At 43.0% G+C, this 144,179-nt stretch overlaps 2 protein-coding genes, 1 long non-coding RNA gene and 1 other non-coding gene across 9 annotated transcripts; 2 read left to right on the top strand and 2 right to left on the bottom strand.

The window, feature by feature from the left end:
* Positions 1-17,572: 17,572 nt before the first annotated feature.
* Positions 17,573-20,779, top strand: SRP14 (signal recognition particle 14). Its single transcript, XM_059181139.1, has 5 exons — positions 17,573-17,675; positions 17,813-17,885; positions 18,404-18,516; positions 19,916-19,948; positions 20,388-20,779. The coding sequence occupies exons 1-5, from the start codon at positions 17,652-17,654 to the stop codon at positions 20,475-20,477; spliced, it is 333 nt and encodes a 110-aa protein (XP_059037122.1). The 5' UTR covers positions 17,573-17,651; the 3' UTR covers positions 20,478-20,779.
* Positions 20,780-29,202: 8,423 nt separating this feature from the next.
* On the bottom strand, positions 29,203-137,042 carry EIF2AK4 (eukaryotic translation initiation factor 2 alpha kinase 4). 6 transcript variants are annotated; one of them, XM_059181134.1, is made up of 39 exons: positions 136,789-137,041; positions 120,746-120,858; positions 117,719-117,821; positions 111,159-111,311; positions 107,948-108,028; positions 106,675-106,823; positions 98,052-98,167; positions 94,904-95,061; positions 92,541-93,076; positions 87,453-87,559; positions 86,717-86,874; positions 83,125-83,588; positions 82,553-82,616; positions 79,959-80,042; positions 78,169-78,291; positions 75,844-75,948; positions 73,929-73,983; positions 73,052-73,131; positions 70,175-70,276; positions 68,676-68,729; positions 64,825-65,061; positions 63,218-63,290; positions 62,502-62,623; positions 60,259-60,308; positions 58,941-59,109; positions 57,661-57,777; positions 55,831-55,896; positions 53,165-53,335; positions 52,667-52,801; positions 48,789-48,896; positions 48,049-48,177; positions 46,288-46,374; positions 39,045-39,157; positions 36,100-36,158; positions 35,154-35,251; positions 33,106-33,174; positions 32,537-32,581; positions 29,971-30,089; positions 29,203-29,438 (listed from the first exon to the last, which is right to left on the bottom strand). In XM_059181134.1, the coding sequence occupies exons 1-39, from the start codon at positions 136,930-136,932 to the stop codon at positions 29,381-29,383; spliced, it is 4,974 nt and encodes a 1,657-aa protein (XP_059037117.1). In that variant the 5' UTR covers positions 136,933-137,041; the 3' UTR covers positions 29,203-29,380. The 6 variants fall into 6 exon arrangements, 5 of the variants coding, with proteins under 5 accessions (XP_059037117.1, XP_059037118.1, XP_059037119.1 ...); XM_059181135.1 differs by lacking the exon at positions 136,789-137,041 and adding an exon at positions 131,069-131,406; XM_059181136.1 differs by lacking the exon at positions 111,159-111,311.
* Positions 68,575-82,621, top strand: LOC131836101 (uncharacterized). Its single transcript, XR_009355512.1, has 3 exons — positions 68,575-68,801; positions 79,888-80,456; positions 81,777-82,621. It is a non-coding gene; the product is annotated as an uncharacterized LOC131836101 (long non-coding RNA).
* A 6,790-nt stretch (positions 137,043-143,832) lies between the features above and the next one.
* Positions 143,833-143,939, bottom strand: LOC131837403 (U6 spliceosomal RNA). The gene has a single exon (XR_009356016.1). It is a non-coding gene; the product is annotated as a U6 spliceosomal RNA (small nuclear RNA).
* Between the last annotated feature and the right edge of the window lie 240 nt (positions 143,940-144,179).

Below are 144,179 nucleotides of genomic sequence, written 5' to 3'. Positions count from 1 at the left end.
CCTGGGCCTTCTCATTCTAGCTCCCTCTTTTCAGCTCAGAGTTGTCTCACAGGGCTTTGCCTCCATATGCCTGAGGGCAAACCATAGTGGGCCTCTGACTCTCAGCCAGAACTCCCACGTGGCGGGGTAGCGAATCGGCCAAGCGCAAGTCTGAAACACACAGAGGCCTCCTGGCACTGGCATAGGTGGTTGGCACCAGTTATACCCCCTCAGGAGTGTCAGGTTATGAGGGAGCCAAGAGCAAAGCTTGCCTGGTATCTGCCCAGCACACACCCTCCCCTCCTCCGGGCCCGGCTGCCACCTTGCAGCAGGTATCTTCCTGAGGCAGGGGACTGAGGACCAGATCCGGGCTTCTGTTGAGCCCTCTCTCCCCCTCCTCCCCACATCTGACTCAGGGGTTTCTGCAGATGGGTAGCTCTGTTTCCTTTCAAGCTTCCTTTGCCAAATCGCCCTCCCTCTTTCCATCCTGGGTGGGGGAGTTGTCTCTGAGGGGGAGCTGGGCTTTTTCTGCAGACTGGAGGCCACTGAAGGCCTGAACCAGAGGCCACAGGGCGTCACAGGGAAAGTGTTGACTTGAAGCAATTTGCCCGAAGCTGGATGTGAGATAAGCCAGAACCCTGGGCCCTGTCACCGCTGGGGCCTATCAGATTCCTACCTTCCCATTCTTCCAGCTCCTAAGTCTTGGCTCTGGATCCAAGTGAACAACTCTCAGCTGTTACCTGGGGTGGAGTGCTCCATATGGCATCAGCCAGATGTCCCCCTGGGGTTTGGACGCATGCCCAGAGGCCGTGGGTGGGGCACTGACAGTTGAGGAGGCTATTAGCTATGGGCTGAGTCTCAGGATCCTCCTTACCAGTCCTGGGGAAATGTCCTAGCATGAAAGATCCTATGCTTTTGGCTTTCTTGTCTCTTGAGTAGTGTTCAGAGGTATCCCTTGAGCACATCTGTCCGGCCCAGAGGCCAACCAGGTATCAGCCTGGGCTCTGCGGCAGCCTGCCCTTTCCTAGGCTAGACAGAGAACAGAGACAGCCAGGGTCCTTGAGCGGTGGGTTCAAGGCTGTCTTGACCAGCAGAGGCCTGGCTCTGCCAAATCTCACTTCCTCCTCTTCCTTCCTGTCCTTCCCTCTCACCTCTCATACTCCACTCACCCTCTCCTTCAAGAGCTCGGCTCCTCCCCTCCCCCAGGGAGAATGTCTGGCCCACACTCAAGAGGCCATCAGCTTCTTCCAGAAGTCAGTGGAACTGGAGCAAGGGAGAGGCTGAAAGGCCCCGTGGAGAGGGTCTTGGCCACCTCCCAAACCGAGTCCCTGCTTTCGGCTTTAGCAGAAAGCCCAGCAGACCCCTCCAGGCTTTGGTCACTCAACCGGAGCACTCCCTGTGGCCTGTCCAGGTCAGAGGGCTGCAAGACCCTCCCACGCCAGCCCAGAAGCCTGACCCAGGGTGAGGAGCCCCTCCCAGGCGCCTCAGGCCAGGGGCCTCTCAGGTTCCCTGCAAGGGAGGGGGCTGCTGCAGAGCCAGCTGCAGCTGTGGGAAACCACACACCGCAGCCTGCAGGTGCAAGGGGCCTGGGGGAAGGGGAGAGGATTAACTATTTCTTGGGAGCAGGCCTTCTCCATTCCTTCCATTCCCTAACTGTGGCTTCCTGGCTACCATGCTCTGGAGCATGGGCTGGGTACAAGACCACACAAAAGTCAAAGAACTTGTGATCCAGAGATGTGAGAGGAAAAGCCCCTGCCTGAGAGTTCCTGAAGCTGGCAGACAGAGGCCAAGGCCACATCACTGATTCCAGCCCAGCTTCGGAGGCCACCAAGAAACCTTGGGTACCATGTCCCTTTCGTGACTGCCTTCCCATGTTGTGGGACTCCCTTGCCTGGGGAGAGGTGAAGGGGAGCCTCATCCTCAGAGCCCAGAACACACCACACCCTGCTGTTGCTGTTCCCGGTCCCTTGGTCTGCCCACTGAGGACGCCTCCTAGGGCTGCCTCAGGGAACTTCAGGCCTGGCCTCATAGGAGGGGCTGGTGGCTGAGTGGGGCTACTACTGCACAGCCCAGGGCTCCCAGTGGTAACCATTAGAGTAGAGTAAACCATGGTTTGGACACTGCTCTGGGGTTGTTGCAGGGGCTGGAAGCCATTCAAGGGGAAAGCTTTCACATGGTTCCCAGAATGGCTCCTTACAGCTCTGCCTGTCCCCAGAGGTTCGTGTGGGGCTTAATGCTGTCCATCTGTCTGCCTGCTTGCCCAGGTTAGTCTGACTTCTCATCTTGCTGGTGCCCAGCAAGAGCTGTCTTCTGGCAAGAGGCCCAGGGGGTGTAGGATCCTGTGCGAAAGGCCAGCCTTACCTATTTTGGAAGCCCCCCTCCTTCTTCCTGGTATAACTCATCCAACTACTCTCGTAATCTTCCCTAAATGTGAGAAAGGTGACCTTTTCCAGGAGGAAGTGAATTAGTTCGGCTCTGAGCACCCACTACTTGAAGATTGTGTTAAGGCTTGGAATGAAGGTTGTGCTGAGACTTAGAATGTAGGCCTGTCCTTGCCCTGGAGGAGCTTACGGTCTGGTGGAGTAGACATTCACACTGTATTCGGAGAGATCAATGGTCATACTCTATTCAGAGAGATAGACACTCACACTCTATTCAGAGAGACTCTCAAGGGAAGGCACCAAGTCTTCAGGGACAAAAGAGGGGTCAGTGACGAAAGTCTGTAGAGAGCTCATAAATGTTATACAGAACTCACAGGGTGGGTTGAAGCAGAAAGAGGTAAAGCAAGCACAAAGGGCTTGGGATCAAAGTGGGGAGATAAGAATTGAGTCACAATACAAGGCAATAGGGGACTGACTGAGCCAAAGGGAGTTTGGAATTCAAAGCAGGCTAACTTCCTATTGGGGTAATCAGGGAAGACTTCTAGAAGGAGGTGGCATTTGAGCTGGGTAGAACAACAATAGGCTAAATTGAGGGAAGGCAGACCTCAGGCATAGAAGTGTTAGTGCAGATTCAGAGGCTAGGGGATGCCTCTTCCTTCTTCATGAAACACCTCAGGTTAAGTTAACCATATTAATTAAACAAGATGAAAGATTCTATCAAGATACTAAAATCAGGGAGTTGTCTCTCCTGCTTTTCTTCTGCCTCCACTTCCTTAGGAGGGAGGAGGCGATTCCTAATTCTCTTACCCATCATTTTCTGACATAAATTTGCCCCTTCCTACCTTTCCATCCTCAGCTCCACTTTATTTGCCCTATAGGAACAGTCCTTTATAACTGTGGTATTAAATAAAAAAAAAAAAAAAAAAAAGTGGTCTTTTCCCCCTTTCCTGGCACAGAGCTTCAAAAACCCTTGTTATATTCTGAGTAATAGGAATGTCTTTTGTTATTCATAATGAGCCTTTTTCACCTTACCTGTTTGTGCTAATAAGATGACTCATGATGGGCTCTCAGATAGTTTGAAGGGAGGGGCTGGCCCTGCCGGAAACATAGCGGGAAGGACGAAGGAGGAGGGTGTGATTGGAGGGCGGGAGATTTCACGCCTACCCCACTCCCCGACCTCCCTCAGGGAAGACGATGGGACTGGACTTGGAGTTCCCTCCTGTGGTCAATGATTTAATTAAGTGTGTCTATGAAACGAAACCCCATCCAAAAACTCTGGACGCTGAAACCCAGAGAGCTTCCTGGTTGGTGAGCACATTGAGGTGCTGGGAGGGGCCCATACCTGATTACACAGGGAGAGGACAGGGCACCCTGCCCTCCCCACCCCCACCCTTTCCCTAAAGGTCTCTTTCCTTTGGCTGTTCCCAAACTGTATTTTGTAATAAAGCTCTAATTATAAGTATAGCACTTCTAGTGAGTTCTGTGAGTCATTCTAGCAAATTACCAAACATGAAGTGGGGTAGTGGGAATCCTGAATTTGTAGCCAAGTCTTACAAAAAGGTGGGGAGCCTGAAGACCCATTTGTGTCTGGCATCTGAGGTAAAATCAGTCTTGGGGACTCTGCTCTTTAATTTATGGGATCTGACACCAACCCCCCTAAGTGTCACAATGAACCCTGAATGGAATTGCGGGACATTCAGTTGGTGTCAGAGTTGTGTCAGTACAACCAAAGGGGCCTCCTTATAACCTTCCCCTAAATCACATGCACTCCTAACCCCTCCTCCGGCCTGACATGTTGCTCTCACTTCCCTCATGGGCTACTCAGGGAGCCTTTGTTTTTCCAAAGCCTTTCTTTCCTTCAGAGCCCAGTTCCTTCACAACTTGGTACCAGCGGTGCTTGCCCTGAAGCCCACCCTTGCAGGCAGAGGTCTTCCCTTCCCCTTAGACAGCCAATATTTTGCTGTGGTGCTTGATGAGTGCCTCAGGTCAAGGAGTGGCCCAGTAAATGCTCCTTGGCCAGATGAGAGTGGGCTGGCCTGGAGTGAGGATGGCGGCTAGCCTGGCCAAGCAGTCCTGGAAGATGAAGGTCTCTACTGCAGGCTTCTCCACCTCTCTCCTTCCTCTGTTTCTGTGAGCAGCAGTGTCTCGGGATGGGCCAGGGCTAGGCGGTAGAAGGTTCTGGCTCTGGCGCTCTCGGCATCGTTGGCCTTGATGGTAAATATAGAGTTTTGGCATCTTGTCTTTTGTGATTGCCAGTGCACACCCAGGTCGACAAACACACCCCCTCTTGGGGTGTGTGTGTATGCGCCTATGTGCGTGTATATGGATGCACACACGTACGTGCGCACACACACAAACACAGGTGGGAGTATGCCAAGCTCGTGTCTACATTGCTCTGGGCTGCGGCTGAGAAGCACCATACACACATCATCTGGGTTTGGCTTTCCTCCTCTCTCCCTTTGCTTGTTGCCAGCATTGGTCTTGGCAGCATGAGGCCTTGTAGATTAAGGCCAATAGAGCCTGGCGTGTTCCCCTCTCACATACCCTTGCCCCCTCCCTTCTACTCCACACACTCCACCCTGGGCTGAAGCTGCCTCCAAGAGCTTGTGGTTCCTTTTCAACAGCCTCAGACACAGTCTCTGTCACCTAAGCCACACAGGTAATCTGGTGGGAGGCCAGAGAGCAGTGTTACCCGCCTTTCCCCACCACCCCTGGAAGAGGAACAGGTAGCAGGTCTGTGAGAGCTAAACTCGGGGCTGCTGGGGCCTGGGAGGTCAGTGTGGAAGGTCAGAAAGTAAGCCAGATGCATTTAAGAAGTCCAAGGCCTCTTGCCACACGGCCGCCACACGGAACTGGTCTGAGCCAGCAGGCCTAGAGGCTTCAGAAAAAGCGTGACTTCAGTGATATTTGGATCTCCACTTTCTCTCCCTCTTCCAGTCCGCACAGCCTTGTAAAGCCTCTCCCAGCCTACCCAGGTTCTGAGAAAGGGAGGCTTTTACCTGTTATACCATCATGAGGATTTAAATGTTTGTGGCAAGATTTAGCTATCACTGTGTCCTGAAAGGATGGATCCCCAGTTGAATGAATTTTAAGGAGTAGCTTATGTGGGGAAGAGCACTGGGAAGTCTGGGATCTTTCCTTCCTGATATCCCCACATCCCACCGTCTATTTTCAAGTGTGCCTCTTCTCCCAGCTCACTCCGACTTCAGGGAGAGGAGCTGTGACTGAGGAATGAACTCAGACTATCCCCGAAGGAGCCGAGCCCTTCACCAAGCAGGGGGGAATCCTCTATAAAATGAGTTCTTCTTGAGGTATTCTTAGTCCAGTGACCCACGTCTCTTTATCATGGGGATCTGGGGAACCCCAAAGCATCCCATCTCAAGTCCTAAATTGAATCCCATTCCATTTTCTGTAGGCCTCAATCAGCCTCACAACCTGGCGTCCCCCGACCCCCCACAAGCCCCACACAGTCACTACAGCAAGCACACAGCTGCCTCAGAGCCTCGATTCTCACTCTCTAAACCTGGATGGACCCCAGAGCTCACCAATGGCAAGGCCCCATGTTACAGGGAGGAAACTGAAGTCCAGCCAGGGGCAGCGACGTGTCCATGGTCACAGAGCCATAAAGCGGCAGGATTAAGATTAGAACTTTTGTTTAGCCGGTGTTCTTTCTGCAGACATTCCATTCAGAGTTGGGGACCTAATGGTGTTGAGGTTTCTTAGGTCCTAATTTTAGAGATGTCCCTCGCAAGCTCAGGATGAGGTTCTTATTAAGAATCAGTCCCGTTTCCCCCCCAGAACCCTTGTTTTGGGTTTTGTTGCCTCAGTGAACTGCAGCGGGGCTCCAGAGAAAGAGGAGGAGGCAGGGGTGAGGGTGGAGGGGGGCTGCTGAGCCGTGTCATGGCTCTGCTGGGCGCCCAGCCTGAGCTGATGGGGGTTTGTCCAAACCGACCTGGGAGCAGGTGTGGGCCCTCTGTCCCCAGAGCTTCTCAAAGAACAGTTTGTTCTGCAGCCGGGGTGGAAGGAGAGTGACAGACACTAGCACAGCCCTGGGGCCTGCTGCAGCTGCTTCCTGTTGTCAGAGGGCTCCCTGACTCAGGGGCTGAGCTCCTGGGCACCCCCACACCCTGGCCTAGCGCTCCATGTGGTCACCTGCCTCGGTGGCAGCTGCATACGGACACAGAGACCGAGTTCAAGAAGTGAGAAGACAGAGGAAGGAAGAAGCTCGTGGCCAGACATCTCCAGTCCCATTCCTGTGTCGACAGAGTCCTGTCTCTTGAACGAACGTACACGTGCATTCCTGCCTCACGTCCTCTTCCTGTCGCAGAGACCTTTCCTGCCTTCTCTGCAGAACCATCCTCCCCATCCTTGGGCCCCCTCTGCCTTGTCCATGGTGACTGTCCCTGCCTTCCCAACAGCCACATTGGACCGTCCAGCATGAGAATGTGGGCCCCAACCTCACACTACCTTGTTCTGTGGTTTGACATTTTACCTGGGTTTGTTCTGTCTCTTCTTTAAGACTTAAAGACAGAATTTGGGTCCCTAACCGCTGCCTCATTCTTTAAACAGGATCCCTTAGAGAGCTGAGCTCAGAGCCAACCAACCCTACCCTCAGGGCACAATAAATCCCCACTGAAGGTCTCAATGTCTCTGACTTGATTCCCACCTGAATCACAGTCACCCCAGACTAGGGTATGTTGGGAGAAGAAGGACGGCTTGGGCTCCCCTCCCCAGAATTTTCTGCCTGTTAGTCATGACCCTTCATTACAGGAAGCTGACCAAGGCCTTTTCCCTCTCCCAGCTTGCTTCCAGGTTCCCCTGTAACTAATAAGGAATGTGTTATGGGGCTGGCCTAAACAGAGCACCTCCTGCCCTATGAAGAATTTCCCCACTGTGACTGCTTGTGGGTGTGTGGAAGAAGAAAAAGGGGTGGGCACCTGCCAGGTGGCCCCCATTGTCCAACCCCAGGGCCCCACTCCCAGAACACTATCAATGGGGGCTCTCCAGCCTTGGTCTTCCTTCACCCCAAATCTCACAAGGGCCTGGATTATTCTCCCCAGGGGGTCTAAGAGGGGCTGAGTTAGGGGTGGAGTGAGCAGTCACCCGGGACTCTCAGCTCAGCGCTCTTCCCCCCATTGTGAAATGGCCTTGGATGAGGGCCAAACAGGAAGCCGCCTACTATGGCCTCTAATCCGAGGCCTGGCGCCGGGGGTGTGAGGATGGGCCCCAGACTCTTCCCTTCCCAAGGGAGGGCCTCGGCTAACACTGAGCCCACCTTCCAGGAGACCACCTGAGCTGCCCTTGGCTGATCAGAGGGACCCATGCTTTCCCTTCTGCCCTCTGTTCCAGCCCCGGGGGTATCAGAGGGGTATAAAGGGCAGTGCACAGTGGGCTCTACTGGGGCTCTACTCTGCCATTACCAAGCTTTGTGATCATGGGCAAGCCACTTTCCTTCTCTGGGCCTCAGTCAGTTTTCTTACTTGTGAATAAATGGACAGCAGTGGGTTGGACTAGAAATGTCTTGGAACCTCTTGCAGTTTGATACTGTGACTCACTAAAGTCAGTGATTCATTGATGTTATTAGCAGGACTTGGCTCGGATCGGACAGGGAGTCTGTTCATTGTGTATGTCTAGGTTTCCTTATATAAATCTGCATCTGGTGGTCTCTCAGAGCAGTGGAGGGGGCTTCCCTGGACAATCAAGGATGAATGATGGCAGAGGCCAAGAGATGAACAGCATCTGTTACTTTTGGGAGTTAGGACACCTGGGTAATTTGTGCAGAAACTCTTGCTATGTAATTATCTGTCCTTGACTTCCAAGGCAGGAAATTAAAAATGTTGGGACCCCTAATCATTGTGAATACAAGGGCTCCTCCTCCCACACACTAAACCCACGAAGGTAGTGGGAGGAGGGAGCCCGGCTGGGATTGACTGAGCAATAACCATGCCTGCTTTTCTTGGTATTGGTTTCCCCTTGTGTAGTATGGGATGTGTTGGCCCTCTCCTTCCTGAGTTTTAGCAAGGAAGGAAATTATCAAAGAGAAGGGGAGAACCTGTTAAAGGTCACTGTTTCATGAGTCCCACCACTTGTTTCTGTACACAGCAGACCTTCCAGGCACACGGACCAGGGGTGTAGTCTGTGGGGGTATTGGGAGTTCCTTTGTATGTCTCCAAAATCCCAGCACCTGAAATCCCACCATTAGAGTCTTTTCTTTGTTTAATGTTGCCTAAGTTTCTTAAAAAAATGGAGTGTGATGTATGTGACCGTTTGTCATGAACCTGTTAGCATGATTAAGCCTCCAGATGGGTTGCCTCTGCTTGGCTAGCTGAGGTCAGTGAGAGACTAGGGGTTTGGTGGGGGTAGAGCAAAGGGTGTTTTAGAGGACTATTTGTACTTAGGACGCTGCTTGAGTAGGAGGGGGGAGATAATGACGAAACCCAGCCTTCCTACCATGCTTTCTCACTTTAATATACATAAGTGCTTTTAAATACATTATCACTTTTAACCCCTCCATAGCAGTGTGAGGACAGTATTCCCATTTTACAGTTGATGAAATGGAGGCCCATAAGGTTCAAAGATGGGGCTTTCCTTCAGAAAGGAAATGTTGTGTTGGACCTAGAAAATGTTGTGTTGGGCCTAGAATCTAAGGATGGAGGACCAGATGGTAGAATTTTGCCAAAGCATATGGTGGTGGGGTGGGGTGAGGTTGGGACAGGGTTTCTCCTACGTTACCTTTCTCCAGCAAGAAAGGAGGAGATGGTGAGATAGAGCGTGAAGACTCAGGTTTGTGTTTCTTTTCCTTTCTTTCTTTCTTTCTCTTTTTTAAATTCTGCCAGGATTGGCTCCTTTCCCAACTTCCTTCCCTCTCACCGTCTCCTGTACTCTTCTAGCACCTCTTTGGATATCTGAAAAACCTCATCTGCACTGAGCTGCCTTCAGGCTGCGCTCATTTGCCTACTCTTCTCCTGCCTTCTCTGAAGGCAGCTGGCCCAGGTTCAAATCTCCATTCCACCCCTTACTAGTGTGTGACCAAGGCATGTCATTTCACCTCAGACAGAAAAATGAGCATAAAACAACACTCACGTCACAGGATTATTATCAGGGCTCAAGAGAGAATATATTTAAAGCACCTGGAAATGAACCTGGCACTTAATAAATTCTCAATAAATAGAAGTGAGCTATTATCTGAGAAAAATAATCCCTCCCCTAATACAGAACTCAGTCTGCTTCCAGTGACCCCAGTACCTAGAATAGCACCTGGCATGAATGGGTGCTGATTTAGTCCTTGCTCAATGGTTAATGGAAGTTTCTATCCATTACACAGAAACTTCTAGCCTCAGCAGAAGTGATTTTGAAAAATAATGACAGTCTTGGGTGTTCTTATGGTCTGAGGTGATGGGACAAGGACTGGGAAAGCCAGGATGGCCGTGGCTGCGCTTGTCTGACAAGGTCAGGGCGTCCCCTGCTGGCCCCAGATTGCCGCTGCATGCAGGGCCCAGTGGGGCTCTCCAGTCCCTGAGATGCCCGCCTGGAGAGAGGAGGGCATGGTGGCATTGCTTACTTCTCCTATCTCATGGGGAGTAAGAGGAAGTCCTGTGCTAACAGCTGACACTCATGAGCTCTGGAAACTTCCCTCGGGCCCTCAGGTGAGAAGCAGTAGCTCTCACAATTTTGGAAGTGGAAGTGACCATCACAATCTAGTCTAAGTCCTTAACTAATGGTAAAAAAATTTTTTAAATGCATATTTTGGGTGCTTTCTGAGTCAGTCCTTTATATGGATTATCCCACTGAAACCAGAAACAACACTTTGGGGTAGGTACTATGCAGAGGAAACTGAAGATGAGTAACTTGCTCAAGGTCCCACACAAGGTAAGGGGCCAGCGGCTGACCCAGATGTCCTGGCTTCCAGTCCAGTGCTCTCATGCTTTCACTGGTGTGGCACTGGAGTGGCACAGGCAGAGGCAGAAGTCCCTGGAGCCCAGTCTCTCAAGAAGGTACCTAGTGATTGGCTGACTGGTAGAAGGAATAAAGGAATGGTAGCTCCAGGTGTCTGGTTGGATTCAGTCTAGGGAATATGATTGCCAAGGCTACTGGGAGGATATTTGCTGACACTGGGCACACAGACTCCCAGGATACACCCTCATCTCCCCCCAGCTACCCCTATGGCCATCTCTAGGGAGTTTCTTCCAGAGCTAAACATGTCCAACAGATTCAGGGGGTCTCTAGGCCTTAGGACCCCATTCCTGTCACCCCGAACTCAAACCCGCCCAACACCATTCCCTACTGCATTGTTGTGACTCCCTCTCTCCTTCCCTTAACCTGGGCTGACCTTCAGGCCAGCGCAGTGGGTTTACATGGGGGCTTCCTCAGAGTGTAACAGGAAACAGGCAAATTAACACAACGTCTGGCAAGGTGGGCACTGACCCACAAGTGCTGTGTTATGATCTGCGTTGGTGGAATGAATCCACCTTGACAAATAGAAAGGAGGAAGAGTCAGTTCCCATCTAAGTGACTGGGGTATAATAATGCATGCCTTAGCTCATTTACTCCTCCTCATGGCCCAGTGAGGTGGGCACTTGAATTACATCCCTATTTACTGGAGAGGAAATTGAGGCACAGAAGAATTTAAGTAAATGTGGAATAAGCAAAATAAATAAATAAATAGAAATATAAATTCTTGCCTATAGATATGCAAATTAATTCTGCTCAACTGTCCTCTTTTGTGGAAAATTCAATTTTTTTCCATTACAAATTTATTTCAGTATTTCTGTTCTATAAGTATTCCTGCTTTTCGGATTCTCCTTTGAATGCCTTGTAATATCTACCCGTTTCCCTCATTAAAAATAGGGTAAATAAGGGTGCCTGGGTAGCTCAGTCAATTGGACATCCAACTCTTTTTTTTTTTTTTAAGATTTTATCTATTTATTTATTTGACGAGAGAGAGAGAGAGAGAGCGTGCAAGCACAGGAAGGGGGAGGGGCAGAGGGAGATGGAGAAGCCAGCTCCCTGCTGAGCAAGGGAGCCCAATGTGGGACTCCATCCCAGGACCCCGAAATCACAACCCAAGCCGAAGGCAGATGCCGAACCAGCTGAGCCACCCAGGTGCCCCCATCCAATTCTTAATTTCCACTCAGGTCCTGATCTCCAGGTTGTGAGATGGAGCCCTGAGCCAGTTTCTGCACTCAGCAGGGAGTCTGCTTGAAATTCTCTCCCTTTCCGCACACCCCCAATCCCTGGCTGCTTATACACACAAGCTCTCTCTCTCTAAAAATAATAATAAAGTAGGGGCGCCTGCGTGGCTCAATTGGTTAAGCATCTGCCTTCAGGTTGGGTCAGGATCCTAGGATCCCGGGATAAAGCTTCACATCAGGTTCCCAGTTCTGCAGGGACTCTGCTTCTCCTTTTCTCTGCCCTTCCTCCAACTCCTGCTCTCTCTCTCTTTCTCTCAAATTTTTAAATAAAAATAATAATAAGGTAAAGCGATCTTGAATATGTGTATGAGAGTCATGACTCCACTTCTTTTTTTTTAAATTACCTTTTAACAGGGGTCATGTAATTTGCCTCTAGTCACTTAGACAAAAGAGATAGAGCTGGGATTCAAACCCAGGCAGCCAGAACACGGCATCTGTGTTTATCACCCTCAATCTATACTCCAGGTGCCACAAAGCTTAATTGCATTAAGTAGCTGCAGCTGTAAATTAATCAACCTTAACCTAAATAAGACCCTTGGCCCTACCTACTTCAAACCCTAGCCCTAAATAAAACCCAATAAATAAAGTTATAGTCTGTCTGAGGAAAGGACACGTGTGACCAGAGCATGTGGGAGAGATGATCTCTGGTGGCACAAGCAGGACAGATATTCCTTCAGGCCCTTGGGCCCCCGATGCTGCCAAGGAACTCGGGATTTTTCTCACCCAGATTTCCATAGCAGCTAAGGCTGGTCATGTAGATGCGGATGTTCTATGCTAAGAGGCTCCATGTTACTCTCGGTGCTGCTTGGGCCTTTGCTGAAGGCCCCAGGATGTGGGACGGGATTCAGGAGCCATATTTAATTCCCAGTTCTCCTGGGGGTGAGGGAGAAGGAGTAGGAAGGCGTCTGGCCACATGACACGGAGACAGTGACACAGCTCCCTGCCTCACATATTCCTCTGTTTCGAGGGCCAAAAGCCAATAACTTAACAGCAAGGTAAGATTTTGGGTGTTTGAAAACACTGAAATTTAACCATGTCTTATTGACATAGTCTCTTAATTTTATTGTTCACTGGGCTAACTTCATTTCTGATTGACCATAAACATTTCCATTTTTTTTCTCATCGAGGAATTTCTTTTCAGATAAATATTTTTATAAAGCAATTCACTTTTATTGCAGTATAAAAGCAATTATTGCTTTCATTCATTGTTTTAAATGTTTTAATCTAAAAATTTTTAATTTACTGTTTTTATAGTACTTATATTGTGATTTTTTATTATTTAATGATATTGGTTTTCCACTTATGAAGATGATATTATATAAATCTGTTTAAGTATAAAATGAGTCAATTTAAAGAAAAAATTCAGCTAATAATACAAGTGATATTAGGATAATGGCAGAAATCAAGGTGGTGTCCAAATGACAGAAGGTGGCTGGTCTATATAATAACACTGTTTTTTTTTTTTTTTTTTTTTTTTTTTTTTAAAGATTTTATTTATTTATTTGACGGACAGAGATCACAAGCAGGCAGAGAGAGAGGAGGAAGCAGACTCCCCGCTGAGCAGAGAGCTGGATGCGGGGCTCGATCCCAGGACCCTGGGATCATGACCCGAGCTGAAGGCAGAGGCTTTAACCCACTGAGCCACCCAGGCGCCCAACACTGTTGTTTATTACTGTTATTAAGCATTCATTCTTTTAAAAATATTTATTTATTTATTTATTTATTTATAATTAAGGGGAGTGCACAAGCAGGGGAACTGCGCAGAGGGAGAGGGATAAGCAAACTCCCCACTGAGCAGGGAGCCAGATGTGGGGATGGATCCCAGGACCCTGGGACCATGACCTGAGCAGAAGGCAGATGCCTAACCAACTGAGCCTCCCAAGCACCCCTTGAGCATTCAAGCATTCACTGATGCCAGCATCAGTGTTATTGACATATTCTGTAGTGCTCTCCAATAGAATCTATGATAATAGAAATGTTCTGTATCTTCACTATCCAAGCCACATGTGGCTATCAAATCCTTAAAATGTGGCTAGAGAAACTAAAGAATTGCATTTTTTCATCCATATTTACCATATGAAACAAAAGAAGCCTAAGGGTCTTAAATTTAGTATTTTATAAAATCTTTTCAGCATCTGTGAGTAAGTATTATTATTGTCCTTTTGCTGATGAAGAGATTTGGAACCTTGAGAGGTTACCTGAAGTCACACAATAGGTAGCAGAGGCAGAATCTGAACCCAGACCCACTGGACTTCAGAAGAGGTGCTCTTCGTCACTTCCCACAGAAAAATAGAGCCCAAAGAACACTCTGTTGGTTGTTGAATTGTACTGGGCCAAGTGTGATACTAAAACTGGCAGACTTGGATATTTCTATTACTGGAGTGGTTTGTTCTGTCATGGGATAGGCTTGAGATGTCATGCGGGTTGGCTGGCAGGACTACTGACTCTCAAGTGGAACTGAGGTGTGACTGAGCCCACGGGAAGCAGTGAGATATGTCCACATTGAAGGCTAATCCTGATAAGGCCCCAGATGAATAGCGGTCTCCAGTGTTCCTTAAGGGCAGGACCATTTCCTTTACTCTGGTGCCCCCAGCACCAACCTCATGGCTCTACAGAACATTGCTCAATGTTCTATGAATGATAGAAGTTCAGAGTACAGTGGTCATCATTTAGGCCAATACAACACTGTAACTAGTTCTACCTAAATTCGTGACACAAATGATCAAGGGGGCCCTCATATTTCCTGGTAATCTGACAACACATCTCAAATATATTCACTCTGATGATTTCACACTTTTTTTCAAATGTCCAGTGCACCCTTTGCCCACTTCTTGCTCTAGGTCGTTGATTTTGTGAAGGAGACCTATGCGGCTTTTGGTTCTGTGGTATCTGAACCTTTTTGTAATGCCCCCATTGCATAGGTCTTGGTGAAAAGCAAGTAAAATAAAAGCATCAGAGAGTCATTCTCTCATCTGCCCCCAGGACCTGGGCTCAAGCATAGACCTAGGGTTGGCCAAATTGGAGATTCCAGCTAGGACACTGATTTCTGAGCCAGGGATACCAGAAACCAGGGCTTTCTAGAGGCTGTTCATAGTGGTTGTCATCGTAGAGTGGTTTTGTGCTGGCAGGCCTATGGCGGGGGGTGGGGGGAATTCACCAGACTCTTCCCATCTGTTCTAGTCTCATGACAAATGAAGATGACTCCCCAGTTTGTTTGTTTTTTTAAATTTCTATTTTTTTAAAAGATTTTATTTATTATTTGACACAGCAAGAAAGGAAACACAAGCAGAGGGAGTGGGAGAAGGAGAAGCAGGCTTCCTGTCAAGCAGGGAGCCTGGTGTGGGGCTTGATCCCAGGACCCTGGGATCATGACCGGAGCAGAAGGAAGACGCTTAATGACTGAGCCACCCAGGCACCCCATACTCCCCAGTTTTTATGTATAACTTTGACCTCTTTGCTGAATTACAAACTTGTATATTCAGCCACTCATTTGATAATCCCACTTGGACATGTACAATGTAATGATTTAAAAGAAATATATATTTGGTCATTCAGATGACCAAAATATATTTCTCAGACAGATTTGCTCTTCATCCACAGTTACTGAAAATACCTCAGAGCCATAAAGGTAAACAGGATATCTTGTTATTAACATTTATCATATCCTTTAATAAACTGATAAATGTGTTTCCCCGAGTTCTGTGACCTGCTATAGCAAATTAATCCAATCTAAGATGGAGATCGTTGGAACCTTTGGGCTAGTGATTAGCACTGGAAGTGGGAGGTCAGGGGGCAGTCTTACATGACTAAAGCCGTAACCTGTGGATTCTGATACTATCTTTGGGTAGTGTCAGAATTTCTTGGTGTTGTGTATGTGGCAACCTTCCATTGCCCTATTGACACTGGAATTGGGTCTGGGAATCCTAAAAGAATATGTAACATGCATTTCAGATATTACATGACGAAAACAAAATTTTTAGTCTTCTTCCAAAGCTTTTTACTTCCCAGGTCTTTCCTATCTTAGATGGCACGACCATCCACCCAGTGGTTCAAATCAAAAACCTTTGAGTCATTCCCGATTTTTTTTTTTTCCTTTTAATGTTCACATCCAATTTTGCATGAGTCCTCTTGATGCTACATCAAAGTACACCCTATTCTGATTGCAAAGGTGCTAGCACCTGGACTTCTGCAGTAACCTCTGTGGTAGCCCCTCCCACCCAGCCAAGGTGTCTATGTATCAATACAGGGAATCTATGAATATGCTGCCTTACATGTTTAAAGGAATTTGCAGGGGCGCCTGGGTAGCTCAGTCAGTAATGCATCTGCCTTTGGCTCTGCACATGATCTGAGCAGATCCAAGGATCATCCCTAGGGCTGGCTCCCTGCTTCTCCCTCTCCCTCCCCCCTCTTCTACTCCCCCTGCTTGTGCTCTCTTGCCCTGTCAAAGAAATAAATAAAATCTTAAAAAAAAAAAAGAGAGAGAGGAATTTGCAGTTATGATAAAATTAAGGATCTCGAGATGGGGAAATCATCTAGCCCCAGTGTAATCACAAGGTCCCTATAAGAGGGAGGCAGTAGAATCACAGTAGTAGGAGATGGACTAGAAGAGGTTGTAATGATGGAAAGAAGGGGCCAAAAACAAATGAATGAAAGTGGCTTCTTCTAGGACAATGAAACAGATTTTTACTCGGAAGCTTTCAGACACAGTGAAAACCTGCAGACACATTGATTTTAGATTTCTGACTTCCAGACATACAAAAGGACAAATGCATGCTGTTTTAAGCCATTAAGTTTGTGGTGATTAGCAATAGGTATACAACCCTCTAATTGGTTTCCCCATTTCCTGCTTTGTCATTCTACAGTGCATTCTCCACACCACAGATTGGGGGGGAGGGGCACTTTTAAAATGTAAATTAGATTGTCACTGTCCTCTTTAAAACTTCCGTAACAAGAAGCTTCTCTTACTTACCCTACCCACGTGCCCTTCAGATGAGCTGGATATCCGCTACCTCTCCAACCTCTCCACAGTCCTTCACTCCTCCTTGTGGACCCAGAGCAACTTGTTTCCCCTTTGGGGCCTTTGTTCTAGGCATTTCCTGTGTCCGAAACTCCATCCCCAAATCTTTGAATGGCTGGTCCCTTTAGCTTTTGGCTCCAAGTTCTCCTCTAAGAGACCTTCCCAGACTGCAACCTCTCTCTCTCATTTGTATCACCCAGTTGTCTTCACAGCGTTCATCATTATCTGAAGCTATCATTATTTCCTGCCCATTTCTCTAACCCAAGTTCCAGGAAACCAGGAACTTCGCTTAGCCTGCTGTATCCGGTCTCTACAACAGTGTCTGGCTTAGGCCAAGAGACCCTCAGTAAAAACCCCTTGCACGCTTAATGCTTGACTTTCCAGGGGTCCTAGGGTTTACGGTTAGCGGTTCACGATGGCTACTGGCAGAGCAGGGCCTGGAATGCAGGTCTCCTGCCTGAATGCAGAGGTGAAGCGACCGGGCTCCAGTTCCTATTGCTAGAGCTGGGGGTCACCCTTTATTTAGGAGACCTGGCCTGGTCAGAGGAGATAGTTCAAAGAACCGCCATGGGAACTTTGTATAATGATGACATGAAAATGGAAACAACAATAACAAAGACAGTTGATGCTTATGGAGTACCTTCTGTGTGCCAGGCACTATTCCAGGTGTTAAATTCATTTTCTCTTTACAACCATACTCTGCATCGGATACCGTTATCACAGGCTGAGGAAATGGGAGCACTGCGCTGTTAGGTAATTTGCCCAACATGCAGCGGAATATACCACAGGTCTCCATCAAAGCCCTCTTTCGCGCCCTCTCGCTCCCTGACACTGACCCGCGTGAAACAACTTCTAAGTTGTTGAAATATCTGGCGGCTCGAGGGCCCTACAGCTGGGTAGTCTGTGTGGGAGGCGGGGGCGTCCCAGAGCGCAGGCGTTGGAGGAGGGAGAGGAGAGGGTGGAGGTAGGGACTGGTGGAAGAGAGTGTCAATCTAACACCGGAAGTCCCGCCCACTTTGGGCGGAGCTTCCGGCTCCAATTGCTTGGGCCTTATGCTGACGGCGGGGAGCTAGCGACGCCGGGATGGTGCTCCTGGAGAGCGAGCAGGTAGAGCCGGAGCGGGCCGGCTGAGGGACGGATGTTTGGGGCTTAGCTGGGGACCTCTGCCGCCTGCTGTGGGAGGGACTGGGACTTGACGGGGCGAGGATTTGGGACTGCCTAACGGGTCCCGGCTTGTGTTCCAGTTCCTGACGGAGCTGACCAGACTGTTTCAGAAGTGCCGGTTGTCGGGCAGCGTGTTCATCACCCTGAAGAAGTGTAAGCAGCTGTCGACGCGGGAAGGCCAGAAGGAATTTGGGAGGCCGAGCGAGGCCTCGGCCGGGGTGCCCGGTGTCCCAGGGTGCCCAGTGTCGGGAGCCGAGGGTGGAGTCTGTCTGAGGCGCTTCCCCGCCTTCCCCAACCTTCCTCCTCCTGTACTGGGCGCATTCAGGGCTGGGTAACCGGAGCATTAGGGATTGTGGTGCTTGTCGACCCCCAGCATGTAGCCACCCAGGCTGATTCTGGTTACAGTGTGCTCCAGTCAGAGGGGACTTTTTGAGGGGGGGGATGTCAAGGGTCCCAAACCCACGCCATTAATGAGCTATCTTCTGCTTTGCAGTTACGATGTTCCCGTCATTGAAATAACAAGTAGTTTCCCAAGGTTTGGCCAAGTGTGATGTAGTTAACAGATCTAGAGCAGTGGAGATGAATTTTAGGTTTTATCTACTACTTATTAACATCCTGTCTACCTGTTAGCGTTTAGTGGCTGTGTTCATCAGGATGTGTTTTTCATGCAGATGATGGTCGAACTAAACCCATTCCAAGGAAGGGTTCTGTAGAGGGCTTTGAGCCCTCAGACAACAAGTGTCTGTTAAGAGCTACTGATGGGAAAAAGAAGATCAGCACTGTGGTGAGTTGGAGTCCTGACAGTACAATTTTGAAGTTAGAAGACTTGAACTGAACTTAGGATAGGCATATCTGAACCAGGTTTTTGCTTTTGCTTTGAATAAAGGCTAGTGTAGCTCCCCACATGTTTCAGGATCAGGGCCACCTTTTGTGACCCCAGTAGTAGGAAATTAAAGCAAAATTAAATTGAAGTCAAATACTCTTTGGTTCTACTGAAGTTTTTGTGGAAATAAAATGAACATATTGATCCTTATACACAGTGGCATTGTAAGGAGCATTTGGCATAAATAGTTGATTCCTAATTCTCTTAACTGTATTGGGCCTTCAATGAACAGTTTCTTGGTACCAGATGATTTTACTTGTAAGCTGATAATTGGCTTGAATTTGTGGTTGACAACAGCAAACATGTAGCTGTATGTTAGGCTTGCTACTAACAGAGAGCATATGGATTTAGTCAATGGCCCTAGTGGTCTCTTTCAAGGTGGAGGTTGAATGTGGCAAAGCAATAGACTTTCTGGATTCTGAGTGAATACTTCTTTACTTTTCTGGGGCAGAACCAGACTGCTCTTCAATCACATCAGCACAGGACATTCATGAGAATGTAGACCGTAATTAGTTGATAAGTCTCCCTTTGCCAGTTATCTTGAGAGGACTTTTAAAATAAAGCAAACTTAGGTGGTTTTATTTATTTTTTTTTTTAAAGATTTTTTTTTTTTTTTTTTTTTTTTTTGACAGAGAGAGAATACAAGTAGGCAGAGTAGCAGGGGAACGAGGGTACCCACTGAGCAGGGAGCCCGACGCAGGGCCAATCCCCAGGGCCCAGGGATCATGACCTGAGCCAAAGGCAGGTGCTTAACTGACTGAGCCACCCAGGCACCCCAAATTTATGTGGTTTTTAAAAAACGAACTTGGGTATCATGAAATGTGGAAACCTTAGGAATCTTCAGAAGTAGAATTTCTCTTGTGGTGGCTTGCATTTTGCTTAAATAGGCTTGAATTAATAGAAGGTGGGTTTCAAATAAAATGGGGTGGGAGTAGTTTAAATGTATCTTGCACAAAAGATTAAAATGAAGTTTTCTGAAATCTCTGGAATCCAGGAAGAAAAGTGCCATGTGTGTCAAAAAACTGCAGAGGTGAGAAACTTAGCTTTAGGAGCCCCTTTCTGCCTCTTTCCCTTCTTGGTACAATTCTCATGTGGAAAAAAGTGCTGAGTTGCTCTGCTTCTTCCTCCAAGTAAAGTGGAGTAGAAGAATAGCTGTTAGTATATTATGATCCCTAAAGTTGGAAAGATATATTTTAAAGATTATGATGTTTAATGAGGCTTTTGAGTTATTCCTGGGGTGAGACAGAGGATTCCTATATGCGTAATAGGGGTGCACCTTTCTTTTCTTTCCCTTTTCCAGGTGAGCTCCAAAGAAGTGAACAAGTTTCAGATGGTGAGTTTCTGGTGTTCCTTATATGCCCTTTCTCAAGTAAGAGTGAGCACAAAATTGAACACTGGGTTAAGTATGGTATTTCTTATGTTTTGCTGATACATTGAGTAAAAGCTGCCAGGGTCCGAGTTTTACTTTCAACACTGGTATTTTAAGGTAGATTTTGCATTCGGCTTCAGGTACATTCTTCCTACAGTATAGTTAAACAAGAAGTTGCCTATAGTTTTCCCTTTTTGGTTGAAGAATGTCAGAAGCCGCTGTAATGTGAGTTTGTTTTCCTTTTACACCATTATGCATAGGATACAATCGTTCCATCGTATTATATGCTTTATCAGGTTGGTAGGCTTTGTGATATTGACTACTCTAAACTTATTATGGAAATGGGGCGGCCGCTCCACAATTTACAATTCTTCCCACTAAGTTCGTGCTGTGTGTCTTTTAGGCTTACTCAAATCTATTGAGAGCTAACATGGATGGGCTGAAGAAGAGGGACAAAAAGAGCAAGAGTAAGAAGAGCAAAGCAGCACAGTGAAGGGCACCAGATATCCATCTTTCACCAACTAACCACCGAATTACTATTTTTTCTTTGGTTTTTACTTTTGGCCACAAATCTAGGTTTCTGGTTCCCCCATAATAACTTTTCATGTGAGATGAGTGTCATTTTGGATGGAAGAAAGGCTGCAGTGTTTATAGGATAGTTGTAAGAAGCCGAGTTTATTTGAGAATTGGCTGATTGGTCTTTGTTGTATGGTTGTGTATCCTGGGATTATAAAGTCTCTGTAGCCATCTGTGTGAAGAACAATGGATCATTAAACCTGTATTTATCTGCACTGACCATTTGTTATTTATTACTTTTCCTACCCTCTGTGAATAGTTTCTGGTAATAATTACTCATTCTGGAGTGTTAGGATTATGAATAGCCTTTACCCTATGTTCTAGGTTATTGGTATTAAAACCTGACAGTTTAGGGTGCATGGGTGGCTTAGTTAGTTAAGTGTCAGACTCTTGGTTTCAGCTCAGGTTGTGATCTCAGGCTTGTGAGATTGAGCCCCATGGTGGGCTCTGCACTTAGTGCAGAATCTGCTTGATATTCTGTGCCTCTCCCTCTCCCCGTAGCCCTCTCCCCAACTCATGCACTCTGTCTCTCAAATAAAATTTTTTTTTTTTAAGATTTTATTTATTTGAGAGAGCACAAGCAGGGAGGAGAGGGATCCTGATGTGGGGCTCGATCCCAGGACCCCAGGATCATGACCTGAGCCAAAGGCAGATGCTTAGCCGACTGAACCACTCAGGTGCCCCTCAAATAAAATCTTTAAAAAAAAACAACCCACACTTTTATAAAAAGTTGTATTCTTCCCAACTAGCTGTGTAATTTAACATCGTTTCTTTTGCAGATTTGAATGAGTCACGTAGCCAAGTGAGACTTTGCTTAATCACCTTAAGGATAAGCCCATTACAGAATCAGCAGAAATAATGATTCCAAGTTAAATATAATACTGCATTTCTTTAAGCCCTTTGATTAAAAGCCCCCCCCCCCTTAGCTCAATTGGTTAGATTGTGGTGCTGATAAGCCCTTTGATTTGGGTATTTTTTTTTTGTGGGGGGGGGAAAAGAATATTACTTTTTTCAAGAGAGCAGGTTTGCAAAATGGGTTATTGAAATTTTTTTTAAGTGCCGGTATCCTGCTTCCAAATGATACATTTTTTTAAATGCCAGTATAGTTAACATACAGTGTTACAGTAATTTTAGGTGTACAACATAGTGATTCAGCAATTCTATCAGTGCTCATCAGGATAAGTGAATTTTTAATCCCCTTCAACTATTTCACCCATCTCCCCACCAACCTCTCCTCTGGTAACCATCAGTTTGTTCATATAGTTAAGTCTCTTTGGTTTTTCTTTTCTTTTTCTTTTTGGTCTGTTTTGTTTCTTAAATTCTGCATGGGAGTATAAAAATATGGCTGGGGCACCTGGGTGGCTCAGTAGGTTAAAGCCTCTGCCTTCAGCCCATGTCACGATCCCAGCGTCCTGGGATCAGCCCCGAATTGGGCTCTCTGCTCAGTGGGGAGCTTGCTTCCTCCTCTCTCTCTGCCTGCCTCTCTGCGTGCTTGTGATCTCTGTCGCCATAAAAATAAATAAAATCTTTAAAAAAAAAAAAAAGAATATGGTATATATCTTTCTTTGACTTATTTCACTTAGCATTATACTCTTTAGCTCCATCCATGTTGCAAATGATAGGATTTCATTCTTTTTTATGGCTGAGTAATATTCCATGGTGTATATTTATACCACTTTATCCATTCATCTACCAATGGACACTTGGGCTGCTTCCATAATTGCCTATTGTAAATAATGCTGCAATAAACCTAGGGGTTCATCTATCTTTTCTATCTTTTCAAATTAGTGTTTTTGTATTCTCTGGGTAAATTCCCAGTAGTGAATTACTGGAGCATATGGTAGTTCTTTTTAATTTTTTGAGGAAACTTCATACTGTTTTCTACAGTGTAGAAAACTTTACATTCCCACCAACAGTGCATGAGGGTTTTTTTTCTCCACATCATTGCCCAGCACAATGTGGTTTTGATTTTAACCATTCTGACAGGTTGAAGGTGATAACATATCTCATTGTGGTTTTAATGTGCATTTCCCTGATGATGAGTGATGTTGAGGTTTTTTTTTGTTTTGTTTTGTTTTTTAAGATTTTATTTATTTGAGAGAAACAGCACAGAGAGGGAGTGAGAGGGAAAAACCACACTCCCGGCAGAGCAGGGAGCCCGATGTGGGGCTCAATCCCAGGACCCCAACATCATGACCTGAATCAAAGGCAGACACTTAACCAACTGAGCCACCCAGGTGCCACTGATGTTGAGCATTTTTAATATGTCTGTTGGCCATCTGTTCTTTGGAGAAATGTCTGTTCCTGTTTTATGTCCATTTTTAATTGGATTATTTGGGTTTTTGGTGTTATGTAAGCTCTTTATATATTTTGGATACTAATCCTTTATCTGATATGTCATTTACAAATACCTTCTCCCATTCCATAGGTTCTCTTGTTAGTAGTGTTAATTGTTACCTTTGCTGTGCAGAAGCTTTATATTTTGATGTAGTCTCAATAGTTTCTTTTTGCTTTTGTTTCCTTTGCCTCAGGAGACATCTAAAAAAACGTTGCTATGGCAGATGTCAGAGAAATTACTAGCTGTGCTCTCATCTAGGACTTCTGTGGTTTCACGTCTTCTAGTTAGGGTTCTTAATCCATTTTGAGTTTATTTTTGGAAGATGTAAGAAAGTGGCCATTTTTCTTAATACCATTTGCTGAAGAGACTTCCCCATTGCATATTCTTGCCTCCTTTGTCAAAGATTAATTGACTATATAGTCATGGGTTTATTAATGGGCTCTCTCTTCTGTTCCATTGATCTGTATGTCTGTAGTGTCTGTACTATACTGTTTTGATTACTACAGCTCTGTAAGTGTATCTTGAAATCTGAGATTGTGGTATGTCCCATTTGTTTTTGTTCTTTTCCATATTGCTTTGGCTATTTTGGTTTCTTTTATGGTTCCATTCAAATTTTAGGATTATTTGTTCTAGTTCTGGGAAGAATGTTGTTGGTATTCTGATAGAGATGGCATTAATTGCTTTGGGTAGTGTGGACATCTTAATATTTGTTCTTCCAATCCATAAACAGAATATCTTTAAATTTTTTTGTATGTCATCTTCAGTTTTCATTAGTGTTCTATAGTTTTCAGAGTATAGGTCTTTGATCTCCTTGGTTAAGTTTATTTCTAGGTATTTTGTAATTTTTGGTGCAATTGTAAATGGGATTTTTTTTTTTTAAGTTTCTCTTTCTGCTACTTCATTGTTAGTATAAAGGTAATAGAAATGCAATGGATTTCTGTATGTTGCTTTTGTATCCTGCTACCTACTGAATTCATTAATCAGTTTTAATAGCTTTTTTTTGTGGAGTCTTTATCATTTTCTTTATATAGTAGTATCATGACATCTGCAAGTAGTGTATAAGGTTTTATTTTCTTGGAGTTCCTGGGTGGCTCAGTTCATTAATGTCTACCTTTAGCTCAGGTCATGATTCTGGGGTTCTGGAATTGAGCCCCACATCGGGTTCCCTCCTCAGCAGTCAGCTTCTCCCTCTTCCCTTAAACCCATCCCCTGCTTGTATGCTTTTCTCTAAATAAATAAAATAGCTTCTTAAAAAAGCTTTACTTTCTTACAAATTTGGATGCCTTTTATTTCTTTTTCTGTCTCATTGCTGTAACTGGGACTTCCAGTACTAAGTTGAATAAAAGTGGTGAGAGCAGACATCCTTGTCTTTTTCCTGGCCTTAGAGGAAATCTCTCATGTTTTCAACAATTGAGCATGATGTTTGCTGTGGGTTTTTCATATATGGCCTTCATTATGTTGAAGTATGTTCCCTCAATGTAGTCTGTTGAATCTGTTGAGAATTTTTATCATAAATGGATGTTGTACTTTGTCAAATGCTTTTTCTGCATTTGTTGAAATGATCATGCGTTTTTTATTCATTCTCTTGTTGATGTGATGTATCACATTGGTTGATTTATGCATACTGAACCACTCTTGCATCCAAGGGATAAATCCCATTAATTGTGGTGAATGATTTTTAAAAATATGTTGTTAGGGATGCCTGGGTGGCTCAGTTGGTTAAGCTGCTGCTTTCAGCTCAGGTCATGATCCCAGGGTCCTGGGATTGAGTTCCGCATCGGGCTCCTTGCTCGGTAAGGAGCCTGCTTCTCTCTCTGCCTCTGCCTGCCACTCTGCCTGCTTGTGCATGTGCTCTCGCGCGCTCTCTCTCTCTCTCTCTGACAAATAAATAAATAAAATATTTAAAAATATATATATTGTTGGATTCAGTTTGCTAATATTTTGTTGAGGATGTTAACATCTGTGTTCATTAGAGATATTGGCCTGTAGTTCTCTTTATTTGTAGTGTTCTGTTTGTTTCATTTTAAGTATGCTCCACGCCTAACAGGGAGCCCAATGGGGCTTGAACTCAAAACAAGATCAAGACCTGACTGAGATCAAGAGTCAGATGCTTAACCAACTGAGCCACCAAGGTGCCCCACATTCAGTTTTTTTGATTACTGATTTAATTTCATTGTTGGTAATTGACCTGTTTGAATTTTCTGTTTCTTCCTGATTCAGTTTGGGAGGTTATATGTTTCTAGAAATGTATACATTTCTTCTAGGTTGTCTTAATTGGTTGGCATTTAATTTTCATAGTATTGCCTTATAATTCTTTGTATTTCTGTGGCGTCAGTTGTTATTTCTCCTTTCATTTCTGCTTTTGGAGTCTCTCTTTTGTGAGTCTGGCGAAATGTTTATCAATTTTGTTATCTTTTCAAAGAATAAGCTCCTGATTTCATTAATTCCTTCTACTGTTTGTTTCTGTTTATTTCTGCTCTAATCTTTATTATTTCCCTTTAATAGTGCTTTGGGGTTTTGTTGATTCTCTCTAGCTCCTTTAGGTATAAGCTTATATTTGAGATTTTTCTTGCTTCTCGATGTAGACCTCTTGCTATAAACTTCCCTCTTAGAACTGCTTTTGCCACATCCTGAAGATTTTGAACCATTGTATTTTCACTTTCATTTGTTTCCATGTATTTTTTTTATTTCCTTTTTGATTTTTGTGGTTGACCCAGTCACTGTTGAGTAACATCTTATTTAACCTCTGTGTATTTGTGCTCTTTCCAGACTTTTTTTTTTTTTTTTTTTTTAAGATTTTATTTATTTATTTGCCAGAGAGCAAGCACAAGCAGGCAGCAGCAGGCAGAGGGAGAAGCAGGCTCCCCACGGAGCAAGAATTCCGATGTGGGTATTAATCCCAGCACCCTGGGATCATGACCTAAGCCAAAGGCAGATGTTTAACCTACTGAGCCACCCAGGTGTCCCTCTTTCCAGGAAGATTTTTTCCTTGTGGTTGAGTTCTAGTACCATAGCATTGTGATTGGAAAAGATGCATGGTATAACTTACTTGTTGAGGCTTGCTTAGTGGACTGATTTGTGATCTCTTCTGGAGAGTGTTCCATGTGCACTTGAATGGAATGTGTATTTTGCTATTTTATAATGGAATGTTCAGAATATATCTGTTAGATCCATCTTGTCCAGTGTATCATTGAAAACCAGTTTCCTTGATTTTCTCCTAAGATGATATATCTTTTGATATAAGTGGGGTGTTAAAGTCCCCGACTGTTACTGTATTATTTATTCTTGATTACTTCCTTTATTTACTGCCTGCTTTAAGTATTTGGGTGCTTCCATGTTGGGTGCATAAAGAGTTTTAATTGTTATGTTCTCTTGTTGGATTGTCCCTTTATTATTATGTAGTGCCCTTCTTCATCTCTTGTTAAAGTCTTTCATTTATTTTTATTTTTTTAAAGACTTTTTTTTTTTACGATTTTATTTATTTATTTGACAGAGGGAGCACAAGCAGGGGAGCAGCAGAGGGAGAGAGAGAAGCAGGTATGGGGAGCCTGATGCAGGGCTTGATCCCAGAATCCTGGGATCATGACCTGAGGCAAAAGCATACACTTAACCAACTGAGCCACCCAGGCACCCCAGGATTTATTTGAGAGAGAGAGACTGTGGGATTGTGGGGAGAGACAGAGGCAGAGAGAGAGAGAGCAAGAATACCAAGAAGACTATGTGCTAAGCACAGACCCCAGATGCATTTAGTCCATCTAATGCAGTGCTCAGTGTGGGGCTCCATCTAATGACCCTGAGATCATGAACTGAGCCGAGACCAAGAGTCAGACAATTAATAACACAGGTGTAACCCAGGTACCATAATACTCTATTTTAAAGTCTATTTTGTCCCATATAAGGATTGCAACACCCCGCCCCTCCTTTCTTTTCACTTCCATTTGCATAAATGCTTTCTCATCCTTTCACTTTGTTTGCAGGTGTCTTTGGGACTGAAATGAGTGTCTTATAGTCAACATGTAGATAGGTCTTACTTTTTTATCCATCACCTTTTGTCTTTTGATTGGAGCATTTAGTCCATTTGCAAAGTAATTTTTGATAGTTTTGTACTTAGTGTCATTTTGTGACTTACTTTTATTTAAATTTGTTAGATAACATATAGTGTAGTATTGGTTTCAGGAGAATTTAGTGATTCATTACTCACATGTAATACCCAGTGCTCATCATAAGTGCCCTCCTTAATGCCCACCACCCATTTAGTCCACCCCCCCACTCCCCTCCCCACCCACAACCCTCAGTTTGTTCTTTATAGTTGAGAGTTACTTATGGTTTGGGGCACTTAGGTGGCTCAGTCCGTTAAGCATCTGCCTTTGGCTCAGGTCATGATCCTGGAGTCCAGGGATTCAGCCCCACGTCAGGCTCCCGGTTGACCAGGGAGTCTGCTTCTTCCTCTTCTGCCCTTCCCCCAACTTGTGTCCATGCTCTCTCACTCTCAAATCTTTTTTTAAAATGTCACTTAGGGTTTCCCTGCCTCTCTGTTTTTATTTCTCCTTCTCTTCTCCTATGTTCATTTGTTTGGTTTCTTAAATCCCATGTATGAGTAAGATCATGATATATGTCTTTGACTTTGCTTAGCATCATACATTCTAGTTCCATCCACAGTGTTGCAAATGGCAAGATTTCATTTTTTGATGACTAAATAATACTCTATTGTGTATATATATCACATCTTCTTTATCCATTCATCAGTCGATGGAAATTTGGGCTCTTTCCATAATTTGGCTTTTGTTGATAAAGCTATTTTAAACATTGGGGAGCATGTGCCCCTTCAAATCAGCATTTTTGTATCCTTTGGATAAATACCTAGTAGTGCAATTGCTGGTTCATAGTATAGTTGTTTTTAACTTTTTTGAGGAACCTCCATACTGTTTTCCAGAGTGGCTGCACAAGTTTGCATTCCCACCAACCGTGCAAAAGGGTTCTCCTTTTTCTGCATCCTTGCCAACATCTGTTGTTTCCTAAGTTGTTAATTTTAGCCATTTGACTGGTGTGAGGTAGTATCTCATTGTGGTTTTATTTCCCTGATGATGAGCGATGTTGAACATTTTTTCATGCATCTGTTAGCCATTTGTAGATCTTTGAAGAAACGTCTGTTTATGTCTTCTGCACTTTTTACTGGATTACTTTTGGGGTGTTTTGTTGAATTCTTTATATTTCTGGATATTAGCCCTTTATCCAGTATGTCTTATGCTCCCAATCTGTTGGTTGCCTTTTAGTTTGTTTCCTTCACTATACAGCTTTTTATTCTGATGATGTTCCAATAGTTCACTTTTGCTTGTTTCCCTTGCCTCTGGAGATGTGTCTAGGAAGAAGTTGCTATGGCTGAGGTCAGAAATGCTGCCTGTTTTCTCCTTTAGTATTTTGATGGTTTCCTGTCTTACATTTAGGTCTTTTCAACCATTTTGAATTTATTTTTGTGTATGGTTTTGTTACTTATTTTATGGTTGTTTTTGTAGTTCTTGGTTTCTTTCCTCTCTTGCTCTCTGCTCTCATGGTTTGCAGGCTTTCCTTAGTGGTATTCTTTTCTCTATTTTTTGGATATCCATTACTGATTTTTAATTTGTGGTAGCCATTAGGTTAGTATCTAACTTCATAAGTATATAGCAGTCTAAAAGTTGATGTTCACTTAAGATTGACCTGTTCTTTACTTCTCTCCCGACTGCATTTCTAAGTGTATGGTGTCATACTTTACATCCTTTTTGTTGTTTGTTCTTCCTTGACTAATTTTTACAGATATACTTAATTTTATTGCTTTGGTGCTTTGTACTTTTCTTGTGGCTACTATGATTTTTTTCTGTCCACTGAGTCAAAGATCTTTAACACTTTTTATAGGGCTGATTTAGTGGTCATGTGTTTAACTTTTATTTGAGAAACTCTGTATCCTTCTCTTCTGAGTGTTAGGTTTGCTGGATAGAGTATTTTTGGCTGCAGGCTTTTTTCTTTCAGCAGTTTGAATTTATCATGGCACTCCTTCCTGCTGAAAGTTTCTGCTGAGAAATTAGCTGATAGCCTTACAGGGTTTCCCTGTAGTAACTGTTTTTTCTTGCTACTTTAAAATTCTCTTCACTACTACTTTTTGCTGCTTTAATTACTGTGTGTCTTGATTTGGACCTTTGGGGTTGATTTATTGGGGGTGGCTTGGGCACTTCCTTAGTAATTAGAATTAAGGGGAAAAAACAGGGCTATTTTGTGTTCTAGTGCCACAAAGCCTTCAGTGTTAACAGATTTGCAACTCAAAAGCAGCAGGTATATGAAAGCATTTATTATATTAAAAAAGATAAATTTATATATTACATATGAAAAACTTACAAAGCTCAACTTTGTAGGGCAGCTTCTTACAATGTAAAGTTAAAATTACAATGAATGTACAACATTTCATAGGATAAGCTCCTATCTTAGAACAAGATAATGACCATTCTTTAGGATTAAAATAAGATTCGGTAGTAGTCGTCTCTGTAGCTATACAGGAATAATACAGATACCCTGCAAAAGAGAAAAGGTAGGATCAATATAATGGATGAAGAACAAACTTAAAATTTTTTTAGAACACTTAACTGTAAGTTTTGTTTAAAAAAAAGATGGAAGGCTAGTGATTAAAAAAATGATATGTTACAGAAGCTTTGAGTGGCATGGGTCTGTATGTAAGGCCCTACATAAAACACTTCACAGGTTTTCTTGTTGCCTTTTAAGCAGATGGTAACATGAATGACTGGCATTCCCACGTGAGGACCTACAGCAAAGCAGTCACAGCAGTTCCCTTTAATGTAAACACTGCTTGAAGTTGCCTGGGTGACGAAAATTGTAATTGGGACAGCTACTCCTGGCAGTACTGAGTTTTGTTATTGACAAATTGTAACTGTGATTGCAGTCCTGAACAAGATTTACTGATTATCAGGTGCAGTTCTAACAATGGTTTATCAGCCATCAACCCTCAACAAGACAATAAAATGTGTCACTTTAAATCCCTTGAGTTTTAACCCATACTGACACCTGTAATACCTTAGCAATAACTTACTTTTTTTCCACTTTGATGTTATAAATTTCATCACAGACTAATTTGAGGTATCTCTGCTTTGGCAGGCGTGACAGCAGCTGCTTCACAGTTGTGTTAAATGCCTGTTCATCAGCATCCCACTAGGAAAAATAGATAAGACTTAATACAGCTACTAACGTTTATTAACTGGCTTTTCCTGGGTCACTGATGAAATGCCACTGCCATTCCCCCTTTAAGTGTACTGAAAAAAATACCAGTTATAGACAGAACCAGTGGGTCGACTGCTAGGGTTCTTCCTTTGAAGCATCAATTTTTTTTACAACAAGATTCCTTATTTGATCCCAATTAGCTCAGTGCTTCAGCCACAGTGTGCTACTGTACCTTTAGACCAGTTATTTCTGCCCATTTATTTTGTGGAAAACGGAAGTACCACCTATGTGCACCTCCACCTGAGTGGATCATAAAGTCGTAATTGCAAGCACAGTGGCATATATGCCCATTTATAAGATGACATCAGAAGGTGTATGAAATGTCAGTTCTGGAGCAAATCTGACTAAATGCTCCAGATAAGCAAAAAAGGTATTTAATAGGATATTAAAAAAAATCATCTATAGCTGTATTGTAATTCGTTATCTTTGCTATTAAGAATACTTACTCAGATTTTTTAAAGTTACTAGGCTATTTGATAAAAAGGTTACCCACTAAAAACTTCTTAAATCCATTATGGTTAACATATAGTATCATTAGTTTCAGCTGTACAATAGAGTGATTCAACAGTTTTTTGTACATTACTCCATATTCATCATGAGAAGTGTACTCCTTAATCCCCATCACCTATTTTACCCATCCCCCCCTCTAAATTATAGAGTTTAGTCTCTATAATTAAGAGTGTTTCTTGGTTTGTCTTTTTTTCTTTGCTCATTTTCTTTGTTTCTTAAAATCCACATAAAAGGGGAATCATTTGGTATTTGTCTTTCTCTGGTTTATTCCACTTAGCATTCTGCTCTCTAGCTTTATCCATGTTGTTGAAATGGCACGATTTCTTTCTTTTTTTTTTTTTTTATGGCTGAATTTTCCATTATGTTCTGCTCGCACGCGCGCACATACACACACACACCCCCCCATCCCTCCACATCTTTGTCATTCATTTATTGGTAGACATTGGGCTGCTTCTGTAATTAGGCTATTGTAAATAAAGCTGCTATAAACATAAGGGTGCATGTATCTCTTTGAATTAGTGTTTTGTATTTTTTGGATAAATACCTAGTAGTGCATTTACTGGACTGCAGAGTAGCTCCATTTTTAACTTTTTTTTTTTTTAAGATTTTATTTGACGGAGGCAGGGAGCACACACAGGGGGAGCAGCAGGCGGAGGGACCAGGAGAAGCAGGCTCCCCATTGAGCAGGGATCCTGATGCAGGGCTCAGTCTCAGGGCTATGACCTGAGCTGAAGGCAGATGCTTAACAGACTGAGCCACCTAGGCGCCCCATTTTTAACTTTCCAGTTTGTATTCCTACCAACTGCATTAGGGTTCCTATTTCTCCACATCCTCTCCAACACTTGTTGTTTCTTGCCTTGTTGATTTTAGCCATTCTAACAGATATGAAGTGAAATCCCACTGTAGTTTTAGTTTGTATCTCCCTGATGTTGAACATCTATACATCTGTCTGTTGGCCATCTGTATTTATTCTTTAGAAGAATGTCTGTCCATATATTCTGCCCATTTTTTAATTGGATTATTTGTTTTCTGTGCTACCCATAAAAGTTTTAAATATATCTAATGACTTAACTTAATTTTTACAAAAATATTTTTCATGTAGTTCTAGTTCTATATATCCTTCCCTAGTTGAAATGAAGGTCTTGAGGCAGCATTGTATGGTGGTTAGGAATATAGATTCCCCTAGCCTAAGTTCAAATCTTGTCTCTGTTAGCGTTACTAGTAGGTTGACGTTGAACAAGATACTTAATATCTCTTCTTCCATTCTCCATAAAATGTAAAATCCTTCTGCTTCTGTTTGTTTATATAATGGGGATAACAGTACCTACCTCTTGAGCTTGTTATGGTTAAATGAATTAATATTTGAAAAATGCTTAGAGTAAGGCCTGCCAGAGCCTGACATAAAGTAAATGTGTAAGATGTTAATCTCTGAAATTTGAAAGTCACTAGAAAATTATGATTCTCTCAAAATCTGATTTAGTTGTTTAGTAATATCTATGTCACATAAAAGGAACAATGTTAAGTAAATTTCTGGAACTGCTCGAAAAATATCTAGTATCACTAAGAAAGTAATGCCATTTTCTTTCTTTCTTGAGATTTTATTTATTTATTTTAAAGACAGACATCACAAGTAGGCAGAGAGGCAGAGAGAGAGAGAGAAAGGGAAGCAGGCTCCCTCCTGAGCAGAGAGCCTGATGCGGGGCTCGATCCAAGGACCCTGGGATCATGACCTGAGCCGAAGGCAGAGGCTTTAACCCACTGAGCCACCCAGGCGCCCAGTAATGCCATTTTCAACTATGTTTTGGCAAAATAATAGCAAAGCTTCGGAATTTTAAAGGCCACAATGCACAAGAATTCCTCTTGCTTACCTCTAATGATAAAAACTGTAAGATTGTTTCTTTGGGTAGATCCACCTGTTGATACACAAAAATGTCATCTGTCAGGGGACCCTAGGCAGCACATACTGACTTGTCACAATGGTGTCACTTTGGATGGAGCAACATGAGTCAGGATTACACAATCTGGGATGCTACTGTGCTGTATCAAATCAAGCACATATAAATGAACCATTGAGTAGTAAGATGTCAGCACTGGCAAACAGATAGCCCCAGTCCTCACAGTACACCCCAAAGGCTTCATGCTGCTGCTTATACTCCATGTGTTAATAAGGCAAAGGTCTGAAACATTTTAGAAAAATCGTGATTCTTGTTTTTACTTCCCCTGCCCCCCCATCTTCCAGATGAAGAATACAGGACAAACACAAAACCTTTCATTTTCTCCCCAGTTTTTACAGATTTAGATTACATGCGGTTCACATCAGTGATGAAAGGCCTGCATCCCCAAACTGTGCGTGGGGAGCAAAAATGCCCTGACCTCTGAGGAAATGACTTTGATGACAGGGACACAGGCAGTTTTCAAAAACGTTAGAGCAACTTACAGCCAAAATTTCAATTTCACTGCTTTTCTGATGTAAGTTGGCAAGGGAGGTCTGAAGTCGTGTTTGTACCTAAACAAGAAGACATGTCAGAATTCAGAGCCTGTCAACACAAATCATTGTTCTTGCCATTTTATTTCCTATTGTAGTAAACAACCATGAGGGACAAACTAAGGCCTAGCAGGGCTTCCAAAGATTATCTACGACTTGGAAAGATGAATGCCCAGCCTATCTGGATCTCGGGACAACTGAGATTTTATAGTTTTGTGTTTTTTTTTTAAGATTTGTAATTGACAGCAAGAAAAGGAACACAAGCAGGGAGGAGTGGTAGAGAGAGAAGCAGGCTTCCTGCCCAGCAGGGAGCCCAATGCAGGGCTCTATCCCAGGACCCTGGGATCATGACCTGAGCCAAAGGCAACTGTTTAACAACTGAGCCCCCCAGGCACCCCCTAAAGCCTGTTTTGATAATAATCCACTTACTTATTTCTTTATAATTTTGAAATGACCCCTAGAAGCTCAGGGCATTGAAACTGCATGTGGAAGTAAGGGGATTTTGGTATTAAGCTAAATTTGGAAAAAGGGGAAGATGATAGCAATAAGGACATGGAACTGAAATATGGTAGGGGATGAGCATAGAACAAAGATGTGAAAATGAGTTGCCGGTCCACTATACTGAGAAACAGCTAAGAGTGCGCTATAAAAGTGAGGTAACTTAATCTTTTCTATTTTGATCTAGTCATTTTTTTTTTTTTTTAAGATTCATTTATTTGAAGACAAACCATAAGAGACTCTTAAAGTGAGGGTTTCTAGGGGGATATGGAAGGCAGGGATAGGGCAGCTGGGTTATGGACATTGGGGAGGGTATGGACTATGGTGAGTGCTGTGAAATGTGTAAGCCTGATGGTCCACAGACCTGTACCCCTGGGGCAAATAATACATTATATGGTAATTAAAAAAAGTATTTGAGAGAACGAGCATGAGCAAGCAGAGAGGCTGAAAGAAAGAGAAGGAGACTCCACCCTGAGCATGGTGCCCGACTTGGGGCTTGATCTCACAACGCTTAGATCATGACTTGACCTGAAATCAAGAGTCAGAAAACTTAACTGAGCCACCCAGGTGCCCCTCTAATCATATTTCTAAATAATGACTGCTCTCTAATACCCACTTCCCAAGTGAGGCCAGTGTCCTGACTTAGCTCATTAACCGGAGGACTGCCCTATCTTTCCTCCCCACCTATTTAAATACTTCAGGGATTCCCTGCTCCAGGAAGCCTTCATCTATCATCCAAGCAGACACTGATCTCTACAATGTTCCCATGTCCAACACTCACTTTCAGTGTATCTAATGCAGCATTCTGTTACTTCTCTTTTGTTGTTCTCTAAGTATATAATGCCTGTGCTTCTAAGGTTACAAACTCTTTGAGGATTGGGGTCATGCCATGTCTTTTAAATTTTATGCAGCATTTCACACAGAACTAGGCAGATAGCAAATACCAAAAACATTCCAAAGTCTTGGAATAGTTCTCTTCTGCTTTGTTACTTCTTTTTTCCAATAAATATTTTATTTACTTATATATTTGTCAGAAAGAGCATACAAGCGAGGGGAGCAACGGGCAGAGAGAGAAACAGCCTTCCTTCTAAGCAAGCAGCCCAATGTGGGACTCTACCCCAGGATCTGGACCTGGGCCGAAGACAGACAGACAACCAACTGAGCCACCCAGGCATCCCTGCTCTGTTACTTAGAACAGAAACAAGGCAACCCCTCTGTCATTATATCCAAATCACAAAGTCTTTGTTTAGATCAAGTAATTCTGACAGTGCTTCTAGTGACGATACTTGTAGGTGCCTATAATGTACATGGATGCCTCTTCGGGAGGACAAATGGAGCAGAATCCTAACACCAGAGAGATGCCTTGTTGATGAAATTTTCAGAAGCTATCAAGTTAAGGGAGTGCAAAGAAAACTCTTTCCAGGAAACCATTTCTTATCGTCCTTTCCAGTTTTCTTCCTCCTTTGTAGTTTACATTAGAAAGCTGAGGAAAGTATATGTACCTGAGTTTCATATCGCCTCCGAGTGCTGGCTGACAGCTTCTCTGGGGCTATCACACTCACAATGGGTATAACTGCAGCTCCATGGATTTCAAACAAACCTGAAACAGAGTTGCCAAATTTATGGTCTTATCTGGTCCCACTTTCTGTAACACACCACAGAGATGGCAGAGATAGAGGAATACCACTCTACTGTGATTCTATGGGCTAGATTTCTATCTGGGCTTTGTTTTCCATCTCTGCAACTAGCTGCTCGTGACCTGGAGGAACCCAGAACCCTAACCCCCAGAAGTTTCAGTGCTTCTGTCAAGATTCTCAGGTAGGAGTGGGAGCAGAAAAGGACAAAGACATAGGGATTCTATACAAGTCACCCAAACCTCATGAACCTAAAGCAAAAATAAAATAAAATAAAACTTACTATCTCTCAAACTCTAATACTTTAAATTCCTCATAGTATTTGAAATCTAACAGTGGCAGAAAGTTAGTGCTAACAAACCAAAAAGACCCAGTTCTTTGTTAAAAGGCAAATATGTCTTCCTGTGGACATAAGTGGGACATTTCTTTTTCAGTAAGACTAGCAGATGTGATGAAACTAAAGACTTAACTATCACCACTGTTCCCTCTTGGCTTTCAATCTTATGTGTGGGGAAAATTCCCAGGAAAATTAACCACATTTAATTTGTACAGTAAACTGAGTCAAAGGAAGATTAAACTGGTTGTGAAAATAAGGCAGGAAGACAGAGCTGTACTGCAATTAGAGTAATCACTAAACTCCTAGTCCTCTTCTAGGATGTGAGTTTAAAAGCATAGAGAGAAATTCCATTTGTTTGGTACAATTAATTTTATCTGTTACTTTAAAGATATATTTCTGATGCAACAAGGAGTTAGAGCAGCAAACACACACACACACACAGAGCATTATTATGTTTAGATTATAATTAGTCAATACCTGAAGCATTAGAAAAGGACCCCTTCAGATTTTGCACTGCAAGATTATCAGAAGCTTCTCTAAAAACAAGCAAAAAAAAAAAACAATTAGAAAACAGTCAGTAGAGCAACACAAGATAACTTAAAGTGAGCCCTTTTTTCCTATTCAATGTAGAAATTAAATATTGGTTATTAGTGGGAGAAATAAAATTTGAACTTAATTATGCTTTTGGTCAGGAGCCATTAAGAATTACAAAGAATGTCATTTCAAATTAAATGCCCAAAGACAACATTTGGATTTATTCAGCTATGTTTGAAATGCTAGCTCAACATAAGAGGCTAATTTCAATGAACTATAATGGGTGTTCTTTCCGCTCTGCTCACAATACAAGGAAATATTAGCATCGGCATGCCCCTTTATTATGGCAGCAACCTTGGTGATCACCCACAAGAGAACATTTAGTAATGGGAGATTCTTTCAAAAGCTGTGAATGGATATTTCTTTAAAGATTGAATTAGCTTACAGCCTTTGAGAGACACAATAGCACTCTATCTTGGGAAAACAGGGAAGTAATCATGCACATGGAAGAGAGATCTTAAACTTTTCCCTGCTAAAACTGAATCCCATCTGGGCCTTTTAAGTGTCTTAATAATGTTTGTCTGTACTATTAATTTAGTGGAGTATTTTATGTTTTCTCTTCTAAACCTCTACCTTTTTTGGAGGTCAGTAATCCTAATACCTGGTTCTTCTAGAACATTTTATTTCCTCAGAAAAAGCCTAACAGTGAATTTATTCAAGCTAGGTGCAGATGGGAAGGAGCCTGGGGTGAGGGAGGGAGAAGAAAGTAAGAATGTTTATTTTATATAAGCCAAGGTTTTTCACTATTGGCACTATGGCATTTGGGGCCAGATAATTTTTGGCTGGGGGTATTGGGGGGGGGGGGTCACTCATGTGTACTGTAGGATGATTAGCAGTATCCCTGGTCTCTACTAGATACTAGTAACACCCCCAGTTCTAACTACCCCAAATACCTGCAAACAGTGCCAAATGTCCCCCGATTAAGAATCATTGATACAAGCAAAAAAAAAAAAAAGTATTGTTGATTATAAGCATATATAAAAATTATGTAAATAGTAAATAAGCATATATATTATAAAAATATAAAGCAAATACATTTTTAAAAGTTGTACATTTATAGAAAATTATAAAAATTTAAAGATAATTAAGATCCCTTGTAATCCCACTAACCAGAACTATAGTTATTTCTGGTTAAAAATAGTTAAAAATTGGGGGGGCACCTGGGTGGCTTAGTCAGTTAAGCATCTGCCTTCAGCTCAGGTCATGATCCCAGGGTCCTGGGATCGGGTTCTCTGCTCAGTGTGGAGTCTGCTTCTCCCTCTCACTCTCTCTCTGTGCTCTCTCTCAAATAAATAAAAATCTTTTAAAAAAATCTGATATATCATTCCAGACAGTAGGCTATGTATTTTGGTTGAAAAAACCAGGATCATTTATCTTACCCGTGGACAGATTTCAATAATAAATTCAGCTATGTAAGAATCTTTTTTTTTTTTTTTTTTAAGTAAATTCTACACCCAATGTGGCCCTCAAACTCATGACCCTGAGATCAAGAGCTACATGCTCTAGTGACAGAGCCAGCCAGGCACCCCTAGAATCATGTTTTTTAAAGGCTATACACCATTTCATCGTATTTACTATAATCCAAACAATTTTCTACCCATCAGTGTTGTAATACTGTTGGAGATTCTCCAAGTGTTGTCTAGGGAGCTCTGAAGTTCCTGAGGTCCTTGCACAGGTCTGCAAGGTCAAAACAATTTTCACCATAATATAAAATGTTATTTATCTTTTTTTACAGATTTAAAAAGCCTCTTCCAAACCTCTACCTTTTTTGGGTCATCCTTTCACAAATGGGTTACAGAATTTTCCAGAGACTGTATGATGGATGATAGTAAAGCATACTGAATGCAGACGCAGATAGTGATAATCTTGTTTTTTTCTACTGAAGTGTTAAAGAAATTACAAAAATGTAGAACAATGCATTATCTGTAAAATGTCAAATTGTCACTCTTCCAACATTTTTGTTTTGGAAAATGGATTTATTTTATTTTTTTAAAGATTTTTAACTTATTTGTGTGTGTGAGAGAGAGAGCACATATGAGGGGGGAGGGAGGGGCAAAGGGAGAAGAAGAAGCAGATTCCCCACTGAGCAGGATAGGCTGGATCCCAGGACCCCAAGATCATGACTGGAGCTACTGACTTGAGCTACCCAGGTGCCTCGAGTTTACTGTTATTTTCAAATAAGTATTTTAAAAATGTTTTAATTTCTAAAAAATTACTGATAGATATAACCCATATAAACAAAGTTCTTTGGTGTCCTCAAATAATTTGTAAGGGTGTAAGGTGGTTCTGAGACCAAAAAAATTGAAACTGTTATTAAACAATGTCTTGCTAGGCATCTTTATATGTACCCTCATGGAATAATTTTTACTATAAATTCCTAAAAGTAGAATTACTGGGCATTTCTTTTTAATTTTTAGTTTTAAGGCAATCTTAACTCTGTTAAATTCCTATCCAGAGAGTTGAAACAATTTATATTTCCATCTTGAGTATATGACATTCTCCCAGGATATATTAGGTCTTTCAAATACTTTGACATAACACTACCAAAATGTACTGATTAAAAAGCCAAATAGGATAATTTTGGCCCATTGGGCCTTTCAAACTGATAAAATATTCTCTGATATGTTATGAAGAACAAACCCTGAAACTATGATTATTCTTATGCAGGGGTTACATATTTAAACTGCTGAGCTATTCAAAAGCAACAGAATGATCCATTAAAAGTTATTTTGATGTATCTTTTTTCCCAAAAGGATCAAACTGATGTTTAAGATAAAGGTACAGAAGTTCTACAAGTAGTCACAACTGGTTTTCTGGGCTTTTGTTACCTGATAGTTCTTTCATCACTGACTTTAGTTCTGAGTTTCTGCAAAACGTGGTCTATAAGATCAGACTCCTGCACATGTTTCTCTGTTTGCCTTTCCTTCTCAAAAGACTTAACCTTAAAAAGAATAAAACAGAACCATCAATTTTTGAAGCCAACAGGCTGAATCAGAGTACAAAACGAAGTCAACATTTCAGGTTGGTGGTTCTAACCAGGGGCAATTTTCCTCATCACAGGGCATTTGGCAATGTTTGGAGAGCTTTCTTGTTGTGATAGCTATAGGGGGTGCTACCAGCATCTCATGGGTAGAGGCCTGGGGTGCTGCTCAACTTCTTATAGTGCCTAGGAGAGCAGCCCCCACAATTCTCTGGCCCTAAAAGTCACTGTGGCTGTTGAGAAACTCTGGTATAGAGAAGAAAAGATTATCACTAATGATTGGATTTTTTAAAAGGCCAAGACTAACCAGCTCCTATTTCATTTAATACTTCCACATATTCTTCTCCTTAAACATCCCATCACCAGTCACCGGTTTCCAGAGCACTCCCCCTTCTCCATTCCAAATTCAAGTGCTGTCATCCACTTCTATGGTATCTGTTCTTTCATCTTCACTCCATGGCCAGCACTCAATCTTGGCTTCTAGCAGCCTTATATTCTTCCCACTCTATTTTCCTCTCACTCCGTTCCATGCTACACACCCCTGCATATTAATTTTCCTCACATAGCACTCTGATGTCCCCTTCTGTCCAAAACACATGCTGGCTCCCCACTCACTGCTACATAAAGTCCAAATTCCTTGGTTGGCAGTTTGTTGTCTAGGAGCTAGCTAAAACCATTCTCTCCTGCTGAAGTATCCTTCTTTGCACTCAGAGTAGACTTAACTCAGGGTAATACTCACAGTAGTTTTCTATCGGCCTCCCTCTTGACTTCGGAACAGGCTATTCGAAGAATTACCATTACCTTTGCCATTCCTTCTGCCTAAAAGTTCCTATCAGCACCTATCTCTATTCTGCCCATTCACGAGGGTTCCCCATAAACCCCACCTCCACCCTGAAGACTTCCCTGCTACCTCTGAGGTAATCTCCCAGACTGTTAAAACCCTCAGAGAACTTGCACTGTAGGACTCTCATGGCATTTAGCATTTTCTAACTCATAATCATGAACGATTGTGTTATGTTTCCTACCAGATTATAGGATCCTTGACAGCAGGGCCTAACACTTTAGTGTCCCTGTATCCTTTAGGATCTTAAAGTGTATCCCTCCCACACTGTGAACACTTAAAATGTACTTGCTGACTGGATGAATGAACTGATGTCTTGCCCTTCAAGTATGAAGATGATGCAAGATTCAAAAGAGAGACTGGATGAAACAATGTGCTAGAATGAACAAGATCACATTTAACGGAGATAAATATGAAGTCCTATAATTAAAGCCCTCATTGTAGCTGGCCAGCCAGACATGGTGGTAACTGTGAAAGGGCCAATGGGTTTTAGTTGCTAAGTTCAGTACAAGCCAAAGAGCCACATGGTTGCTAAGAGTTCAGTAGTAAGCTGTATGAGGAGAAATACAGTATCTGGGTTGAGGGGTCAGAGAGCATTCTCATTTAGTCAGAATCTGCTAGAATTCTCTGCAGAATTCTAGTGCCACATTTGAAGACAGACATTGACAAGGAATGTCCAGAGGAGGTTAACTAGGAGGGTCAAGGAGTTGAGAAATCATGTTAAGAGGAATGGCTTAAATAACCAGAATGTCTGAACCAGAAAGAGGGCAGAGAGACATGGCAGTGGTCTACAATTTATTTGAAGATAGCTGAGAGGATGAAAAATTAGACTTACTATGCTGACTACTCCAGAAGGCAGAATTAAGACCACAGAGTATAAATTTTGGGAAGGAGACTGAGTTAAGTTTTTAAAATTCGCTAATTATAGCAGTGTGTTATGGCACAAATTACCCAGCAGAGGCTTGATGGCAATCACTGTTCTGGAAGAGGCCTGTTCTTAGGGTCATTTATGATTTTGTGACTAATAAGCAGACTAATAGTGGGGACTTCCAAATCTTAAAGGAATAACTACTGCAAGAACTGCCTTCCTTAAACAATTAGAAAGTCAGACAAAACACATAAAACAATGGTTTCTCAGACCTTAGATAACAAGCAGTGAGAACTATCTTTCAAGAGAAGGGAAAAAAAGTGAGTGCCATATCCGTGCCCCTTTATTGTGATGAAGAAGCCTGCAAACTGCAGCACAGGAACATGGAACCCAAAAAACCCGGAGCCTTGCCCAGGTGGGGAGACAGTTTAGGTAGACCTAGACAGCTAGAGATTGTAAGGCAGAGGACTGAAGAGAAGAGTGCTCCACACTCAGAGAAAGAACAATTTCTGAAGCTCTGCGGAGCAGTCCCCTCAATTCTTGCCAGAGAACTGATCTGGGCATTAGTGAAAGAAAACTCTCTGAGACTGGGGCAACAACCATCAGAAACGAGTAGGCAGAGTAATTTCTGGAATTCATAGGGCTGGGAAGAGTTGTTACTCTTATCAGGGTAGAAGACCTCAGAATACACAGGCAGAATCCTCCTAAGGGTATTGCTTTGTACCAATGGGGTTAACTCAGGCTTAGACCAACAGCTGCCCTGGATCTGCCCTAACAATGTATAAAATGAAGCCTGGAAAAGATCAAGCAATTCAAGAATCTTAACTACACCCCAGAATAAAGCCCAACAGTATTTATAGGGACATAAAACCTAGCATCCAGGAATGTCTAACAACCAATCAGAAATTACTGGCAGGAGGGTTTGGGTGGCTCAGTCAGTTAAGCATCTGCCTTTGATTCAGGTCATGATTCCAGGATCCTGGGACCTAGCTCTGTGTCAGGCTCCCTGCTCAGTGGGGAATCTGCTTCTCCCTTTACTCTCCCTCTGCATGCAGCTCCCCCTGCTTGTTCTCTCTTTCTCTGTCAAATAAATAAATAAAATCTTTTTAAAAAATTTACTGGCATGCAAAGTGGTATGAAAATATGACTCATAACCTCAAGAAATGATAGAAACAGACTGAGAAGTGTCAGAAATGATGGAATTAGTAGGCAAGCACCTTAAAACGACTATTTTTGGGGAAGATTTTAAGTTGTTTCTACACTCAACATGGGGCTTACACTCACAATCCCAAGATCAAAAGTCACATGCTCTACTGACTGAGCCAGCTAAGTGCCCCTAAAATGACTATTCTAAATTTTGTAAAAAATGTAAAGGAAACAAAAACTCTGAGAGAAATGGAAGACATATAAAGATACAAATGAAACTTACAGAGATGAAAAAATACATAAGAAATTCAATGGGATTAATAGCAGATAAGATACTGCAAAAAGATCAGTGAATGGTCCCAAATAAAGCATAGAGGGGAAAAAAAAAAAAAACAAAAATGGAGTCTTAATGAGTTGTGGGTCAATAGCAAACGATTAACATCCTATAATCAGAGTCCTACAAGGAAAAGAAGGAACAGAAAAATATTTGAAGAAATAATGTCTGAAATTTTTCTAAAATTTTAAAAATTTATTTATCTGACACAGAGAGAAAGAGCACAAGCAGGGGGAAAGGCAGAGGGAGATTCAGGCTCCCCACTGAGAAGGGAGCCTGATGTGGGACTTGATCCTGGCACCCTGGGATCATAACCTGAGCCCAAGGCAGATGCTTAACCGACTGAGCCAATAGGTGCTCCTGAAGAATTTCTAAACTTTATGAAAACTATGAGTTTACGGTTCAAAGAAGTCCTAGCTATGAATACCAGGTATTTAAATATAGAGAATACCACATTGAAGTATATCATATTCAAACTGTAGAAAATCAATGACAGAAGAAAATCTTAGAAGGTGCCAGAAAATAAAGGAAGATCATACAGAGCATCAAACCAGACTTCTAACAAACCACCATCATGTCAGAAGAAAATAAAACACATCTTCAAAATGCAAAAAGAAAAAATGTAAATCCTGAATTTTATATCTAGCAAAAATATCTTTAAAAAGATATTTGGAAGGGTTGGCTGGGCATTGGACTCTTGGTTTCGGCTCAGGTCATGATCTCAGGGTTGGGGATTGAGCTCTGTGTCGGGCTCCACAGTTGCTTGAGATTCTCCCCCTTTCCCTCAGTCCTTCCTTCTGCTTGCTCACTCTATAAAGTAAATGATTTTTTTTTTTTAAGATTTTATTTATTTGTCAGAGAGAGAGAGCGCACAAGCATGGGGAGCAACAGGCAGAGAGGGAGCCTGATAGAGGGCTCAATCCCAAGACCCTGGGATCATGACCCAAGCCAAAGGCAGGTGCTTAATCAACGGAGCCATCTAGGCATCCCTAAAATAAATAAATCTTAAAAAAAAAAAAATGGTGAAATGAAGACTTTCTCAGACCAATAACCACTGAGAAAACTCATGACCAGCAGACCTGTACAGACTAGAAATATTAAAGGAAATTCTTCAGGCAGAAGTAAAACGAAATCAGAATGATATCTGCCTCAACACAGGAATCAACAGTTCCAGAGATGGCAAATATAAAGGACATTTCCCCCCTTACTTTAAAAACCTCTTTAAAAAAAATAACTAATTAAAGCTGAAATAAAAATAATGTATTGTGGAGTTTTAACATCCAATATGTTATGTGCAACAATAGCACAAAGAATGAGAGAAGGGAAATGGAAGTATTCTGTTGTAAGGTTCTTACACTGTATATAAAACATATACTATATTTTGAAGGTGGAATGTATTAAGTTAAAAGTGTATACTGTAAACCCTAAGAAGTCACCAAAAATTTCACCAAAAACAGGAGTAATGGTTAGCAAACCAATAGTAGAGATCTAAAAAGAAGGTGTGAAAAGAAAATGGAAAAAAGAACAGATGGAATAATTAGAAAACAAATAGTAAAATGGTAGACTTTTTACTACCAGCCATTTCAATAACTGCATTACATATAAATGGTCTAAAAGAGGGGGACTGTCTGGGTAGATCAAAAAAGCAAAACTCAAATATTGAGTATCTCTAAGAACTCACTTTCACATGACATGCAAACACCAATTGAAAGACCTCAGAGAACAAGAAATATTATCAGGGATAAAGAAAAACATTTCAGGGCGCCTGGATGGCTCAGCGGGTTAAGCCTCTGCTTTCGGCTCAGTCATGATCTCAGCATCCTGGGATCGAGCCCCACATCAGGCTCTAAGCTCAGCAGAGAGCTTGCTTCCCCCACTCTGCCTGACTCTACCTGCTTGTGATCTCTCTCTCTGTCAAATAAATAAATAAAATCTTTAAAAAGAAATAAAGAAGAACATTTCATAACCATAAAGAGGTCAATTCATCAAACAGGTATAAAATTCTAAATGTGTATTCACCAAATAACAGAGCTTCAAAATGCACGAAGCAAAACTGATAGAACTAAAAGGAAAAACAGATAAATCTACAATGATAGCCAGAGATTCTGACACTCCTCTCTCAGCAACTAACTAACTGATCAAGTAGACAAAATGCTTAGGAAAGATACAGACAGCTTCGGCAACACCATGATCTAATGTGACCTAATTGGTATTTATCAAACACTCCTCCTAACAATGCAAAATACACATTCTTCTCAAGTGCACATGAAACATTCACAGTAATAGACAATTATTTTTTACTTTAAATCACAGCTCAGTAAAATTAAAAAGAATTGAAATCAGAGTATGTTCTTTGATCACAAAGGAATTAAATCATGAGAAATTATTAAAGATGATGTAATGAGCACTGGGTATTACACGACTTGACGAAGCTCTGACCCTCTCTACCTCTGAAACTAGTAATACATTATAGGTTATATATGTTAACTGAATTTAAATAAAAAAATAAGAAAGAAATTATCTAAGAAAGATAACTGGAAAATACCCAAATATTTGGAAATTAAACCACAGACTTCTAAATAACCTTTCAAAGAAGAAATCAAAGAAACTAGAAAGTTATTCTGAACTAAATGAAAATGAAGGCTCTACATACACAAATGTGTGGGATACAACTGATGCAGTACTTAAGAGTGAAATTTACAGCATTAAATGTTTATACATAAAAAAGTAAAGTCTAAACTCAGTAATCCATGCCAGGTGCCTTTTTTTTTTCTTCCTGTAAAGGCTCAGATACTATCTTAGGCTTTACAGGCCATACACTGTCACTTTTTTTTTTTTCTTTTTAAACAAAGAATGTAAAAAATAATTGTAGGTCACAGGCCATACAAAAATAGGCTGTGTACCAGATTTGGCCTACGGGCTGTGTTTAATCCACTTCTACCTGAAGAAACCAGAAAAGGAATAAACTAAATCCAAAATTAGCAGAACGAAGACAAATGGAAATCAGTGAAATAGAAAACAAATGAACAACAAAAAAACACCCCAGAAAAACCAATGACTTCAAACACCAGTTTTCTGACAAGACAAACAGCATCAATAAACCTCTAGCCAGCCTAGTGAAGTGAAAAAAGGGGGAGGATGGGAGACATAAATTACCAATTATCAGGAATGAAAGAGGGGATTATCATTACAGACCCTACAGAGAGTAAAAGAGAATATTTGAAAATTTAGATGAAGTAGAAACTTTCTAGGGAAGATACCAACTACCTAAACTCACTTACTCAGAAAGAGACAACCTGAATGTCTCTGTCTAGGCCCCTGTGGCCCCTGGTGAGTCTGACCAAACAGTGGAGGATGAAATAATACCAACTGTACACAGAATCCTTCAGAGAATGGAAGAGGAGAGAACACTGTCCAACTCATTTATGAGGCCAACATTACCCAGATATTAAAACCTGCCAAAGACATAAAAAGGGAAAAATAAGTTGATTTTCTTCCTTAAAAAATAGAAATAAAGGTAAGAAGGTGGTATATTTATGAGCTTTCATAAGTTAAATGCAACAGAGTAAAACTGGTTAGGAAACAGCCACAGTATATGCCAACCACCAGGTATCAGTATAGTTATTATTCTCATTTTCTTAAATGGGGAAAGGGAACAGAGGGAGAAAAGCAGGAAAAACCTACTGCCACTATTTTTTATTTTTTAAGCTTGAAGGCAAGTGTTCTGATTCAGATTCTCTCTTACTCTATAGCCTTTCTCCAAGAACAGGCCCAGCAAATGTAAGAATGGATTTCTACCCATACCCAAGCCAGGGGACAGTGGGAAGCTGGGTGCTCCACAGTTAATACACAGTTTGGGAAAGCTGTCTGCTGAACTGTGAAAGATTTCCTTGGGTCTGTACCTTGACATAGCTTCCTCCTTTATCTGAGACGAGGGCCACGCACGTGATTTCGTGGTGTCTGCAATATTCTTGTAGTTCCTCTTGGGACTGAAACAAACACAACATGTGAGGTAAACACAGAACGCCTAGAGCAGCTTCAAATAATTAAGGAGACTGAAAACATGGTGTCCAACGGTATTTTCAAAGTCACTTACTAAACATGCTGACTGTAGGAGCTGTAAGTATTAAGCCAGAAGAGTAAGACTTCAAAGGAGGTTTAATAAGACCTTGTTTTTCTTACTTTCACTACTGTCCTCAGGGACCATGGACAGTCAAAGTGCATGGGACACAGTAACAGGTTTTCAAAATCTTCTGGGCACCTGGGTGGCTCAGTTGGTTGGGCGACTGCCTTCAGCTCAGGTTATGATCTCAGAGTCCCAGGATCGAGTCCCATATGGGGCTCCCTGCTCAATGGAGAGTCTGCTTCTCCCTCTGACCCTCCCCACTCTCGTGCTTTCCAACTCTCTCTCCCTCAAGTAAATAAATAAAACTTAAAAAAACACAACCTTCAAATCTTGGTGGAAGGTGCCAGAAATTGTAGAGTATACACACATACAACAAGAAGGCCTTTGAGGAAAGCCAAGAAAACACAAACAGTGGACGGTATAAAGTTCAAGTGAAGCATCAAGCCATCAAGCAGAGGAGCAGAGATGTCTGCTGCTGGGCAGGACTGAAGTCACGGTTTCTGGAAGAACACTGCTCTAACAATTTATGAAACAAGGACACCAATGAAAGAGGATGCTGTTCTGTCAAATGACTGAAAATCTTTGCTCAGCATGCTGGTGCCAGGAGGTTTTCTCTAACCGACACACAAAGACGGACAGCAGCAGCTTCTGAAACCTTCTGGCAGGTGATATGGAAGGAGAAGGGGGGCAGGGGAAGGTTCTATTTCCCTGGGAGGCTCTTCCTGCTCTGGGGCGCCTGGGTATGAGTGAACTGGAGTGTATGCCCTTCTGTGATCTGCTGGTGGCAGGGGAGACAGTCTCCCCAAACCCTCCCTACCTTTCTGAAGGACTGGTGGGTTCACGGCTGCTGCTTTCCTCACTTCCATCTGCAGAGCAGGCTGCTGTGGGAGGTCTGAGGAGAGGCAGCCACCCACAGAGGCTCAACACGAAATGCCTTTGGGAAATGTACAAGCCTAGATACTAGCCCTGCAAAGACATCCCAGCCTCATCCCTGGAACCTCTATGTTTGCTTCTATGGTCAAAGGAACTCTGAGTTATGGATCTTGAGACACGGAGATGATGTGGATCATCTGGTTGGGATCAGTGTAATCTCAAGGATCCTTGTGAGAGGAGACAGGAGGGTCAGAGGTGGAAAGACAAAAACAGAGGTCAGAGAGGAAAGAAGATGCTACACTGCTGAGTCTGAGGGTGGAGGAAGGGCCTACGAACAGAGGGATGCTGGAGGCCTCTGGGAGCTGGAAAAGGCAAGGAAATGGATTCTGCCCCTCAGGCCTTCAGAAGCAACTGGCTCTGGCAGACACCCTGACTGGAGCCCAGTGGGACCAGTAGCAGACTTCTGAACCCCAGAAATGCAAGACAACCAGCATGTATTATTTTAAACCACTGAGGTTGTGGTCTTTTGCTCCTGAAACAATCAGAAACTAACACAGGAAGTAGTCGAGTCTGAGGGAACCGTACTCTAAGGCTGGAGAGGCCCACCTGTCACTGCAGCCGGGACTGTACCCACTCCACTCAGGGGCACTCTGTGTCTCATTACCTGTGACCAGTCATACATGATTTGTGCCGTGATTCCTGCAGACCAGAGCTTCTGGGTGAGGTTGATGGCCCGGGACATGGACATCTGGCCAACACTTACAATTAGGAGGTCACAAGAGCTGATTGTAACCTGGATCAGAAAGAGAGTGGTGACATTTAGAGGAGCGAGACTGTGGGCCTGTAGGTGGGACCGGCACCAGGAGGGAGGCAGCACTCAGTGAAGACAGGCAGCTCGAAATCTTGTAAGCAACAGAAGTCTGGGCTTCAAAATGACATCGTCAACATCATCATAGAAAAAATGACAGAAACCTCTTATGTTAGTCTTTTTACACTTCAGCTATCCTAAGCCATGAGGAAGATACCCTTTTCCTCTGAGAAAACTGCTCTTGTCTGAAACAAAAAGGATAAAGAACCATTTACAGCTCTGTAGAGCACAGCTGGATTTCTGAACAAGGGGCTTTGAAAGACCTCTGCCAACAGCTTCACTTCACGTTTAAAGGGTACATCAAAGATGAGGTGAGCGAGGCCAGGCAAAGACAGATGAGCTGTCTGAGGTCCCCCAGTGAAAGGCTAAGGACTTCTATGCAAGGGTGGACGCCAAGTCCTAGACTTGTCTATTACGACCAAGATAACCTCCCAAAGCCTCAGTCCATTGTCACATCCAGGGCTCCACATACAGGACTCTAAAATGAAAGGCCACCCAGAGCCCACTGGAAAGCGGGCAGCCAAACTGGAACTTACAGGTTCTTCCATGTTGAGGATCGCCACAGAGATCTTGTCTATAGCTATGCTCACCCCAACAGCAGTGGGGACTGGTCCCAGAGCCTGTGGTCCTCTAAACTGGGGAATCTGGGAAGAGAGGCACAGCTATGGTTATGAAAGAGAGAAGAAACCGTCCTCACAAGCAAAGTGATGACTGGAGGGTGCACACACTTGTCAGCAACTTACCATCAAAGGGTTCAACCAAAACTACGTACGTGTGTAGTAGGGAGAGTGCCAGTGAGAGAAGAGAACGAGGGGCGAGGGAGGGCGAGATGGAAGTACGCACACGTGCCGACTTGGGAAAAATGAACAAATGCTGCACCTAGAGCTGCACTGCCGACCACGGCAGCCACCTAGTCACATGTGGTTTGGATATCTGAAATCCGTCTAAGCCAAACTGACATGTGCTGGGTATTAAATACACAGAGGTCACGAAGACTCAGAATGGAAAAAAAAGAGGATACAAAATAGCTCACTAATCATACTGAGATGTAGGATTACATGCTCAAGTAGTATTTGGGGTATATTGGGTTAAATATACACTGATTGCAAAGGCTTAGAAAAAAAATGTGAAATAGCTCAAAAATTTTGAAAATTTCAGGGCTCCTATGTGTCTCAGTTGGTTAAGTGTTTGCCTTTGACTCAGGTCTTGATCCCAGGGATCGAGTCCTGCATTGGGCTCCTTGCTCAGCAGGGAGCATGCTTCTCCCTCTGCCTGCTGCTCCCTCTGCTCACGCTCTTGCACTCTGACAAATAAACACAATCTTAAAAAAACAGAAGCAGAAACAAAAACAAAACCTTTTTAAAAATTTGGACTGTATGCTGAAACAACATTTTAGATACTTGGGTCAAATAAGATCATTAAAATATCTTTTTATTTGCTTTATGTCCCTAGATAATTTAAAATTACATGGGAGGGGGGCTCCTGGGTGGCTTGGTTAAGCATCTGCCTTCGGCTCAGGTCATGATCCCAGGGTCCTGGGACTGAGCCCCGCATTGGGTTCCCTGCTCAGTGGGGAGCCTGCTTCTCCCTCTCCCTCCCGCTTTGCCTACTTGTGCTCTCTGTGTCAAATAAATCAATCTTTAAAAAAAAAAAAAAATTACATAGGTACGTTCTGATTCTGGACCAAGATAGGTAGGAATGCTTTTCTCTACTCCTCCCTCTAAGTACAGCTAGAAATCCTGGACATTATTTATAAATCCAACAAATTAGACTATGAAGTGAAGAGCGGGTACACACGGGTACAGGAACTGTAGAATCGGAGGGAAGCACATGCTGACAAGCTAGAAATGCCAAGGAGAACCAACAAAAGGCCCCCAGGAAATCTGCTCTCTCTGGCCAGAAGACCAAGAGAGGGGCAACCTGGCAGGGCCGAAAGTGTTTATAACACCCCCGCCATGCTCCAGCCAAACACCACAGGAAGAAGCACAGGCCTACACCCACCAGCCAAGGCTGAGTGGGGGCCCACATCTTTACCCAGATGTAAGGGACCCCCCTCTATAGACCATACGGGAACCAGGACTTTCTTACCTGCCTAGAGTAGTGCCCCCTACCTCTCTCCACCCAAACAGTGTAATTGGAGGCCAGGAACCGAAGGATGACAGACCCTCACCTCCGCCTAAGAAGTAATAAGGCCACCCTCCCTGTGGGGATGGTGTCCAAGATGGCTGGCTGAGTGGGAGGCTGGAACTTTCCCCGCTCTCCAGCAGTCTCCTGCTACTTCTCTCCCCCAACTCACCATAGTACCAGTACTGTGCAGGAAACAGGAACAAGGCACCCCTCCCAGTGTTGAAGCAAGCAGGGTAAGGAAACTGAATCTTTACCCTCAACCAACAGTAGCAAGATGGCACCCCCTACCCCCTACTGGTGTGCTCTCAGGGGAGGCCTGCTAAACCAAAAGATCTAGCTAAGCTCTGGAGTCTCCTAATACTTAAAATACCCAGGGTAGGGGCGCCTGGGTGGCTGAGTGGGTTAAAGCCTCTGCCTTTGGCTCAGGTCATGATCTCAGGGTCCTGGGATCGAGCCCCACATCAGGTCCTCTGCTCAGCGGGAAGCCTGCTCCCCCCACCCCCTCTGCCTCTCTGCCTACTTGTGATCTCTGTCAAATAAATAAATAAATAATCTTAAAAAAAAACATACCCAGGGTACACAGTGAAAATCACACATCATGGCAGCTACCAAGAAGATCTCAAAATGTTTAAGAAAAGACAATCAACAGATAACAAAAACAGGATGACACAGATGTTGGAAACCTCTGACAAGGATTTTAAAGCCACCATCACAAAAATGCTTCAGAAACAAGCATGACGAACAGGCTTGAGTCCCAGCCCCCCAAAAAGAAAGGCTCAGCGGAAAAGTGGAAGATTAAAAAACCTCTGGATGGGCTCAATAGCAGAATGGGGAAAACGGTGGAACTGAAGATTAAACAAGAGAAACTATTCAGTCTGAAGGAGAGAGAAAACAGACTGTAAAGCAAAAGGCCCCAGAACCTCAAGGATATAAAAACTTAAACATTTGTCATCAGAGTCCTAGACGGTGAGAGCAAAAAAGAGGGTGAGACAGGAGAGGTATTAGAATAAAATGCCTGAAACATGCCTTTACTGGTCTGTGGGGAGGGTGGTCTCGTTACTGTTTGGGTGGAGGTGAGGGTCTGTAATCCTCTGGCTCCTCCACTGACACTGCTTGGGGGTTGGAGGGCACTACCCCAGGCAGGTATCAAAGTCTTAGCTTCCACTCAGTGTTCTCAGATGCCACCGTGCTAGGGCTTGGTGGGGGGTCCCCACTGGAGAAGGACATAAACCTCTAGATTCAATAAGCTGAGATAATCCTGAAGAGCATATATCCAAAGAAAGTCACACCAAGACAGGTCATGATCAAATGTCAAACTAAAGACAAAGGAAAAAAATCTTTTTTTTTTTTAAAGATTTTATTTATTTATTTGACAGAGAGAGATCATAAGTAGGCAGAGAGGCAGGCAGAGAGAGAGAGGAGGAAGCAGGCTCCCCGCTGAGCAGAGAGCCCGATGCGGGACTCAATCCCAGGACCCTGAGATCATGACCTGAGCCAAAGGCACTGGCTTAACCCACTGAGCCACCCAGGCGCCCCCAAAGGAAAAAAATCTTAAGAGCATTGAGTGAAAATCAACTTTCCTACAGATGAAAATTCAACACACATTTCTCATCAGAAACCAGAAATCTGAGTGAACTACACTCAGATTTGGACAGTTGAAGCAAAAAGCCTAACACTGTCTGATGTGGACCTCAATGTATGGAGAGGAAATATTTAAGACAATTATATTACAAATGGCAGGATGGGTATAAGGACTTCCAGCAGGGAAAGGTTCCATACTTCATTTGAAGTAGTAAAGGTCAGCATCCATGGGTCTTTATGGTTAGTGAAGAGCTCTGTATCATGATTGTGGTGGTGGTGACGAGACTCCACACACGATACGATGGCAAAGAGGTACACACAGAGTGTACCCGGTTGTCCTGTCTGTGCCCTGGTTCTGCTATTTTATTACAGTTATGCCAGATTTAACCATTCAAGGAAACGGAAAGGTACATAACATCTCTTTGTACTATCTTTGCAACTTCCTATAAACCTGTAATTTTGTTTTCCCCAAGATTTTATTTATTTGACAGATAGTGAGTGAGCAAGGGAACCCAACCAAGGGGAGCAGGAGAGGGAGATGCAGGTTTCCCACTAAGCAGGGAGCCCGATGTGGGGCTCGATTCCAGGACACTGGGATCATGACCTGAGCTGAAGGCAGATGCTCAACAACTGAGCCACCCAGGCTGAGGAAGAAAGGAAATTAAACCAGAATAAATCAACCAACAAACACAGGGTGAGCCCTCACCAGCAGGTCGTATCTGCCACCAGCTGCCAGGATTTCCGATACAGCCCTCTGCCTGCGTCTGATGACTGCCGCAAACTGGAAGATGACTCCATTGTGCTGCTGTACCTTGTATACCAGGCCCAGATTGATCAAGACCTGTGAAGTGCAAGCCCACGCAAACAGGTCAAGGACACAGCTTTACATCAGTAGCATCAGAGCAATTGGGAAGATGTCTAAGGACAGCCTGCCAGGTGAAGAAACTCTGCTCTCTTCAGGAATCATCCCTTGGCTGGAGATAACTGGCATCATCAGATTCACTGTACTACAGGAAATCACGATGCTTGCAAGGACATTGTGATTAAAGCCAAAACTGTTACTAGAAATCAGAAGTTCCAAAATGGAGAAAGCAGTGTTCTGGGGGAAGAAAATGCGTCCCAGCATTAACTCCAAAACCCCATCTCCCACTGGGCCGGCAGCACTGACCACCCCCCCACCAGGAGAATCCAGCGGTTGCCGAACCTGCAACTTGATGCCAAGTTTCTTCAACAGCCCAACAATCTCTTCTAGGTCTTTTAAGCCATACTTCACCAGTTGGGCAATGCCTGTTTTCTGTTTTATTAATGAATTTATTGCTGGCGTTAGATCCTGCAAATCTCCCTTCTGCTCAATAAATTTGTAGAGTCGACACAGCTGGAAAGCAAGAAGCACATTTAGCTTTGGATCCACGGCAGGGAAGAGCAGGGATTTTCTGCTCAGAGGCCATTTTAACCTTCACTGGGAACCTGACTATGGGTTATCCTTTTCCAGCAATTTCCAGTTAGTACCTCACTGGAGTGCTTTGGGCACCTACTCCCAGTGAATGCTGCCCCCAGCAGAGCAGCCCCTTGTACTAGCTGAAGCGCCATGACGAGATTTCCAAGCCAGTATTGGTCCTCTTTACCCTCCTCATTCTCATCAACCTCTGTTCCTGCAGACACAGAAATGGGGCTCGAGGATAGAGTGGGATGGGCACGCAGAAAGACGAAGTCTGACTGGTTCTAGTTCTACTCAGAAGTAGCCAGAAGTCCCTCTCCTCCCTTCGCTTGAATAATTTCTGTTTGGATGTGTCAGCCCCTTGATCCTTCCCTCCCTCTGGGACTCACACCTCCATCCCAGCTCCTGGCTGCTGCACCCATCGTCTTCCACATGAGGACAATGGCTAGAGACGATCTGTGGGCCCGGCCCAGTCCCTGGCATACAGCAGGGGAAACAGGAAGTAACTATGGTCATTGACCTGAAAGAAATTTCCACTGGAGCTCCCGGGAGTTAAACAAAATTATAGCTATTTTAAGACTATATAAGCATAACCTGGTTCAATGATAAGCTGGCGCATGGAAACAGCTGAATAAAGACTCAGCTTAATTCAATTTAATAATCACACACCACATGTATTTTTTTTTAATCCAAAAAGTAATGTCATCTCAGTATCTTTCCTGTATTAAATGGTTTTCTTCTTAAAATTAAAAACTCTTTCTTCTCAAACTTTAACATTAAATTACCCCATTAATAAACTACCAGAAGCACTAGAGTCGTTATCTCCGGATCTGTGTCTTCACCCCATCATCAACAAACTCCAGGTGACTCTGGACAAGTCACGACATCTCTCTGGGCCTGAGATGCCTCATCTGTAAAATCAGAACACTGGGCCAGGCACTGGCTTGCGATATTACTGCTTCCTTTTCTAGTATCTTCAGAGTTTCCATTTTTAAAAAATGACAGCACTAAATGCCTTTATTAGGTGCTAATCCTTGCATCTTTAAGCTATCCAATGTACAACTTTGAAGCAATGCTCATCATCAGATAACCAGAGATTCAACAAAAAGAAGCTGACATTTGAAAATGCAGCTGAGGCAGCTATCATGTACAAGTGTGAAATATATCTGAAATGCGACATTAGTTCAAAGAACCTTCTGGGCTTGAACCTTCAGGTAAGGAATCACCAGACTGGGCAGTTTCTGGAGCAGATTCTTTGTGCTATTTTTACACGGAACTATTTCTGCTCACAGCTATGTGCTATGTACATGTCTAGAGGATTACGTAAATACTGTGCTTCCTATCAAAATATTTTATCACTGGTCACTTTGGGTACCATTAATATCTCCTCCAATATTTAACATCTTTTAACCTGGCTTAACTTCTAGAACTCCTAGGCTGTGTGATCTGGTTTACCTTCCCTGCCTGACTGCAGGTTGACTGCTCTGGGCTGCAGTCTGTGTGTGCAAGTTTGGTTAGAGAGCCAAGGGTAGACAGATGCTGCACGGATCCCCCCAGGGCTTTTTAAAGGCCAATATGAATTAAGTTGAAAGCAGCCCATGGACTCTTCAGCTGACTCCTTTATGTGCCTTAGCACTGTGCCAGCCACACTGTAGGTGTCCAAAAGAAAGAGTGCCTCTGCCCGGCCCTGTGCAGTCATATTTTAACCTATCCTATACATGCATTTGATGATCATCACAGGTCATGTAATGGAGTGCCCCAGCAGGGTTAGAGAGGTTGTGGGGAAGTTTTAAAGAAGTAGTTTTCTTATATAAATATTCAGGGAAATGTCAGAAATCTCTGCTGTCTTCTGCTATCTAGTGACTCCGTGAAGTTTGGGTCACCGTGCCCAAGATCAGAGACTAATGTGATGCCTGCTCAGAGAACAGGACAAACTTGTTTATACCACGAGATAGTCCTCACTGCCACTGGGATCAAAGCCAGATTTTAGGAGTGGGAAATGTACCGGAAAAGCAGGAGCTTTAATTCAACTCTGACATGCTGGAAGTTCAGCGGGGGTTGGGTAATGGGGGAAACCCAGATGGATCTGCAGAGTTTGGTGCCTCATCCCAGGCCCCTAGGATCTATTTCAGAAGAGAACAACTAGTACTAGACCCGCTTGCTCAGCAGGTGGCTCTGGAGGGCAGAGCAGCTGGTGATCAAGAAAGAACAGGCTGATGACCCCACGGTGAACAGCAGTGTGGGTAGGCAGGCTTTGAAGCCAGCACTGGGCCCTCTTCCCCTGATCCTCTGAGGCTGCCATGGAACCTATGAACCCTCAAGGGAAACCTGTTTGTAAGGCACTGGGGAGCAGCCCCGCCTCACTGCCTTGGAGATCAGTGTTGTCCAGAGTTTCAGAGAAAGCTGCGATAGCGCCATCACTGGGTACTTACGCTATTAGACGACAAAGACAGATTACAAAACTTGGCTTCCATTTCTCTCCTCGTCAGCTTTTCTGTCTACCGTGGAAAAGAAAGGGAACAACAAGAGTCACCAAATTTGGCACTGAATGTAAAGATACGATCTCCAGGCCACTTCCGACAAGTATATACCCTCCATTTTGGAGAAACTGCTCCAAATCATGAAGAATGGATTAATACTGTGACTAAAGAAAATTTTTTTCTTCCAATTCACATAAAACAAACATTTTTTTTTTAAAGATTTTATATTTAAGTAATTTCTACACCCAATGTTGGGACTTGAACCCACAACCCCAAGACCAAGCGTTGTACACTCTACTGACTGTGCCAGTCAGACACATTTTAAGACATGTGTCTTAAAATACAAAAATTCCTGACATAAAGAATTAAAAGGGGGAGGATGCCCTTGCTATTCAGCTAAAACCATTCAGTGAGGCAATCTAGAACTGGACAGGTTGAACCAGGGGGTTTCTGTCTGGATGGCGAGGAAGTAATGGATTCATGTCCTTCTACCAAAAGCCACGTGCTGACAGCCTCTGAGCACTTTGTCCCACGCCAGCAGATAGGCTTTGGCTGCGAGGTATGAGCAAGGATTACGTGATGCCCCTGTGCATAATCCCTGGGGTTCCTGCCAGCGTCTGATGGACACAGTGTGTCTGCTACTGCCGAGCAGAAGCTGCACTTCGGGGAGAAAAGCACCATGAAGAAACAGTAAAACTGGGGCCCTTGATGTGCATCTGCCAGAGGAGAAAGAAGCTATTTCGGCTTTTTGAGGTCCAGAAAACAGTAGGCCTGGGGTGCCTCGGTGGGTTGGTTAGTTAAGTGTTTGCCTTCAGCTCAGGTCATGTTCCTGGGGTCCTGGGATCGAGTCCTGCATCAGGCTCCCTGCTCAGTGGGGAGCTTGCTTCTCCCTCTCTGTCTGCTGCTCCCCCTGCTTATGCTCACTCTCATGTGCTAAGTAAATAAATAAAATCTTTAAAAAATGGGGCACCTGGGTGGCTCAGTGGGTTAAGCCTCTGCATTTGGCTTGGGTCATGGTCTCAGTGTCCTGGGATGGAGCCCTGCATCAGGCTGTCCGCTCAGCAGGGAGCCTCCTTCCCCCTCTCTCTCTGCCTGCCTCTCTGTCTACTTGTGATCTCTATCAAATAAATAAATAAAATCTTTTAAAAAAATCTTAAAAAAAGGAGAACAGTAAGCCAGCAGACTTCCACTATCTGTTCTGCCTTAATCATAGACCATTTGGCACTATAGGTGATTGAACCTCCTGGATGCCCCTTATTTATTATAAACACAATATTTAACATGAAAAGAAATCAGGAAAGATACATATTCACCTTCATCCCAGCACCATAACACTACTGAAAATTTTCAGTGGTTCCCCTCCAGGCTCTGTGCACTTACCGCAGAGGACCTGTACACATACTGGAGAGCAGGGAGTACTACGACGAGGCTCAGTTAGGAAGAGTAACCGAAGGGCTGCTGCCCAGCACCACAGGGAACAGGAGCTAATGGAGGCTCCAACCGGGGTCCAAACCACTCTCTCCCGATTCCACCGAAAAGCCCAATGACAACATCTATAAATGACTTTATGCATAAGCACAGGTGGACTGGAAGAATTAAGGGGAGGACCTAAGCCCTTTATTCTCAATACAATCATTCCCTCCAATTGGTTTCTTTTTTTACTTTAGAGAAATGAGGGAAGGAGATAAAACTCCCAATTCAGTTCTATGGTGACATCACTAAGAAAACACTTATGAACTATTATCATTCTTCAATATCAAGTGAAAGTAATTAAATGCTTACCACGGCATCATACAGAATAACATAGACTTGACTGAGTTTATCTTCTGGGATTCCACAGTGTAAGAGGATTGCTTTCAATAACATGGTATGGTTCAAGTAAATACTATAATTTTTTTCCTAGGATACAACAGAGAAATTAATTAGTTTCATCGTAAAAACAGTATAGCACCAAAGCTGGCATCTTATCACGCACTTACCATCCAGGCAGGCGATTGTGGCAGGACTGAATTTTGGCATATTGCCTTCTAGTTTTTTTTCATAAGCATTCCTTTTACATTGTCATAATCAAACACTATAGAATATAATCAAACCTTTCTTTTTAAAAAAAAGATTATTTATTTGTCAGAGAGACCACAAGCAGGGGGAACAGCAGGCAGAGGGAGAAGCAGGCTCCCTGCTGAGCAGAGAGCCCGATGTGGGACTCAATCCCAGGACTCTGAGATCAGGACCTGAGCCGAAGGCAGAGGCTTAACTGAATGAGCCACCCAGGCACTCCTCAAACCCTTTATTATATGTATCTAAACCACTCTGGTGTCCAGCTGTGGTGAAAACCTGAACGAGTTCACACAGATAACAGCAAGGGAGCGGAGCTGGTTCATCAGTTACTGCTGTTGACGATGGGCCGGAGGGACGACTGGCTAATGGGCAAGCATTCAGACTAGTGAGCAGAGCGCTGGGCTGGGTGCAGTGGGCTCTGCCCTCAGCAAGCATGTGTCGTCTCCCCTCGACGGCGGTGAGGGCAGAGGGGCAGGCTCCTGGGGCAGAAGGGGTGCCCACGTTGGCTGGGAAGGCAGCTTTTCTAGAGGAGGAACCCTGTGAGAGGCACGGCAGTGGAGGGCATGGACCCAGAGGCAAGGGCTGAGGAAAGCCAGTTGCTAGAAGCGACACCAGATGCCGGCTCAACGGAAAGTGAAGTTGGGGAGCTGAGAGCCAGGGCAGAGAGTGGGAGGGGTCCACAGAGGGTGCTGAACAAGATGGACGTGCTAAAAGCGTTCTAGGAATCTTAGCTAATTTCTTGCACTGTGGAAGAACGGGCAGTGCAGCAACACCCTTCCCTCAGAACAGGTGAAAACAAAACCCACTCCTGTCAAGGCAGAGGCGAGAGCCTGACAGAAACCTCCAAGTAACGTCATCAAACTCTTCTCCATTATCCTAGCAAAATGTGGCCTGCTGCTAGTACCAAGTCGGGGGGCAGTTCTGTTGTGGTCACGCCCCCCACCCCTCCCCAGGTCAAGGACTCTAGCAGGGTAACCTCGGAACATCAGACCCTGGAAAGTAACCTGAAGCGCCGGGAACTCCTGGATGATCTCACAGATCGTGTAGATGACTTCGGCAGTGGGCAGAGAGCTGTTGGCGGCAGACGTGACGATATCGAATGCACATTCCAGAAGCTCTTTGGGATGAAATCGGTCTAACTTGCGAGGCCTGAACACACGCTCTATGCAGTACCTGGAGAGAGAAACCCAAAAACCCAGGTCACTGCTTCCTGGAATCATAAACGTGTAAGAGGCTACTGAACAAGAGAAAAGAAACAGAAGAAAATGAATCAGTGGTGTGAGCAAGAGACCTTAAAGACAGATTTAGCTGCCAATTCCTCAAGGTCTGGGGGGCGGGGGGAGAGGCAGCCACTATTAAATAATGGGGCTTCATTTTTTTTTTTTAATGTTTGAAATAGAGATGAAATTGCATACAAGAAATAATTTTACCTGTAGTGCTCGCTCTCTACACAGGGACACACCTTAGGACTATTAATTAACTGTCACTGGCAGCTGAGAAGAGAAAGGACAGGAAGAGCTCTGACTTCGCTCTAAGAAAGGCCCTTTTAAGGAGGGTGCCTTGTTGGGGCGCCTGGGTGGCTCAGCGGGTTAAAGCCTCTGCCTTCGGCCCAGGTCATGATCCCAGGACCCTGGGATCGAGCCCCGCATCGGGCTCTCTGCTCAGTGCAGAGCCTGCTTCTCTCTCTCTCTCTCTGCCTGCCTCTCTGCCTACTTGTGTTCTCTATCAAATAAATAAATAAAATATTTAAAAAAAAAAAAAAAAAGGAGGGTGCCTTGTTGACAACAATACAGCTTCCATTTATGAAGCTCTCGCTGCTAGACCGCTGAGGGATCTAAACGTAGAGAATTCTCCGCTGCTAAGCGCCCACAGGTCCAGGGCGCGCCGCACGCACACCTGCTGGGTTCACTTCGTTTTCTCTACAGGTGGCTTTTGTTCAGTACCTGTGGAGGCAGGCTTTACACGGAGACGGCTGGCCATTTGTCCCTCTAATTAAGTTTTAAAAGGGGCCATCCGTGATCAAAAAGAGCCCTCAGTTTTTGTCCAGCAACCACTTGCAAAATAATTAGTTCTGTTGGTTGGGAACGTTAGAAGGCAGAGAAGAGACCAAAGGGGCTTCAGGGAACCTACCTAACAGCTGCATGTCCACTAAAGGGAAGGCTATGAGTCTCTGTCACCCCTGAGAGGGGGACTGCGGCTGGGCATCAGGACTGTTGTTCCAAACTCACTACTTTAAACCCAAAATTCAAACCCCAAATGATAAAACATCCTTCCTTGGTTTCTCTCCCACATCCACTAGATGAAACACCCCGAGTTTCGTACCGTTTCAAATTCAATATATTATTTCTTGCCACGTATCTTGCAAAAGGAATCTGCAACACAAAGTTTCAAAGGTCAACCTCAAAATGTGCCAACAACCTCTCCTTTGGGTTTTTTAATTAACAGCTTTGTTGAGCTAGAACTCACAGAGCATAGAGTCTACCCTTTTACAAGGTACAACTCTGTGGTACCTTGGAAATTCACAGAGTAGTGGATGGCTTGCCATTTGTGGGCCCTGAAACGTTCCTGAGGTGGTCAGTCAGCAGCCGACCCCACTGCTGGGAGCGCCACTGACCTTACTTACTATGGCATTTCTTGGGATTTTAAATTTGAGAAAAATTTGCTTCTAATTAAATGTGCTCTGTCCAGTTTTATTATGCCAAGTTAAAATCAGTGCCAGTTATCTGGTTAACTGTAACTCTTCTCTCCCTTTATCTATTTTTGTCCACCCCCCCACCCCACCCCACCTCCTTACCGGGTTGTTCTTTGTATTTAAGAGTCTGGGTTTTTTTGTTTTCCAGATTCCAAACAGAAGTGAAATCCTACAGTAGTTATCTTTCTCAGATTTACTGTATTTAGTATAATACCCTCTAGCTCCACCCATGTTGTTGCAAATAGCAAGATTTCATTCTTTTTTTGGCTGAATAATACTGCACTGTATGTATATACCACATCTTCACTCATTCATCTATCAAAGGATACTTGGACTGTTTCCCCACCGTGGCTACTGTAAATAATGTAATTATGTAAATAGCTGAAATGTCTTTTCAAGTGTCATTTATGATAATCCAATCCAAATGCATCTTCTCGCTTGTGGTGACTTCCCGGATTTCCCACTATCTTCTAGCCACCCACTAATAATAACCACAATTTATGAAATTGTCAGATTATCTAGCATCATACCATTAATGATGGATCAAATTCTGAAAGTGTACTTTTTATTTGGGGGGAATGGCTATTAGCTCGGAAAGCAAGCGGGTATTTAAAAATCCGCGCTTTAGGGCTGCCTGGGTGGCTCAGAAGGCTGAGCATCCGACTCTTGACTTCAGCTCAGCTCACGTCAGGTCATGAGATCCAGGCCTGTGGGCATCGGGCTCAGTGCTCAGCAGGAGTCTGCCTGAGATGATCTCCCCACTCCCTTGCGCTCTCTGCTCCACCCTTCCATTAGTGCTCTCTCTCTCTCCAATAAATGTATCTTAAAAATACCTGCACTTCAATCTAATGTCTAAAGAATAAACAGCCAGTTTTAAGTATAGCAACTTAAATACTTTTATCAATCCAATGGGTGAAGTTGAGATACCTTTTCTTTGACCTTCTTTATTATGCATGAGGCTGAACATCGCTTCAGGAGTTTATCAGCCCTGTGCATTCTCTCTCTGAGAACTGCCTGGTTATACCCTTTGCTGATCTCTCCACATGTCAGTGTTTTCTGTACATGAGAGGAATGAAGCTCATGTCTGTCTCATGCATGGACAGGGCTGCAGATGGGCTCACTGGTAGGCCACACTATGCAAGCGGATAACCCGCATCAGAGCGCTGCCGTCAAAAGGAACCCTGGGGATCAGAAGCAGGCCAGCACAAGCAGAATTCAGCACACCTCATTAGCAGAGGCACTTGCTGTCAGAAGAATTTAATTGTTCTCTGCATTAACACGTTAGGAAGTCAGTGAAAATCTAGCCAGGAGGTAAAGAAAACAACTGTGTTCGTCTGTCTTGAGTCAGCCAGATCAAGTCGTGGCGGTCACTCGGCAGAGCTCAATAATGGGGCACAGATGTGGCATTGGCAATGCAGGGGGCCAGTTTCTAGGGTCATAAGCACCTGTGCTATGAGGAAGGTGGATGTATACAAGGTCAGACATTCACTAAATTCCAGTGATGCTCTCACCCTAGTAACTCCCTCAACGATGTGTCTCCTAAGGGCGCCTGCATGGCTCAGTGGGTTACGCCTCTGCCTTTGGCTCAAATCATGATCTCAGGGTCCTGGGATAGAGCTCCACATTGGGTTTTCTGCTCATCAGGGAGCCTGTGTCTCCCCCTCTCCCCCGCCTGCCTCTCTGCCTACTTGTGATCGTTCTCTCTGTCAAATAAATACATAAAATCTTTTAAAAATCCCCCCAAACCAAAAAACCAATGTGTCTCCTAAAGTTGATATTTAGTATATAAGCCCAGGGGAAAAACTGATGGCTAAGGTAATCCATCCGTGGCCAGACCCAGCATCTGGCCTGCCCGGGGTGCTCCCAGACTCACCCGCAGGTCGAAAGGAAGCATCACCAGCATTCCGCTGTGGTCCACGAATAAGGCAGCTTCATTGTGTTCGTATATTTGCCTATTCTGTGGAAGCAGCAGTGGGGTACACAACTGGACAGCTCCTACACCAAGTCAGAAAAAAATAACTGAGCATCCAGTTATTACATAGAATCCACCATTCCTAGAAGGCAACTGAAAATGAACACAGATCCGATGGTGAAGTCATCTGCTACTGGCCGCTGAAATCACGAGCAAGCAGTCTTCAGCTCTGACTCCACTAATGGACAGCTCATCTGAGGTCAAGTCTGTTAACCAGTCTCATTTCTGTCTCCACAACCCGACTGTATTTTAGTAGCAAGGCTCTAATATTCCAATCATAATACTCAAAATGGTTCTCCTCAACAAGCTGAGTGTTAAAAATATGCTTAAGGGGTGCCTGGGTGGTTCAGTCAATTAAGCTTCTGCCTTCGGCTCACGTCATCATCATCCCAGGGTCCTGGGATCAACCCCCCACATCAGGCTCCTTACTCCATGGGGTGCCTGCTTCTCCCACTCCCTTTCTGCCCCCTCCCTTGCCCCTGCTCTGACAAATAAATAAACTCTTATAAAGAAATAAAGGTAAAATATCGTTGCAGCCAAATCTATTAAGAGTACTTTTTAATGATGAAACAAAACACTTTTTAAGATGGCTATGATTTTTTTTAAAAAGGACATACCATGTCTTTTAAAAACACGGACGATGGTGTCACACACGTGTTGCTGTATCTTGGATGTTCGGATTGAGAAGCTCTAAAATATGACCAATTAACATGTCATCAAAGCCAAATCGAAGGGATCCCCTAAAACATGCATCTGTAGCTTGCAGTAAGCATCACATTACTTACTCCCAAGACCTTAAAGGAGAGTTAAAGGAGAGGTCCGCAGTGAGTCCCTCTTAGAATAGGTGTAGGGAGAGAAGACAATGGCACATCCTGCAGGACATCCCACCTGAGGAAGGGGACCTAAAGCTCCAAGCCCAGACTTTTTACCATGGTGATGTATGCCATTCAGGGAGAGCTTGTCAATATGTACATTCTCCCCCAAGCCTTCCCAGGGATACTGTGGAGCAACCAACCAGCTGATGGCATTAGGCCTCTGCTCACATACTAAGGTGATCCACGAGTACGGGGGTGAGGGGGGGTGGGTTTGAAAGTTACATGGCATTTACAAATTTTGTAAAGACCTCTCTTTTCCATTTGTTTCTTAGTATACGAAGGAAGGAATACCATTTCACTTGAAGAAATTTAGAAAACAAGAGACAAGTACAAAGACATAAATTAAAGTCACCTAAAATCCTGTAAGGATCTTTCTACTATCGCCAGCCAGCAAAAACTGGTTTGGTCCTTGAGAACTCTCCTGATCTTGCACAAATCGTACCACCACCATCTCCACTACTCTTTTAAAATTACATCATTATTTTAAGCACATGGAAACACACAAGGAATAGGACAAATACCTGTCATTCACCCATCTTCTCCAAATTTTAACAATTTGCTATATTGTTTCAGACTGCTTTTGTTTGAAAAGAAAAAAAAAGAAAGAAGGAAGGAAAGAAGGAAGAGGAGGAAAAAAGAAAAAAGGAAGAAAAAGTTGCAGGCTGCTAAACCTGGGTATGCCTCAAAAACCATCTGGGTGCTTTTAAACAGAGACCCTCGGAGAGCCTCTCACACCTGGACATTTCAGGTCATTAGATCAGAGGAGGGCCTGAGTGTCGGAATGGTCCAAAGGCTTCCCAGGTGGACCTCCAGGGGCAGCCAGCTTTGGGAACTACTGACCAGATGGTCTGAATCTCAGCCAGTTTGATGGTTTCAGCTCTGGGCAGCAGGGCCAGGGCTTGGTCTCCAAAAGCACAGCTCCTTAAACTCTTAGGTGGATGGAGAAGGGGGTGGGTTGGGAACGCCTTAGAGTTACATGATTAGAATCATGGCTCTGGGGGTGCCTGGCTGGCTCAGTCGGCTGAGTGTGGGCCTTCCGCTCAGGTCATGGTCTCCAGGTCCTAGGATCCAGCCCTGCATTGGGCTTCCTGCTAGTAGGGGGTCTGCTTCTCTCTTCCCTCTGCCCCTTCCCACCACTTGCTCTCTCTTTCTCTGTCTCAAATAATTAAAATCTTTTTTTTTTTAATTAAAAATAAAAATAAAAATAAAATCATGGCTCTTCCCAGCATAATGCATACGGCACACATTCTGCATACATGGACCTCAGATACACGTTGGAGGCATTAAAGGACTCCTGACTTGACCCTTCTGTGAACAGAGCCGCGCCCTCTCCTGAGGTGTAAGCCCACCTTTGGCATGTTGCTGTCATAGGTGTAGTCGATGGCCGGGGAGATGCGTTGAGAGAAGATGTGGGCCATCATGGTGCGGTAGGCCTTCCCATCCACGTTGGCTAGGGTGTGGTGCAGAACTTCGTGTAGCTCCGACTCCTCCATCTGGGGTGGGGGCAGCAGCTCGCTCTTGAGCAGTTCTGTGGCTGTAGGCCGCTTGGCGGGATCGTGGTTCAATAGCCAGGAGATGACCGATTTCTGGAATGAAAGGCAGGCACGCTGGTGACCCGACGTGACAGATGACACTCCGGAATTCCGAGAAACTGGTGGCTGGCTCCAGCCAAAGAAGAGATACCACACTTCTTGCACAAAGTTGGTGCATTTTAATTAGTACTTCTGAAATCTCTGCATCGGTCATTTCCCCCTCCCCATATTTCACTATGGCCACACAGCAGTGCAACACTGTAATAGTAGTGTTTCTTAAAAGGCAGAGATGCTGGGGTACCGGCGTGGCTCAGTCAGTTGAGCGTCTTGACTCCTGATCAGGTCATGATCTCGGAGTCATGGGATCGAGCCCCCGTCAGGCTCCATGCTCAGTGGAGAGAGTCGTCTCTCTCCCTGTATTCCTCCTCCCCCGCCTCATGAGCTCTCTCTCTCTCTCAAATCAATAAATATATGACAGCTGCCCTTTTTATATCTTACTGTTATAAACAACTAAAAAAACCCTCAACTCAATAACTACATATAGGCAGAATTTGGCCTTATAAACACACAAAATACTGTTTCAAAAAAAGGTGCCGGAACATAAAACAATTACCTCTAGATGACTAATTTTAGTAAAAATCATAATGCATAGTAGCTGATGGCATCTTGTTTTAATTTTTTCTTCTCCATTATGCTATTTGAATTAATACCACTCCCTGGAAGTGCCTTGATTTATGTTTCTCATTTACCATGGCTTCATAACCCCTAATCTTGAAACGTCTCTTCATGTGTCCTTAACTCTCTCATTTACAGTAAGGACTTACAAAGAGAGGAATACCTAGGATCAGAAACATCTCAACTTTTAGACGAATCTTATTAAGTATTTTCTAATTATGTATTTTTAATACACGTTCTCCTAGTGGGCCTCCCAACGCCTACCTCTGTCTTCAGCTAAAATGAACACACATGCAAAGAAAGGAACTGACAAGATACAACTTTTGTGAAAAGCTGTATTAAATTAAAACTAGTAAAAATGATACCCTATTCGGCAATAAAGACCCTGTTCCACTACTCCATTTTTGTTGTAGGGCAGCAATTGTGTTATATTCAGTACAGAGCACCTTCTACTCTGCCTCCTTGCAGATAAAAAGCAACAACTGTGATGTGGGGGGTAGAAGGGGCTATGGTCCATGGACCAAGTTGTTCCAGCTCAAACACACTGAGTGCACATCTATGAGAGGCCAGCGTCGTCCAGAGAAATGGTTTATATGGTTGCTCTTGCGTCTGTAGTTTAATAAAACAGACCCCACAGCTGCCAACATGTGGGAATGCTGAGGAAGACCGCCCTTGTCACAGGGAGAGACTCTGAAATGAACACTTACTTGTGACATTCGAAAACACAGGAAACGACTCCATACAAATCAGCGGTAACAGCTAACTCAAGAAGCAGAAACGTAACACAGTGTATTGTCCAGTAGTCCCTCACTAATAGGACAGTCGAGGCAGAACAGGTCCCTTTCACCATCAATAAACGTCATGTTAAATACTACTAAATCATAGGATGCCCGTGCTGACATAAATAAAGGGCACTTAATCCTTTTATTTGACAGGTGATGAAAGTTAAAGTCTTGATTAAGTTTAGTGACTCATCCAACCAGATGTATCACCCATAAGCAAGAAATCGCAAACTAATGTCATGCTCTAGCTAGGTTTCTGTCCTCAACATTAATGATTTAAATAAGGTAGTATGCCTTGATTATAATTCAGAAAAGTCAGTTTCTCAACACCCAAAGAACAAAGAATCCAATCAAGAAATGGGCAGAAGACATGAACAGGCATTTCTGCAAAGAGACATCCAGATGCCCAAGAGACACATAAGAAAGTGTTCAACATCACTCAGCATCAGGGAAATACAGATCAAAACCACAGTGAGATACCACCTCACACCAGTCAGAATGGCTAAAATTAATCAGTCAGGAAACGAAAGGTGCTAGCAAGGATGCAGAGAAAGGGGAACCCTCCTATACTGTTGGTGGGAATGCAAGCTGGTGCAGTCACTCTGGAAAACACCATGGAGGTTCCTCAAGATGTTAAGAATAGTGCTACCCTACAACCCAGCAACTGCACTACTATGTATTTACCCCAAGATACAAATGTAGTGATCCGAAGGGGCACGTGCCCCCTGAATGTTTATACCAGCAATGTCCACAATAGCCAAACTATGGAAAGAACCTACATGTCCATCAACAGATGAATGGATAAAGAAGATATGATATATATATATATATATAATCAATCACAAAATATTATGTAGCCATCCAAAAACCCCCAGAAATCTTGCCATTTGCAATGATGTGGATGGAACTAGAGGCTATTATGCTAAGCAAAATAAGTCAATCAGAGAAAGACAATTATCGTATGATCTCACTGATACAATGAATCTGAGAAACAAGACAGAGGATCATAAGGGAAGGGAGGGAAAAATGAAACAAGATGAAACCAAAGAGGGAGACAAATAAGAGACTCTCAATCTCAGGAAACAAACTGAGGATGGCTGACAGGTGGGGGGTTAAGGGAGAGGGTGGCTGGGTGATGGCCACTGGGAGGGTACGTGCTATGGTGAGAGCTGTGAATTGTTTAAGACTGATGAATCACAGACCTGTACTCCTGAAACAAATAATACATTATATGTTAGTAAAAAAAGTACATTGTCTGTATACTAAAATAAATAAATAAATAAATAAATATAAAGGAAAGAAAGAAAAGTTAGTTTCAGGAATAAACTTCTATATGCCCAGAGTATCAACCACAGAAGGCTTCACCATGACAAACTGTCAAGCATGAAGAAGCAACGCACACCAAAGGCACAAGACACAAATCCACTGATCATTGTTCATTCCAATCAGCTGGGTGCCACAGATCCCTGACATGAGTTACAGACACGCACACTCAGATATTTCTAGTACGGAGAAGAAAGTGTTTTACTTTAAAATACTGATAATACCAGGAGCGCCTGGGTGGCTCAGTGGGTTAAAGCCTCTGCCTTCGGCTCAGGTCATGATCCCAGGGTCCTGGGATTGAGCCCCGCATCGGGCTCTCTGCTCACCAGGGAGCCTGCTTCCCCCTCTCTCTCGCCTGCTTCACTGCCTGCTTGTGATCTCTGTCAAATAAATAGATAAAATCTTAAAAAAAAAAAAATACTGTTAACATCAGACTGTCCAGTCTTCCCCTTTACAATCTGAGCTACTTTAACTACAAAATGGAACAAGATTATAGTTTTAAATTGGATTTTTCTTTTCTTAAAAAGTCCCAAGCTCTTTCTTTTCTTTTCTTAAAAAGTTCCAAAGTTTCTCTAAAATAATGAAATCTAAAAGCATTCTTTTTTTCCAGTAGCTAAGCCAAGGTTCCAAGCAGCACTTCAAAAACACAATGAACCACGCAGAAGAACCCTGGAGTTTGCTTATTTTCTGTGCCAGTCCCTGGCATTTTTTTTGGTGTGTTTCAAGTCTAATAACATTTTAAGCATTTCATCTTTTGATATTTTTTCCCAAACTGTTCTCAGGGCACAAGACAATGAGTGGCAGAAGATGACTAATCGAAAAAGAAGAAAAACAGTAATTAAAATCCAAGAGTGAAGACACTGTAATGAAAGCATTGGAGAAAATTACCTGCTTTGTATGCTCTCCATCATCGAAGTCTTCTGGAAACTTAGGCGAAGTGGGCTGAAAGAATACAATATTCAAATCAGCACATGCTTGGCAAGCTGCCACAGTGAAAACATTTATTTCCCAGAGGTAAGAAAATCAAGGACAGAAATGAAAACAAGTTAAGACTCAGAGTGATACCTTCTTGAAACCCAACACCCATTGTTCCAAGTACATACATGTTATTTTCATACAAGCTTGACCCCAATGACTGCCTAGGAGACAGAAAGCATCTCAGCTGAGGACAAAGTATTTTAAGATCCAATGGTTTCAGAGGAAGACAAAGTAGCTTTAGTAAACACACAGAGGAAAAGAAGCCAAAAAACCCCCCACCAGAGCACCAACAAAGAGCAAAAGAAAAACATTAATCCTGAAACCTCTACTTGCTGAAAAGCTCTCACCTTCCTGGTCAATAAGATCTCAATCAGAACATTAACTTGCCAGTTTGTTTTTTTGTTTTGTTTGTTTGTTTGTTGTTACAGTTTAGATACTCTTGAAATGAGGGAACAAACATGAATTTTAGACTAAAGAAAGGTACTTCATCCAGGATATAATCTTTTAAGAGCATTCCAAGCCAAGGCAAGGACATGGTAATCACTTCATTTATCTCCAAACTTTGTGAACACCACAGTCCATGCTGTACTGGGTATAAAAGAATTCAACAGTTTTCAAAAATATCTAGAGCAGCATCTTCAGTGACGGTGTAGAGGACTGTAGCTCAGGAAAATGGAAGGCTCTTCGCATCTCTGGCTCATGCATCACAAGTCTCCATCACCCTCACCCAAACCTTTTTCTCCACTTTCATCCTAGTGCCCTTTCCAGTGGGCATCCTTGGCCTCACGTGCTTTTAGTTTGGGCAATAACTGAGGCAAGGATTAATCCCAAGAGCATAGAGGGAGGTTTCACTGGGGGAATAAAAAAGTCAAGGGGTTGTTATCTTCCTCAGACCCTTTTTAACTTCTGGCCATGGGGGTACTGTTAAGGCAAACCACTAGGTCAACTCAGTTGGAACCTTTAATTTCTAGAACTAAATATCCATTATTCTTATAACCTATTTCCACTGTTGCAACTATACTGATACGTGCAAAGTTTTGGGATCGCTCCTTTGTTTTAAAACCAAGGTGGGGGTGGCACACCTGGGTGGCACAGTTAAGTATCCGGCTCTTGATTTCGGCTCAGGTTGTGATCTCAGGGTCCTGAGATCGAACCCCACATTGGGCTCTGCACCGCACATGGAGAGTCTCTCTCTCTCCCTCTGCTCGTCCCTGCACTTGCTCGGGCAGGTACTCCTTCTCTAAAATGAATAAATAAAATCTTACAAAAAAAAAAATAGAACTATAGGTAATAGTAAGACTGACTCTTTCATATTACAAATACCAGAAAAATACCCTGCATTAAGTTCTGGTGTCCACACTAAGATCTTGGTTGCTCAAAATTGAGGCATTAAAATATCTGATACGTACATCTCTGAGTTGGTTGAGGACAAAGATCCTTTCTGAGGCCGTGACCATGGGGTGATAGGACATCTCAAAGAAGATAATTCCCAGGCTGAAGAGATCCACTTTCTAGGGAGAAGAAACTGTATTTAGACAGCCTTGAATATGTCATTTATCAGAGAATTACAGGACAAGCACTATTAGCTGGGGAAAAAAGTCTGCCTAAGGGAAAAATAGGCCATACTAGGAAAAAACTTGATTTCTTCTTTAAAAAAAAAAAAAAAAAAAAAAGAAATAGATCTAGAGTACTGATAAAATATTTGGTATGATGTCCCAACACTCTCCTTGAAAACTCATGGTCACTGGTTTAGCTATATACAGACATAGAAAATCACTGGCCAAACAATGAGAGTAATCACTAAAGGACAACTGCGATCTGTCAAAGGAATCTGCTTTGCTTTGCACCTTTACAAACCATCTCAATAGTGGAACACAGACCAAAATCTGCAGTTGACAGCAAAGGTCAGCTACTGACTGCAGAGCCCTATCAATGAAGACAGAATAATGGCACCACAGAAAGATGACGTGACTAATCCTAACAGAATATGGAAATGCAACTAAAAAAGAAGTGGGGCGAGTCAGCGCAGAAGGTCAGGCGGGGAGCTGCCGATGAGAGGACCATCTGCAGAAGGCAGCGTGGCAGCCAGCACGGTCCTCCCGAGGGGCAGGCTGTTCACAGCAAACTGCTCACAGGCACACACGCCACATTCAGGGGCGACTCTGGCATGAATCTGGACTCAAGGATTAGGAGGACAGACTAATTATCACCAAGTGACCTCCCAAGTTTTAAATGCTGTAGCATTTCCTACACATTGGTTGTAGAAAATGTGAACATCCAGAAGAGCACCAAGAAAAACAGCACTCACTCATCATCCCACTGCTCCAGTATATTTCCTACTCATATCAGAGAGCTGCCCCCTTCACGTTTTTTAAAAATAAACACAATAGGGTCACTTGGGTGGCTCAGTGGGTTAAGCCTCTGCCTTCGGCTCAGGTTATGATCTCAGGGTCCTGGGATCAAGCCCCGCATCAGGTTTCCAGATGGGCAGGGAGCTTGCTTCTCCCCTCTCTCTTTCTCTGCCTGCCTCTCTGCCTACCTACAATCTCTCTGTCAAATAAATAAATAAAATCTTTAAACACACACACACACACACTCTATAAAACTAGAACCATACATTTTGTAATTTTTATTCCCTTAAGAGAGCATGAATATTTTCCAGCTAGTGTATTATTTTTCCAAACCAGGCTTCTAAAACGTGATTTTAATGACATATTGTATTCAATTATACAGAAGTCCTGTAATTTATTTAGCCATTCATTTTTAAACACCAGTTTTTTTTCCACTGTTCTAAATAATGCTGTGACAATCCCCTTTTATATCCATCTTTTTGGATGTTGTTGTTTCCTCTGGGTAGATTTCAAGAAGGGTAATTGCTGGGACAAAGGGTGGAAAGAGCCTCTTGCATTTCATTACATGTGGCAAACTGAACTCTGGAGAGGCTGCACTAAGGGAGTCTGCGCCATGCCACAGCCCCGCTGGGTATTTGGCTATCTGTATAGAATTCCACTGTCACTGCCTGGTGCTCCTTATCAGAATGGAAACCCAGGTTTGGGGTTCACTGTAAGCTTGAAAATATGCTCTGATGTGAATTGCCTGCCCCAATATATTTTTGAAATTTTGCTCTACACTCACCCTAAGGGATCCCATCCAGCTGCATGGCTTTAAATCCCATGAGGATGACTCTTGGATTTATACCTGATTCCAACCTTTCCACTGAACTCAAGTCCCGAGTCTTCAATAACCTACTGAACATCTATAAGTAGATCTCTCATCAGGCATTTCCAAATTAACATGACCCCCAAACAGAATTTTGCTGCTATCCTCTCCTGTCTCTCCCATCTTGGACAACTAGCCCGCCCCCAACTGCTCCAGAAGAAACCTGGGCACTGTCCTATCACCCTACCTTATCTCCACCCAACCTCCCCTTGACCACGTGTCTTATTTGAGCACACTTCTCCCCACAACTACCGCCACCACTCGGTTCCAGCTAGCAGCCACCCAACCTGACTTCTGCAAAGCCTCCAGCAGCAGCTGGAGTGAACTCTCTTGCTCAAGACCCTGCAGTGGCTCCCTGTGCACACCCCTTTTTCAAGGCCAAGCTGGCTCTACATCATTTGACCTTGATCTTCCTTTCCAGCTTCATGCCTTTCTCCCCCAGCGCTCACCAGGCTGTATCTGCATGGATGTTCTTTTTGATGGTCTCCAATGGGCAAGCCAGTGCTGGCTCGGTTTTCTCCTTATGCATGCTATTTCTTTTGCTTACCCTTTTTTCCTCTCAGCTCCCAACTTCATGTGGCTTGTCCCTTCTCTATCCTTAAAGCCATCCTCTTGGGGAAGCCTTCTCTGGTCAGTTTATCTGGACATGATGCCCCCCTACTGCTCTCTGGAGTCGATTTCTTTTCTTAACCATTTGTGATTATTTTATGTTTTCACCTATTTATTGTCTGTTTCATCCACCAAAGGCTAAGCTCTTCCAGGGCTGGAATAAGACACCTGTCTTATCAGTCAGCTGTCCTGTTCTCTGTATTTCTGGGGCCCAGCTTAGGACGAGGTTAGTGAAAATCCTTTCTGGATGGATGGACAGTAAGGTCCTTAGCAGCAACAGTGCCAGCTTCAGGGGAGTCATCAACTCGACATACATGTGGATATGTCGTATAAATGAATGAATGAATGTTCCCATTGCAGCGGCAATTAACACCAAACGCTATGATCTCGATCACGATGTTCTTCCTACGATCTTACCCTTGAGACCTCCCCTTCGCCCCAGAAACCTTCCCCTTTACCTGGTTGTACGTGGGTCTACTGCTTCCTTGGATCTCTGGGCTTACATATAAAGCAGTACCAACCATTCCAGTCAGATGGCCTGCATGGAAAAAGACAAAGTGAAACTTTTCTAATAAGAGGACTAAGGAGGTAAGACAAATTTTTATTTAAAAGAAAAAAGGAGGAGAGGGAGCTTCTTAGGAATGAGGCATGATCTGTTAACTCTTCACTGCCTTCAGAGGAAGGCGAAGTACACACTTCACCGAGGGTTTAACCAGAAGTCACGTATGGCCACAGACTCTGTTCCACATGGGAGGTCTCTGCTCTTGCAGAGGGGTGGTGCAGAGAGAAGACCCCAGACATCCCAGGTCATGAGGTAACCTCACATTAGCTTGTGGGGTCAAAGTGTAACCGTCTACCCATGACAGCCAATTATCTAACTAAAGCTCTAATTTAGTTAAGATAGTGAAGAGGGAAAAAAATAACTGAAGCATGCTCACGGTTTTGTCAATTTAATGAGTAATTGTAATTTGCTTTAGAATAAAATCTTTATGGATGAAAAACAGGTTTCAGATTAAGAAACCTGTATTGTATGGCATATTAAAAATTTTCTAAGAGAGCAGATCTTATGGTGAGTGTTCTTACCACAAAATTTAATAATTAGGAAGGCAGGAGGAACCCTGGAGGTTATGGATATGTTTATAACATAGGTTGAGATGGATGGTTTCATGGGTATATATGTATCTCCAAGCTCCTCAGGGGTATACATTATATTTGCACAGCTTTTTATATGTAAAGGAGAGAGAGAGAAAGAGAGAGAGAGAGAGAATCAGAGAAGAAAACCCCTGTGGTCTGCTTTTTAATCCACTAATTAAACATACAGTCTTCTGGATTTACCTGAGGGGTCTGATTTAATCGAGTGATCTGCCGTATCATCTTGCTTGCCATCAGCCTAAAAAAATACAAGCCAGTCAAATACCACTTTTAAAATGTTATGTTATTCCACAGAAATGGCCTCTCCATTTCTAAATCAAGACCGACAGAGAACTTACCCACAGAAAACAGAATTAACTACAATAATGTTTTTTCTGTGCTCTAAATAGTGTCTGTTTATTTAGCCTGCTAAAGCGGGACTCCCTGGAAACCCCCGAGACCAAGAAGGAGAAGGGCTCATCGCTGAGGAACTCCTCCTTCAGGGCAGAAAGCCCCGAAAGAGAAACCCATTTATTTTCACGTTTGCAAATGCCAAAGCAGAAATCCACTGACAAGGAAGGTTCAGAGCATATTAACAACCACTACAAACTCCCTCTCTAACTTCCCCGCTGCTGTTCCCTCATGTGGGGCCATGTTTACTCCTCGTTCCTAGAGGCTGGTCACCACAGCTTCTCCACTGTCACCATGAGCCCCTCTCAGGTAGCCCCGCCTTTCTCAGCTGTATCCGTGCCGACACCATCTCACAGACCACCCTGAGTCACCACTCCACAGGGTCCTGTCACAGGCACCATCACACATACCAGCATCTCTCATGTTCTCAGCAGCAGGCACTGTTCCGAGGGCTTGCCTTGTCCTCTCATTTTATCTACCCAACAACTCTCGGAAGTAGGTTCTAGCATTAGGCACGCTGTACAGTTGAAGTACGGAGAGTTTAACCTGCCCCAGGTCACACTGCCATAAAGGGGCAGGGAAAGGACTGTGTGTAGCCCTGGTCAGGGAGCCTCCGCAGCCTGTGCCTCTGTCTACTCACTATATTACAGCCTCTGATATTAGGTTAAATTCTTCCGTTTGGGGATCAAGACCGCACCATCAGGCCCTTCCTTGCTTGGTCTCAGCGCTCTTCAAAATGCCCCGCTGTTCTGCTTAGGACCACACTCTCATTGTTCCCCTTCTGTTTCCTCCCTCTCCACTCCTAACCTCACCTTCTAGTTTTGTCCCTATGGTTGTTCTATGACTGATCTAAATCTCTGACCACTCTTGGAATTAATTGCATGTACTAGAGATTTTGTGCCTATTAACTTCATCTTATGAAAAGACTCTTCCTCGGGCACTTAAGGCCTGCCACCTACAAAAACCCCCAACTTTCCAGCATCGTCTCGTCTCCCCTAATGCTTCACAGTCATGTGTTGTCACAGACAACATGCTGGCCTCCCAACAGTCATATCTATTCACCCCAGGGCCTTTGCTTATGCTATTCCTTCTCTCTCGGATTTCTTGCCCTGATCTGCCTTCAATCTCAGCCTTCTGGACTCTCACCCATCCTTAAAGTCCCATCCGAAATGCTTGTTTCTTTTGTTTCTTTATACCACCTTTCTGGGTCCTCATAACCACATGTCAAGTTTCTCTTGCCTTTTGCTCTTATATCGCTATTTCTCTTCACATTATTTTAGCTTTGCATGTTGAACAACTATTCTATAATGATGACTAAGACTGGATCTTCAGGTGTTCCATGGTATTTTGAGCCCTATTTCCTTAAATTAACGAAAAGCCCCTCAAGGGTAAAGCATCAAGCCCAGTGCCTGGCAATGGTAGGCCAAATGACCAAATTATTTCAAAAAGTATTATATGCCTTTGACCTCAGTATCATCCAGAAACCAGTAATTTTATGTCTCTCAGGTGGAACATCCTCACTATAGTGTATTTTTCCTTTCTAAGCCTAAGGGATCATTTGTGGCTCACCCCTTCAGACTTGCAGAATTTCCTGGGGATTACAGAGCAGAGTTTAATCAACTCATAACCATGAAAGTATTGCAAGACAGGATAATCAAGACATGCAGGTTCATTTTTTTAGGCATAGTCCAATCTGAAAAATACTCACAGTGAAGGCCAGATGGTCTGTTGCTAAACCAAAATCACCTATTTTGACATGGTCATCGGAATCTAAAAAAATGTTGACAGGCTTTAAATCCCGGTGAATCATTCCCTGATGGAAGAGAAAAAAGAACTGTTTCCCAAGCATAGTTTATAGTTTACCTGTTTCCTAATCTCAAAGGCCAACCTAATGTCAAGATGCAGAGGAGATCCTCTCCCTCAGACTGGTCCAGGCTGTTTTGGCCTCTGCACTGTCTCCTGACCATCCTGCCAATGACCTTCCCAACATCTCCCAGTCTACCTACTGGTGATCCTGGAGGAGGTCAAACCCAAATTGTTCCCTGGGGGCATCCAAGGGCTCCCTCCACCGGGTTCCCAATCTCTCTGTGGAATCACAAAACACTGCTGTATCAACCCTCAGCTGTATCCATGCCGAGAAGACACACACCATTTTCCTTCCTTCTCCTATTCTTCTCTTCACCCTATTCCCCTGCCTTATAAATTCTTGTTTTCTCCTCTCATCTGAATTGTGCCAACACTTCCAAGTACCAACTTGCCTTCAATGCCTTCCACAGCGAATCTAATTCAATCTGCATCCCTAGCACACACCTAAGTGCTCAATGATTAACTGTTACGTGAACTTGGCTTTCTCCCCTTCCTGATGGCAGCCTCATGATGCTTACTGTTTCAGGTACTATAATACAGGAAACAATTTAAAAAATAATAAAAACACCTTATGGTATCATCTTACTGTTACACGAAGATGAATTTGGGTTCCTTCAAAAAAAGAACAAGTCCCTCTCAAGTATGGGGTCTGCTATATGCTTGTGACTATCTGCATTTCTAGGCGTGGCAGAGCATAAGATACCCAGAAGATCATTAGCAGAAGCTGAGCAAATGAGATGTAGAGAAGAGTGCATGTGGGGCACAGTTCTAGGATCCCGGGAGATATCAAAGAGCTCCAATGGCTGTCATTAAAATTCATTTTGATTTCCAACCCTGCAAACCTTACTCCACCAACTCATTTATAAACTTAACATATGTAAATCACAGTCCTGGCTTTTCAGTATAAATATACAACAGTCTAAACATTTTAGATTAAAGAAAATTATGCAAAGGAAAAAAACACATGTACACTGCCCAATGCGGTAGATAATCCCATTTTTAAAATGTAAGCAGTGTTTCATCCTGAAGCTAAGTCCATTAGCATTTGCATTGTCATGACAATATCTAGCTTTATAAAATGACATTTTATACTATGTGGTGGGCTGTGTCTCCAGTCTCATCTCTACCCTTGCTAGATGACTTCTGGATTTCGCCATGGTCCTAGGAAGGACCGCAATAAGCCAAGTAGAATCAAATGACTGGGTCTGTATTCACCACACTCACTTTATTCTAAGTAACTGAAGTAACCACCCTTGCTTTTCGTGTATGTTGAAACATTTTTGCTTAATCCAGAGGTTGGAGAACTCTTTCTAAAGGGTCAGATAAATATCTTACACGTTACAGGCCTCACAGTCTCTGTCACAACTATTCAGCCCCACAGCTGTAACACAAACACAGCCATAGGCAATATGTAAACAAATGAGCATGGCCCTGTTTGAGTAAAACTTTATTGTGGACACTAAAACTTGAATTTCACAGAATTTTCATGTGTCATGGAATATTCTTCTTCTGATTTTTTTTTTTTTTTTTAAATAATCCTTTACACATGTAAAAGCTGGGCACCTTGGTGGCTCAGTTAGTTAAGTACTTGACTCTTGAGCTCAGCTCAGATCTTGATCTCAGGATTGTGAATTCAAGCCCTGCACTGGACTCCACGCTAGGTGTGGAGTCTACTTAAAAAAAGAAAAAAAAATGTAGGGGCGCCTGGGTGGCTCAGTGGTTAAGCGTCTGCCTTCAGCTCAGGTCATGATCCCAGGGTCCTGGGATGGAATTCCACTCCCTGCTTGGTGGGAAGCCTGATTCTACCTTCTCCTTCTGCCTCTTCTCCTCCCTGTGCTCTGTCTGTTAAATAAATAAATAACATCTTTTAACAAAAAAATTATAAAAGACATTCTTAGCTTACAGTTCATATAAAAGCAGATGGAAGTTGGATTTGACCCCATGGCCACAGTTTGCTGACCCCTGTCCTAACCCTCAATCTTTTCTTTGAACTCTGATACCTTATACTATATACATGTCTTTTGATATGTCTGACCTATAAAAATAAATTTCAATATACCCATAATTTTCCCTCTGTTTCTGTTTTTCTCTAATCTCACAATATCTTTTTTTGTCATCAGTTTTATACAAGCATAAGTTTTCAGGTATGAAATGTTGTAAAGTTTACTTTCTCATGGATATATGCCAATCCATCCAGAATCTCTCGAAAAAGCCTCCAGAGTCTGACAGTGTCCAGATATAGCCCCTGGTCAATGGTGTCACGCAAAGTGCTCTTCTCACAGTACTCCATCTGGGGACAAGAACAAACCAGGCAGCATTTGATTGTATACGGTTTCAATTAAGGCAGACAATGGCGATTAACGTAATCTTCCATTTTAAAACATGTGCTGTGGATTTTAAGTACTTAAAGGCAAGGCTTAAATTTTTTTTTGAGGAAAGAATCCAACTATTTAAAAAAATTTGGGGGGGGGGGAGAGAGACATTATCACAGCACCTCAACATAACCCTTTTAATTTTTATTATCATTCATTAAAAAATAAGACTTGTTTAAAGTCCTTGTCATAAATGATTTCATTCTTTTTCAAATAATGAAAAAACTGAGAATTAAGTAAACTTGTTTCACATGACCATTTCCAAACCCAAATTTCCAAGAAAGGCTAATTAAAAATCTAACGACATCATGAGCCTTCCTCATTTGTACTTTGAACTAGTGACAGTGACCTTCAAGTCCAGAGTAAAATGATGTAAATATCCAAACATCCAGGACAAGGGTCTTTCTCATCCCTTCTTAAATATTAATGGATCAGAAAACAATGCAGTATCATTTAAATCTTCAATCAGCATGTAGCCTTTGATTTATGCAACTGGCCTATGGGTTTCAAACCAGTGCTTCATGCTCTGAATAACCACCTCGAGATTCTGACTCATCGCTGAGCCCTCACGAGGGCTTGGGACTCTCAGACTGTGATCTTATCACACCTCCAGACACACCTCCCCTGCGTACCTCTGACTCATAACTGTCTAGAGACTGAACGCACAGAGTACAGACTTCAGTTAGTGGTTTAGAGGACAAATGCTTTATTCTGCGTGTGAGTGGTACATTGGCGATGTTTATATTAGGGAAAAATTAAAAGCAGCCACCTAATTAGTGTCTTTTGAAACATCTACTTGTCTGAGGCTTCCCTTCTGGAACACACTACTGCATCTGACATTTCAGATCTGCCTACTTACCGATAGGACTGCAAATACTAATAAGGCCCCACAGTCCTATTCACTTGGGGCAGAGGCAGAATGTTCCTCATGGGTCTGCGATTGTGCCTCTGCTAGCAGGGCTCACCAGGGTCTGGGACTCTGGCCCTCAGGCAGAGAAGTCTGCTTCCTTTTAGTAAAGCCCCATTGGAAGTGGCTTACCCAGGGTTCCTGTCACCCAGAGGTTCTAGGACTTTAGGCACTTGGCCTGAGGCTACCCTGGGGTTTCTTCTGCACATGCAGGATATGTCTGCATCACACCTTACTTGTCCAGATCCAGCTTGTTAGAGTGGAACTTCGGTACGTGCAAGTCTAGCGCTTACAGAACTCAGACATGGTTTTGTGACCTTAAAAGTGTTACTTTTCTTATTCTTCACAAGTCACTGAATAGCTAGATGGGCACAGAATGCAAAAGAAACTTGCCTGAGCTCCCACAGCTGTGACTGGGGGATCCAGAAGGAGAACTTACTCAGACTGAGTCCAGAGCCTGTACCCACCGCCCTATACCATCCCCTGCTATGGTACAGAAAACACGAGTTCAAGGCTGGGGGTCAGGGCGTCTGGGCTGCAACTATCTCCCCTCAATTCACCTTTGGCCGTGCCACTGATCCCTCCTCTGCCTTGTGTCTTGCTCTAGCCTCCCACAACATTCCCACCAGCGACCACCGGGAGGCGCTGTGTGAACGAGCGCGGCGCACAGGATCTCACCTGGATATACAGATAATGCACAGCTTCAACAACAGCTGATGGCTCACTTTCATGGCAACTGTTCTTCCCATTGCAGTCTTCATTCTAATCCAAGAGGAACACGGGAGAACTCAAAAAATGGGAACAGGGGGGCACCTGGGTGGCTGAGTGGGTTAAGCCTCTGCCTTTGGCTCAGGTCATGATCCCAGGGTCCTGGAATTGAGCCCTACATCAGGCTCTCTGTTTGGCGGAGAGCCTGCCCCTCCTTCCTGCCTCTCTGACTACTTGTGATCTCTCTCTCTCTCTGTCAAATAAATAAATAAATAAAATCTTTAAAAAAAAAAATGGTAACACGATCATCACCCTCCTCAGGCTCTTTGTGCCCACCCTCACCCGACAGGCCAACATCCTATCGCCTCAGAGAAGAGGACCAAGCAGGACGCAGCCTCTGTCCTTTAGACACCACCAGCACTTCAAAGGCAACTGTGCTATTACCAGAAACTACTGTAGAGTTTACAGGTATGTCACTATATAGAATAATGATGGGGGAAAATAGGAAGTAGGTACCTATTACGGTTGTGTGATCGACAGAAAGATTCCAAGTCAACTGTTGTCTACAGGCTAGTATTTTAAAGGTTTCAGATGAAATGGAATACCTTTCTTTGATGGTAGGCTTACTTTGGGAAGAAGAGAGATCTATCTTCAGCTCAATCAACTTAAATGGGAAGATATTACTGAAAGGCACACTGCCCTCTGGGCAGTGCCACTGAGGAACCGGCACTCGGCTGCCACTCACTGTGACCGATCGTCCAGAATGCTTTTCCACTCTATTCTTCCCCTACAGGTCATTTCTAACTCTTGTGCCCCACCCCCTTTTTTAAAGTTCTTTTAGGGATGCCTGGGTGGCTCAGTTGGTTGAGCCTCTGCCTTGGGCTCAGGTCATGATCTCAGGGTTTGGGGATCAAGTCCCACATCGGGTTCCTAGCTCAACGGAGAACGTGCTTCTCCCTCTGCCTGCTGCTCCCCCTGATCGTGCTCTCCGACAAATAAAAACTTAAAAAAAAAAAAGGTTCTTTTATTCTTCTCATAAATGTATTTAAGCATTTCCCCTCAACACAACCACCTGGGGGAAAAGGATTGGCTAAGGAAAAAGCATTAGATCTTATTTGACGGTTTATGATTTAGTTTGTGGAAGCATTTTTCAACATTTTTCCTTTAGCAAAGAAAAAGAAAAGGCAGCTCTGTTCTGCAAACAGTCAAGTTCTACTCTTGAATCATTTATATACCCTGGAGATTATCTGTAGAAGACTGTTAATCTCTTGGAGGCTTCTACTCATCAATTAGAATGCCCGTGGGATGTTGCCCTTCAGAAGCAAAACCAGGATTGTAAATTTGGTGCTCCTGTAATAATTAAATGTATAGCTAATGCTCAAATAAAAGCAGTAGGTGGTAATTTATATATTTTTTAAAGATTTTATTTATTTATTTGAAAGAGAGCGAGCACACAGAGTATGAGCAGGGGAGGGGCGAGAGAGAAGCAGACTCCCCCCTGAGCAGGGAGCCAGATGTAGGGCTTGATCCTGGCACTGCAGGATCATGATCTGAGCCCAAGGCAGACACTTAACTGACGGAGTCAAGCAGATGCCTCTATAATTTATAAATTTAAACTAAGAAGACTTTAAGGTTCTTTTAATTTAAAAAAACATTTCTAAAAAATGCCAGAGAATGCATTCAAACCTCCTTCAAATCAATTTAGCTGCTTATCAGGGCCCACATGTAGACTTTTATCTACTACAAATGTACCCTTATAATGGCTTACAATTCTATTTTTATTCCTAGAAATGAAGTCGTGGCACTCTACCCCCTCTCATGGAAGTTTCCTCTGCATTAACAACGGCCAGTCCTAGTTGTCAGTGCCACGCAGCGGCAATCGGGGGCTCTGCTAGTCTGGGCAGAGGAGGATGCAGGACTGCGTGGGGTCCAAGGCCTCAAACGGTGTTTTTCAAACTTTTCAGACCGTGACCCACATGAAGAAATATATTTTATATCATACCCAATTCACAGACTCATGTGAGACATGGTATACACACAGGTTACTTTTCCTAGTGTGATGCATGGTCTCCACTCTTCCCTACAGCACTAAAAATTAAATAAAGCTGGCTGCAGGCCTGAAAAACTCTTTCATTGCCGGTTCAGGATCATGACTCAGTGCTAAAACACTGTGCTAGACAGTAATCCAGATTAACTGGTCATAGAGACCAACATAACTCTAATAGGCTCTTTAATTACTTAAATCGATCCCTATCTCCAACCACATCAAGTTTCCCCAAATCTTCTAGGAAATGGTGTTCATTCAAAAAAGCAAGACAAAACAAAACCCAGCATGTCAATTTACCCCTCCCCTCTAAAAACAGGTATGTGTGGTTATGTGGACAATCTAAAATATAAGGCCCATGAATAATAAATTAAACTATCGTGTTTTAAAATTGATAATTTCTATATCGGCCTATTAGAGTGAGGCTTTACTCTTCCACCCAGGGTTTTTAACATCAAGCACTAGTTTTCTTACATGGCCATCCCTGAGAAAAAGGTGTAATTTCTATTTATATATTTACCTGATTCTGACTCTTACTGTTCTCATCTTCAAAGATGATATCGCTGTCAGAATCTGAAGCAGGTCTTAAAAAGAGAAACAGAGAAATACTAAAGAAATCAAATTCTCTGTTAGAATTCCACAGCTAAGAGTCATGATTGACTGTCTCTCACTGGACAGAATGAAATCAAACCAGGAAAAACAAGATGGATCAGGGTGTCTTCTGAGATGCACCAACTTTTAGGATCACAATTCCTGACTTGTCAGAACCGCAGTTGGCCCTATGTCAAGCTTCCGGGTTAGTTTTTAAATATCCCGGAGTTGGAAGCCCCTATCCAAAAGAATGCTCTTTTAAAAACTTGCTGTCAATGGTACTAAGAAGACGAAGTATTGAAAGGAATTTCTATTTATCCTTTCTTCGGGGCTTGGGTTTTAGAGCGCTTTTGAAGACGCCAACAGGGAATAAAACCTTTGGATTGAATCTGGTTCCCCTCTAAACACACAATTCTGCACTTCAACATGGTGACAGCCTGGGTTTCTAACTGAATCCCCTCTCCCGGGGCGTGGGCCTGGCACCCCCACGGGTGCTCTTACAGGAATGGTTGCCGGAACATGCCCTCGTGCTCGTCCTCGTCGTCCTCCTCATCGTCGTCGTCCTCCTCGTCGCTGCTGGAGCCCGGGCCGGCGGGCTGGAAGCGGGCGCTGGCCGAGCGCTCGCCCGACGTGCTCCACTCCACCGAGCTGAGGATGGGCGGGGGCGCGGCCGCCTCCACGCTGCCGGGGCCATTAGGCCCGCCGCAGCACACCAGCTGCTGGGACGGAGCTGGCGCATCCCATGTTTGGGGCCGTGAGTCCGAGTCCGAGTCCGGGGGCAGCATCGCCGAGCCCACCGGCCGCTCATATCTCTCGATCCAGGCATTGTAGTAGCGCACGATGTTCTCATGATGCAGGCGCGACAGCAGTGTCACCTCGCCCTTGATCCTGCGGAAGTGCTTGCTGGCCGGGTTGATGGGGATGCGCTTCACTGCATAGCAGCAGCCATCCAGCTTGTTCTGCACCTGCCGTGGAGCACGGGAGAGGAAGGAAACAGGTGCCCGTCAGCTGCTATGAGCCTCGCGGACTGGTATTTGTAGCCCATGACCCCAAGCCGTCCCTGGGGAGCCCTGAATTCTCAGGGAGAAGCAACAGTTACTACAGTAGAGAGCCACATATTTTAGTCTCTTAAGCTGAACAAAAAAGTCTTGACTGCCGAAATCCCTAGAAAACATCTCACCCCAAACAACATGTATATTTAGCTTAATTAGGACCTGGAGAGGGCGCCTAGGTGGCTCAGCAGATTAAGCGTCTGCCTTCCGCTCAGGTCATGATCCCAGGGCAGTGGGATTAAGCCCCACATAGGGCTCCTTGCTCAGCAGGAAGCCTGCTTCTCCCTCTTTCACTCCCCCTGCTTGTGTTCTCTCTCTCGCTGTGTCTCTGTCAAATAAATAAGCAAAATATTTTTTTTAAATGCTAATTATTGGGGCGCCTGGGTGGCTCAGTGGGTTAAGGCCTCTGCTTTCGGCTCAGGTCATGATCCCAGGGTCCTGGGATCGAGCCCCACATCGGGCTCTCTGCTCAGCACAGAGCCTGCTTCCTCCCCCCTGCCGGCCTGTCTCTCTGCCTACTTGTGATCTCTCTCTGTCAAATAAATAAATAAAATCTTCAAAAAAAATTTTTTTTTTGTAAAATGCTAATTATTTTGAGGGCACCTGGGTGATACAGTTCCTTAAGTGAGGACTTTTGGTTTTCACTCAGGTCATCATCTCAGGGTTGTGAGCTCGAGACCTATGTGGGGCTCTATGCTCAGCAGGGAATCTGCTTGAGATTCTCTCTCTCCCTCTCCTTCTGCCCCTCCTACTTATGCTGTGTCTCCCTCTATGTCAAATAAATAAATCTTTAAAAATATACTAACTGGGGCACCTGGGGGGCTCAGTTGGTTAGGCAACTACCCTCGGCTCGGGTTGTGATCCTAGAGTCCCGGGATTGAGTCCTAAATGGGGCTCCTGCTCAGCAGGGAGTCTGCTTCTCCCTCTGATCTTTCCCCTCTCATGCTCTCTCTCTCTAATAAATAAAATAAAATAAATATTTAGAACATACCATCAGTCATAAATTTTTTTAAGATTAAATTAAATAAAATAGATCTTAAAAAAAATTTATGATTGATGGTATGTTTTAAGACCAGAACAATGTGATTAAGAACACAAAAAATAAAGACAAGAGAAAGTTTCAAAGTCTCCACATTCTGCATTAGAGACACTTTTTCTGGGCAGTCACAGGATGCCACTCGGTTGACTGAAGTTAACTTTTACCAAATTTTGTTCAACAGAACATTCTGGACCCAAGGTGCAAGTCAACTGAAGTGATGAAAAGCAACCTCCCACGGGCAGAGGGAACAACCAGTTGATTATAAAATACAAAATAAAGCATCATTCTCATAGGTTCCAATTAGAATGAAAAGGGAGTACTATAAAATTGAGTTTCAGATTACTGTTGTGTGGGAACAGTGGTAAGAAATACGCTTTTGAGTAGAATAGATAGAGGTCTCAATGCTGGTTTCCTCTCTTATTGCATGGATGTAACCTCATACAAATTATGTAACTTCTCTGAAGGTCAGTAACCTCATTGGAAAAATGAGGATAATACTTATTTCATAACAATGTCACGAAACTGAAAGACAAGGTTTGTGAGCCATCTGGCACAGAACCTGAAATATGGAATGTGCTCCAAAAAGCTATGGCCCTGTGTTCTCTTTCTGCTACATCATTAATAGAGTAGGAAATAGTGGGAAGTCTTGACATTGCCTTTGACCTTGAGTCTCAGAACACATCATGAAGGCCTGGAGTCACTGACTGGGGTGTGGAGCTCACTACACTGCAACGTCCCAGGGATTCACTGATGACAGTGGAAAGGTGCCTGAACCATAATGGGGCCAAGTGCACAGGCAATGCCAGATGACTGAACAGAAATGCCCGACCCTAACCCAGAAAGAGAGATGGGAGTGTGAGGGCTGTAGCCTCTCAGAGGGAAAAAACACAGGAAAATTCAGGGGCTTAAATTACTAGTTGTTTTTATTATATGAGCCTTCTCATTATTTTTAAGTACTTGTAAGGAAATGGAGTTTGACACTGTCTCACATTCAAGGATGAAAACACAAACAAGTTAAAGGACTTGATCAAAATTATTGTGTGAGTTAAAGCAGTAACATATACATCAGTCACCCACTCCTCTGTACAGCACTGGGATCCTCTAATCAGGACTATCTGCCCACAGTAGGTCTCTTTAGCCATCTAACAATAATGTCTATACTTTCATGAAGAGAGTTGAAAATCTTCCATAATCCTCTAACTTCCTCTCAGCAAACTTAAGATTATCTTTCTGTCTCTGATTACCATAGAAAACCTTTTTATTTGGGGGAGTTGCTATAAAAGGACTTCCACAATAATCCCACTAACTCTCCCTAATAACACTCTCAAATCCTAAACAGGCATATGCCCTCTTGATGGTAGGCCATTTTATTCTGTGAGAGGTAACATGTCTTATATGGATTTAATAATACATGATTAGCCTGGACCTCCTGAGGTCAAAATACTTAAAATTACACAAGAACAGCTGAAATCTCTTTCTCAAGGGTCAGGTAATCATAAGTCACCCAAAGAGACCAGAAAGCAGAAGAGAAGACCTAATGATAGCATGCCTTCATAATGCACCACTCATTTTCTTTCTCAGTAACAGATGGAAAATAAAAGCCACTGAGACCATCTGGGGCCATTTCCTAGTGAGGTCCACCCTAGCTCTAACCTCGCAGTCCTTTAATCTACAGCACCTCTGAAAGAAAATGGGACAAAAAGGACAATTTGCTTTCTGAACCAAAGCACAGAAAGATAGTTTTCACACCAAGGGCTTGGCTCCACTTGAAGCCGGTGTAATTGTGGGGTTTTCATGTTAATGTGCATGTTAATGTGCTGCCTGGAGCAAGGGGGAGGAGATGATGTATGGTCACATGTCCACTGAGACTCAAAGTAAAGCCTTTAACTCTGCGAAGGTGATGAGCATTGTGGTTTCAAATGATCCTATGTATGTCTCTACCCGTGCTCAAAAGAGAGCTCTGAGTCTGCAGAAAGGGCCCGGGCACAACTCTGTAGCTCACCTTGATGACAGCTCCAAAGGCTCCTTTGCCGAGAAGCTGTAGTTCTTCAAACTCAATGAAATACCGGGAGAACTGTCTCTGGGTCTCAGTGAAGAATGCTGCGCTGGGTAGCTGCTTCCTAGGAATAACAGTCTCAACATAATCCTGTCCTCCAGAATCTGAGATAAAACGAGAGGCAACAAGGCATGAGAAAAATAGCAAGAGGTGCAGAACTCAACAACAAAGCCGGCGCTGGAAGGAGGCGACCCAACCCGTAGTTAGAACAGGGACCTCCCACCCAGCACAGACCCTTCAAGCCTTTTCTTCACCTGGTTCTCCTTCAAGGAGGTAGAACATACAGTAGGTGCTGAGTGAGATCTCCAGTAAGGGAATGACTGCACAGGAGAGCCAGAACCCAACCAGCTCTACTGGGGTTCCTTAATCTGTTTGTGAGTAGCAACAGGGAAATCTAGTTCCATGGCAAGAAGGTGACAGGACACGAAGGGTACCCAACACCGAAAGAGGCTATCCCGGCGGACAATCCAACGGACAATCCAATGGTCAAGGCTGGAAACCAGGATGGCAAAAACGGTTCCGTGCACACAGTACACATTCAATGAATGGATTTATGTACAGCTTGGCATAAAATAGTTAAAATAAATGATCCAGGCAGTCCGTTCCAATCTTAGGTTTCTGCGTACTTTCAAAATAATTTAGGTCAAACAGGCGTTCACGGAAAGAGCGGTAACAGACTCACCTTCAGGACTTTGTTCCAACAAAGACATTTTTGGCTGAGGATTGATAAAGCTGTGTTTCAACAGCTGCTGGGCACTCCATCTCTCCTTGTCGTCCAAGCACACACACCTCAGTGAGAGGGCAGAGAGTATCTCAGCGATGCAGAAAATAATCACTGGATTCGTTAATCCAAGGGTTTATTTTTTGATTTATAGGTTTATTTTAAGGTTAAGTATACATTAGAGAACACCTGTTGCTTACAGACCAAAATGCACTCCTAAGCGAATACGTGCTGACCACTGGAAATAAGTGGGGTATCAAAAAATATATAGTCTTTAGAAGCAGGAAGACTTACCTTGTGGAATAGGTTTTTTTTTTACAGGTTTAATATAGCCCAACTTATAGGGGCACCTGGGTGGCTCAGTGAGTTAAGCCTTTGCCTTCAGCTTGGGTCATGATCTCAGGGTCCTGGGATCAAGCCCCATACCAGGCTCTCTGCCTGGCAGGGAGCCTGCTTCCCCCTCTCTCTCTGCCTGCCTCTCTGCCTACTTGTGATCTCTGTCAAATAAATAAATAAAACCTTAAAAAAAAAAAAAAAGCACAAGTTAGGAATTTGCACGCCCACTGAATAGTGTAATGACCTCCCATCCTACATTAAGCCTCTCCAGGGACCAGTGAAAAACAAAGCTTTCCAAAAGGAAAGCAAATCTGACGGCTGATACAGGTTTGGGCCCCAAAATGAGAAACTTAACATCATGATAGGATGTAACTTGTTAACAGTTAAGGACTACTTTTAAAAAGCCCCACATTTTATCATATACCTCATTCCTTGAACCTTGTTTGTTATTCTATTAAATCACTTTTGCTTTCTAATGAAGACAAGCCACACCTTTAACCCAGTGGTTCTCAAGGTGGGGTCCCTGACCAGGAGCATCAGTACCAGTAGGACCTGGAAATTTCTTAAAAATTCTATTCCAAACCTATCCTAGGAAATCAGCAACTCTGGTGGTCGGGGCAGTAATCTGTGCTTTACCAAGGTGTCCAGATGGTTTCAATCCAAGCTCAAGTCTGGGAACCACTTTTCTAACTAACCTAAACTGTTTGTCTCTTATGACAATGACCCAAGTAGCACCACCTGGTAGCACCTGACCCTAATTATCAATAGTGTATTTCAAAGAACCAATTATCACTGTGAATTCTGTACTTATCACCTCTAAAGTGATGGCAGTTACCACTGCAAAGCACTCCTAATTGCATACCTTGAAATGGAAAAGACCACAGTAAAAGCATTTGTGTAAGATATGGTCCCCCCAAAAATTTAAGATTAATTTTAACTCCACCAGTAAAACAAAAAACCTTCTCTGTGCAAATATTAAAATATTACTGATAATGATAACCCCCCATCTCTCTCCAATTCCTCTCATGTCTTGTCATTCCAGACATTTTTCTATGCATGTAACACAATCTTATAAAAAATAACAGAATTGCTTTGTGGATATCTTTTTTTTTTTTTTTTTAAACTACATCATCTTACATTATCCTCAACTTGCTTTTTTCATTTATCATGCAAAAGTTCTGTACACAATTCCACGTTGGAGGGGCTGTGGCGGTGGGGGGGAACCACCAAACCACCAAGCAATCCTCCAACGCCAGTTGGGTGTCCTACAATTCTACTCAATCTGACGCAATCTACCTGGAGATAGCATCAGACCATCAGACCCCCAACTTGAGGGTTCGGTCCCTTAGGACTGACTCTCAACCCCTTGCAGATGCCAATCACAACCTTGCTTTCAATTAACCAGCTAGAGACTGGAGATTCCAACAACCCCCTCCTCCTTGGGTTCAACTGGTCTGATAGTGTGCTTCACAGAAGTCGGAGGAACATTTTATTTACCAGAGTACCAGTTTCTTATGGAAGGATATATGGCTCAGGAACAGCCAGACAGAAGAAAGGTAGCGCCTCTGTGTTCGCCAACGGGAAACTCTCCAAACCCCACCCTTCTGGAGGGGTTTTTATGGAGGCTTCATTATATAGGCATCACTGAAGAAATCACCACTGGTGATCGATTCAATGTCCAGCCCTTCTCTCTACCCGACAGGTCGGGAAGAGGGACTGGAAGTTCAACCGCTCTAGTGATGGGTTGGTTCTCTGTCAGCTCTCCGGGCAACTAGCCCTGGTCCTCAGGTGAGTTCCAAAATTCACCTCATTAACTTAACAAGAGACAATGGTTTTAAGAGCTTTAACAAAGTCAGTCATTAAGTTCTGTGTCTCAGTTGTCTCAGTTGTGTCAATTGCAAAATGTTACTAAGAACAGCATATAGAGAAAAAAATCCAGGGTTGGTGGGAGGTGCGTGGGGGATGGGCTACATGGGTGAAGGGTATTAAGGAGGTACTTGTGACAACCACTGGGCATTATAAGTGTGATGAATCACTAAGTTCTATACCTGAAGATAATACTACACTATATGTTAACTAACTGGAATTTAAATAAAAACTTAAAAAAAGAAAAGAAAAAAAAAAAGGCACTGAGGTTTTTATTGGCCTCAAGTTTCCGAGCCAACCGGAAAAAAAAGAAAAAAAGAGCTCTGTGCTTGAAACAGGGATGAAGACCAAATATATATTTCTCACTATAAATCACGGTATTATACCATGTGTCTTAGAGATCTTTCCAAGCCAGTACTTCAAGATCTTTTTGAGCTTACCAGAATTTACTCACATTATATACACATTCTCCTACCGTTGGTCATTTAGATTATTTCCAGGCTCGGGTCATGACCCTGGAGTCTCTAGATGGAATCAGCGGGGAGTCTGCTTCTCTCGCTGCCCCTCCCCGCCTCATTCTCTTTCAAATAAATAGATAAATAAGTAAAATGATCCATTTTATAAGGACAAACCTCAAGGTAGAGAGCTGAAGTACTCAGCTAGGAAGGGGTGAGGGTGGGACCTGAAACCAGCTGTCTGCTTCCAGGCTGGGGTCCTTCCTGTCAGAGACTGATGACAGAGCAAAACCTTTTTCCAGAGGATAGTCACCAAGAAGTAAAAAGGCAACAACAAATGAAATGTTGCTATGCTTATGTTGTTGGTGAATGATTTTTTTTTCTTTTTTTATTGGGGCTGGACAGCAAAGGCAGTAAAATAATACCATATGTGCCCCTCCTTCACCTAGTCATCCATCGAATCAGCCTAGGATGAGACAGGAATATACAAAAAAGTCTAAAGGACAACCATGTTACACAGAGTGAGAAATAGTGCCAATCTCAGGTTCAACAGCCCGAGGGCTGAGCAATTCTCTAAGAAGAAAATGAGCTACGGAATCTGTCACTTTTCGGCTAAATGTAAGAGATACGTTGCACATCAACTTCCTAGTGTTGTTTTTTAAAAATACATAATGCTATCTGCTAAATTACCTTTGACCAATAAAGAAGCCAAAGGTGACATTTTGAAGAATGAAATGTGCCTATCTTTGGTTCTATTACTGTATTTCTATTGGTTTCCTTTTAGTCAACTTCATCCGTGCATTTAAATAAAAAAAATCTTTTTAAACACTTTTCTCATTTATTTGACAGAGAGAGACACAGCAGGAGAGGAAACACAAGCATGGGGAGTGGGAGAGGAAGAAGCAGGCTTCCCGCTGAACAGAGAGCCTGATGCGGGGCTTGATCCCAGGACGCCGGGATCACCACCTAAGCCACAGGCAGACACTTCATGACTGAGTCACTAAGGCGCCCCTAAATAAATATTTTTAAAGTTCTTTTGCATTTAGAAGAAATTGAAAAAGATTTCCTTAGAAATCTTTTTTTTTTTTCTCCTTAGAAATCTTATATTTATATACTCAAAGGAGAGAACACAGTATAAAGAATCAAAGTTGCCCTCTTTCCATGACTGTATGTGTATCACGGCTGCTTTTATTTTACACAGAAACTATCTTATTTAAACAGAAGTGCAACTACTTTCTGTAATAGGTCATGAGGGACAGCAAATAACACTCTGGCTCGGGTCAAGTGGCATTTGGGATGGCTGGGAATAGGAAAAACAATGTAAAGGGTAAAAGATGTAGGAAGTGGATAAAAGTGAATGGCTGGGAAAAAGAAAGTAAGAAAGAAGACATGAGCGCTGGGAAGGGAGGAAACCAGTCCAGCTCACCTTCCACAGGAAGGCTGGACCAGGGCAGTGCCTGAAGAAACCCACACTGAAGGATCTTACTTCTTCTTTAACAGAGAAACTGAGAGAACCGAGGTCTGGCTTGGACAGAGCTGAGAGGCAGGGCTAAGCGGAAAAGCACTGAAGGGAAGGACCTGGACAAAAACTTTAGGCCCTGCGTGAACCTTTCAGTAAGGAGTCTCTCAAAGCAGTCAGATGTGGCTCTGTAATAAAATGTGCACCTGGAATTTACAGGTGTCAAAAGTCCTATGGCTGGTGCTTGGAAGTCACTGCATTCTATCAGCTGGCTGAAGGAGACATGGCTAATCAAGAATGGTTTAGAAGAACAAGGGGCAGAACGGTGATTCTCTTAGAGCTGTTTTTAGATAGGAGGTCTTGTCTTTGGACAAGGATCCAGCAGGTAAGGTAGACAGAGAGGGTTTCCATTTGGAGTACCTGGGGTATTTCTCCCTGTAGCAATTCCTGTTAACTTCCTAGATTTACCAGGCACTCCCCAGAAGCAGTCTGAAAAGCTACTACTAAGCCTGGGGGAATTTAGGAGATGTGCAAGTGAAGGGAATGATAATGGTCAGCCAGTCAGCAAGAAATCAGAACCTACATGGCAGAGAAAGGGTTGGAAGAATGAAGAATAAACTTCAATCCTGTTCCTCACTTTTAAGCTCGAACACATCACTTAGATGCTGAGCACATTTAAGCACAATTACAAGTTCCAGAGTAGGGGCGCCTGTGTGGCTCAGACGGTTAAGCATCTGCCTTGGTCTTAGGTCATGATCTTGGGGTCCTAGGATCAAGCCCAGCTTCAGGCTCCACTCTGAGCACGGAACTGGTTTGTTCCTCTCCCTCTGCCCCTCCCCCTGTTCATGCACCTGCTCTCTCTCAAATAAATAAATTTTTTTTTAAAAAGTTCAAGAATAAAGTGCAATTAGGGAGAATCTTAAGGATACTCACTTCTTCAGAAAATCTCGAAAGTCAGCTGGTAAGTCATGAGGGATGGTCACGGGGTACACTCCACATTCTTGTCCTTGGCTGAGGAAGAGCAGCAGAAGACCAAGACACCAAACATCCCCTTTCTTGCCCGTTTTATAAGGTAAGGCACTATCACTAAAACTAACTCGGCTTTGTTCAAACACGTCTTCCTTGCAAATGTCTGCTAGGCGCTTAGAAATGCTGTAGTCCGTAACCTTGACATTGCCGTCTGCGTCCACCAGCACATTTGATGCACGCAGATCCTTGTGCACCACGTCATTGCTGTGCAAATACTCGAGGCCCGACAAGAGCTGAGCTGCATACCTGCGGAGCTGATGCACGGGGATGGGGCCAGAGTGGCTCAGGTGTGCGGTGAGGGAGACCCCATTCACGTGCTCTGATAAAATGTCCACTATGATGGAGTCATCTTGCTCTTTGAGATTCATTGCAAAGTAGCGTATGACATTTGGGTGGCTCAGTTTTACCAGTGAGCTGAATTCCGTCTCTGCCCCTTGAATCTGATGAGGAAAAAATCACCAAATAATACTGCATTGATCAGCATTCACTGGTATTTCATTTCAAAAGTAAAATATTTAAGGGCATCTGGCTGGCTCAGTTGGAACAATGTCCTGGGATTGAGCCCTGCATCAGGCTCCCTGCTCAGTAGGGAGCCTGCTTCTCCCTCTCCCACTCCCCATGCTTATATTTCCTCTCTTGCTGTCTCTCTCTGTCAAAAAAATAAATAAAATCTTAAAAAAATGTAAAATATTTAATAGAAAATGTACTTTCAAAGGAGAAGGAATATGTTCTGAACTGTATCCCCCCCTAAATTATAAGGCCAACCTAATGGTTCATAAAGATCAAAGCAATTTAATTATTTCTCTACTACTGTGATCTCAAAATCTAGCATACAAATACTATAAAATTGATGAACAGTTTTTTGTTGTTGTTTTTTTTTTTTAAGATTTTACCTATTTATTTGACAGAGAAAGAAAGAGTACGAGAGAACATAAGCAGGGGGAGCTACAGAGGAAGAGGGAGAAGAGGCTCCCGACTGAGCAGGGAGCCTGATGCCAGGCTCCTTCCCAAGGATCGTGAGCTAAACTGAAGGCAGACGTTTAGCCAACTCAGCCACCTGGACACCCCAAAATTGATCACTTTTCTCTGTTTAAGTAGGCTATATGCCCAGCATGAAGCCTAATATGGGGCTTGAACCCAAGACCCTGAGATCAAGACCTGAGACTTAAGTGTCAGATGCTTAACCTACAGAGTCACCCAGGAGCCTGTGTCAACGGCTTTTAAAAGCAATTTCTCTTGCTGTAAGGTCAGCAAAAAACAAAAACAAAACTATTCCAAACCAAAACAAGAAAAAAAAGAAAAAAACAATTTTTTAAACAAACTTTCCTGATGGGGTACCTGGTTGCCACAGCGTAAAGCTCTTGATTTCAGGGTTGCATGGGTTTAAGCCCCATGTTGGATATACAGATTACTTAAAAATAATAAAAAAGATCTTAAGAAAAGCCTTTCCTGATTATAAAGCATCAGCATTAATCTTTTTAGTAAGTTCTAACACAAATGGAAAAAAACCCACAAATGACCTATACAGTCACTACCCAAAGACAACCATTATGATTTCAGTGTATTTACTTCCAGTTTTTCTATCATAAATACACATTTCTAAACACAGTGCTTTCCTACTGTTTGTAACCTCTTTATGTCACTGTGTGATATACAATGTTCAATGTTCTTCTTAAACTCAGAATTATAGATTAACGTTAAAACTGTCCAGTCCTGGGGCACCTGGGTGGCTCAGTGGGTTAAAGCCTCTACCTTTGGCTCAGGTCATGATACCAGGGTCCTAGGATCGAGCCCTGCATTAAGTTCTCTGCTCAGCGGAGAACCTGCTTTCCTCTCCCATTGCCTCTCCAACTATTTGTGATCAAATAAATAAATAAAAATCTTTAAAAACAAACAAACAAACAAACAAAAAACTGTCTAGTCCCCTAAAATTCAGTTCTGATGCAAAGAATCCAAAAGATTACAGAAAACATGAGAATGAAGAATATTCAGCCCCAGCTGGGGACAGCTATTCATGTCACAAAAGAGGCAGAGAAAGGCGGTGCACACAACAGTCTGACCATGTTTTGTGAGTGTTATGATAGGAGCAGCAAGGGGCTGAGAAAACTCTGGAAAGGGGAGCGGCCCCCCACCATCCCTCTGGTTAAACAGATCTCCTACCACTCTGGATCATCTTTGCTAGCCAATCAAATGCACAGCTCTTTTGTCCTGTCATCTTGTCAAGTTCAAGGTGGGGGCTCTGCTCAGGGGCCACCTTGGATGCCCACCTGCTTTTTGCACTTATCGATCTTCTCCTTTTCTTGACTGGTGAGGAACGGACCCATTTTCTTCTGCCACTGAAGGACCCACTCGTGCAACAAGACAAAGCTGCCAGTGGCTGTTTCCAAAGCATTGTAAACTAACTTTCCAAGGGGCTCATCACTGCCTGCACATTTAAAGAAAATGTGATGAAATCTCACTGGTCTATTTTCTGTGGGGGTAAAGAAAGAGGGTCTGTATCTTCATGCATCCATTCAACAGTGGATACCATATGCTACCTATAAAAAATACGACTGGATGTAATACATGCTCTTTTGTAACCAAATTTTTTAGTATTTAACAACATATTCTGAACCCTCAAGTATTCATTTTTACAAAGGGACAATAATCAACCATGAGGTTTTAGTCTCAGATCGGTGTTTTCCTCTACGAGCCATTATTCACGATCTTCCTTCCATAACTGGCTCACTTCTGATGATGCTGCCCACCCTCATGGAGCTAAATACCAACCACTGTGATGAAAGGAATTTGGAAATGGGACCAATCCATCAAGATCTTTCCATCCACGAAGGTGAGTATTAAAAACAAGTCTTAATAAATAACCTGGAAATCTGAATAGATCAATGATCTTCTGACTCCAAAATTTCAGTAGGTTCACCAAATACAAACTGCCCAATGGTTCTGGGGTAAGAAACCAGAAATGACCGTTTCAATTTGAAGCTAAAAAGACCAACACATTCATTCAGTGATGGGCATATGGTTTCCACTTGTACCTGGGAGAGCAAAATTTCTTTAACACCAATTTTCATTAAAGACTAGGATAGAAATGACCAAAAAATTAGAAATGGAGAAAAGTATCACCCACGATATCGTTCTTTTATTTCTCTTCCAGATCCCTCTACTTTTATTCTAATTTACCAACTCATAGCATATATAACAGCCTTTCTCACCCTTGATGCTAGGGACAGTTTAGACTAAAATGTTTTGTTGAAAAGGGCTGCCGTGTCCACTGTAGGATATCTGGCAGCACCTCTGGTCTCTACCCACTAGGTGCCAGCAGTACCCCTACCCTGATCTTAAACACGGAAAATATGTCCTTACATCCACAAATATCCCCCAGGGGACAAAACCGCCCCCAACTGAGAACCACTGTTATACAGTATTTGGTCTTTTTCTCTTAGTATATAAATAATTGTTTTCCACGTTGCTACACTGTCTTCATAACAAAAAAAGTTCTAAAACAAATAACATTTTTTCCATTTAAAAACAAAACGTAACCCATATTTATAAGACAGAGTTAGAGTAAAAAAGACATTGAGGGAATGTGGCTGAAACAGCTCAAAGACTTTTTAACTGAATAGCAGTTTTTACCCTCCTAGAAATGCTGGCAATATAAGAAATTTTAATGCAAATGATCTCTTACGCTAGTTTTAAATAATTCCTGACATTCTTAGCCTAAGGGGAAAAAAACCTTCATATGTGAAAATTTGTCAACCCAATTCCACCTGTGGAAGGTGGGGGGGAGGGGTCTATGCAGTACACACGTGGAGACACCTGATTTTAATGTTTATGGGATGGAATGTGATGTTATTTACAGAAAGCCTAATAAATGTGTGCATTACACAGTACAAGGTCTTGCAATATGTGTCTCCTTAATTGGAACCCGGTGGGGGTCTCCTAATTGCTGACTGCAAGGTTTTTTGGTATTGTCATTTTATCACCAACCTCCTCTTGTCACTTTTTTGTGATGCGGTAATAAAAGGGACAAAAGAACACACTGCAATGAGACTGAAGGAAGTGTGTTCCCAGGAGATTTCTGATTGAGCCTCTATTATGTGCTAATGATCATTTGCACCAATGGTCTACATGCTTGCCCATCAGCTTTCTCTGCTTCTATGGCAGCTCTGAGTTGAAAAACAAATGTTAATGAGTTCATCTTTTACAAAAACATTTCGTAGGAGTGCATATTTTAAAAATTCAGACCTGTTGTGAGAAAGCAAAATAAGTAATTTACTTGATGGTTTTATTAAAAAACGTTCCAACTGCCAATGTGTCCCTAATGAGTGCACTAACTTAGGTAAATTGATCTAACGCGTACCAGTGGGAATAAGAGACCGAGCAAAGGTAATAAGCAGCTGAATTAATTTGCCTTCCTGGTTTCCCCATATTATTGAAACCATTGAGTTTTAGGTTGCCAATTTGGGAGTCTGAAATGTCTCTGAGTCAAGGACAGTCTCAGGTTCAAGGTTGTGAGGCTGTTCGAATGGCTGCTTTGTCTGCATACGGCACACTCTGTACACATGGTCCTGTACTGTTCAGGCTGCTTTCCATCAGCCAAGGTTAACTGTCTGGTTCATGGACTATTCAAATATTTGGTTTCCTTCTTATCTGCTGCTTCCTGGCAACGCCCCTGCCAATCTGTATCTCCTTAAAGGAGATGGGAAAAAGACACCAAAAGAAAGTAAATTCAATTTAGATAATTTGGCTGTTAGCTTTGGTAAGAACAGTTATGGGCTGAAAATTAAATTGTCCAATTCACTACATGCAAGTGATCCCTACACCAAGTAGCAGATGTATCTGTGTGGCTGATAAAAGATGTACATTTACACGTACAAAAGAGGTAGATACTGAAAACCTGATTTTGACATAAACAATTCAAATCACAAATAACTAAACCAGCTTTACTCCAATAGCCATCAGGAGACAAAATTGCTGAGGAAGACATACAGAAAACAAAGTGCTTTTCCTGGTCGGGAATGCCAAGCAGGAAAATGCTATTCAGATGAGTATCAATATAAGAAAATTAGACTTGGTCATTAGAGATTACAGGCATTAGAACTCATTTCATTACACACATTCTATCAGCAATGTCAACCATTTTGGTTTCCAAAAGCTCTACTAATGAGAATAAGGACAAATGTTAAATTATCTTTACACTAATGGTATTTCCAAGGGCTTAGGTTTTTATTTCCATCTCACAGAAGGGAAAACCTGAGCGCTTTCTCATTCTGGTCCTCAGGCAACGGGAACCAGAACGACTCATGGACTTAATAGTTCTCCCTGCATCAGACAATGCAGTGTCCGTACCACCGTCCTCCTTCATGATTTAACTTTTGTTGCTAGAATAGCTTAAATCAATTTAGCTAGTTTACTCACCAATGCATTTCCCCTTGTAAACCATGAGCTGATCAGGACTACCCAGGGAGAAATACAGGACTTCACAAGACCCGGGAGAATCTTCACTACTACATACAGAATACTGACGTTCTCGCCTTAAAAACAAATTTGGACATGATTTTTTTTTTAAACTAACGATTAATGCAGGAAATTCTTGCCCCTCCATTTTCTCCTGTTTACCAGCCCATTCACCATCTCCACTAGGAATGGAGTTGAAGCGCTAATGGGATCATTAGCACTCTACTTTGTGGAGGTCTTCTCCATATGAACTCTACAAACCCCCTAATTCTATATTGGTGCTGTCCAAAAGGGGAGCCCTAGCCACATGAGGCTATTCAGATTTAATTAAAATGAAATGAAAAGTTCAAGGATGCCTGGGTGGCTCAGAGCATCTCGCCAGCCTTTGGCTCAGACCATGCATGATTCCAGGGTCCTAGGTTCAAGTCCCACATTGGGCTCCTTGCTTGGTGGGGAGCCTGCTTCTCCTTCTGCCTGCTATTCCCCCTGCTTGTGTGCTCTTGCTCTTTCTCTCTCTCTCTGGCAAATACTACTTAAAAAAAAAAAAAAGAAAAGAAAAGAAATTAAAAGTTCCGTTCTTCAATAGCAGTAGCCAAAATTTTAGTACTCAACAGCCACAAGTGACTAGAGAGCACCCTATTGGACAGCACTGATAAGGACCATTTCCACTGTCACAGTCCTATGGCAGTGATTTAGCTCAGTCCCACAGCGATTCCACATCTCTGAGTTCCCGTGCACCTGCACATGTAAAGAAAGCTGCCATTCCCCTTTATGACTTCTCCATAATACTCAAAGCCCACCCTGTCCTCCCCTCTTCCCCATTTTCTGCTTTTTTTTCTTTGTGAGAAGCAGTAGCTGGGAAGCTAGATGATAATGCAAAAATACTCAGGAGATTATGAATATAAGAGAATAAATTGGCAGAGGATGCAGGGAAGAGGCAAAAGAGAGAGCTCCTGATGGTCAGGAATGGACACCTCTACAAAATGTTTTGATGAGGCACAGGGAGAGATCTCTAGAAAACAGACTCCTCACTCTAAGCCTGATCTTGCCTTCTACTTTCCCTGAGAACATGGAGCAGTGGGCACTGAAGCCCACACTTTTTTTGTTTTGTTTTATTTTATTTATATATTTGAGAGAGAGAGAGTGAAAGAGAGAGCATGAGACGGGGGAAGGTCAGAGGGAGAAGCAGACTCCCTGCTGAGCAGGGGCCCTGATTCAGGACTCTGGGATCATGACCTGAGCTGAAGGCAGTCGCTTAACCAACGGAGCTACCCAGGTGCCCAAGTCCACACTTTCTATTGTTTCCCCTTTAACGTTTCTTGGCATCTGCACCATTCTTTCTTTTTCCTAGACTCTGAAGGAGGACCGTGATCTTGTCCTCATTTCCATTCCCTACAGCCTCCTTGAGATCTTCTTGGTCCATCAGCTATGCCCTGCCTCCTGTATGTTCAGTCTGACCCTCCATCTAGGCTCCAGGCCCTCAGACTACAGCTCTCTCCCACTCCCTTTCCTCAATCTTGTGCTCAAACCCCCTTTTATTTTCCATTTTCAAACTTCTTTACTTGCTGTCTCTACTTCTGTGCCTTCTCCTGATTCCTCATTCTGCTGCAATGTCAATAAAATCACCACCACCCTCCCACCCACTCTCAATCTGGTTCCCCCCTTGGCTTCTTTTATTTCGGTTGGTGGCTCAGACATCCATTCTGTCCGCGGTCAGAAACAAGTGCACCTCCCTGAGCAACCAGATCTCCATATAGTTGATCCCCAAGCACCACCCTCTCCTCTCCAATTCCCTTGCCCTCTTTGGGTCATCACCGACTTTCTCCTGGACACAAGCAATACTCCATTATTCACTACTCTCTCCACCTCCAGCCCTATGAGTCTTCCCCTACCCCAAACCCCTCCCACGCTCTTGACAAGACCTATTATGATTTGAGTGTCTCGTATCATACATGTGTCTACGTATTTGAAACACCAGGGAGGGGTACCTGGGTGGCTCAGTTGGTAGACGTCTGCCTTCGGCTCAGGTCATGATCCCAGGATCCTAGGATCAAGCCCCACATCAGGCTCCCTGCTCAGCAGGAAGCCTGCTTCTCCCTCTCCCAATCCCCCTGTATTCCCTCTCTTGCTGTCTCTCTATCAAATAAATAAATGAAATCTTAAAAAAAAAAAAAAAAGAAAGAAAGAAAGAAAAAAAGAAACACTAGGGAATGACTAATGTACTGTAGTTCTATTTAAACTTCTGCTTCTAAAGTTCTTTGTGAAACCAAGGAGACACTAAAATTTTTGAAGAAAAACATAAAAGCAAAGGTTTAAAAGGATATGGAGGCTTAATAACATAAATTATCCAGAAGCACCTCCATAGCCACTCTGCTCTCTCCAAACATGGTGCTAACAGACATTTCTTAACAATGTTTTAGAAAATCAATCACCATAGGATGACTGTTAAGTACAAACACAATGAGAGTTTCAAGAGTTCTGGTATGAAAAGATATATTACCATCAAGAGTGAAATAAAAATCAAGAGAATTTTAAAAGTGAAAGTATCAAGAAAACGAACAAAGTGGTACCAACAAGAATAAAATGTAATCATTACATTACAATAGTAGTAATAATTCTGATTAATAATAGTAGTAATCATTTTGAAGGATAAAAAGTAAATCTCACGGAAGTTTGAGGAGAAGGAATGAAGAGACAAAATCCAATGTTACTGATGTTTCCTATTTCCACGTAAGAAATGTAGATATACTGGATGCTCATATCATCTATTTTGGACTCACCCAGAATGGAGTTTAGAACAAGCTTTAGGAACCTAATTCATTCATGAGTAAAACAGCTTCTGAGCTCCATCAGAAATAGCCATCCCGGGGGCACCTTGGTGGCTCAGTTGGTTAAGCCATTGCCTTCAGCTCAGGACATGATCCTAGGGTCCTGGAATCAAGTCCCGTAAGCAGGGAGCCTGCTTCTCCCTCTCCCTCTGCCTGTCCCCCTGCTTGTGCTCTCTGTCAAATAAATAAATAAAATCTTTAAAAAATGATAATAAAAAAAAAAGATTCCCTCACTCTCCTCCTTCTATCCCCGCCCCACTCCCTCTCTCTCTCTCTCTTTTTTATAAGATTTATTTGACAGAGAGAGACACAACAAGAGAGGCAACATAAGCAGGGAGAGTGGGAGAAGGAGAGGCAGGCTTCCCACTGAGCAGGGAGCCCGATGTGGGGCTCTGACACTGAACTGTATACTTGAACATGTTTAGTTTTATGTTATTCGATTTTTTTTTTAAACTCAATCTTTCAAGGGGGGAAAAAGACAACTTAAAGCACACAAAAAATGAAGTTCTTCCACAAAAGTGCTGACTAATCCTTGGGGCGCTAGCTTGGCTCAGTCAGCGGAATGTGCGACTCTCCATCTCAGGGTTGTGAGCTCAAGCCCCACACTGGGTGTAGAGATTGCTTAAAAATAAAATCTTAAAAAAAAAAAAAAAAAAGGCCAGGCCCTTGAGTATCAAGCCTTTACGTCTGTTTTCTTAAAACATTTTATTTATTTATTTGACAGAGAGAGAGAGAGCAAAGACAGGGAACATAAGCAGGGGGAGTGGGAGAGGCAGAAGCAGGCTTCCCACTGAGCAGGGAGCCCAATGTGGGGCCAGAACCCAGGACCCTGGGATCATGACCTGAGCTGAAGGCAGACGCTTAACAACTGAGCCACCTAGGTTCCCCTGAAGCCTTTAAGTTTTTTGTTTTGGGGGGGCTTTTGTTTTTTTAGCCTTTAAGTTCTTTCTACTAGAATAGTGAGTGGTTTTCTGTTCTGTCCTTTGTTTTAATCAACAGAAACCTTTTGTTACTGTTTTTTTTTTTTTTTTTTTTTTTTTTTTATATAACCCATAGAAAAGGAAAAGCAGAGTTGCCCTGGTTAAAGAGGCTAGAGACTCTCAAAGTGCCAAAAACACAGTATCTGCCCTCCTTCCAATCTTGCCTTCCTTCATCAGATGTTTAGTGAGCACCTACTGTGTGCCTGCCAGGGTCTGTTCCAGGAAAACACAGATGAGGCCCTTGCTCTTGTGAACTTAGGCTCTTATGAAAGGAGAAAGACACAAAAAAAGCTATCAAATGGAGATGTTCAGCTAGTGCTAAGTGCCATGGAGAAAAACAGGACCACAGAACAAGTGCCTAACCAGGGAAGTGGGGTCTCTTGAGGTCACATTTGTGGGGAGAACTGAAGGATAAAAGGGAGCCAGTCCCATGAAGTACAGTGGGCCAGTGTCCCAGGCAGTGACAAAGAGGGGCCCTGAGATGGGAAGGATTCCAGTGTGCTCAAAGGATGAGAGATGAACATGACTGCAATGCAGAGGGAGAGGACTAGGACACAGCAGGATGGAGCAAGATGTGAAAACCACTCCTCCACCATTGCTTCTGTGTTATCCACTCTCTGCTTATAGCCAGGAAGAACTTCCCACACTATGACTCTGATGAGATCTTATTCCTACGTAAAAACCCCCAAAGCTTCTCATTACACCTGAACTCCTGACCTGGCCAACAAAGCCCTCTGGGACCTGTCCCAGCTTGCCCCATGCGCCCTACTTTTATCCACACTGTTCTGCTATTTGATGAGCTCTGTGCACAACAAGTCCATGCCAGCCTCCAGTCTTCTACAGTGGCTGCCCTCCAACTCTGGCTGCCTCCTCCTCATCATCCAGCTCTGGTACCCCCCAACCTAAAACCATTTTCCTGTAGTCACTCATGTACTCTTTCCTCCCAACTCCCAATCTAAAGTAGCTATGCAGCTTTTCTTCAACATGGACTACTCTATTTCTCTGCAGAGCACTAGTCACTATCTGACATTTTCTTTGTCGCTTCTGGACAGTCTCCTCCAACCGGAATAGAAGCTCCATGAAGCCTGAGTCCTTCTTGATCTTGTTTACTGAATGTCCAGGATTCGCAACAGTGTCTGGCATTTAGTAGGTGCTCATTATCTATTCAATGAATGGACAAACATGGTTCTAGATGTTATTGCCTTTAGTCATAGCCAATTCAAGTACTGCCCTACTGACAGTATTGATGACAAGGTCTTCTCTACCATCTCTACTAAATGTATCCACTAACTGAAAGAATAAAATGGAACGCTTTGCTTATTTCCTTTGGCTTTTCAACCACAAGAGACCAATGAATAGCAAGAAGAAGGAGAATCAAGAGTACATCATGAAGTACTTTTGTTCATCTAGGGCTTTCTATTTTGTAACCAAAAAAAGCAACTCAACTGAACTTGAAAGAAAGGATTCCTCCTTCCCTACTCAGTAGCCAACACAGTGACTGAGTTCTATGCAGGTATGTGCAACAATTTTGGCAAATCATAGATGAAAACAATCTCTCAAAAAAACTTTAAAAAAATTAAAAAAAAAAATCTTCTCATGTTCCTTCTTGGATGCTCATGGAATATGCTTCTATCTAAGACATACAAATGTTTCCAAAGCATTATGTAAAAAGTTATTTTTCCTATGTCAAGGAGAGAGATTTTCCCATCCTTTCTTAAATAAACGTGCTAATGATCTTTGATTTCAAAAGCAAGTCCAATCTCAGACCCAGTAACTGCCACAAAAATGGAAATGTTTCAACCTTAAAAGACTGCTTTTTGTATAGCCAGAAAGACTTCTCCGTAGTACTGATTTATTCCCATTCCTAACACAATAGGAATTGGTCAAATACTTCCTAGTGAATCACTCTGACAACTTCCAACTATGTTGCCTACTGGAAGCCCAGTTGCAAGCAAAAATACTCTAAATTGGTATAAGGAGTTACAATCTTAAAATGGAATGGACTCCAGAAACAGTACTCAAGAAAACATTTAGTTTACCTTAACAGCAGGTGGTTAAACAATACCAAAATTACTTCTAAGGTGATTTTTTAAAAGTAGATAATTAGGAAAGAAATTATAAAGTAGGTAATTAGGGAAAGAACTGAAATAGTTTTTTCTTATAAATAGACTATAAGTTTATTCAAGTCTTTCGTTGGTACCTAAATGTTTCTTTTCACTGAAGAAACATGTTAGTTTTAAGTGCTGCGTAGAGTCTCGTGAGAGATAAACACATAAAGAAGCTGATTTATAGTAACTACATGGTTTTAATCCCCCACCACTTATAAATGGGTTCTGCACTAAAATTCCCTCCTGCCCACAGGGGTTACAATAAACAAAGAAGCTTCATTCTTCAGTAGAAAAGGATGTAGAGGAAGATGTAGTATCTTTCATGGGATCTCTGGTAAAAGGAAAGAAACCCAGTATACACCTGTGACAAGGGGGAAGCCCAGTGTCCTCAGCAGTCAGAGAGGGGCGCCATGGCAGCAAACTGGGGTTCCCATTCTCATGTAGAGGATCTTCTATACCTGTGTCCATTTTGGAATATCTGTGGTGGGACCTACTGAGTTACAGACTGAAAACACATACAGTGTGAAAATTTCACTGGATGATGATTCCAACGGAAGAAAATTTTAAAACTCACTTACTGAGCAGTTAGATCATTAGAAGTCAGATGGAGCTGCACTGGGGGCAAGACTGGAGCGTTATAGGCCATTATAAAGAGGAATGAGCTATAAAACTAGTTTAATTAAAGATATGTATAATGAGTTGGAGGCATCACAGTTCTGGACTTAAAGTTATAGTACAAAACTGTAGTAATCAAGATAGTACAGTACTGGCACAAGAACAGACAATAAATCAGAGGAACAGAAGAGAAAATCCAGAAATAAACCCACAATTATATGGTCAATCTTTGACAAAGCAGGAAAGAACACCTAAAGGGAAAAGGACAGTCTCTTCAACAAATGGTGTTGGGAAAACTGGACAGCTACATGCTAAAGAATGAAACTGGATCACTTTCTCACACCATCCACAAAAATAATTTCAAAATGGATTAAAGCCCTAAATGTGATTCCTGAAATTCTAAAAATCACAGGAGGGTTCACAGCCAGTAGTCCTCTGACACCATCCACAGCAACATTTTTCTAGATATGTCTCTGGAGGCAAGGGAAACAAAAGCAAAAACAAACTACTGGGAGGTGCCTGGGGGTGACTCAGTTGGTTAAGTGTCTGCCTTTGGCTCAGGTCATGATCCCAGGGTCTTTGGGACTACATCAAAAATAAAAACCTCATGCACAGCAAAGGGAACAATCAACAGAACTAAATAAAAGGCAACTTACTAAATGGGAGAAGAGATTGACAAATGACATACCTAATAAAGAGTTAGTGTCCAAAATATATAAAGAACTTCTACAACTCAATACCCCCCAAAAGAATAATCCACTTAAAAAATGGTCACAAGACAAGACACGAATGAACAGCATTTCTCCAAAGACATCCAGAGGGCCAACAGACACATGAGAAGATGCTCAACATCACTCCCCACCCCCCCCAGGGAAATGCAAATCAAAACCACAGTGAGATATCACCTCACACCTGTCAGAATGGCTGAAATCAACAACACAGGAAACTAGTGTTGCCAAGGATGTGGAGTAGGGAACCCTCATGCACTGGGAAGTCCCAACTGGTGTAACCACTCTGGAAAACAATATGGAGGTTCCCTAAAAAGTTAAAAATAGAACAACCTTATAATCTAGCAATCATACTACTGGGTATTTACCCCAAAAATACAAGAACACTAATTCAAAGGAATACATGTACCCCTATGTTTACTGCAGCATTATTTACAACAGCCAACATAAGGGAGCAGCCCAGTGTCCACCAGTTGACAAACGGATAAAGAAAATGTGGTATGTATACAAAATGAAAAACTATTCAGCCATTAAAAAAAGAATGAAATCCTGCCATTTGTAACAAATGGATGAAGCTAGAGAATACAATGCTTAGCGAAATTAGTCAGAGAAAGATAGAAACCATTTCACTCATATGTGCAATTTATGAAACAAGACAAGCAAAAGGAAAAAAGTAAGAGAACAAATCAAGAAGAGGAATCTTAAGGGTGCCCAGGTGGCTCAGTCAGTTCAGCGTCTGCCTTTGGTTCAGGTCATGATGCTAGAGTCCTGGGATCAAGCCCTGTGTCGGGATCCCCACTCAGCAAGGATCCTGTTTCTCCCCCTCCCACTGCTGCTCCCCCTACTTGTGCTCTCTCTCTCTCAAATAAATAAAATCTTGAAAGGAGGGAAGGAAGGAAGGAAGGAAAAAGAAAAAGAAGGAAAGGAATCTTAGCTACGTAGAACAAACTGATGGTAATTAGAGGAGAGTGGGTGGGGGCATGGATAAAATAGGTGATGGGGATTAAGGAGGGCACTGGTGTTGAGCACCAGGTAATGTATGGAACTGCTGAACCACTATATTGCACACCTGAAATGAATATAACACTGTATGTTAACTAACTAGAATTAAAATAAAAACTTAAAAATTTTTTTAAGAAGGATACTTGGAATGAGTTAGAACAAATGAAAATTTTATTTTATATTGCCAATACATTAAGACGTAGAGGCTTTGAAAAAGTTACTAAATCTATTCCCTGAAAATTCCATCACATGTCATTGCAAGCCGTTTTATCTGTACCATAGCCTTCATCCTTCTAAAGAAATCAGAAATCCCAGGGACGTACCTTGACCTTCCGGAAGAGTTGGTCCGATGTTTGCCATTTCCCACAAAGTCCGGAGAGCCTCCATGTAGAATGGCAGACGGTCTGTGTCCTCCTGGGTCTTTCCTAGAGTTCTGATCTTGGTTTGATAAATTAGCAATTTCCAAACGCTCCTAGAAGAAAGAAAAGTAAAACCTACTTAAAATACAAGTCATAAGTCAAAGAAAATCATGGTACCTAAACATTAATTCAGTAGGGAGTGTGACTCTTCTTAAGCTGAATGCTTTCAGGTGTAATAAACTTGAACTTTTAAAAATTTAACGTCCAGACATGTACTGCTTCAAGAACTGAAGACCAGGTCACAGTATGAAGAGAATGTGAATTTTATAAATGAAAAATGCTTAGAATCTTACAAGATGCGTGACAAGTCAGGGAAAAGTGCAAGAGGGGGTGAACAGAGGGAGGAGGCATTGAAAGAGGGAGCATATAGCTGGGTGGGTGGGATCAGAGTAAGACAGGGCTGGTGGAAGCAGTCCTAGATCACCTTACATTTGTGTATGGCTCTGTACTTTCACTGAGGACAGGACATTTATCTATGGGAATAACTACAAGAGAGGGAAGGGAGGCATCAACAGTTGGCATAACCATTTTAAGGGATGAGGAAAATGAGTCACATTTAGTGTCACCTGTCAAGGTCACAGAGCTGGCAGTCAAAACACCAAAGCTTTAAGCCAGATACTGCTTACTCAGACATCAGTGCCTCCCACCACCCCTCAGAGTTGCCCTTAAGTTAAATGGCATAATTCTAACTGGTGTTTTGACCAAGCCGGACTCAGGAAAAATACAGAAAAAGGACTTTATCTTTTTCCATCACTGCTTTTTAAACCTCCCCTGTTGGATCCTTCTTTTCCATGATTGAATGAAATCGCCAGCATATCCATAGGATTTCCATTCACTCTTCAGCTGAACAAATAGTTGTATTTTCCAAGTATGCTCTAAGAATTCCGATCTGGGTTAATTATCAAAGCTTCCATCTCTGTTCTCCCCGATTCATTTGATAAACAACTGTCATTCTCTCAGCCTGTGTCATCTACAGATAACATACAACTCTAAATTTTACTTCCATTTGGGGAATCTGAAATACACAATGAATGGTATTTGGGGGATTTTTTTTAGTGCTTCATTTCCAGCTTTACTATTGGTAATAACACAGGAGAGGAAAACATCATCGATGGAAAAAACACTTTATGTTTTGCAAAATGTAGACTATTTTAGTGTGGTACAATTCACAGAGTACCTGCTTAGCCATTTCTTTTCTTTTTCTCTCTTCTTTGATCTCTTCTTTCCTTCTCTGAATCTCATGAAGGATCTCACGTTGCTGAAATAAATCACAGTGCATCAAATGCCAATCTCTGAAACCCAGACAACATATAAATCCTACAATCACAAAAAACCTTTAGCACTTCTGTTTAAGTTTTGTTTTTGTTTTTGTTTTGAGACAGAGTAATAGAGAGAGAGAGAGAGAGCATGTGCAGGAGGAGAGGCATAGGGAGAGGGAGAAGAAGACCGAGCCAGGAGCCTGACGTGGGTCTCCACCCCAGGACATGACATCAGCCGAAGGCAGACACTCAACCATCTGAGCCACCCAGGCACCCCTAAGATTGTATTTATCCATTTATGAGAGAGAGAGAGAGAGAGAGCGAGCTCAAGACAAACACACTCGATGACAAACATGGAGCCTGACACAGACCTCATCTCTGAGATCATGACCTGAGCCAAGAGCAAGAGTTGGACACCCAACCCACTGAGCACCCCCAAAACCTTCTGCATCTCTAGGATTCAAGCCCTCCCTTCCAAAAGGGCCTGATTATACAGAATCTTACAACAAACTGTAGTTACGCAGTTTCATCAGCTCTTATGCACTACTTGCTCCTGGTTAGTGAGGTCTCTGGACTGTGTGGGGGAGGGACTCAGCACTTCTCATGCTTCCACCTGGAGAGACTTCCCCTACAGCAGCCTCCCATCCTGACCTTGCCCCTCCTCCTCCATGTCTCCCTGTCTGTGGAGAACAAGCGCTGGGGTCTGCTCCCCCCACCACAGAGGGTGAGGTCCCCTTGTTGCAGGTGGGCTGAGCTGTCATCAGTGCCAGGACCTGGGGTGGCAGTGGCTTAGGCACCATCCCCACATGCCACAGACCCTCAGCTCGATGCTCTAGTTTTCTCAGTATTAAAAGTGGTACTTTGGAAACAAAACAAAACAAAACAAACAAACAAAAAAGTGGTACTTTGGGGATGTGTGTGTGGCTCAGTCACTAGGCGTCTGCCTTAGGCTCAGGTCATAATCCCAGGGTCCTAGGATCGAGCCCTGCATCCGGCTCCCTGATTGGCAGGAAGCCTGCTTCTCCCTCTCCCACGCCCCCTGCTTGTGTTCTCTCTCTTCCTGTCTCTTTCTGTCAAATAAATAAATAAAATCTTTAAAAAATAAATAAAATAAAAGTGGTATTTTGATTTGCATCCGTTTGCCTCACGTATCTACTCCTCAAGTGAGACTGAATTTAGGTTGGGAAAAATAGTTGGGGGGGGGGTTGTTTTTTTTGTTTTGTTTTGTTTTTTTATGAGTCCCCTAAAATTCTAGTTTGTAGATATCAAAACCATTAAGAGACTCACCGAAAACTGTATCAGCAATAATACAAAATAAAAAAAATACCCCCAAATTATAAGTAAACAATATACCAAAACAAGAGAGCTGGCTAAATACTCACTAGCTAATAAAAACATGTCTTCCTGAAAACAATGAAAATAAGGAACTTTAAACTCTAAATGATATATCTAGGCTACAGGATTAACTAGAAGATCAGAAGTAACACATGAATGGCGCCCACAACAAGACATGTGTTACCATGAACAAAATGAAGTGGGGGGTGGTGAGGAAGAACCAAGAGCAAGAACCTAAGAAAGGCAGAATAACAAAACCTTGGAAGTAACTAAGAAACAGTAACATCTACAGGAAGAAAACTAGAAAGCCTCACCAAGAGCTAAGAATAAGCAGACCAACAATCCTGGATAGAGTCCAAGTATTGCCAAGGTGTCAATTCTTCCTAAGTGAATGTGTAAGTCTAGGGCAGAGTTTGGTTTGAATTTGAGAGAGCGATCCGGCAGCTCATCTGTAAGAATAAATGGTGAGAATGGCTGAGGGGAAAAAGAAAAGTATAATGGAAGGTGAAGGGAAGGGGACTTGACTTTCCACATCTTCTTTTAAAAATATTTTATTTATTTATTTGACAGAGAGAGATCACAAGCAGACAGAGAGGCAGGCAGAGAGAGAGGAGAAAGCAAGCTCCCTGCTGAGCAGAGAGCCCGACACGGGGCTCGATCCCACGACCCCGGTATCATGACCTGAGCCAAAGGCAGAGGTTTCAACCCACTGAGCCACCCAGGGTCCCCGACTTTCCACATCTTAAAACAGCAAAAAAGATACATTGATTCAGAATGTGGTAGGGACTCAAGAAAAAAAGATGAACTAAACAAAATGGGTAATTCACAAATGAATATATAGTTAAAATACACCTTTCAGGAAGTATTACAAATCAAGTAAGGATAAAGGATTATTTATTGTACTAGGAAATGTCTGGGGGGGGCCACTTCAGATGCTCATTTTAATAAACCACCCCCCAAAAAGTTCTAGGTAAGTTGATTAAAAGAATGAACAGAGAATAAGTTAAAAATCAAGAGGGACAGAGCACCTGGGTGACAGACTCACTAAGCCTCTGCCTTCGGCTCAGGTCATGATCCCAGGGTCCTGGGATTGAGCCCCGCATAGGACTCCTTACTCAGGTGGGAGCCTGCTTCTCCGTCTCCCTCTCCCCCTCCTTGTGTTCCCTCTCTCGCTGTGTCTCTCTCTGTTAAACAAATACAATCTTTTAAAAAATTTTTTAAAATCAAGAAGGAAACTTAGGAAAGAAAAAAGAAAAAACCTTGGATATGTATTTTTATCTTTCATTAAAGGATTTTAAAAATATAATATAGGAGTGCACATCCTCGTGCAAAGAGATTGAAGAAAAAATACAAAAAGAGATTGAAATAAAAATACAAATGGTTAGGGCACGTAAAAAGAGTTCTATCTCTGGCTTTTGCTACTCATTTGGACAGTAGATTCGTATGTCACCGAGGGAAGAAAACAGCCTGTAAAGCTCAGTGAATTCCTGCACAGCTTCACAAGCTCAGAGAGACCACAAGAAGTTTAGTGAAACAAACGTTTTTTCTTTCTTTTCTTTAAAGACCTGGACTAGATGGAGGGTTCTAGGAGCAACACTGGTATCTGTGGGGGAGGAAACCACCACCATATTTCTCAGTTACTCTCTGGGCCTCCTCTCACATGAATCTCCACTGCTCGAAGCACATGCTGAGCAAAACTGAAATACAGATTAGTGTGTGGGCAGAGACAGAGTTAAAACTGACAGAAGCCTGTCGACTTCTGGGCCTGGCCACTGGTAGTGACCAGGGTCTCACCTCCTGTTCCACCTTCTGCTTGGCCTCCAACAGCCTCCGCTGCTCTTCCTGAGCCCGCCTTTCTAGCATTTCTTCATGGAAAGACTTGGGAGGGGGCTTGTTATGCTCGCTGAGAAATGACTGCACGTGGTCGGCCAGTTCAAATATCATCACCTAAACATACAGAGGAAAGTCAACCACAACTGGTCAAGTAATGGGAAGACAGGGCCCAAAGGAGACTTCAGGAAAGGATGCAGGCAGTCAGAGGCCCACTTACAACAGTGATACTCAACTTGGAAAGGACCTTTGCTGAATTCCATATCTGATGCAATCACAGCAGGAAAAAGCTTTTATAAGACTTACCCCATTGTGCTGCTATCAAGACAAATCACTACCTAGCTAAATAAAAAGCTTCCTTCTTCTTTTACGGTCCTATTCAACTTTACTGGCATCTTCTGTACCGTAAATCTGACAAACTATTTTTCTGGACAAGTATTTAGTGTACAAATAAATCTGATAAAATATTTAACACGGCATAAAAATAAAGTACTTTGCCAACTAGAAGACCCGTCTAAGAAATGATAGCAGAAGAATCATTGCCACAGTGAGAACTTTCATCGCTCCATACAGTGTACTGAAAACATTCTTTGGGGTACAGAGGCAAATACGTAAAGGCCTCACTAGCTCCCTGTGAGTAACAAGAGTAGAAGCTGATCAATAACTACTAAGCAAACATTCCATTTCCACCGAGGGAAGCATTCATGGACACCACCAGAAGGAAAAAATGCCCCCGTCTCAGACTTTGTTTATGGGAACACTAGAGCCACTTTCTCATACCTGGAGGAGTCATAAATCTTATCTGGGCTGGTAAACTCATAAAACAAAGGTTTCTGGGACCCTACACTGACTGCCCCAACCCCAGAGAGGTCAAGAGTGCCAAGCTCCTTCCTTCCACAGATGATGACCACCATTCTGAAATGTCTTTTTCCTCAATCACAATAAAGTAGTTTAAAAAGTCTTATTTCTAAAAGGACTTAAAAGAGGGTGATAATTAGTAATAAAGGTCACTATGCACAAGAATATGAAGTTCGTTCACATGGTGTTCATGCCACCTTTCTCTCAAGGAGTACATGCAAAGACACTACAGCTATTATTGGGGGAAGTTCGTATGTTTTTTAATTGTAGCAGAAGCTGTGCCAATCACTGGATGAACTTCACTTGACAGTTGACAAACACTAAGCCAGAGTCTACGAGGCCAAGTTCTTCAAAGAGCTCTTCTAAGAAAAGCTGGGGAGGGGCACCTGGGTGGCTCAGTGGGCTAAGCCTCTGCCTTCGGCTCAGGTCATGATCTCAGGGTCCTGGGACTGAGCCCCACATCAGCTCTCTGCTCAGCGGGGAGCCTGCTCCCCCCTGTCCTCCACCCGGCCTGCCTCTGCCTACCTGTGATCTCTGTGAAATAAATAAATGAAATCTTAAAAAAAAAAAAAAAAAGAAAGAAAGAAAGAAAAGCTGGGGTAAGTAGGCAGTTCCTATTCTGTCGGAGAAACCACTTCTATACCAGAAAGGAGACAGGAGCCACACAGTGGAGGGTTCTTCTTTTGTCAATTGATTTAAATGACTAGCATTTTCGTACAAACCCATCAGATACAATATGTGAGACTAGATGAAAGTAAGAACTACTTTCCAAATTGGCTCTTGTCCTTCTCTCCCTGTGTAGCTACCCAGCTGATTGTCCTGCTCCTCTCAGCACCCTGTTCAAATGTGACCTCACTCCACCATCGCCTCAGGATATGCATCTGTATTAACCAGGGTTCTCCAGAGAAACAGAACCAATAGGATGGGGGGGGTGGCGTGCGCACACACGCTCACTCGCATGCCATTCACACAGGGAGAGACTGATTTTAAGGAACTGACTCATGCAATTATAGAGGGTGGAGAGTCCAGAATATTTGGAGTAGACCAGCAGGCTGGGGACCCAGCAGGTCCCATCTAACAGCCATCCTCTGGTAGTTACCCTGCTTCCAGAAAAGCCAGTCTTTCTCAGTTAAAACCCACAATTGATTAGATGAGGCCCACCCACATTATGGAGGATAATCTGCTTAACCCAAAGTCTACAGATTTAAAGGTTAACCTCATCTAAAAAATACCTCCGTAGAAACATCTAGAGGGGTGGGTTAAGTGGGTTAGGTGGTTGGGTGTCTGTCTTTGGCTCAGGTCATAATCCCAGGGGCCTGGGATGGAGACCCGAATAGGGCTCCCTGCTCACGAGGGAATCTGCTTCTCCCTCCACCCCTCCCCACCTGCTGGTGCTCTCTGGCTCTCTCTCTCTCATCAGATAAATAAAATCTTTAAAAATAAAGAACAAAAAGAAAAACATCTAGGGCAATGCTGTGGGTACCACAGTCTAGCAAGTTTGACACATAAAAATAACCACCATCAAAAATAAATAAATAACCACCCACCGCATCTATTAGAACACAGCTGAAATTACAAAGTGACAACAATGGGGCGCCTGGGTGGCTCAGTGGGTTAAAGCCTCTGCTTTTGGCTCAGGTCACGGTCCCAGGGTCCTGGGATCGAGGCCCACATCGGGTTCTCTGCTCAGCAGGGAGCCTGCTTCCTCCTCTCTCTGCCTGCTTGTGATCTCTGTCTATCAAATAAATAAATAAAATCTTAAAAAAAAAAGATTTTTAAAAAAGTAACAACATCAAATGCTGGCAAGGGTGTGGAGAAACTGGATCACTCACATATTGCTGCTGGGAATGTAAGGTAGTATTGGAAAAGTGTGACAGCTGCTTCAAAAATTTAACATGCAGCTTCCGTATACCAACAACTGCACTTCTGGGCATTTATTCTGAGGAGAATTGAAAACTTATGTTCCCATAAAAACATATGTGAATGATTATAATGATTTTTTTTTCTTTCAAGATTTTATTTATTTTACAGAAACATCACAAGTAGGCAGAGAGGCAGGCAGAGGGAGAGGTGGAAGCAGGCTCTCATCCCAGAGACCCTGAGATCATGACCTGAGCTGAAGGCAGAGGCTTCACCCACTGAGCCACCCAGGCATCTTTTCTTTTTTCTTTTTTATTTAAGAGACAGAATGTGAGAGAGGGGGCAGAGGGAGAGAGAATCTCCAACAGACTCCACGCTCAGTGCGGGGCTTGATCTCACAGACCCTGAGATCGTAACCTGAGCTGAAATCAGGAGTCAGACGTTTAACTGACTGAGCCACCCAGGTGCCCCCACAGCTTTATTTTTAATAGCCAAAAACTAGAAACAATTGATATCTTTCACCTGGTAGATGGATAAATCAGCAGCGGTGTATCTATACCACAGAATACTACCTAGTAACAGGAAGTTACATTCCAACAATCTGGATGGGTCTCCAGAGCATTATGCCGGGTGAAGAGAAAGCTGGTCCCAAGAGTTACATAATACATGATTCCACTTATATAACAGCCTTGAAGCTCAGTACAGACTCCATGGAATCTCTTAGTATTATTTCTTAAAACTGCATATGAATCTGTAATTAGCTCAAAATAAAAAATATAATTTAAAATAACGCCCAAGAACAGGCATCAAAAGTGAAAGTAAACAAGTGGGATTTCATCAAATTTTAGGAAACCATCCACAAAATGAAAAGACAACCTATGGAATGGGGGAAAATATTTGCAAAACATGTTTCTGATAAAGAGCTAACATCCGGGGCGCCTGGGTGGCTCAGTGGGTTAAGCCGCTGCCTTCGGCTCAGGTCGTGATCTCAGGGTCCTGGGATCGAGTCCCGCATCGGGCTCTCTGCTCAGCAGGGAGTCTGCTTCCTCCTCTCTCTCTCTGCCTGCCTCTCTGTCTACTTGTGATTTCTCTCTGTCAAATAAATAAATAAAATCTTTAAAAAAAAAAAAAGAGAGAGCTAACATCCAAAATATAGAACGAACTCAGAACTTTAACAGCAAAACCCCCCAAATGATCCAAATAGAAAACAGGCAGAGGATCTGAATAGACATTTTTCCAAAGAAGATATTAAGATGGCCAAGAGACACATGAAAAGATGCTGAACATCACTCATCATTGAGGAAATGGAAATCAAAACCACAATAAGCTATCACCTCACACCAGTCAGAATGGCTGTCATCAAAAAGACGAGGAATAGCAGAAACTGGCAAGGATGTGGCAAAAAGGGAACCCGTATGCACTGTTGGTGGGAATGAAACTGGTTCAACCATTATGGAAAACAATATGGAGGATCCTCCAAAAAAAAAAAAAACCAATAGCAAAAACAACTATGATATGATCCAGCAACTCGCACTTCTGAGTACATATGCAAAGGAGGTGAATACAGGAACTTTTTTTTTTTTTTTTAAGATTTTATTTATTTATTTGACAGGCAGAGATCACAAGTAGCAGAGATGCAGGCAGAGAGAGAGGAGGAAGCAGGTTCCCCGCTGAGCAGAGAGCCCGATGTGGGGCTTGATCCCAGGACTCTGAGATTATGACCTGAGCTGAAGGCAGAGGATTTAACCACTAAGCCACCCAGGCACCCCCAGGATCTTGAAGAGATCCCTGCATTCCCATGTTATTGCAGCATTATTTAAAATAGCCAAGTTATGAAAGCAATACAGTATCTGTCAATAGATGAATGAATGAAGATGTGGTATATCAATGCAATGGAACATTATTTGGCCATAAGAAAGGATGCCCCGCTGTTCCAATTACATGGATGGATCCTGAGGGCATTACGCTAAGTGAAATAAGTCAGACTGAGAAAGACTAATACTGTATGATCTCACTTAATTGAAAAAAACCAAACCCATAAAAACAGAGACTGGAGTGGTGGTTACCAGGAGCCAGGGGGTTGGAGAAAAGAGGGGATCCTGGTCAAAGTGTACAAAGAGTAAGACTAAGTTCTGGGGGGCGCCTGGGTGGCTCAGTGGGTTAAAGCCTCTGCCTTCGGCTCAGGTCATCATCCCAGGATCCTGGGATCAAGTTCCGCATTGGGCTCTGTGCTCGGCAGGGAGCCTGCTTCCTCCTCGCTCTCTCTCTCTACCTACTTGTGATTTCTGTCTGTCAAATAAATAAATAAAATCTTTAAAAAAAAAAAAAAAGACTAAGTTCTGGGGATCTAATGTACAGCTCAGTGATTATAGTTAACACTGAATTATGAAAAATAAATAAGGCAAAAATATTTTTTAAAAAATCACACATCAGGGCGCCTGGGTGGCTCAGTGGGTTAAGCCGCTGCCTTCGGCTCAGGTCATGATCTCAGGGTCCTGGGATCGAGTCCCGCATGGGGCTCTCTGCTCAGCGGGGAGCCTGCTTCCTCCTCTCTCTCTCTGCCTGCCTCTCTGCCTACTTGTCATCTCTCTCTGTCAAATAAATAAATAAAATCTTTAAAAAAAAAAAAAAAATCACACATCAAGGGGCGCCTGGGTGGTTCAGTGGGTTAAAGCCTCTGCCTTCAGCTCAGGTCATGATCCCAGGGTCCTGGGATCGAGCCCCACATCGGGCTCTCTGCTCAGCAGGGAGCCTGCTTCCCTTCCTCTCTCTCTCTGCCTACTTGTGATCTGTCAAATAAATAAAGAAAATCTTTAAAAAAAAAAAAAATCACACATCATGAATCCAAGAAACCAAAGGATTCTATAGTTGAATTTTCAGTATAACTCCATATTATTTTTCATTGAGAATAGCAGACTGCATGAGAAAGAACTCTGCAGTAATCCCCAGGGCCTAGCTTTTTGTTCAGGCTGTTCCTCAGTCTCTCTGTAGCTCAAGAAATTACCAGAAATCTTGGAAACAGTAACCAAGGGGTAGGTCCTGCTGTGACTCCTGTGATCCAGAATGCAACCAAAAAACAGTCCAGTCACTTTCATAGAGGTCCAAAAGAGACATGGAGACCTGGGGTAAGTCATTACTTAACTCTTCTCTGTTTTTACAGGATGGGATCCTTAAGCATGAGCTGCCTGAGTGAGGAAAGATGGCTCATATTTGAAGAGAACTGGTTTGACCTAAGAAGCCCACAGTAACCTGCTGCCCCAGGAAGTCACCTAGTCTAGCTTTCCAGAGAGTTCTGTCACCCAAGGGAGAACTCACATATACCCTGATGTGCAGAGGACTACAAAAGAATGCTGAACTAAATGGAAATGCTCAAGTACAAAATGGACGTTGAAGGAGTGGAGTATGTCACTAATCACTGAGAAGGGAAACGGTGAGCTCTTCTGATATGCAACAGGGAGAGGTGGCAAAATTCAATCCAAAATCATTTGCCCACACACATTTTCCAACGTCAAGGTTCAGGTCAAGATCAGGTTACGATGCCCGATCTAAACTGGGCCAACAGTATGGCCAGGGTCACATGGACTCTTAATGGAAAAATTATGAATCAGCAATGTACCCTCCATATATACTCTACAATTTGTCATTCATAAAAACTGTACATTAAAGAAACAAAACATTCTAGTCAACATTAGGTTGGAAGTGCCACAGAACAGCCTCTAAGCCCAAGAGAAGGCAGGAAGGCAAACACAGGTGAGGGGGATGAGGTTTCCACTGCCCTCTTACAACTCCAGTTAAACATATCTTACCTCTCCACAATGTTTTTTGGCCACTTTCTCTAGATGGGATTTTAATAAATTAACACTTTCATTTGACAGACCTTTGGCATTCTTTAACTCTATTTCAGGGACTCTGGAAAAGAAAGACAAAAAGGAGTTACTCCAAGAAGTATGGCTTCTTTGCATTAATAAATATTTGCTAAGTCCAAGCACTGAACACAGGGATTTCATACAGGCCTCTACACCCCTAGTACCATATTCCTCCATTTCCAAGGATTTCAACTGCGTCCCAGCAACTCTGTCAACACAGTGCTTCACGTGGGGTCACCTGCAGCCCCTGGGGGAGAAGCCAGTCCCCCAGATGACCAGATTTAGTGGGCTTGATCCTGGCTTGCCCCCAACATCAATTAACCCAACTTTCACAATTCACCCACAAGAGTCCATGTGCTCTGGACTCACTCCTGTGCTCCAGCATAAAGCAAGACAACCAGGCAAGAGGAAGCCTTGGATGGGGCACCTGGCTAACTCAGTAGAGCATGTGACTCTTGATCTCAGGGTTGTGGGTCGAGCCGCATGGTGGGTGTAGAGAGGACCTAAAATCTTTAAGGTTTAAAAAAAAAGAAAAATGAAGCCTCAGTGATCCTTTCAAGCATTCCCACTATGTGCTCCATCACATCACTCCTGATTGTCAACAAGGTGGAAATGCTTGCTCACCCACTCACAGCAGAATCTATCTGGGCAAGCTCTGCCCATTCTGTTCTTAGAAGGGGGACGCCTGGGTGGCTCAGTTGGTTAAGCAGCTGCCTTCGGCTCAGGTCATGATCCCAGCGTCCTGGGATCGAGTCCCACATCGGGCTCCTTGCTCAGCAGAGAGCCTGCTTCTCCCTCTGCCTCTGCCTGCCGTTCTGTCTGCCTGTGCTCGCTCTCTTCCCTCTCTCTCTCTCTCTGATAAATGAATAAAATATTAAAAAAAAAAAGAAGGATGCCCGGCACACCCCACTTCTCCTCACCCAGCACAACTGACACTCAACACCCTCCATTTAAAGCTCAAACAGCCGGTCTTCAGGACCCCCTTGGTTCCCAGTTAATAGTATCCAGTAACAAATCAAGAGATCAAATAGGCTTTGCTTAATTGTATAGAAGAGAATATGACTCTATGTCCTACAAGCATTTCTGAGAAACTGATGGTATTTTTATCTGAGCAAAGCCTTTACAAATCAGGTCTCTGCATTCTCTCAATGTTCCAGTGTCACAGATTACCACCATCATGATCTACTCAAACAGATGGCAATCCGAGAGAATGAAGTATATATATGTGAGAAAAAGAACAGAAGTGCCATAGAGTCGTGAGTCTACATGTGATCTAACCCAGGACTCTCACATGGTGACATGAAGGACTATTCTGTAGAAAAAGAAAGTTTTCCTATACCATGTCTTCTCAAAGGGTAAGAATGTTCTCCCCAAGGCAAGCCTTACATAATTTAATTCAGCAGTCATTACATAGCAATATCAACAAAATGATGAAAAATCCATCTACAATACTAATTAGACTTAAAAATTTTTTTCCAGCTTTCTCTTGATGCCCATGCCACAAAATTTGTAATTTTATGTAGCTGATATTATAATGACTGCTTTGTAGCTTTTCATAATCATTTCCATGGTGTTAAAAAAAAATCCCATATTATTTTTACCAATTGGACACATCAGGGTTTCACCAGAATGGCCCTCCAGCCAGTGGTTCCCAACCAGGGGTGACTGTGCCCCCAGGGGATACCATTCAATGGCAACAGGGGAAAGGAATTCCATAACTCTCACCACATTCCTTCCCGACATGCCTCTTTCATTAGGCTGGTCCTGCATTATATCCCTTATAGTAACCTGGTAATTATAAGTCAAGTGCCTTCCTGAGTTCTATAGGCTCTTCTAACACAGCATCAAACCCACTGAGGGGGTTGCAGGAGCTCACAAATTCTTGGTCAATTGATCAGAAATATGGTACATGCAACTGGCACTTGCAATATTGCGTAACTGAGCCCTTAACACATGAGATCTACAGTAACTATGCTATTTCATGTCCAAAAGGAAGTGAATTGCTACGCACCCAGCAGTCCGAAAACATACCACCTATTTGGTGTCAGGAAAAATAAAACCCAAAGAGGCATGGCCTTATTTTTCTTTCATAAACTTAATTACCCTTTAACCAATTCAGTAATTAAATACTAAACACCTATTGTATCTACTCCAGGCACAGCGTTATAGGTAAAGAGGGTTACTAAATTCAAGAAACTCACCTTGACCTATCTGGACTTTCACCTTTTCCAGCAGCTGTTAGGATAACAAATTCTGTAAATTTCCTACCCACTCTGTAAGGCATGGCTTCCTTTTCTGTGTCTTTCTCCTTCACTTGTTCCCTGCACAGTAAGCTCGAACCACAGAACATCATCCAAGCCCATCTGCCTTTCCATGTGGAATGTCTGAGGCAAGATTCCCCGGAATACACACAGACTTCAAAGAGACAATCCTTGACTACAGACTGACAATGCGTTTGCTGTCGGTGGTTCTCATCTGGAGGCAGTACAGGGATAGGGTGGTGGGGAGGTGGGTGGAGATCTGAAAATGTGTTGGGTTGGACACCTGCGTGGCTGTCTGTTAAGCATTAGCCTTCGGCTCAGGTCATGATCCCAGGGTCCTAGGATCAAGTCCCACACTGGGCCCTTCTCAGCTGGGAGTCTCCTTCTCCCTCTGCTCCTCCCCCTGCTCATGCTCTCTTTCTCAAATAAATAAAATCTAAACAAAGTAGAGAAAGCAAATACTTAATCACGAAGAAATTATTAGTATCTGGAGTGACTATTCTACAACGATAAGCAGACTTACCATGAGACCATGAGGTTTCATGAAAATATCTACTGCTGATGTGGGTTTCAATGATATATGGGATAGGACATAAAGTTTTAAGGGAAACAGAGGCAGGAAGGGGAAAATACCATTAACGTGTCTGTTTCTATGCTGTGAAAACAGAAGTGGTATCACATGGAAGGTATTCATAAATGTACTCACACGTCTGGGTAGGTCGGTGGGCATCTAACCCTCAAATCCACTTGCACGTATACTTCTTCACCAGTCAGGCCCTGAGGGTACAGAACTAAATTGATTTCAGGGGGCTCGGTGACCTAAAAGAAAAAAAAAGACTTTTTTTTTCCCACCTAGAGCGTCAATTGTTAGCAATTAAGATAATGAGCATCTTAGCGGCAATGTTCTACTTTCTAAATATTACGTGCAATTGTGCTTTTATACAGGTATTTGGTCATCTTTTCCTAAAGCACGGTTTTAAAACAAAGCCTAGGGGCACCTGGGTGGCTCAGTTGTTAAGTGTCTGCCTTTGGCTCAGCTCATGATGCCGGGGTCATGGAATGGAGCCCCGCATCAGGCTCCCTGCTCAGCGGGAAGCCTTCTTCTGCCTTACATTCTCCCCCTGCTTGTGCTCTCTCTCTCTCTCTCTCTGAGTGTGTGTCCCTTGCCAAATAAATAAATAAAATCTTTTCTTTTAAGTTTTTATTTAGTTATTTGACAGATAGATCACAAGTAGGCAGAGAGGCAGGCAGAGAAGGGAGGAAGCAGACACCCCGCTGAGCAGAGAGCCCAATGCAGGGCTCAATCCTGGACCCTGGGATCATGACCCGAGCCGAAGGCAGAGGCCTTAACCCACTGAGCCACCCAGGCGCCCCAAATAAACTCTTTTAAAAAATAAAAACAAGGCCTATGCCAGAGAGATTGCATCTTCCTTTTCGAAGTTATCTAAGAGGTGAAGCAAAACGTTCCACGGAGCTTCTGTCTGAGTATATGTTACAGTGTACCAATCACGTGGTTATGCATGGGTACGTTCTAGAGGCTGGGAGTACAGGGGTCAGTTGGACAAACACAGGCCCAACTAGCCAACACACGAGAAGACAAGGGAGTATTCTCCATAGTGAGGAGTGCCATAAAGAAAATCAGGCAGAATGATGGAACAGAGTGGTAAGGGAGATTTTTCAGACAGGTGGGTCAGGCACCTCTTGAGTAGAGGAAACTTCAGTTGAAATATGACTACTGAGATAACGACAAGTGACAACCACATGGAAACCCAAGGCTCTTCTAAACGTAGGTACACTCTCAGTTGACTGCTTTTCACCAAAAAAACAAAATATTCCATCTACTGCTTTTTTTTTTTTTAAAGATTTTATTTATTTATTTGACAGAGAGAGATCACAAGTAGGCAGAGAGGCAGGCAGAGAGAGAGGAAGCAGGCTCCCCACTGAGCAGAGACCCCGATGCGGGACTCGATCCCAGGACCCCGAGATCATGACCTGAGCCGAAGGCAGTGGCTTAACCCACTGAGCCACCCAGGCGCCCCTCTACTGCTCTTTATTAAATATGCTTTTTTTTTTTTTTTTTTTAAAAAGCTTCGAGGCAGTTTATATTATCTGTATATCATGAGAGAAGGGAGGCTGAGGGAAGAAATATTCACTCTCATGGTCCAGGCACTTTATCAACCCTATAGGTGGACACTGTTTCTGTTTTACAGACGAAGCAGTTCAAGCTCAGAACCTTTCAGCTGTTTGTCCAAAGACACAGGTGACAAGGCTGGATTTCAGATCCAACTCTGGCTCCCAACCTGTGTCTTTTTCATCCCCGCTCCCTTGTTACTTACTGCCAACTCTGAGGGGCTGTGATTGGGCTTTGTTTGACTTTATCTTGGAACATCCAGGTGGCCAAAGCAAAAAGGGAAATGTGACTGTTATTTCTTTCACATTTCACAGAAAAGGAAAAGTATCCAAAAAATTGGGGGAGGGGGCAACGAAGTACACAGCAATACTAAATTCTAACACGTATTTACAACCTACAGTACCCTGAATTATATAACAAACAAAATTCTCATCAACGATGTGTGTAATCTATGGAAGCTCAGTTTTCGTAGGGCTTTATCCTAATGCTTCCTCGAAGCCGTGGAGTCAGGCTCCAGGGAAGCACAGTTCTGTGAATGTAGAGAAACGTCCAGTAACCCACGAGGTCTTCCATGTACTCATTCAGCCGTCTCACGTCATCGCCCACAGTGATGGGCACAGACTTTGTCAGGCACTGTGAGCACCAAGAAGTAAGAAAACAGATGTGGTTCCAGCTGTCATGGAACTTCCAGTCTCATGGGGTGGTGTGTGTGGACAATTAATACCTAAGTTCAGAAAGTACTACCGAAGAGAATACATGACATGACAGAATCAGCTGCCCCAAGATATGCCACTTTGGTGTAAGGACTCTTTTAAGCTAAGGGTACTTAAAAACAGAAGGTACGAGAAGGGCCCTCTAACCCTCTTTCCTTCCTGAAAACAGGAGATAAAACACCTGTGTGAAAGATTCTCACCTACACTGGAAAGAAAGAAATAGCCTAGGATGCCTTCGTGGCTCAGTGGTTTAAGCATCTGCCTCTGGTTAGGTCATGATCCTAGGGTGCCGGGATCGAGTCCTGAGTCAAGCTCCCTGCTCAGGAGGGCGCCTGCTTCTCTCTCTCCCCCTGCTCCTTACCCCTGTTCATGCTCTGTCAAATAAATGAAATATTCAAAAATAAAATAAATATTATCAGAGAACACCGAGGCCAAGAGAATTCTATGCAAACAGAACTCCGCCAAATAATTCTGATCTTTCTTCAGTTTCCCCATATGTTCATCACTTTTTCACAACTGCCTCTTTGTTCAACCTACCCTGTAAACACTTAGGCCTGGCCAATTCTTCAGGTCTTATTCTCCATATGGGGTTTCCAACATACATGTAAAAATCTGCATGCTCTTCTCCTGTCAGTCTGTCTCATGTCACCTTAATTCTAGCCAGAGACCCTTTTAATTCTAGCCAGAGACCTAGAGTAACATCTTGTCTCCCTACGCTCTACTTCAAGAATAACTTGCAGCAGGTATGAGGGAACATCCTTGGACGTGGTCATCAGGCAGACCTGAGCACGCTGCCCTAAAGCCAACAGAAGCCAGAGACCAAGCATTCCAGGAGGGAAGAGCACATGAGGAGGTTCGAAATGAACAAGAGGTTGATGTGTTCCAAAAAGCCCAAGGGAGGCCAGTGTTTTTCTGGAACACAGGAGGGAGGGGGGACACCAAGTAAAGCAGGAGAAAGGTGTGTCTGAGATAAAGTGGACAAAGAGACTGGCCTCAATGGAAGGAAACAAAAGGAAAAGTGTCTTGTTACTGATGCTTCTGAGGCTCAGGAGGTGGAGGACAGAGAGCATCCACTGCTGGGGTTATGTGGACTGCAGGTGACCTTGCCAAGAGCTGGCTCTGAGGGCACTGAACACAGACCCTGGTGTGATGAGGAGGGAACACTAAGGGAGAAGGACTCGCCTCATCTGGACAAGTCCTTTGGAAGGTTTGGGCATTAAGGGGACAGAGAACGGGGGCCACAGATGGAGGAGGATGTGAGATCAAGAGAGAAAGCTCTTGTTGTGTCTTCAAGATGGGTGACACTAGAGCATGTAAGGATGCTGATGGGAATTTTATGGAAGAGGAGGAAAGAGACAAAATTAGGCTCTGTTGGAGGACAGACAGCAATGGGCACAGAGAGACACATAGGAGGAGGGGCCCTTTTCCAGAAAGACAGAGGACATGAGAAGAAAAAGCACATAGAGGCTGGTGGGTTTCCTCCAAGGAGCCTCCAAGGTTTGAGCATGAGAATGAACTAACAGGGTCCCCGGCCTCCTGTCCCCCTCCAACCAGGGCAGGCCAGCTGTTCTCTGCTTTATATCCAAGACAGAATTCTGCATAAGAAACTTCTAGCTAAAACCAGTTGAAACAGGTATTCACTAGGAAGAAAAATAAAGACTATGACCTTGACCAGTCTCAAACACTCTCTCTTTTAGAAGAACTTTTTATTATAAAAATTTTCAATAATGAAATCATAAAAAATTTTTTTCAAACAAAAGTAGATAATGACATAATGAACTGCATGCACTCATTCAGTTTCAACAATCACCCACTTACGGCCAATATTGTGTATCTATATTACCTCTACTCCCAAACATCACCTGAAATTATTTTGAAATAAATCCTACCAACCCATCTTTGCTGTGTTATTCATTTTGTTTTCTTTTCTTTTTTTGAAGATTTTATTTATTTACTTGTGAGAAAGAGAGCAAGCATAAGCAGGGGGAGTGGCAGGCAGAGGGAAAGGAAAGGGAGAAGCAGGCTCCCCACTGAGCAGGTCCTGCAGAGCACCTTAAGCAGGTGCTTAAGGACTGAGCCACCCAGGTGCCTGTTACTCATTTTCTAACAAGAATCCAGCTCCATAGGAAAGTTATATATGTCCATTTTACAGATGTAAACACTAAAAGAAAGGCTAGCTAGACTCAAAATTTTACCAATGCTTTCCCCACCAGCTCAAACCTTTACAGGCTTTTTCATCTCACAGGTTGCAAATCTTATGCATCACAACTTATAACTTTATCAAGAAAATAATTCTGGGGGATGCCTGGTAGGCTCAATCAGTAAAGAATGGGATTCTTGATCTCAGGGTTGTTGAGTTCAAGCCCCACATTGGGTGTGGAACTTAATTTAGAAAAAAAGAAAAAAAAGGGATGCCTGGGTAGCTCAGTTGGTTAGGTGTCTGCCTTTGGCTCAGGTCATGATCCCAGGATCCTGGGATTGAGCCCCACGTCGGCCTCCCTGCTCAGCAGAGAGTCTGCTTCTCCCTCTGCCTGTCCCTTCACCAGCTTATATTCCTCTCTCACTTTCTTTTTTTTTTTTTTTTTAAAGATTTTATTTATTTATTTGTCATAGAGAGAGAAGCGAGAGAAAGCACAGGCAGACAGAGTGGCAGGCAGAGGCAGAGGGAGAAGCAGGCTCCCCACCAAGCAAGGAGCCCGATGTGGGACTCGATCCCAGGACACTGGGATCATGACCCGAGCCGAAGGCAGCCGCTTAACCAACTGAGCCACCCAGGCGTCCCTCCTCTCTCACTTTCTAATAAAAAAACAAAATCTTTTCTAAAAAATTAAAAACTAATAAATAAATAAAATTATCAACAAGCCGTATAAGTAGAAACTACAAATATCAACCAAAGGAGATATCTTTCCTAGGCCCAGGATGGAAACCAACTTTTAACATACAGACAACATACACCACATGAAGTGAGTTATCCCTGCAGAGGCAAGACAGAGAATCCAGTTTCACCTTCCCTTTTGTCTTTCTGTAGGAAGTGAAGCGTGTATCTGAATGTAAGTAGACTTTACAGGGAAAGGGTACAGAGAGCTCTTTATCAGATGTCCAGAGTCTTGGGAACAGAAAACAAGCTTCAGAAAATAGAGGCCAACTGGGGGATTACACATCTTGAAGATCTCTTCACTCAAGAGAATGCCTAATAAACCACAATGAATTCAGTAAAGGATGGCTGGCCAGCCTCAGGGAAAAAGGCCTCTGGGCCAGTCCCCAGGACCACCATAGGGAACATGCATAGGTAGGAACACTGGGGCCTAAAGAAGTACCAAGCACTCCACAAACGCTCCTAGGCTGGGCCAGCCATATAACACCATGTACGTCTAGTGTTCCGGTTATTTCCACAACATGGAAATGACAGCAGGGGAAAAGCAATAAGAGCAATAAGCCCAGGTAATGCCAAAACTTCTAGGAAGGAGGAAGGAGTTCTGAAGCAAAGTGAAGAGATTCCTGGATACATGAAGGTTTCAGCTCTAGGAGGTGCAGGGGCCCAGTGATGGCAGCTTGGAGGAAGGAAGAGACCCAAGGCCACTGAGGAAGGACATACTCTTGGACAAAAAACTAAGAGCTTGTCTGGATCTGAGTACCAGGGGGAACTAACTCAAAAGAACAGCACAGTGAGGAAGTGGGTGTCTGCTACTTTCAAGGCCTTTATCTCTGGCTGACAATTTAATTGGACCAGCAGGATATTCTTCTCCACAGGGTATAAACGTCAGGGCATTTCTCAGCAGACTGCTGCTCCCCCAATATCCACTCTCCCCTTATTTCTTAGCCAACAGAACCCCTGATTTTTTTTTTTTTTTAAGCTGGATACAACTCCTTCGCAGCTAACTCTGGCCACCAAATTTCTGGCTAATAAGATGAACCATGGGCACCTGGGTGGCTCAGACGGTTGAGCCTCTGGCTTGACTTCAGCTCAGATCAAGATTTCAGGGTCGTGGGATCAAGCTCCACGTCAGGCTCCACACTCAGAGGAAGTGCTTGTTTCTCTCCTTTTCCCTGCTTGCTCATGCTCATGTGCGTGCTCTCTCTCAAATAAATACAGAAAATCTTAAAAAAAAAAAAAAAAAAAAAAAGAGGAAAGAACTAACACATGCAACTTCGTCCCTTTCTCCTTTCTGCTGACTGGAATGCAGATATGATGGCTGGCATTCAGACAGCCATTTTGGACCATGAAGGGCACATTAAGGATGGTGGAACAATAAATCAGAAAAAGCCCTAGATTCCAGACTTCTGCATGCAGAAGTTGTCACATTTTCTGTAATATGTAGCCAAACTTGATACTAACCAATATAGACACATGGAGGGAAAAAAAAAAGAGAAGAAAGAAAGAAAGAAAAAAAGGACAGTTAGGAGATAAGGACTTAAGATAAGAGCAGAATACTTGTCAGCTTTCCTTGAGCCTGCAGAGTCTGCAGGGGCTCTGAGGGGCTTCTCAATAGGAGAGGCTTCTGTGCAAGCCATATTTAGGATACCATGCATGAGCTTACATTAGGGCATTCAAGGAGTCCTGGAGCTGAACAAGACTTGATTAAAAATGATGGTAACAACCAAGATTTGCTGGGGAGTGGAGTGGGTAGGGCCTCCTTCATGCGTTCAGAAGATAAATGGTCATCAGAACAGTGTCGATAAAATTCTGACTTTATACAAGGAAAGAATGAATTCCTAGAATACCTACAGGCAAGTATTTACAAGGTAAGGGATAACAAAAAAAAATTTTTTTTTTTGAGAGCACTAAAGAAGAAAACACAATGCAGTATGTATCAGATACAAAATGTACATACTACAAAATTGACCTTAATAAAACCAATTTGGCACTCCAACGTTTATCGCAGCAATGTCCACAACAGCCAAACTATGGAAAAAGCCTAGATGTTCATCAACAGGTGAATATATAAAGATGTGGTATATATATACAGTGGATATTATGCAGCCATCAAAAAAAAAAAAAAAGAAATCTTGCCATTTGCAATGATGTGGATGGAACTAGAGAATATTATGCTAAGTGAATTAAGTCAATCAAAAAAAGAGTTATCATATAACCTCACTAACAGTAGGAATTTGAGAAACAAGACAAAGGATCACAGGGAAAAGGACGAAAAATGAAAGATGAAACCAGAGAAGGAGACAAACCATAACAGACTTTTTTTGGGGGGATTTTTAATTTTTTATTTGACAGAGTTCACAAGTAGTCAGAGAGGCAGGCAGAGAGAGAGAGGGGGAAGCAGGTTCCCTAGCAAGCAGAGGACCCAACTCCGGGCTCGATCCCAGGACCGTGACCCGAGCTGAAGGCAGGGGCCTTAATCCACTGAGCCACCCAGGCATCCTTATAACACTCTTAATCTCAGGAAACTGAGGGTTGTTGGAAGGGAGATGGCGGGGCTGGAATAGAGTGGCTGGGTGAGGGAATTGGGAAGGGCATGTGCTATGGGGAGTGCTATGAATTGTCTAAGACTGATGATTCACAGACCTGTACCCTTGCAACAAATAATACATGTTAATGAAAATAAATTTTAAAAATTGTGACTAAATTCATACAAAAATAAATTTGTTTTGAAGAAGCAAGTGACACAAAAGCAGCATAAAGAGAAGTCACAGCAAGAAGTAATCTATGTAATATCACCGATTACTACAATAAGATGTGACCTGTATGTGTTCTTCTTGGGATCATGAAGCTGGATACGTTCCTGGACTGTGATGTAAAAAGAGGGGAAAAAGTGATGCAAACTCAATTCTAAAAAGTAAGACAGATAATGCTCATTTGGACTCATCGAAACAAACGCTCACTCTTCAAGAAACAAAACCAAAGGATCTTAAAATACCCCAAAGTAATGAACAATAACCTCAAGTGTGTCTTCCCAGCACAACGCACGCATGCCTCCCAAAAGAGACCCCTGCCAGTGCCGTCAGACACGCCTGCTATTCAGTCTGAACCTGTTTTTCTCTGGACATTTCCTTAACACTCAGGCCCAACAAAATAAACTGGTTTAAGGAATTGTCTGTTTCTGTTAAAAGTACTAGAATTGGGACATCTGGGTGGCTCAGTTGGTTAAGCCACTGCCTTTGGCTTAGATCATGATCCCAGGGTCCTGGGATTAAGTCCTACATCGGGCTCCTTGCTCTGCTGGGAGCCTGCTTCTCTCTCCACCTCTGCCTGCCTCTCTTCCTGTCTGTGCGTGTGCCTGCGTGCTCTCTCTCTCTCTCTCTCTCTGACATTTAAATAAATAAATAAATAAATTCTTAAAAAAAAAAAAAAAAGTACTGGAATAAGAAGACTATTAAAAATTGAGAATTTGGGGGCGCCTGGGTGGCTCAGTGGGTTAAGCCTCTGCCTTCAGCTCAGGTCATGATCCCAGGGTCCTGGGATCGAGCTCCACATCAGGCTCTCTGCTCAGCAGGAAGCCTGTTTCCTCCCTCTCTCTCTGCCTGCTTCTCTGCCTACTTGTGATCTCTGTCTGTTAAAAATAAATAAATAAAATCTTTAAAAAAAAAAACCTTGAGAATTTTGTTAGTGATGCCACATAGCAGTAAACCTTTTGGTTCCAAGGCTCGAGCATGAGTGTAATGGCAGTCCATGATTTAAATTTCACTGGCTTGGTTGGGGGGGGGGGGGGGCGGTGCGGCTCAGTGGCTCAATCGGTTAAGCATCTGCCTTCAGCTCAGGTCATGATCCTAGAGTCCTGGGATCGAGTCCGGCATCAGGCTCCCTGCTTAGCAGGGAGTCTGCTTCTCCCTCTCCTGTATGCTTATTCTCTCTCTCTAACAAATAAATAAATCTTTACAAAAATTCACTGGATTATAAGACAAACAGCAGACGACAAGGTTTGGGAAATTAATAAAAACTACTAAGTTTTCTGTCACATAACAACATAAATACACTTAACACTACTGAACTGTACTCTGAGGAATGGTTAAGATGATAAATTCTATGCTACGTGTTATCTACTACAATTATATATAAAAAAGTTACATGATTCAAACCACTTTCAGGTGTTTGGCCTAGAACTGTTACCTAGGACTCTGCTAATCACATCCTCCTTAAAATTTTGATGGCCAGACTTGGCTCAATGTGGCCTCTTCCTCACATGCTTTAGATCTCAATCTGTAAAGTGGAAAGAAACTATTCTGTGTGAAAATAGATCTAGAAATAAAGTAACAAGTGCAAGCAAGATAATCTGAGTAAGTTTCTGGTTTTAAGTCTGCAAAGAAGTCAAAAATAAAAATGATAGTAAAAGCTCAGAAAAAGGAAATTAGGTAACATTCTTCTATATTTTATGTTTTTTAAATTTGATTTATTTAAACCTAAAAAAACTAAAAACAAAAAACAGTTCATCCATCCTCCTCTCCACCTTGCAAGCAAATACCAATCTGTTCTCTGCATCTATGAGCTTGGCTTATTTTTAAATTTTTAAGTATTTTTAGATTCCACATATAAGACAGTATCTGTCTTTCACTGATTTCTCCCATATCTCCTTTTCTAAAAATGAGGATTTTCTGTAACTAACTCTAAAAATCACCAAGTTCATTCACCTTCTCTCTTAAGTATTTGCCTTATCTGTCTGGTTGGGAAAGCATTTTTAAACAGTGTTAGAATTTAATAACCTACAGCTCCATTGTAAGAATATGTGAAAACACATTAAAGACCTAAATGTGAGAGGTCCTTAGCAACATTTTTCTAGATATGTCTCCTCAGGCAAGGTAAACAAAGGCAAAAATAAACTACTGGGATTATATCAAAACAAAGAGCTTTTTGCTCAGGGGCAGCGGGCTGGCTCAGTTGGTGGAGCACAGAACTCTTGATCTTGGGGTTGTGAGTTCAAGCCCCACGTTGGGAACAGAGATCACTTAAAAAATTAAAATTAAAAAAAAAAAAAGCTTTTGCACAGTGAAAAATGAAACAAAAAGACAGTCTACTAACTGGGAGAAGGTATTTGCAAGTGATACATCAAACAGGGATTAATATCTGAAATATATATAAAGAACTTAAGCAACTCAACAACACCAACAATAACAAAAACCCATAAATAATCCAATTACAAATGGGCAGAGGACCTGAACAGACATTTTCCCAAAGACGTATAAATGGAAGGGGTGCCTGGGTGGCCCAGTTGGTTAAGCATCCAACTCCTGATCTCACCTCAGGTCTTGATCTCAGGGTTGTGAGTTCAAGTCCCACACTGGGCTCCACGCTGATCATGAAGTCTACTTTTAAAAAAAAAAAAAAGGAAAATGGCCAACAGACACATGAAAAGGTGCTCAATATCACTAGTTATCATGGAAATACAAACTGAAACCACAAGATATCACTTTATACCTGTCAGAATGGCTAAAATAAAAATCATAAGAGATAACAACTGTTGGCAAGGATATGGAGAAAAGGAAACCCTGTGCTCTGTCAGTGGGAATGCAAACTGGTACAGCCACTGCAGAAAACAGTATTTTTTGAGGTTCCTCCTAAAATTAAAAAAAAGAAATTCCGTTTGACCTAGTAATTTCAGTACCTGGGAATTTGTCCAAAGAAAATGAAAACATTAATTTTTTTTTTTTAAGATTTTTATTTATTTATTTATTTATTTGAGAGACAGATCACAAGTAGGCAGAGAGGCAGGCAGGGAGAGAGAGGGAGAGAGAGGAAGAAGCAGACTCCCTGCAGAGCAGAGAGTCCGATGCGGGGCTCGATCCCAGGACCCTGGGACCATGACCTGAGCCGAAGGCAGAGGCTTTAACCCACTGAGCCACCCAGGTGCCCCGAAAACATTAATTTAAAAAGATATACACACCCCTATGTTTACCAGAGCATTATTTAGAGTAGCCAAGATATGGAAGCAACCCATGTGTCCATCCACAGATGACTGGATACAAAAGGAGATGTGCATAACACACACAGGAGTATTACTTAGCTATAAAAAAGAACAAGATCTTGCCATTTGCGACAATATATAGATGACCTTGTGCTAAATAAAGTCTGACAGAGAAGGACAAAACCCTATCATTTCACTTATATGTGGAATCTAAAAAGCAACATAATAAACAAAAAGCAGAAACAGACTCATAAATACAGAAAATAAACTGTTGTTGGCAGAGGGGTTGAAAGTAGGGGAATGGGGCGCCTGGGTGGCTCAGTGGGTTAAGCCGCTGCCTTCGGCTCAGGTCATGATCTCAGGGTCCTGGGATCGAGTCCCGCATCGGGCTCTCTGCTCAGCAGGGAGCCTGCTTCCCTCTCTCTCTCTGCCTGCCTCTCCATCTACTTGTGATTTCTCTCTGTCAAATAAATAAATAAAATCTTTAAAAAAAAAAAAAAAAAAAAGAAAGAAAGTACGGGAATGGACAGACTGAGTGAAAGGAAGTAGGAAATACAGGCTTCCAGGTATGGAAAGAATACAGGAATAAAAGAGGATCAAAAGTACAGTATACCTAGGTGCCTGGGTGGCTTAGTCTGTTAAGCATCTGACTCCTGATCTCAGCTCAGGCCTTGATATCAGGGTCATGAGTTCAAGGCCCAGATTGGGCTCCATGCTGGGCATGGAGCCTAGTTTAAAAAAAAAAAAAGTACAGCATAGTGAATATAGTGAATGATATTCTAGTAGGTTAGATGGTAACAGATAGTAGCTACACTTGTGGTGAGCATGGCATAATGCACGGAAGTGCAGAATCAGTGTTGTACACATGAAACTAATGTAACATTGTGTCAATTATCTTTCAATGAAAAAAATGAACATGAAAATATTGAGAATCTGAACTCACCTCAAATTAAATATATGTGATGTTATTCCACTAAGAATGTCACCGTAAGTTTCTGAACTAGGCAGGCTGATTCTAAAATTCATAAGGGAAAAAATACAGGGACGCCCAGGGGGTGCAGTTGGTTAAGCACCTGCCTTCAGCTCAGATCATGATCTCAGGGTCCTAAGATTGAGGCCCATGTCAGGCTCCCTGCTCAGCACGGAGCCTGCTTCTCTCCCTGCCTGCTGCTCCCCCTCTGACAAATAAAATGAAATCTTAAAGGGAGGAAGGAAGAAAGAAAGAAAAAAAGAAAGACTACAGTAAAAGTAGCCAGGAAACTTCTGTAAAGTAAATGGTGACCATACTGAATACCAAAGAAGGCTTGTTACAAATCTCTGGTAATTAAAGCAATGTGGCAGTACTGCTTCAACAGATTAATGGGGTAGAATAAAGAATCAACAATAGATCTAAGTACACTTGGGAATTATTTCATGCAAAGAAAAATGTTGAGAGCTTTTACCAAGGAGAGACATGTAGTCATGAACAAATACAGGGACCCTGTCCTTATGAAACTAGATGGTTTCATATAATGTAAAGGTGGTACTTCAAATTAATAGTGGGAAAAATTGAAAAAAGTTGTGTTAGTCTAACTAGCTAGCTGGGGGGTGGAAGAAGGTAGGCTAGATACATACTTAGATGGAGCTAAGAACTTTTTGTTAAAAAGCTATCAGAATAGGGGAGCCTGGGTGGCTCAGCGGGTTAAGCCTCTGCCTTCGGCTCAGGTCATGGTCTCAGGGTCCTGGGATCATGCCCTGAATCAGGCTCTCTGCTCAGCGGGGACCCTGCTTCCCCCTCTCTCTCTGCCTGCCTCTCTGCCTCCTTGTGATCTCTATCTGTCAAATAAATAAATAAAATCTTAAAAGAAAAAAAAAGCTAGCGGAATTAAATAAAAATCTTAAAAAAAAAAAAAAAAGAGGGATGCCTGGTGGCTCATTTGGTTAAGCAACTGCCTTCAGCTCAGGACACGATTTGGAGTCCTGGGATTGAGCCCCAGGTTGGGCTCCCTGCTTAGCAGGGAGCCTTCCTCTCCCCCTACTTGTGCTCTCTCTCCCTAATAAATAAAAATCTTTTAAAAAATATTTCTGTATTTATTTGGTCATCATCTCAGGATCCTGGGATCGAGCCCCATGTTGAGCTCCCTACTCAATCAAGTCTGCTTGTCCCTCTTCCTCTGCCCCTCCTTCCCGCTTGTGTTCTCTTTCTCTGTCGAATGTGTAAATAAAATCTTTTAAAAAAATTTTTTAAAGTTTTTTAAAGGTTGGAAACAAAGTCATTAAAGAATTAAAAGAAAACCTTAAAGACTTCATTTTTTAGTAATACTCAAGTAGGGATATCTTTGCTAGGAAAAAAAGGGGGGAAATACAAAACAAAAAAAAATAGGTCATTTTAACTACATTAAGTTTTTTTAATTGCATAAATTATGTAAGTATCAAAGTGCACAGGTTTAATAGGGAAAAACATCTGCAACATATGACCCATAATGCTAATTTTTTAAAATATAAAATAACTGACAAATAACAAAGAAAAACAGATAATATATGGGATACCTGGCTGGCTCAGTTGATGGAGCATGCTACTCTTCATCTCAGAGTTTTGAGTTTGAGCCCCATGCTGGGAATAGAAATTACTTTAAAAAAAAAAAAAAAAAGTAGGAAGAAGAAAACGGACAACATAGAAGGAAAAAGTGTTTCATTCATTTACTGGAAAGATGAAAAGTCTGCTGTTTACAATGTTGGTGAAGAGAGAGGAAAATAGGGACTCTCATACACTACCACTGCGCCCAGACACAGAAGAATCAAGCTTTGGGAGTGAATTTTGTAATAGATATCAAATTAATTTTTAAGAGACTCTTTGCTGACATGAAAGATAAGCCAAGATAATTAGTAATACATGCATAACTCTAGAGTAAATTATATTTTAACCTAGTAGTGTCCAAACTTGTTTAGTACATAATTAGCATTCATTCCCAAAACGTTTTATTATTTACAAATATTACAAATGCCAGTAAACTGTGACCTCTGAAACCTACATGCTAATGCATCCCCTAAAAGAAGTCAAAGAAACATGGAGTTTATTCAGGTCAATAAATTCTGACCTGGAAAACAAATTTGGCTTAACCTGACAAGGAGCTATTAATAGCTTTTATTTAACCCAGCCTTGTGAATATTTGAACATACAGGTTTCACTGCATTTTATTTTCGATGCCGCTTCCCTCACCCCCTACACCAAGTGAGGTGTTAGGTAAGGTATGGAATGTGCACACATGAACATGAACACAAACACTTCTGAATTTTGCAACTGGACAGGTCTCTAGGGTTCTGGATAGAAAGTTGTGAACCTGCACGATCCTTCTTCCCTGCAGACAGGCACACAGGTGATAATAAGTACTTGTTAAATGACCACAGTCTGATTCATTGCTAATGGCCAGCAGTTACCTGCCTGTAAGGCCGATGAAAGTGTTCAGGCTATCCACCCCGTGCTAGGAACCCCAGACAGCTATTAGAGTTCTTCTGCCCCCTGTTTATAGTTTTTGTTTGCTTTTGTCCATCTTCTCTCTGTTAGAATGGTCACCAACTATAAATTCTGCCATTATTGATATCCTTACCTGCAGCAGCTCCTTTTTACTTTGTCTTTCTGTAGCCTTGGAACTAGATAGCTAAGCATGTATAAAATAAATAAAAGTGGTTCTGGGGGCGTGTGGGTGGCTCACTCAGTTAAGTGTCTTCAGCCTGGGTCATGATCCGGGAGTTCTGGGATGGAGCCTCAGGCTGGACTCTCTGCTCAGCAGGGAGCCTGCTTCTCCTGGTCCCTCTGACCCACCCCACCCCCTGCTTGTACTCTGTGTGTCAAATAAATAAATAAATAAATAAATATTTTTTTCATTAAGTGGCTCTGAAGGAGGTCTTACAGACTCTGCCTTGAGTCCATGGGTACACTCCAACTCCCATTTTGGCTACTTCCTGGTTCTCAATGTTTAGAAAGACAAGTTACCAGACCACCAGAAAGTTATATTACTTTTAGTGTCAGGATGTAGAAGGGGAATGTTCACATTTTTACTACTTCAGGTAAAAAACAAACAAAAAAAACTCTTGAAATTAGGCACTAGAAAAGAAAGCTCCCTGAGGGCTAGAGGTTTGATATGCTTTGCCGTGGACTATGCTCCTGATGCCTAGAACAATAAATATTTAACGAAGAAGCACTATGAGTGAGAGGGAGACAGCTGCTCTCACAGCTGCAGAAAATCCTATCTGTTGAGGAAATGTGAAATGCAGGAATGACAGGTGAAGGAAGAGACGACTTTTTAAATGTTACTATTCAGAGATAATTCTTCAAGAGTGGGGGAGAAACAAACCATCAGTGTCAACTGCTTATAAGGAGCCTTTCTTTACTCCCAGACAAAATGGAAAGTAATATTTTAAATCTCATGTCATTTAAAAGGTCTAAACGCAGCACTCTCCTCCATTATGGCTAAGATGAATGTATTCTATACTGTCCAAGTGCCTTAAAGAAGTTCCTCCATGCGCAAAACAGTGAGGATACCTGGAGAGTACAGCGAGGTTTACGTGGTTTCTAGTCCTGAACACAAGGGAAGGTGAGATTTGCAGGGAATAGGGAAGGGGGGGCGGGGGAATCAGTAAGGTCGGTGCAAACACCCGCAAAGCCTTGTCCGAACAAAGTTGCAATGGGATCTCTCATTGCACTGTTGTGTCAGATTCAAGGGCTTTCAGCTGGGGCGGGGGCTAGGGGTAGGAAGGGAAGACTGGGAGGAGGTAAGAATGTTTCGGCGTGTCAGTGGAAATGAGAAGTGTTGGTTAGGGCGGAGGAGCCGACCTGGACGAAAGGCTGGGAGAGAATCCGGCCGAGGTGGGGGTTCCGGAGACCCCGCAGAGCCGGTGCAAGGACAAAAAGTAAGCGTGGGTGGAACCGGGAGGGACTACAGGACTGAAGAATAGTAAAAAGAGCCCGGTGGCTCGGCGTCGGCAAGGCCAGGCCGGGCCTGGCCGGGGGGAAGTCGCACAGAGGAAAGCCTGGGCCGCAACACCCCAGCACCGCCCGGGCCAGCCACGTTCCTACCGATTTGCCCGCGGCCGGTCGCAGGTCCTGGAAGTCGGCGCCGTAGATGGCCTCCAGAGCCTGCAGCTCGTGCTCCTGACGCTGTGGGTAGCTCTCCGGCGGCTCGTCCCGGCCGCGCCCGGGGCCCCCACGGCCCCCAGCCATGGCGACGCGGTGGCCCAGGGCGGGCGGCCTTGCGGTGGCGGTGGTGGGCAAACCGCGGGCTCCGGGTCCGGGCTCCTCTCTCTTGACTGGCCCGTAGGCGGGGCCGCGCGCCGGGGGCAGGTCCGTGGGTAGGGGCCGCGCGCCGGGGCGGGGCTGCGTGCCGGGGTCGGGACTGCGTGCCGGGGGCGGGTCCAGGGGGGCGGGTCCCGGGGGCGGACCGGAGCGCCCAGAATTGGCTTCACTGACGGGAAGACCCGCTCGCGGAAACAGGGCAATGAGGCCAGGTTTTGGGTTTGCCGATTTCTTGCGGGCGAACTAGAGCAAAGAAATCTGCAGGGACGTGGGAAAATAAATCAGTCAGAATGGAATGATAACGCCAGATGTTTTCACGAAGTGCATGGGACTTCTTTACTCCAGCACAGATCGTGAGAGGAAACTCAAAAGGGCAGACTTGGATGGGTTTTCAACTCGTTTAGGTTCTAACCTTGAACCTTCCCACAAGACTAGTAGGAGTAAAGATCTTGACTTTTATTCCGCGTCCCCTCAGCTTTGTGGCCCCAAACTCATCCCTTTAAGGATGGATTCACCTGCTCTTTGTTCCTACCTTCCCACCTTTAAGAATCTCCATTATCACCCTGAAAATCAAACTGAAAAATGCTGGCATGCCTGGGTAGCTCAGTCAGTTAAGCATCTGCCCTCAGCTCAGTCTAGCCCCTTATCGGACTCCTTGCTCAGCAGGGAGCGTGCTTCTCCCTCTGCCACCTCCTGCTTGTACTCTCTCCCTCTCTGACAAATAAAATCTTAAAAAAAAAAAAAAAAGGGGGGGGGGCGCCTGGGTGGCTCAGTGGGTTAAGCCGCTGCCTTCGGCTCAGGTCATGATCTCAGGGTCCTGGGATCGAGTCCCACATCGGGCTCTCTGCTCAGCAGGGAGCCTGCTTCCTCCTCTCTCTCTCTGCCTGCCTCTCTGCCTACTTGTAATCTCTCTCTGTCAAATAAATAAATAAATCTTTAAAAAAAAAAAAAAAGTGCAAATGAAGGATGTCTTCCCGTCAGCTAGCTGTATGAACTACTAGTGAAGAAGAGCTGGAAAAAAAGCAGTCAGAGACAAGCTGGTGCTGCATGGTCCTGCCAAGAGGAAACCACCCTTAAAAGGATTTTACACCATCCTGGAAGGAGCCCTCCACCCTTTCCTATGTGATAGGTAGATGACAAAAACCTTATTGGGTGACAGGTGACAGGAGGGTTAATCAGATTAAAACAGCCCATAATATGGGCCAAGAAGCCCAAAAAAACCCCTAGATCGAAAGGGCAAATTGGCAACCCTCTCTGGTCCGCATCTTGTTGGGGAGCTTTGTACAGTTGCTCAGTAAACTGTACTGTCCCTCAATAAACTTTGCTTGGCTGCCCACCACTCTTCATCTGGTCCACTTCTTCATTCTCGAAAGCATTGTGATCAAGACCCACTGGCACCAAAGGAGAAGTCCTGTAACACTTGTTCCATGAAGAGAAGTATGTTTCATGCGTGTTTACTTAATGTGAATTTAGGAGGTCTTTCTGTTATAATCCTGCCTCCATGCATGTCTTTCTTTTTCTTTCTTTCTTTTTTTTTTTTTTTTAATATTTTGTTTATTTGAGAGAGAAAGTGAGACAGAGAGCATAAGCAGGGAGGAGGGGAAGAGGGAGAGAGAAGAAGCAGGCTCCCTTTTGAGCAGAGAGCCCAATGCAAGACTTGATATCCAGAACCCTGGCTTCATGACCTGAGTTAAAGGCAGGTGCTTAACCAACTGAGCCACCCAGGTGCCCTCCAGGCATATTTTTCTTTCTTTTTTTTCCTCCAAGCATATTTTTCAAATGACTTTTTCTTTATTTACTCTTCCTACACCTATACTATTTGCTAAATAATGATCCTTAAGTATCTGGCTATCATCGATTCACTCAGTGCTGGCCCAGTTAACAGAAGATAATCTGGCCCAGATAATATGATAACACAAATGCATTAGTTTGACCCAAGGACACTTCAAACTGTCCTCTTCCTTCCTTTGTTCCCCTGGGTCCTGTCCTTTTCCCAGCGATCTCTCTCTAGGTGAATGGTGCCACTCTGCCTGGATTCCTTTTCTCTCAGCTTTCACATTCAGGTAGTCCATTTCTTCAATCTATCCATTTCCCTCCATCCCATTATCACTAACTTACTTCACATCACAATCATCTCTTCATTGGGTGACCTTAACAGCTTGAAAAATGGTGTCTTCACTCCTGATCAACTTGAAGCCATTTTTTCTATTGCAGTCAGAGTAATGTTACTCTGATCACAAATATGATAGGATCACTAATGATCACAAATATGATCTCACACCAATCTTTAAATCCTTCAATTTCTCCAATGGTCTTTTATTTAAAAACTCTGATTACAGAAAATTTGAAACATATGTCAAAATAGAAGAAATATTTTAATAAACCCTCCTATACTTGGGGTGTCTTGGTGGTTCAGTCAGTAGAGCATCTGACTCTGGGTCTCAGGGTGGTGAGTTCAAGCCCCACATTGGGTCTGGAGCCTACTTAAACAAACAAACAAATAAATTTAAATAAATAAGTAAACCCTCCTGTACTCATTACCAAACTTCAACAATTATAGATATCTTGACAGTATTTCATTTCTCACCCTCCACCCCACCTCTGTAGGAGTGAATCTCAAAGAATCTCAAACATCATTTTTTTCTATAAATACTTAAGGATGTATCTCTAACAGGCAAAGATCATAGGAAATTTCCACTTCAGTTTTAAGGGGTAATAGCAGTATGTGATAAGCTCCCAAATAGTTCAGAAAATGAAGGGAGAAATTATGATAAGTCAAATGTAGAATATTGACTATTAGAGAAGTTAGTTGAAGGATATATGAAAGTTCTTTGGATGATTCTTGTAACTTTTACATAAGTTTGAAGATATTTCAAAGTCTAAATGTCACAATAAAAGAAACTGACAAACTTATATTCCCACCAGTTTATGAGAGTTCTGGGTATTCTATATCCTTACCAGTAATTGATATTCTCAGTCATATATATATATACATTTATATATATAATATATATACATTTATAAATATAAATATAAATGTATATATATTATATATATAAATGTATATATATTATATATATAAATTATTTATATATATATATAGGATTTTATTTATTTATTAGAGAGAGAGCATAAGCAGGGGAAACAGGAGAAGCAGGAGGAGACATAAGCTCCCTGCTCCCAAGCTCCCCTGGATATGGGGCTTGATCCTGCCTTTTCATTCTCTTAATAGTGTTTTACAAAGAGCACAGTTCTTTTTTTTTTTTTAATGTCTTCTCCTCCCATATAGTTCTTACTTTTGAGGAAATTCAGTTCCTCAGTGTTTTCTTCTATGAATCATGTTTTGTTATGATATCCAAGAAATTTTGGCTAACCCAAGATCACAAAGATTTTTCCCTATGTTTTCTTCTAGAAGTTCTATAATTGGGGTTTTACACTGAGGTTCTATTATGCGATTTTAGTTTAAAAATTATATACGTACCTACCATATGACACAGCTATTCCACTCTTACATATTTAACCAAGAGTAACGAATCACCTTTCGGTTAGGTTTATTCCTAGGTATCTTAGTATTTTTGGTGTGATTGCAAATCAGATTGTTTTCTTAATTTCCTTCTGATGCTTCATTACTAATGCATAGAAATAAAACAGATTTCTGTACAGCTTTACTGAATTTGTTTATCGGTTCTAGCAGTTTTTTGGTGGAGTCTTTAGTTTTCTATTTATGGTATCATGTCATCTGCTGGAAAAGTTGAGGTAAAAATAAATTGAGATATATCAATACAGTGCAATACACTCAGCAATAAAAAGAAATACACTGGGGCACCTGGGTGACTTAATTGTTAAGCATCTCCCTTCAGTTCAGGTCATGATCCCAGGGTCCTGGGTTCGAACCCCACATTGGGCTCCCTGCTCAGCAGGAAGCCTGCTTCTCCTCCCACTTCCCCTGCTTGTGTTCCCTCTCTTGCTGTCTCTGTGTGTCAAACAAATAAAATCTTAAAAACAAAAAAAGAAACACATTATCCATGGAGTAATAAAATAGATGGATTTCAAAGTAATTATGCTAAAAGAAGCCTGACAAAAGAGTACATACCTTATGATTCCATTAATTTTTTTTTAAATATTTTATTTATTTGAGAGAGAGCGAGAACTCACATGAGCTGAGCAGGGAGTCTGGGATCATGACCTGAGCTAAAGGCAGCTGCTTAATCAACTGAGCCACCCAGGCACCCCTCCATTTACTTTTTTTTATATGATTCCATTTATATAAATTCTAAAGAGTACAAACTTAGTAATAGAAGATAAATGATCAGTTGGGATAGTGAGAATAGGGATAGGCCTGAGGGAGCGATTCTAGAGGGACAAGAAGAAACTCATGGGGCTGAAGAATATGCTTTAATACTGATTGTGATGGGGCACCTGCATGGCTTAGTGGGCTAAAGCCTTTGCCTTCTGCTCAGGTAATGATCTCAGGGTCCTGGGATTGAGCCCCAAATTGGACTCTCTGCTCAGCAGGAAGCCTGCTTCCCTCTCTCTCTCTCTGCCTGCCTCTCTGCCTACTTGTGATCTCTGTCTGTCAAATAAATAAATAAAAATCTTTAAAAAAAAATACTGATTGTGATGATGGTATGCTGTCTTTGGTAGCACATATACTAAAATTGGAATCATTGTGGTATAGTTTCACAGGTGTATGCATATATTAAAATTTATGAAACAGTGCAATTTGAGTATATGAAATTTATTATATGCCAATTATATCTTAATAGGTTGTTAAAAGACAAAAGTTGTGTTGTTTTGTTTTACAGTGGCTTTTTTCAAATCAAGGTCGAAACAAAGTCCATACATCGCATTTGGTTGCTCTATGTCAAATAAAGCGTCAGCTCAGCAGGCTGTGGACATACAAACTCTGTACCTTGCAAGGAAAGACTGGCCCATAAGTGGCCCCTGGGAGACAACCTCCAAGCCATTGGAGCATCCATCCTGATAAGAGTATCATTGTATAAGTGGAGTTTACAAAGAACTTTACAGGATACCCCAAGATCTTCTTATTCTCCAACCCCTCTCTAAACCCTTAGATCAATTCTGTGAGGAAGAGCCTCTATTCCCTTGTGTACTCCCTGCTTCCCCAAAGTACATCTCCTGATCTGTTTACCCTCAATTTCCCAAGGAAAAATTCCCAGATTTACTGTTGTACTCCAAATCTTAAAAACCACAATCCTCTTTCCCTTCATTCCTAAAGATTATTTTCCATAGGTGGGGAGTTCTGGGTCACTATTACAAATTGGGAAACTGAATGAGGAGATATATTCATAGATATATTCATAGATTCATGTCAGAAGGAAATGACATTTCCCAAACGACATATTGAGATAATTTAGGATACATGGAAAGACTGTGTTAGAATCTTTTAAACAGATAATTGCTTTGGTGGTAACTTAGCATAGTAAAAACTAAGAACCAGAAAGTAAACATACTGAGCCCAGTAATGTAAAGGCTAAATTCTGGACTTCTAAATCTTCAAGTAAAATTTTCCAAAAGCTACGTTGTTTTTTGCTAATTGTAAATTAAGTAGTTCTTACACATTTTTTGAAATACAAGGCTTGATAGATACTGTTTTATTTAAATATACAGAGAATTCTTTGTTGAAAGGTGAAACTATATCCCCTTTGATATTTGTGTCTTTTAATTGTAAATGAGCAGAACAGAAATATATCTTATATAGTTACCCTTTATTGATTTCCTCCAGTGCGCCAGATATTGTTAGAGGTTTCCTTTTTTCTTTTAAGATTTTATTTATTTGTGAGATAGGGGGAGAAGCGGAAGGAGAAGCAGACTCCCCACTGAACAGGGAACCCAACACAGGGCTCAATCCTAGGACCCTCACATCATGACCTGAGCCAAAGGCAGATGCTTAACCAGCTGAGCCACCCAGGAGGCCCCCTGTTAGAAGTTTTCATTATTTCAGTATTTTATTGTCCTTAAAACAACCTTACAAAATAGGCATTTTTAAAAAAAGTAAATCTCGGGGCGCCTGGGTGGCTCAATGTGTTAAGCCACTGACTTCGGCTCAGGTCATGATCTCAGGGTCCTGGGATCAAGTCCCGCATCAGGGAGCCTGCTTCCTCCTCTCTCTCTCTCTCTGCCTGCCTCTCTGCCTACTTGTGATTTCTCTCTGTCAAATAAATAAATAAAATCTTTAAAAAAAAAACATTAAAAAAAATCTTAAAAAAAAAAAAGTATATCTCTCTAACCAGTGTTGGGCTTGAACTTAAGACCTGGAGATCAAGAGTCACATGCTCTACCAACTGAGCCAGCCAGATACTCCCTAAATAGGCATTTTTATCCATATTTGGTAGAGGAGGAAATTAAACTTAGGTCATGTAACTGCCCAGTGTCACAAATGGAAATGGTGGAGCAGGCATTCAAACCCAGGTCCTGCTGACCCCAACATTCATGCTGCCCCCTTGATCCTCACTATATTAGAATCTTTTATCTTGAGGGAATTGGTAGGTTTGCCAATGTAAAGAGATAATCTGGTTTCTAGGGAAATAAGAAATCACTTATGTTAAGCTTAAGATCTCTCCAAAAAAGTCATTTAAATGACATAAATTTATCAGAGGCCAATATGTTTTTTGACATGAATAAGGCCAATAGCTCGATTCAAAGATACCCAGAGGTTTTTATTATCAGCCACCATTTTTATTTTACAAGGATGTAGGATATCCTGTTGCCACTACCAGTATACACAAAGATTTTTTAAAGTCCTGACTCAGTACCTTCCATTCCCTAGAAATAAAGTCAAGTCTGTGCTTTTTTTTTTTTTTTTTTTTAAATATGGGACACTTCACAAATGTGTGTGTCATTTTTGCACGGGGTCCATGCTAATCTTCTCCATATTGTTCCAATTTCAGTATATGTGCTGCTGAAGCAAGCACAAGTCTGTGCTTTTTTAAATACACAGGCCCCACTTTTCGTAATTACATCTGGCAGGATACTCTGGTTTATGCTGTGATAATGAGAAGCTCCAAAAATCTTGGTTGTTTGGTACAATTAAGGTTTATTTCTTGCTCACACGAAATTTGTTATGGGTCTGGGTGGCTCACCAGGACTTCCCTCCCCTCCTTCCTCCTACCCCAATCCACTGTAGTGACTCAGAAACATAGTCTACTTCTGAG

Source organism: Mustela lutreola, chromosome 7, assembly GCF_030435805.1.
Source record: "Mustela lutreola isolate mMusLut2 chromosome 7, mMusLut2.pri, whole genome shotgun sequence".
Classification (NCBI taxonomy): Eukaryota; Metazoa; Chordata; class Mammalia; order Carnivora; family Mustelidae; genus Mustela; species Mustela lutreola.
The sequence above is the reverse complement of the archived record's forward strand: the minus strand, read 5'-3'. Positions and strand labels throughout refer to the sequence as shown.

Coding starts and splice junctions, on each gene's coding strand:
- SRP14 (XM_059181139.1), top strand. CDS start 17,652: ATGGTGCTCCTGGAGAGCGAGCAG. Junction 18,517..19,915: donor AAAAGAAGATCAGCACTGTG/GTGAGTTGGAGT, acceptor TCCCTTTTCCAG/GTGAGCTCCAAAGAAGTGAA. Junction 19,949..20,387: donor AAGTGAACAAGTTTCAGATG/GTGAGTTTCTGG, acceptor TGTGTCTTTTAG/GCTTACTCAAATCTATTGAG.
- EIF2AK4 (XM_059181134.1), bottom strand. CDS start 136,932: ATGGCTGGGGGCCGTGGGGGCCCCGGGCGCGGCCGGGACGAGCCGCCG. Junction 63,291..64,824: donor ATGACAGCAACATGCCAAAG/GTGGGCTTACAC, acceptor GTCATATTTTAG/AGCTTCTCAATCCGAACATC. Junction 60,309..62,501: donor TGCTTCCTTTCGACCTGCGG/GTGAGTCTGGGA, acceptor TTTGTGTTGCAG/ATTCCTTTTGCAAGATACGT.